Genomic DNA, 133,769 nt, shown 5'->3' with positions numbered 1-133,769 from the left:
AAAGTGGCAGCACAAGTAGATAGGGTGGTAAAGAAGGTGTACGGCACGCTTACCTTCATCGGTCGGGGAGCTGAGTAGTAAAGTTGGGAAGTCATGTTGCAGCTATATAAAACTTTGGTTATCCACATAGTGTGTAGTTCTGGTTGCCCCATTACAGGAAGGATGTGGGGGCTCTGGAGAGGGTGCAGAAGAGGTTCACCAGGATGCTGCCTAGATTAAAGAGTATTAGCTGTAAGGAGAGGGTGGACAAACCTGGACTGTTTTTTCTGGGGTGTGGGAAGCTGAGGAGTGGACTGATAGAAATTTATAACAATCTGGGAGGCAGAGATAGGGAAGAGAGTCAGAGTCCTTTCCCCACGGTGGAAATGTCAAATATGAGAGGGCATAGGTTTCTGGTGAGAGGGCGTTGTGAGAAATCCACATGACAGTAACGACACTGATCTCCGCTGACCGGAGGACAGCATTGCTCCCCTAATCGGAAGTGATGCTACTGTCAATCAAGGTGCGGCTTCACCCACCCCTCAGGTGTGGGAGTACCTTTTGCCTCTGAACTTGCCTGACCAGTATCCTTTGTCTCTGAACCTGCCTGACCATTGGCTGTGGCAGGAACCTTTGTCTTTGACTCCCACACCATTGGCTCATTTAAATCACAACAGTGAGGCTCCACCCAGCCTCCTAGCACCATAAAAAGCATCCCCTAGCCCTTCCTCTTTTGACGACCCCAGGAGTGGTGAGACAACGCTGCAAAGATCACTGGTGAGAGTGCATCACCACATGGTCTGGGAGCGTTCCACTCAGACTCCGGGTAGTATTAGAGCCAATGCTAGTGTGGGTCAGGCATTGAAGGGTTATATCCTGAAGTTGTACATTGTTACTGTGTGCTTGTGTGTATTAGTGTGTGTGTGTGTGTGTGTGTGTGTGTGTGTGTGTGTGTGTGTGTGTGTGTGTGTGTGTGTGTGTACCTTACCCCAGTTGTGATCCCCTCTCGTGTTCACAGTATCCTGCGTGTGAGTGAGTGTGTGTCTGTTCCCATCCATTCTGTCCCGCGTTTGTCTTTGTGATTAAACTAGTTTTGGTCTACAAAGCTCGTGTCCAGAGTCCTTGATCCTTAACATAGAAAAAGAACGATTTCACACAACGGAGGGGGAACATTTAAAGGAGATTTACAAGTCAAGTTTTTTTACTCAGAGAGCGGTGGGTGCCTGGAACAGGCTGCCAGGGGTGATGGTGGAAGCAGATTAATAGCAATGTTTAAGAGGCACATGAACACGCAGGGAAAGGAAGGATACGGATCATGCGCAGGCAGATGAGATTAGTTTAAATTGGCATCGCGGTCGGTACTGTGAAAGTCGACCCACGCTGTAATAAAGCAGACAACGGCAGAACCAAGGAGCGTTCAACTATTGCTTTATTATTTTAATGCTAGCGGGAGTGAGGGATACAGAGAAAGAGTAAACAGTGTAACCTGAGCTCTGTACTGATCCCCATTCAGAGATTCACAGGTTTGTGTCCCTCCTTTTATATTTAATCTGTGGGAAGCCTCCGTGGGAAGTTGCTCGTACTCGGGCAGTTGCTTACAGCAAACTTCTGGCAAAACAACGTATGTCTTAATCACTTTTTTGTTTCTCACCAGCACCTGCTCGTCTTATAGTCATAACTATAGTCACACCATGGCTGAAGCAATATCACGCCATGGTGGAACTATAGTCGCACCATTAACCCTTACACTTCCAGTCATTAACCCCTACATTTCCAGTTACCTTTTACAGGCACAGACATGGTGGGCTGAAGGGCCTGTTCCTGTGCTGTACTGATCTATGTTCTATTTTCTCATAAAGCTGTACCCAGATGATAACTTGTGGGTAGAGCAAGTTAAGATCCCTTTGTCCTGCAACACTGCATCTAGGGCGGCATGGTAGCGTGGCGGTTAGCGCGACGCTATTACAGCGCCAGCGATCGGGGTTCGATTCCCATCGCTGTCTGTAAGGAGTTTGTACGTTCTCCCTGTGTCTGTGTGGGTTTCCTCCAGGTGCTCCGGTTTCCTCCCACATTCTAAAAGACGTACGGGTAGGTCAATTTGGGTTTAAAATGGGCGGTGCAGACTCGTTGGGCCGGAAGGGCCTGTTACCATGCTGTAAACAAAATTTTTTTTTTAAATTTTAAAAAATAATAACTTGTTTTTCTATCCTTCTTTACAAAGTAGATAGCTTCACATTTTCCAACATTATGTTCCATCTGACAACTTCTTGCCCACACACTTAACCCATCGATAACCCTTTGCTGCCTCTCCGAACCCTCCTCACACCGTGCTAACCCACCTATCTGTGTGCCGTCAGCAACCTCCACTGACACAAAGTCAAAATCCTCTCATCCTGACATCACCAGGTACCACCCATTGAGCACAAGGAACCCTCCTTATTGTGTAAGAGTTTGTAACAGTATGACATGAAGGTGGAGGATTTAGACCATGAGATATAGGAGCAGAATTAGGCCATTCGGTCCATCGAGTCTGCTCTGCCATTCAATCACGGCCGATTTTATTTCAGCCCCATTTTCCCGCCTTCTCCCTGTAACCCTTAAACCCCCTTAACAATCTCTGCCTTAAGTACGCCCAGTGACTTGGCCTCCACAGCTGTCGGTGGCAACGAATTCCACAGATTCACCACCCTCTGGTTGAGGAAATTTCTCCTCATCCTCCTCATCCCAGCTCTGAAGGGATATCCCTTTATTCTGAGGCTGTTTCCTCTGGTCCTAGACTCTCGCACTACTGGAAACATCCTCTCCACATCCACTCTATCCAGGCCTTTCAATATTCAGTAGGTTTCAATGAAATCCCCCCTAATCCTTCTAAACTCCAGTGAGTACAGGCCCAGAACCACCAAACGCTCCTCATAGATTAACCCTTTCATCCCTGGGACCATTCTCGTAAACCTCCTCTGGACCTTCTCCAACGCCAGCACATCCATCCTCAGATATGGGGACCAAAACTGCTCACAATACTCCAAATATCTGACCAACGCCTTATAAAGCCTCAGCATTATGTCCTTGCTTTTATATTCTAGTCCAAAATGAATATTATCATTGTATTTGCCTTCCTTACTACTGACTCAACCTGCAAGTTAACCTTTAGGGAATCCTGAACTAGGACACCCAAGTCCCTTGGCACCTCTGAATTCTGAGTTCGCTCCCTGTTTGGAAAATAATCTACACCTTTATTCCTTCTACCAAAGCGCATGACCGTACACTTCCCTACGCTGTGTTCCATCTGCCACTTCTTTGCCCATTCTCCCAACCTGTTCAAGCCCTTCTGCAGACTTCCTGCTTCCTCAACACTACCTGCCCCTCCACCTATCTTTGTATTCAGGACTTTCAGTATCCCAGGTTTCAATGAGATCCTCCCTCATCCTTCTGAACTCCCATCAAGTACAGGCCCAGAGACATTAAATGCTCCTCACATGTCAACCCTTTCATTCCCAGGATCAATCTCGTGAACCTTCTCTGGACCCTCTCCAGGGCCAGCACATCCTTCCTTAGATACAGGGCCCAAAATTGCTCACAATAAAGCAATTTAGAATGGTTCTTTTCATTAACCTGGAGCTATGTGGTGTTATCGCATTATGTTAGTATATTTCCTTTTTAAGAAAACAGTGTGTATTTCCACTTTCAAAGCTGTGTAATGTTTAGCCCGCATTCTGTATCTTGGTTGCAGTTATAAAAGCAACAGTGAGTTTGCATAACTAATCACACATATCAAAGGCTTGCTGAGGGATAGCTCTTAAGGAGCAGGAGCAGGTATGGTGGGTGACACATAGACCTCTTTTTCTTTATTTAGATTTATAATCTTTTCAGGTCACTCTCTCTCATCCCCTCTCCCATCAGGCAGAAGATACAGGAGCCTGAGGACACGTACCACCAGGCTCAAGGACAGCTTCTATCCCGCTGTGATAAGACTATTGAAAGGTTCCCTTATATGATGAGATGGACTCTTGACCTCACAATCTACCTTGTTATGACCTTGTACCTCATTGTCTACCTGTGCTGCACTTCCTCTGTAGCTGTGACACTTTACTCTGCATTCTGTTATTGTTTTTACCCTGCACTACCTCAATGCACTGTGTAATGAATTGACCTGTACGATCGGTATGCAAGACAAGTTTTTCACTGTACCTTGGTACAAGTGACAATAATAAACCAATTCCAATACCAATACCAATCACATAGCACAGAAACAGGCCCTTCAGCCCAACTGGTCCATGCCGAACAAGATACCCATCTAAGTTAGTCTCATTTACCTCTATTTGGCCCGTATCCCTTTAAACCTTTCCTATCCATGTAGCCGTCCAAGTGTCTTTTAAATGTTGTTAATGTACCTGCCTGAACCACTTCCTCTGGCAGCTCGTTCCATGTGTGGATCAGCCTCTGTGTGAAGAAGTTGCCCCTCAGGTTCCCACTAAATCTCCCCCCCTCACCCTAAATCTACTCCCTTTAGCTCTTGATTCCCCAGCCCTGGGAAAAAGACTGCATTCAGAGGAGTAGAGTTGACAACGTAATAATGCTCCTTTTTCATTGAGAAATATCAATCCAGTTTTTTTTATCTTTTGAAATATTTTTCAGTTTGTTTTGATTTATTACTTATCATTTTTTTGATTTGGGGGTTCTCTTTTTTTTAATTATACAATAAATCTTTTTCTTTCCCTTTTTGATTTTTTTTGTATTATATTCGCTTACTAAGAGACCGTGAGGTCTAGGTTATATTTTTTAATCTTTATGATTATATATGTCATGATTGTCCTCCTGATCTCTTTGTATCACATGTATAATCATTGACGTTATATATATTAATCTGTATTAATTTGAAAACTAATAAAAAGATTGAAAAAGAAAGACTGTGCATTCACCCTATCTATGCCCCTCACGATTTTATACACCTCTATAAGATCACCCCTCAGTCTCCTTGGCTCCAATGAAAAAAGTCCAACCTTTCTCTACAACTCAGTCGCTCGAACCCTGGCAACATTCTCGTAAGTCGTTTCTGTACTTTTTCCAGCTCAATGGCATCCTTCCTATAGCAGGGTGGCCAAAACTGAGCATAATATTCCAAATGCAGCCTCACCAATGTCTTGTAAAACTGCAACATAACATCTCAACTCTTACATGCAATGTTATTTATTTCATGAACATGATTTACTACAGCACTGAAAGAGATTATTTGGCCCATCGGGTCTATGCCATCTCCCAGCAAGGCAAAATACTTAGTTCCATTCACTCTCTCCTTGTTTCCCTGTACCCCTACTGTCATCTCGAAATTAAGTTCTCACTTCTGTCCACTGTAAAGTAACACAGTGCCACGAGGTCGATTCGATAAAACGCGTTTATTAGCAGCGCACCGCTAAGGGGAGGTCTCTTCAGCACTTGTTAAGACTCGCTTCCCGAGGTCTCCCCGTACAAAGGAGCAGACAGAAATTTATACAGATATTGTCACGCACACTTAACGCATGCGGAGCCGTGAGTTTCAGTCAAGCCACAGAGATCCCGAGACAGATATCGCACCTATTGTCCAGCATAACTGAGTTATAATCAAGAAATTCAAGGACAGGTATCACCCCTCATTGTTTAGGACAAACTTCCCACTCGTTGTTTATTGCATCCAGTACTCCTATTGTGTAGCATAACTGGACTGAAACCAAGGTTCCGGACAAAGTAATTAACACCTTATCCATTGAGTCAGCAGCTTGTGTCCTGTTGCTTGTGAGGTATTTTTTCTATCAGCCATAGGTATGGTGACAGTTTTTAACCCTTTACTTCCTCACTACAACTTACTCTCTCTGACACATCCATTAACTTCCTTTTCACAACCCTCCCCACCATCGAGGACATCTTCAAGAGGCGGTGCCTCAAGAAGGCAGCTTCCATCATTAAGGACCCTCACCACCCGGGACATGTTACTACCATCGGGGAGGAGGTACAGGAGCCTGAAGACCCACACTCAACAATTCAGGAACAGCTTCTTCCCCTCCACCATCAGATTCCTGAATGGTCCATGAACCCGTGAACACTACCTCGTTATTCTTGCTTGATCCTCTGAGTTCCTCCAGCATTTTGTGTGTCACACCTCATTATTCCTTTTTATCTTGCACTATTTATTTTTGTAATTTATAGTAATTTTACGTCTTTGCACTGCCACAAGACAATAGATTTCACATCACATAAATCAGTGACAATAAATCTGGTTCTTATTCTGATTTATTCTTTTGCCACTTACCAACACTAGTAATTTTCAGCGGCCAATTAACCTGCCAACCTGCACATCTTTGGGACGTGGATAGACAGTGGACCACATGGAGGAAACCCACGCGGTCACAGGGAGAACGTGCAATCTTAACTGGGTCCCTGGAGCTGTAAGGCAGCAGCACTACCTGCTGTACCATTGGTTATGCCAGCAATTATTGTCCACCCCACATGTCACTGAGCTGAGGACTCTGATGCATTGGCAGACCAGGTCTCTTTGTTTAAAGGACAATAGTGGACCAGATTGTTCAGTAATACTAGCTTTTAATTCCAGGCTAATTTGATTAGTTGAATTTTCAATGATGGTGCAGTGGTTAAATTACTGAGCCTACAATCTAGAGATCCAAGCTCACATCGAACCACGGCAGCTGCAGAAGGTAAATTCAGTTAAGATAAGATAAGATATCTTTATTAGTCACATGTAAATCGAAGCACACAGTCTTTTGCTTAGAGTGTTCTGGGGACAGCCCGCAAGTGTTGCCACGCTTCCGGTGCCAACATAGCATGCCCACAACTTCCTAACCCGTACGTCTTTGGAATGCAGTCACAGGGAGAACGTACAAGCTCCTTACAGACAGTGGTGGGAATTGAACCAGGGTTGCTTGCGCTGTAATAGCGTTACGCTAACTGCTAAACTACTGTACCAGCATTTCCAGCATTATTCTTTTGGAAATTAAAAGCAGTGCAAGGGAAATATATGAGTGCAATTATCTGATGCCACATTGACGACACTGATAGGTTTAGAGGCAGGTCAGAGACCCTCAACACTGTTCCTGTTATTGCTGTGTTATTGAAATCTTACTGTTCATTCAGTGTTTCAAAGCATAACATACAGACATACAATGACCATTAACCTTATTGGAACATAGAACAGTACAGCACAGGAACAGGGAAGTTCAAGGGAGATATCAGAGGGAGGTTTTTCACCCAGACAGCGGTTGGGGCATGGAATGCGCTGCCTGGGGTGGTGGTGGAGGCTGATACGTTGGTCAAGTTCAATAGATTGTTAGATAGGCATATGGAGGAATTTAAGATAGAGGGATATGTGGGAGGAAGGGGCTAGATAGTCTTAGGTGTGGTTTAAAGGTCGGCATAACATGGTGGGCCGAAGGGCCTGTATTGTGCTGTATTTTTCTATGTTTCTATGGTTCTATATTCATGTGTGTATCCAACAGCCTCTTAAACACCTCTATTGTATTTGCTTCCACCACCACCCCTGGCAGCCCGTTCCAGGCACCCACCACTCTCTGTATAAAAAACTTGCCCCGCACGTCTTCAAATTTTCCCCTTTTCATCTTTAGTGCATGTCCTCTAATACTTGACTGTTCTACCCTGGGAAAAAGATTCTGAGGGTCTATCCTATCTCTGCATCTCATAATTTTATAAATTTCTGTCAGGTTTCCCCTCAGCCTCTGCCGCTCGAGAGAAAACAACCTAAGTTTGTCCAACCTCTCCTTATAGCTCATGCCCTCTAATCCAGGCACCATCCTGGTGAACCTCTTTTAAAACTTTATTTTTTTTAAACTTTATTTATCCAGCACAGTAACAGGCCCTTCTGGTCCAATGAGTCCTCACCGCCCAACTACACCCATGGTAACCTACTAACCCGTACGTCTTTGGAATGTGGGAGGAAACCGGAGCACCCGGAGGAAACCCACACAGACACGGGGAGAACGTACAAACTCCTTACAGACAGTGGCGGGAATTGAACCCTGACCGCTGGTGCTGTAATAGCGTCACGCTAACCGCTACGCTACATGCCGCTCCTTTGCACTCTTTCCAAAGCCTCCACATCCTCCCTGTAATGCGGCGACCAGAATTGCACACAGTACTTCAAGTGTGGCCTAACCAATGTTTTATATAATTTCAAGCCTGTACATATAGATACACAATAACTATTAATCTCCACATCTAGGCTGAGAAGTGGCAGATGGAGTTCAAACCAGATAAGTGTGAAGTGGTTCATTTTGGTAGGTCAAATATGATGGCAGAATATAGTATTAATGGTAAGACTCTTGGCAGTGTGGAGGATCAGAGGGATCTTGGAGTCCGAGTCCATAGGACACTCAAAGCAGCTGCACAGGTTGACTGTGGTTAAGAAGACATATGGTGTATTGTCCTTCATCAATCGTGGAATAGAATTTAGGAGCCAAGAGGTAATGCTGCAGCTATATAGGACCCTGGTCAGACTCCACTTGGAGTACTGTGCTCAGTTCTGGTCACCTCATTACAGGAAGGATGTGGAAGCCAGAGAAAGAGTGCAGAGGAGATTTACAAGGACGTTGCCTGGATTGGGGAGCATGCCTTATGAAAACAGGTTGAGTGAACTCGGCCTTTTCTCCTTGGATGAGAGGTGACCTGATAGAGGCATTGATCGTGTGGATAGTCAGAGGTTTTTTCCGAGGGCTGAAATGGTGGCCACAAGTGGACACAGGTTTAAAGTGCTGGGGAGTAGGTATAGATGAGATGTCAGGGGTAAAGTTTTTTACTCAGAGAGTGGTGAGTGCATGGAATGGGCTGCCGGCAACGGTGGTGGAGGCGGATACATTTTAATGCTTTCACTAATCTTAATTATTTTGTAGCTATCTAATGCACCTAACCCTAAGCCTAATCCTAACCCTAAGGTGTGTAAGTACAATGTGAAATAGTCACTGTACTGTAAAGTGTACAATGCAGATCGATGAACATGGAAATATAACTGCTATGCGACACCATATAGTGTTTAACCTACTTGTAGTCATCGGCAGCATGTGTGTGTTTTGGATTAATTCCAGGAAAGGTAAAGGCCATTGTACAGATTCTGCTTGCTATTTTTCCTCATGAAGAGGCAAGAACACTAATAACTGCTGAACGAGGCAAAAAATTCAAATAGGTCATTAAATCGGCTCTGCTGTAGCTCTGACCTGCTTTTCACAGATCTAACACGTTCCAAATTTTGCTTTTATGTGGATAAATGTGAGGTTTCCCACTTTGGAAGGAAGAATGAAAAAAAAACAAATTATTTAAGTGGAGTGAAACTACAGGATATTGCTGTAAAGGAGATCTGGGAGTGTCTGCAGGTACAGCATGCATGAGGAAGGTGAATGGAATGTTGGTCTTTATTGCAAGAAGTATAGGATATAAAGGGAGGGAAACCTTGATGAAACTTTACAGGACGCTGAAGAAGCCTGGAGCACTGTGCGAGGTTTAGTCTCCATATCTAACGAAGGATGTAGTGAAAGTTCACTGGGTTGATTGCTGCAGGGGTTGATACACAGGTTCTTTCCCCCAGTTATGCCAACATCTTTAGGTCAACCTGCTATAGGAAAGATGCCATTGAACTGGAAAGAGTGCAGAGGAGATTTACGAGGATGTTGCCAGGACTCGAGGGACTTGAGTTATGGAGGGAAGTTGAGCAGGTTGGGACTTCATTCAGTGGAGCGTAGGAGAATGAGGGGTGATATTATAGAGGTGTAGAAAACCATGAGGGGCGTGGATAGGGTGAATGCACACAGTCTTTTTCACAGGATTGGGGAATCAAGAACTGAAGGGCACAGGTTTAAAGTGAGAGGGGAGAGACTTAAAGGGGACCTGAGGGGCAACTTCTTCACACAGAGGGCGGTGCATGTATGGAACGGGCTGCCAGAGGAAGTGGTTGAGGCAGGTACAAATATGACATTTAAAAGACAGTTGGACAGGTACATGGATAGGAAAGGTTTAGAGGGATGTGGGCCAAACACGGGCAAATGTGACTAGCTCAGGTAGGCAACATGGTCGGCATGGATGAGTTGCGCTGAAGGGCCTGTTTCCGTGCTGTATAAGTCTGTGACTCTATGAATCTGCTATTCATTGCTTTTATTTCAACATTGCCCCCTGCTTTTCTTCTATGTGCATCTATTAATAAAACCCAGGTTCCTGTATTTTAATCATATCAGGTAAATGGTCACAATCTTCTTCCCGGGATAGGGGAGTCTAAAACTAGAGGGCATAGGTTTAAGATCAGAAGGGAAAGTTTTAAAAGGCAAGTTTTTCACACAGAGAGTAGTGGGTGTATGGAACGAGCTGCCAGAGGAAGCGGGTACAGTTACAATGCTTAAAAGCCATTTGAACAGGTTCATGGATAGGAAAGGTTTAGATGGATATGGGCCAAATGCAGGCAAATGGGGCTAGCTCATGTAGGCTACTTGGTCGGCCACTTGGACAAGTTGGGCCGAAGGGCCTGTTTCTGAGCTGTGTGGCTCTATGACTCTAATCACATTGTCACTTTCAATGATTTGATCTTCCCTCACAGATCTGCCTGTCCCTGCCCCCCCCTTTAGAACTCTTCCTGAAACTTGCTGAGGGCTTTGTGGGTAAGGACTCCAATCCAAGGTCCTGCCACCACTGGACACAGGGCATGGGTTCTGTGGAACAGCCCTGCAAACACTTGAAGGTTTAAGGTTCAAAGAGGCCACATGAGAGGCATTGGTGCTTTGTACATAAAATTATTAACTCAATGGCATTAAGAATGTATGGATCCGTCCTGGCTCCCTCTTTCATTTTTGCCTCACTCCATCATCCACCTGCTTCTTTCTCCTAACCCCACCCTTTCCCCTCCCCTACTGTTATGTTTGTTCTTCATCAAGAGACAAACTTTGCGTGGGTTTAACATCTGAACATTTTATTAACCAACACCAGACTGGCTTGCTTTCCCTCTCTTTTTACAGCCACTTCCCATTCCTCCATGTGACCCCTTGCATTGCCTACCGAGAACTGTAGTCCTTTATTATAACTACATAATAACACACCTACCTGGCCTTGATCTGCTCGCCATACTTCACCCACTGCCTCAGTCCCTCACCTCTGGCCCCGGACTCACCACTCCCTCTCTCCTCTCAATCTCGCCTCTCCACTCTCAGCCCTGATGCAGGGTCTTGACCCAAAACATCGACAATTCCTTTTCCTCCACCCACACTGCTCGACCTGCTGAGCCCTTCCAGCAGATTCCTTGTTGCTCCAGATTCCAGCCTCTTGTTCCTCTTAGGAATGCATAGGTTCATTATCATCACATGTACTGTGGTGACGCTTGCGGGCTGCCCCCAGAACACTCTACGCAAAAAGATGCACTTCGCTGTGTGTTTCGATGTACATGTGACTCATAAAGATACCTTATCTTACAGTGAAAAGCTTTGGTTTGCTTTCCATCCAGACAGATGATTCTGTACATAAATACATCAAAACAGTACAAAAGGGGGAGAAAAACAGAATGCAGTGATGTTATGAATGTGAAGGTCGTATACTGTCTTGGATTTTTTGGATGTATATTTTATGAATCAGGTTTGGTTTTGAAATAAGAAGTGATTTTATCCAGATCATTCTTGCAACCAAAATATATAACCTCTTTCGAAGTAACTGAGTTGTTTTTCAAACACCAGAGAGGGAGCTGGGTTTTTACACTTAATTATTACTTCCTCAGTGAATCACCCATTGATTTCTTCATCAGTGCCCTCATATTAATACTTTTCTTCCCTTTAGAAGTCAGGCTTTTTCCACAGTGCTGAAGGGGTTAGCTGTCAATCACACCTAAAACCCCGCCCTCATTTCCGTATCGTTCAATAGGAAACTGTCAGAGTTTTGAGTGACAGAGCCAATCACCTTTGATTCCGCCTCCCAGTCAACTCCTTATTTGGCGGGGGAGGCGGGTTCTAGCGGTGTTGTGTGACGTAATCCTGTCAATCACCCTGTCCCCTGCTCTCCCGCCACCTCAGCTCCTAATTTGGCCAGGGCGAGGCGGGTTCTCCCTCTTGATTTGTGAGCACGCATGTCAATCATTCCGTGCCCCGCCCGCTCACTGCCTTACAAGGAGTGTGGGGGGGCGGGACCTGATTTGAAAGTTGCGCGTGCGCGGTGATGCTGAGCCTGGCCGTGTGGGGTGGGCTGGCGGTGCTGGCTCTCGGGGCGCTCACGCTTCTCGCTCTCGGTTGCCCGGGCTTGGGCTTTCGCCGGTGGCTGGCCGCTAGAAGCCGGCTGATGGCTCGCACCGAGAAGCCGCTCTTCAGGATCGCGTAAGTGGCCATCCCGAACGTGTAGGTGGGCGGAGCTGAGGGGGTGGGGAGGTGGACGGGGGTTGGGGGGGGGGGGGCGAGCGGCCGCGCATGCGTCCGCCCGGGGATCAGGCTGTCAATCATCCGCCACCTGTCAATCAAGCGCCGTGTCCCCGGCGGGGGGGTTCGCGCGCCTTTGCTGCAGCTGTTGCAACGCGTCCAGTGAAGGTTGCATTAGTTTAGCGCCTATCACATCCTCAGCCTGCCCAGAGCTTTTCATTTGGGGGGGGGGGTCGCGACACTCTGGTGCAGAGGCTGCAACACCTCCAGAAAAGGTTGCATTAGTTTAGCGCCTTTCACGTCCTCGGGCTGCCCAGAGCTTTTCATTTGGGGGTCGCGACACTCTGGTGCAGAGGCTGCAACACTTCCAGAAAAGGTTGCATTAGTTTAGTGCCTATCGCCTCCTCAGGCTGCCCAGAGCCCTTCATTGCCAGTAAAATACTTTTACCCTTTCCTGATGCACCCTCCCGTTGGCGCACTGCAAGATCCCACTAACAGTAATGTGATTATGACAAATTCCGTTGCTCATTTAGGAATTATTATGACCCAGGTTATTCGTGAGAGCTGTCCTCTACTTCAAAATTGTAGCCAGAAGGGTAGACAGAATCTCAGATTAGCTTCTCCTGAAGAATGGCATCCCGAACACTGCAGCCCTCCCTCGGCAATTAGCACAACTTGTTTTGTGTTTTACAATTTTGTGTGGGTTTCAAGGCTCCTAATTCAGAATGTAATGTTTCCAACTCAGCCACAGCAAGCACGTGGTAGCTGTGCAATGCATATCTGTGGCCAATGCATCCAGACCCCTGTCCAAATTGTGCAATGCTTGGAATCCATGCAAAAGTATAAAGCGAGCTGGATCACAGTGAAACAAAGAAACGCTTGCATTTTATTGGCTGGATGTTCCAAAGCTAATCAAGTATTTTTTTTGGCAGTACTTTGTTATCAGGAACCAACTGGTCAAGTTGTATACAGTAAGCTTCCATTAAGAGATCATGGTGTTGGGGGTAATATAACGAGCATGGATAGAGAATCTTTAATAGGAAGCATAGAGCAAGGATAAATATGTCATCTTCAGGTTGCTGCTGTAACTTGTGGGGTGTTGCATAGGTCAGTATTTAACTATTTACAAAGTATATTTAATGACTTGGCTTGTAGGGACTGAATAGCCAAGTTTGCTGCTGATATGCAGATGAAGAAAAAGTTGTGGGGGAGAATACGGAGCTCCTCGTTACAGCTAGTGAGGCAAAAGTTAAAGGGATGATATTTAATGTGGGGAAAATTTAAAGTTGGGAGGAATAGAAAAGCAGAAAAAAAGCTGCAGATACTGGATGTCTGAAATAAAACAAAATGCTGAAAACACTCAGCAGGTCAGGCAGCATCTGTGGAGAGAGAAACTTAATGTTTCAGGTCTGAGACCATTCATGAGAAGAAAGTTCCGACGAAGGGTCTCAGACCTGAAACGTTAACTCTGTTTCTCTTTCAACAGAAACTGCTGAGTGTTTCCAACACTTTGTTTTTAATTATAAGAAAAGCAGGATGTAGTTTATGAATGCTGTGGTACAGAGGGATCTTGTACGTGAAACACAAAGTTAATTTGCAGTGCAGCAAGTAAATTAAAAAGGCAAATGGCACTCATTACAAAGCAAATGAAGTATACAGGTTGGGAAGTTTTGCCACAGCTGTACAGGGTGTTGGTGAGACCACGCTTGGAGCACTGTGTGCTGTTTTGGTCTCTTTATTGAAGAAGGGATACATTTGCATGGGTGGTAGTTCACTTGGTTGATTTCTGGGATTAAGGCATTGCCTTGGGAGGAACAATTGAGCAGGTTTGGCCTGTACTTATTAGTGATTAAAAGAATGAGAGGTGGTCCTTTCACTCTGGGGATTCCCCTCTTGGTATCTAGAACTAGGGACCACAGTTTCAGAGTAAGGGGTTGCCCACTTAAGACAGAGATGAGGAATTTCCCTATGCCAGGCTGCTCTGGAGACTGAGTTGTTGAGCTAATCAGGACACTGATAGATTGTTGGTCTGTAGGAGAGTTGAGGGTTTGGGGGATCTAACCGGTAAATCAAGTTGAGGCTAAGATCAATTCAGACATGCTCTCATTGACTGGTAGAGTGGACTGGAGGGACTATATGGCTGATTCCTGCTCCTTGTTCTCGTGTACCATAAGCAGTGAAATAATTACTGGCAGTCCCCAGGTTACCACAGGGTTCTGTTCCTGAGAACTGTCTTTAACCTGAACTGTTTGAGTCAGAGTTACAAAGCACAGAAGCAGGCCCTTCGGCCCAAGTTGTCTACATGAGCCAGTTCCATTTGCATTTGGCCCATATCCCTCTAAACCTTTCCTATCGATGTACCTGTCCAAATGTCTGTTAAATATTGTAAGTGTACTTGCCTCAACCACTTTCGCTGGACACTCGTTCCATACATGCCCGTCTGTGTGAAAGACAGGACAGAATCTACTCTTGGGTCTGTTGGTGGGAATTTTGTGCTCGGGTCCTATGGGTGGGGATTTGAATGCGTAACAATGGTGCTGCTTAGTGAAACCAAAAGGTTAACTGTGTTGGATCTTGCAGGTTAATCAAAGACTCCACCCACCCGGGTCATTCTCTCATAATCAGAGACCCCACCTGGGTCATTCTCTCTTCTCCTTCTCCATCTGGTGGTACATGCCCTCAGGTGGGATCCTGAGGGCACGTACCACCAGACTTAAGAACAGCTTTTACCCTACTGTGATAAGACTATTGAACGGTTCCCTTATACGATAAGATGGACTATGACCTCACAATCTACCTTGTTGTGACCTTGCACCTTATTGCACTGCACTTTCTCTGTAGCTGTGACACTTTACTCTGTACTGTTATTGTTTTTACCTGTACTACATCAATGCACTCTGTACTAACCCAATATAATTGCACTGTGTAATGAATTGATCTGTACGATCGGTATGCAAGGACACGTTTTTCACTGTACCTCGGTACAAGTGACAATTTACCAATACCAATAGGTTAAACTCCAGGTCTTATGGTATCTATCCCCAGTCCTACTCCTGTATTCTTGAGGGTGTTAAAGCTGGTTCTGGTAACAGTGAGCCAGTCCTCCTTTGTGTAAACAAACGTCAGGGGTGGGCAGGGTAGTGCCTCCTTGCAGTGTGCCCATGCTGAGACTGTCACAGAGGATCCATCTTTGTGCTCTTTGTCCTTGTGCTTTTGTTTCAGTAGAGATTCCAGGGGTCTGAGTTCAGACAAAATAAACCCAGAATGTAGAGTTGGTAAATTGGTTTATTATTGTCACATGTCACAGTGAAAAACTTGTCTTGCATAGAGTCCATACAGATCACTTCATTACAATGGTGCCTTGAGGTAGTAGAAGGTAAAACGATAAAAGAGTGCAGAATAAAGTGTTACAGTTACAGAGGAAGTGCAGTGCAGGCAGACAATAAGGTGCAAGGTCATAACAAGGTAGATTGTGAAGTCAAGAGTCCATCTTATTATACAAGGGAAACATTCAGTAGTCTTATAACAGCGGGATAGAGGCTGTCCTTGAGCCTGGTGGTACGTGCTTTCAGGCTTTTCTATCTTCTGCCCGATGGGAAGGGGGAGAAGAGAGAATGTCCGGGGTCGGTGGGGTCTCTTGATTATGCTGGCTGCTTTACTGAGGAAGTGAGAAGTGTAGACAGAGTCCATGGAGGGGAGGCATGGTCCACAACTCTCTGCAGTTTCTTGTGGTCATGGGCAGAGCAGTTGCCGTACCAAGCCGTGATGCATCTGGATAGGGTGCTTTTCATGGTGCAACAATAAAAATTGGAGAGGGTCAAAGGGGATGTGCCAAATTTCTAGAGAAACAAAGGACTACAGATGCTGGAATCTAGATGAAAAAAACAAGATGCTGGAGGAACTCAGCAGGCCAGGTAGCATCGGTGGAGAAAAGCAGGTGGTCAATGTTTCGGGTCAGAACTCTTCTTCAGGACTGAAGATAGGAAAAGGGGAAGCCCAATATATAGGAGGAAAAAGCAGAGCAGTGATGGGTAGACAAAAGAAGGGAGCTGTGGTGGGCACAAGGTGGTGATAGGTAGATGCAGGTAAGAGATAGTGATAGGCAGGTGCGAGGGAGGAGGGGAGAGCAGATCCACCGGGGGATGGGTTGAAGGTAAGGAGGCAGGTACCCCATGGGTACCATGGGGGGAGGGAGGAAAGAAAAGTAGGTGAGGAGAAAAAAGAGGCATGGTGGGGAGGAGGTTGTGTCTGGTTTACTTAAAGTGGGAGAATTTGATGTTCATGCTGTTAGGCTGTAAGGTCCCAAGATGGACTTAAACCCACTCTTATCACTGATGTATCAGTCCTCGGCCTCCTCCACTGCCAGAAGTCCAAACACAAACTGGAGGAACAGCTCCTCATTTTCAGTCTTGGGACCTTGCAGCCTAACGGCATGAACATTGAATTCTCCCACTTTTAAGTAAACCAAACCTCCACCCCCTCCCACCATGTGTCTTTTCTTCCCTTCCCCAGCCTCTCTCTCTCTTTTCTCTCCTTGCCTATATTTTTCTCCCTTTCTTCTCTCCCCCACCCCCCACCAGTAGGGCACCTGTCTATCACTATCTCTTACCTGCATCTACCTATCACCACCCTGTGCCCACCCCGCCTCCCCTCTTTTCTATTTTTGTTTCCTCCCTTTCTCTATTTTCAGTCCTGAAGAAGGGTCCTGACCTGAAACGTTGACCACCTGCTTCTCTCCACGGATGCTGCCTGGCCTGCTGAGTTCCTCCTGCATCTTGTCATTTCTTCATGCCAAAATTCTGTAGCCTCCTGAGGAAGTAGAGGTGCTGGTGAGCTTTCTTGGCCGTGGCATCAATGTGGACCAGGACAGGCTATTGGTGATGTTCACTCCTAGGAACCTGAAACTCTCAACCCTCTTGACCTCAGCACCGTTGATGTAAAGGTGATGGCTGTTTCTATTCCAATGGGCTATAGATTCCACACAAGCCCACCTGAAGGGATGTCCACCACCTACTGTCCACCTGCTCTCATTACTCATTTGCCCACTGAACCTGGCTTTTTTGTCTGACAGCGCATCATCTTTAACCTTTGTTCAAATCCCCAGGTCCTTTAATTATCCTATTGGTGATATATTTAGTTAGGATCTGGTAACATGATAGTTATGTACACAGTGATAAGTGCAAGGTTGGGTATGTTCATTTGTATATTTTGTACAAGGTTTCTGTAGCACCGTGTCCTGGGAGCAAGGCCATCGGTTATTACAGACAGCACATAATTAATTGGAGTATGGTTTTGTTACTTGGCCAGTAACGTGGAGGCCTAGAAAGATCCCAGGATACTAGTTTGATTCCCACCATAGCAGCGGTTTGAATTTGAACTCATTTAATTAAGTCTGGAATTAAAAGCTAATATCAGTAACGTGACCACAAAAATTATCAGATTGTTTTATACCCTACCTGGTTCACTAATGTTCCTCAGGGAAGTAATTACCCAGTCTGTGTCTGTAATTCCAGACTCCCAGCAACGTGGTTGACTATTAATTACCCTCTGCAATGGCTTCTCTAGGCACATGGGTCAAGGGCAGTTTTTGAACATGTTACTTATGGGATGTCATTAAGTCTTAGGCTCATTAAGTCCTCACCGATCATGTAGCACTAATTTACACTCATCCTGCACCAATCCCTTTTAAAAAGAAATCCCTTCACATTCCCATCGACATTCCACCCCCACCACCACCACAATTTTACCCCTCACCTGCAAACTAGGAGCAATTTACAGCAGCCAATTAACTTATCAACCTGCATGTCTTTGGGATGTGGGAGGAAGTTGGGAGCACCCAGGGGAAACCTACGCAGTCACAGGGAGAACGTGCCAACTCCACACAGGCAGCAGTGGAGGTCAGGGTTGAATCTGGGTCTCTGGTGCTGCGAGGCAGCAGCACTACTGGCTGCACCACTGTGGATATTGCAGGCAAGCTGTTGTGACAATGGTGGTGAGCTGCTGCCTTGAACCACCCTAATCCTTATGGCAATGTGATTTGATACAGTGGGTAGTTTACCAGGCCATTCTGGTGACCTGCCTAAACCTGCAATAGGCACAATTTCAGTGTCCAACGTTTGCAATTTAAATACAAGTTGCTGGAAATAACCAGTAGTTCATCCCTGTTAGTGTTTTACGAATGATCTTTGGGTCAGGCTGCATTTGGATGTGAGATGACCAGTCCTTTGAGTGGACTGGAATTGCTATGTGCTGTGTTGACAGTGTATAGGAAGTTCAGCACTGTATCTGAGGTCTGGTGAGGTTCAGAGCCACTATGACTGTGATGTTAACAAACTGATGTTGCAGTGACTCGTCCTACTGGTAAGATGTGCAAAGATAATCTTTTAACATGATCCTCCCTGTGATTCTTCTTTCACTTGTTCCCCCCCCACCCCCAACAACCTCCTCTGTCTCTGTGTTAATATCCAGTTCTCTGTTTCAGATACTCGTTGTATACAAAGACCAGACTAGGGTACATTTTTCACAAGAAGCAGCTGAAAAGGACTCGAGAGCATTATCCCACCGGCCACTCCATTGTGTGTCCTATGAACATTAATGGTAAGTTTCAATTAACTGAAGAATAACAGCCTCTAACTCCCACCACTTCCTCAGTTATCTTCTTCAAAACTTTGTGGGTTTGTTGAGAGTTTGCAATCTGCATGCTGGAATTTGAGATCATGGGAAATGAGCTCTAAATCTGTCAACATCAGATTCTAATTGGAATGTAAAGGCATAAAACAACTGCAGATGTGGGAATTTAAAAACAGTGCTTGCATTTCTCACCAGGTTGTACAATATCTTTGGGGAGAAAAATGAAGCTTCAGTTCCAGTGAAAAGTCATTGAAACCTGAGCTGATTTCTCTCCACAGATGCTAAGTATTTCCAGCACTTTCTGTTTTTATTACGTATCTTAACAGTTTTTTTAGTAATTCTTTTGGAATCGGAAGGTTGTGCCCTGCGCGAGAGGTTTAAGCCTGCAGTTTAAACTAACGTTGGAGACCCACACTTGATTCAGGAACAGCTTGTTCCCCTCCGCCATCAGATTTCTGAATGGTCCATGAACCCTACCTTGTTATTCCTTTCTTTTGCACTATTGAATTATTTTTGTAATTTGTAGTAATCTTATGTCTTTGCACTGTACTGCCGCATAACAACAAATTTCATATCATCTAAGTTGGTGATAATAACTCTGATTCTGATAATATTGTACCAAGGAAGCACTTAACACACAGCACATAGCAATTCCACTCCACTCTAAGGACTGGTCAGAGGGGGAGAACTGAGAGTGCTGATGCTGCTCAGGCAATCCCTTAGGAGTCAGCAACAAACGGTCTGCTGGAGGAACTCAGCAGGTCCAGCAGCATCTGTAGGGAGGGAAGGAATTGTCGATGTTTCAGGTCGAAACCCTGCATCAGTCCATCAATCGTCGACGATTCCTTTCCCTTCCACAGATGCTGCTCGATCCACTAAGTTCCTCCAGCTGATTGTGTGTTGCTCCAGATTCCTGCATCTGCAGTCTGTTGTTTCTCCTTAGGACTGAGGGTGACTTGCTGCCTCTCCAGGTCTGAGGTAGCTCCTGAGCCAAGTTGGGATCCTCATGCTTTTCCACAGATAGGGCAGGAGGCATCTGATGGGGCAAGCCAGTGGGTTGTTTGCGAGACAATATCCCCCTCCTGTCCTTTACTCTGGCTTTTGTGTATTCTTGATGCATGAACATTGATGCACCCCAAATGTTTCTCCTCCACTTTGCACTGCCGTGGGTTGGACTTGTCAGCGATGCACAGTTAAGGGGGCAGGAGCAACAGCACTGGGGGAAGGCTGCTGTCCCAGTGGGGCCGCACCCAGGGAGCACTTTCTGTCTGAGGAGCAGTGCTGAGGGAAGGTTTAGGAAAATCCTCGAGTCTTTTTTCCTTCATCTGCTTGGTAATTGCTTCCTGTTACAGAGCCTGGAATAGTGTCTGTTTTGGCTGTTTGACGTCAAGCGTGCAAACAATGTAGCCTACCCACAGAGCCAACTCAATGCAATTAGGACCTCAGAGCTGGGGGTGTTAGCCAAGAGCTAACGTTGGTTCTGAGACATCGATGCTGAGATTGGTTCGCTCGTCCAGCCTGTGGATTTAGAGGACTTCACAGAGATGGGCTTGATGGTATCCAATGTCTCTACATGTCTACACCTGAGGGAGGGCTGTATTTTTGGAGGGGTAATACTGATGGAGTGCTGCACTCTCATGGGAGCTGGACTGTGGGGTTGAATCACCAGTTCTGAAGGAGTTGGCATTAGCATTTGAGTGCTAAACTATGGGGGGAGCACAAAAAGGGAATGCTGCACTGATGGGAGATAATCATATGCAGCATAGAAAGGGGCCCTTCAACCTAACGTCCATGCCAACCAAGTTGCCTACCTGAGCTAGTCCCATTTGCCTGTATTTGGCCCATATCCTTCTTAATCCATTCCTATCCATGTACCTGTCCCAAGTGTCTTTTAAGTGCTGTAGTTATACCTGTCAGGCACGGTGGTGTAGCAGTTAGTGTAACGCTTTACAGCGCCAGTGACCCGGGTTCACTTCCGGCTGCTGTCTGTAAGGAGTTTGTACATTCTCCCTGTGTCTGCGTGGGTTTCCTCTGGGTGCTCCAGTTTCTTCCCACATTCCAAAGACGTACAGGTTAGGAAGTTGTGGGCATGCCATGTTGGCGCCAGAAGCGTGGCCACACTTGAGGACTGCCCCCAGAACACGGTACGCAAAAGATGCATTTCACTGTGTGTTTCGATGTACATCTGACTAATAAAGATATCTCTATCACTTCCTCTAGCAGCTCGTTCCATATACCCACTGCCGTCTGTGTGGGAAAAGTTTCCCCTTGCATCCATTTAAAAATTTTCTACTCTCACTTTAAACCTCTGCCCTTTAGTTTTAGACTCCCGTACCCTGGGGAAATGACTGTGTGCACCTTATCTACGCCCCCTCGTGATCAGCCCCTACACTCCAGGGAAAACAATCCCAGCCTTTCCTTGTAACTCAAACCCTGGAATTTTGGTAACATCTTTTGTAAATCTTTTTTGCACCCTTTCCCAGAGCAGGACGACCAGAACTGTATGCAGTGCTCCAAATGTGGCCTAACCAATGACTTGTACAGCTGTAACAGGCCATCTTAACTCCTGTACTTAAATAACCTGAGCAATGAAGGCAAGCATGCCAAATGCCACCTTCACCACCCTGTCTAGTTGTGTCACAGGGTGGACGGCACTAGGAGTGGGTGGGGGTTGGTTGCCACCGAGGAGGGCTTACTCCTTCAGTGAGGCAGCTCCCACAGAGCACTGCTCTCTCTGGGGAGCAGTACTGAGGGAGCACTGCACTGCCTGAGTAGTTCTTGTGGCTTGGAGACATAGGAGATTGCAGATGCTGGAATCTGGAGCAGCAAACAAATCTCCTGGAGGAATGCAGTGGGTCGAGCAGCATCTGTGAGGGGGGGAGAAAGGAATTGTCAACGTTTCGGGTGGAAACTCTGCATCGGTTCTTGTGGTTCTGTTGGATTTAAATCAAAGGCGTGAGTTTGAGGGCAAATGGATGAATTGTCCTGGCCATCAGATTAGCTTAATAGTTAAAGTTTTGTGCATGGGATCGTGCTGTATTGAAATTGGCTGACATCTTTATCAGTATAACAACGGTGACTGGGCTTTTAATTCTCTGCCATGAAGCACTTGGGACACTCTGAAGATATAACAGATGCTGTGTAAATATGAGGCATTTTCTTATTACCCAGCCTGAGTATCCAGGAACCTTACAGTAGCTTTAACCAGTATCGCGCTTTAATGCACAACTAAATCCACAATTAGTCCTGCAGTGCCTCATCCCCAGCACACGTCTTGTAGCTCAATGCAAGCAAGCGAGAAAAACCAGTTTGTGAATGGGTGTTTCTGCTCGAGGAGAACAATCCTTGATGTGTTAGCACCGGCTGGAAGACCCTCAGGGTTAGAAAGGAGTGAAAGAACTAGTCCATGATGGAAATCAACAAGAAAAGAAATTGCAAGTGCTGGAAATCTGAGATAAAAACAGGAAATGCTCAGCAGTTTAGGCAGCACCTGTGGAGATAGGAAAAATAAGACCTCAAGTTTTAGGTGAATGACCTTCCATCAGTTCTGATGAAAGGTCATTGCCCTAAAATGTTTACTCTGTGGGACAGGCAGCATTTCTGTGAAGAGAAGCAGAGTACTTCCAGTATGTTGGTTTATATTGTGCTGACTAGGTAGATAGCTCTCTCATTTCCAAATCCGAAGATGGTAGGTTCAAGTCTCTAGTCAAGATAATTTCTTGTATATAACTGGCTGGTACTCCAGAACCTCATTAATGGAGCGCTGGACTGTAAATGGGGCACCTCCTTTAGGATGAGCTAGAGTCATAGTTGTACAACACTGAAACAGGCCTTTCGGCCCATCATGTCCATGCTGACCTTTTAGGTCATCTGCACTAATCCCATTTTCCTGCAGTAGGACTGTATCCTTTTATACCTTGTCTATTTGTGTAAATGGCTCTTAAATGGAGTAATTGTATCTGATTCCACCACCTCTCCTGGCAGTGAGTCCCAGATATCAATCACTCTGAGTTTTAAGAAAATTAACCTTTCCCCTCAAATTCCATTTTAAAAGCTCAGTCCTCTCATTTTAAACCTATACCCTCTTGTTTTTGATACTCCCACTTTGGGGGGTGGGGGGGTGAGGGAGGGGCAGAGATTCTCATTATTTATCCAATCTATGTCTCTTTAAAATTTTATATACCTCTGTTGTCACCCCTTGGCTTCCTTCGCTCCACGGAAAACAAGCCCAGCCTATCCAATCTCTCCCCATGACTTAAGTCCTCCAATCCAGGCAACATCTTGATGAGTCTACTCTGCACTCTCTCCAATGCAACCACATCCTTCCTACAGTGCAGCAATAAGAACACACAATGTTCCAACTACGTTCTGACCAGTGTTTCGTAAAGCTGCAACATAATGTGTCAACTTTTATATTCCCTGTCCTTTGGAGGCAAACACACTATATGTTGCCTTCACTACTCGTGTGGGGGTTGCCACGTTCCTTAACACCCTATCATTTACTGTATATGTCCTGTATATTTGACTCCCCAAAATGTATTAGCTTGCACTTGTCAGGATTAAATTCCAGCTGCCAGCACCCTGCCCAACTTTCCATCTGATCTCTATCCTGCTGTGGTCTTGGACGACCTTCCTCTCTATCCACAATACCAACTTTCGTGCCACCCACAGACTTGCCAATTATATCTCCTACATTCACATCTAAGTCATGAATATATATCACAAATATTTTAAGAAAAGACTTGGCCAGCTCCATCACGGGCACAACCTTCCCCACCATCGAGGGCATCTTCAAGAGGCGGTGCCTCAGAAGGTGGCATCCATCACTAAGGACCCTCACCATCCAGGGCATGCCCTCTTCTCGTTACTACCATCGGGGAGGAGGTACAGGAGCCTGAAGACCCACACTCAACGATTCAGGAACAGTTTCTTCCCCTCTGCCATCAGATTTCTGAACAGTCCATGAAAACTACTTTGTTAGTAATTTTTTGCACTGTTTACTTTTGTAATTTATAGTAATTTTTATGTCTTTGCACTGTACTGCCGCTGCAAAACAACACATTTCGTGGCATATGTCAGTGATAATAAACCTGATTCTGAATTCTGAAGTAACAAGGGATCCAGCACTGATCCCTACAGTACACCACTGGTCACAGACTTGCAGTCAGAAAAGCATCCTTCCACCACCATCCTCTGTATCCTATCACGTAGCTAATTTTGGATCCAGTTAGCTAGCTCACCTTAGATCCAGTTAGCTAGCTCACCTTAGATCCCATGTGCCTTAACCTTCTGGACCAGCTGGCTTGCAGGATCTTGTCAGTTGCCTAACTAAATATCGTTGCAGCTATATAGGTCCCTGGTCAGACCCCACTTGGAGTATTGTGCTCAGTTCTGGTTGCCTCACTACAGGAAAGATGTGGAAGCCATAGAGATGCTGCCTGGAATGCGGAGCATGCCTTATGAAAGCAGGTTGCGGGAACTCGGCCTCTTCTCCTTGGAGAGATGGAGGATGAGGGGGGGACCTGATAGAGGTGTATAAGATGATGAGAGGTATTGATAGGGTAGATAGTCAGAGGCTTTTCCCCAGGGCTGAAATGGTGGCCACAAGAGGACATAGGTTTAAGGTGCTGGGGAGTAGGTACAGAGGAGACGTCAAAGGCAAGTTTTTTTTTACTCAGAGAGTGGTGAGTGTGTGGAATGGGCAGCCGGAAATGGTGGTGGAGGCGGATACGATAAGGTGTTTCAAGAGACTGTTAGATAGGTGCATGGAGCTGAGTAAAAGAGGGCTATGGGTAAGCCTAAGTAATTTCTAAGGTAGGGACATGTTTGGCACAGCTTTGTGGGCCGAAGGGCCTGAATTGTGCTATAATTGTTCTATGTTCTAAAGAGCATCTAGACAAAGTCTACTGTCCTGCCTTCATCAATCTTCTTTGATTACCTCTTCAAAAAAAAACTTGAGTCATATTAGTATGACTGGATTTCCCTGTACAAAGCCATGCTGACTATTCCTGATTAGCTCGTCTTTCCAAATGTGCCTTAAATCCTATCCCTTAGGATTTTCTCCAATAATTTTTCCCCACTGACTTGAGGCTCACCAGGTAGTCAGCTGGCTTATCCCTGCCGCCCTTCTTAAATAAAGGAGCAATGTTAGCTATTGTCCAGTCTTCTGGCACCTTGCCTGCAGCTAACAAAGATGCAAAAGTCTCCGTCAGGGCTCCAGCAATCTCCATCCTTGTTTCCCATAGCAATGTGGGATAGATCCCATCTAGACCTGGGGATTTACCAACTCTTACATCCAGCACCTTCTTAATATTGACCTCCAGATATGGACTCGCTATCTTCCATGTCTTCTTTGTTGAATGTAGGTGAGAAGTATTCATTTAGAACCTTACACATGTTGCCTGCCTCCACACATAGCTGACCCCTTTGGTCCTTAAGATTATCCACTCTTTTATTTGCTACTGTCTTGCTTCTGATACAGAATGGCTTGGGATTCTCCTTAATCTTGGTATTGGTTTATTGTTGTCACTTGTACTGAGGTACAGTGAAAAACTTGTCTTGCATACCAATCATACAGATCAATTCATTACACAGTGCAGATACATTGACGTAGTACAGAGTGCATTGATGTAGTACAGGTAAAAACAATCACAGTACAGAGTAAAGTGTCACAGCTACAGAGAAAGTGCAGTGCAATAAGGTGCAAGGTCACAACAAGGTAGATCGTGAGGACAGAGTCCATCTTATTGTATAAGGGAACCGTTCCATAGTCTTATCACAGTGGGATAGAAGCTGTCCTTAAGTCTGGTGGTACGTGCCCTCAGGCTCCTGTATCTTCTACCCAATGGAAGTGGAGAGAAGAGAGAATGACCCGGGTGGGTGGGGTCTTTGATTTCGCCATGGACATTTTATGGCCAAAAATATTTCATGGCCTCTCTTAATTTCTTTCCTCAATTCCCTATGCCTATATATCCCAAATGCTTCCCTTTTTGTTTTTAATCAAACCTTCAATATTTTGTCATCTGAAGCCTGAAAGGTAGAAACCCATACCACATTTTGAAAAGCACCTGGAATTGATAATTAGTTAGTGTCATAGTTCGTGTCACATGTACTGAGACACAATGAAAAGCTTTGCCTGCTATCCAGACAGATCATTCCATATACAAGTACTTTGAAGTAGTACCAAAGGGAAAACAATAACAGAATGCAGAATATAGTGTTCCAGTTAATGAGAGAGTGCAGTGCACGTAGACAGTAGGTGCAAGGGCCATGATGAGGTAGATTGAGAGATCAGGAGTTCTTTATCGTACATGAGCACTTGATGAGCTGTGACCTGCAGGACTATACACAAAGCTAAGGAGTGGGATTAACCAAAATAAATTTTTGTCTGGAATGCATCTGATGGTCTAAATGTCCTCCTCTTTTGTTGTAAGTGGTTTGATGATAACCTAGTATTAGAACATACTTGTTCTTCAGTTTTTGGGTAGAGAAGTTTCATGGAGACAGGGCAGTGTCCATCCAGTGCTCCCCTGTATTCTCATTCCTCCATCTTTGACTTTCAGGTGTGAAAATTCTTCCAGTCCCAATACTGTCTGACAATTACAGTTACCTGATTGTGGATGTGGCCTCAAACCTTGCAGTAGCCATTGATCCTGCAGATCCAGAAATTATCCAGGTAAGCTCGTGTGTGTGTGTGTGTGTGTGTGTGTGTGTGTGTATATATTCATGTATATAATATGGTTTCGACTCCAAACGTCAACTGGCCATTTTCCTCCACAGAAGCTGCCTGACCAGCTGAGTTCCTCCACCTTCTTGTTTGTTGCTCCAGACTCCAGTGTCTGCAGTCTCTTGTGTCTCCACTGTGCAACGCATCTTGCATGGCCAAGGCCAGAAGCTAGAAATGCTCCTGGCCAAGAGAAACAGGGCTAATGTTTCAGGGTAAAGACCCGTTGTCAGAACTGAAGGAGTGGTGGGGCCCTGTGGTTTAACCCTAGCAAAGTGAAGCTAGGCCCATTTGCCTACGTTTGGCCCATATCCCTCTAAATCTTTCCTATCCGTGTACCTGTCCAAGTACCTTTTTAAATGTAGAGAAACAAAGGACTGCAGATGCTGGAATCTAGATGAAAAACACATTGACCGCCTACCTTTCTCCACGGATGCTGCCTGGTCTGCTGAGTTCCTCCAGCATCATCGTGTTTTTCACCTTTTTAAATGTTGTTAATGTACCTGCCTCAACCACTTCCTCTGACAGCTCGTTCCATATACTGACCACCCTATGGGTGGAAAAAGTTGCCCCTCAGGTTCCTATTAAACCTCTCCCCTCTCTCCTTAAATCAATGCCCTCTAGTTTTTTATTTCCCCAACCCTAGGGGAAAAAAGACTGTGTGCATTCACCTTTTCTATGCCCCTCATGATTTTATACACTGCTATAAGATCACCCCTCAGTCTCTTATGCTCCAATGGAAAAAAAGTCCCAACCTGCTCAACCTCTCTCCATAACTCAGTCCCTCGAGTCCTGGCAATATCCTCATAAATCTCCTCTGCACTCTTTCTAGCTACCGTTATGTTACTACCATTATGTTCTTCCTGTTAATATTAAACAGTTTCTCCTTCAGCCTCAGTGAGTGAACCAAGGCAACTGTTTCAAAGAAGAGCAGGACAATTTGCTCCATTGATCCTTTGACCAGAATCATCTGTTACCTGGTTGTAATCCCATTGCAGAAATTGAAATAAAGATGCTGGAAATCTAAAATAAAAACACAAACTGTTGGTTACACTCAGTAGGCTCAGCAGCATCGTGGAAAGAGAAACAGGGTGAATGTTTCAGGATAAATGCCCTTCATCTGAACCAGAAAAGTTTTTTGAAAAAAGTTAGTTTTAAGTTGCAAAGAAAGTGGGGGGGATGGATGGGACAAAAGGAATATTTCTGATAGGGTGGGACCAGAGTGCTATTGATGAAACCATCTGGTTGATTGGTTAATGAGGGCTTTAGAGAAAGAGCCCTTTGCTGGAATGTGTGAGGCAGCATTGACTAAAGTGAGTCCTCCCAGACTTGAAGGGTAGGTCTAGTCTACGTGCTGCATCGTATTTGACATGGAGCACCTGGTGTCTGAAAGGTGCTGTTATTGTGTTACAGTTGTTCAGTCTTGGCTGGCATCCAGGCCATAGTATTCCCAGAACGCGTGTTGAATGTGAGGATCTGTTGTAGAATGTTTGTGGGGAGCTTCAGGTGGGACGAGAATTAGAACAAAGTGATCCCTGATGTGTGTATAGTTACTGTCAGTCAAATAGGAACTGAAGGTGGGGGGAGAATAATTATTTTGCAAGTGTTCTGAAGTTGGTAATAAATACCTAGACATTGGTCTTAATCATAAATACTGTGTTAAAAGAATGCTTTGTTTTGCCCTCATGCCTACTCATGGGGGTCCTTTTAAAAATGGTAAATTTAACCTCTATTTTGATGCACTAAATTTGGAATGACAGCTGACTACAAGGATCATAGCGTCTGGCTCATTATTGTTAAAACTTGTGGGAAGTTGGTCAAAGCTTAAAGGACATTCACCGTGGCAGCCACAGTAACTCTGTAGAAGGCTGGTGTGAGGGAACACATGCCTTCACTGTCAGGTGCTGGAGCTCCTAAAATAAAAACAGCTAATGTTGGAAACACTCAACAGCTCAGGCAGCACCTACGGAAAGAGGAAATGGGGTTACTGTTTCAGGTTCAACACCCTTTATCAGAACTGGAAAAATGAGAAAACAAAATGGTTTTAAGTTGCAAAGGAGTGGGGAGGAAGTGGTGGATAGGATGAAGCCAGGGTTAACGTAGAAGAGCACAGCATAGGAACAGGCCTTTTGGCCCACGATGTTGTGCCGAACTAATTAAACTTGCAATTAAACACCTAACTAAACTAATCCCTTCTGCCTACACACTGTCTCGGTAAAGCAGCCAGCATAATCAAAGACCCCCACCCTGGATATTCTCTCTTACTCCCCCCTCCCTTCGGGCAGAAGATACAAAAGCTCGAAAGCACGTACCACCAGGCTCAAGGACAACATCTATCCTGCTGTTATAAGACTATTGAACGGTTCCTTGGTACGATAAGATGGACTCTTGACTTCACAATCTACTCGTTATGACCTTGCACCTTATTGTCTGCCTGCACTGCACTTCCTCAATAACTGTGACATTTTATTCTGCATTCTGTTACTGTTTTCCCTGGTACTACATCAATGCACTGTGTAATGAATTGATCTGTATGGATGGTATGCAAGACAAGTTTTTCACTGCACCTCAGTATAAATGGCAATAATAAACCAATTCCAATTACACAATGTCCCTATCCCTCCATTCTCTACACATTCATGTGCCTATCAAAGAGCCTTTTAAATTCTTCTATTGTATTTGCCTCCATTGCCATCCCTGGCAGTGCATTCCAGGCACCACTATTTTTTTTTGAAAAGGACAACCTTTTTCCTGAACTAAAACTTGCTCCGTACATATCAGAGTTGTCCTGGTGATGCACTGTTTATGAATGTGATGATATTGTCAATATGCACAATGCTCACCTCCTTAATAATGATCAAAGCTAACATTTTAAAAAAAAGTGCAGCATGCATCCTGCATTTTCCTGCATTTTTCATTCTCAATCCAACAAGGGGAAGACCATCCATCCAGGTGGCCAATCAATAGGCAATTGAAGGGTCTGTGTTGGTGAGCCCTGTCTGTGTGTGAGAGACCTATAAAAGCTGGTCAGAGCTGCTACAGGGAACTGAAAAGAATGCTGGAAATGCCCAATGGATCAGGCAGTGTCTGTAGTGAGAAGACAGTAAATTAATAATACAGATAGATAACTGTGTCTAGCTACACTTCACCACCACCCCCAAATGCTGCCACCTCACCCACACATCATTTCCTGTGCCCCAGATGATCAGGCATTTCTCTGCAGATAAAACCTGTTCTAACCGCCGAGAAAACATTGGTCTGCTGCTGCAGCAGGCTAGTGATAAGTGGTGCTCACACAGTGGGAGAGCTGATGATTGGCAGCTTGGGTGGATGCCCTTCCATTTGTGGGACTGCGAATGAAAAATGTAGCATCTACATTGCACCTTCTAAAGTTCAAATTTTGGTCATTATTAAGGAAGTCAGCACTGTGCCTGTTGATGCTATCGTCGCGTTTGCTAATGATGTGAAAACGACACTTTCATGTGGTGATTGTGAAAGTCGATCCGCGCTGTAAGAAAGCAAACACAAACAGAACCAAGGAGCGTACCACAAGCACTTTATTTTTCTTTTGCTAGCAGGAGTGAGGGATACGGAGAAAGAGTAGACAGTGTAACCCAAGCTCTGTACCGATCCCCACTCAGAGATTCACATGCCAGGGTCCCTCCTTTTATACAAAAACAAAGATGCTTATGTGCTAAGTTTCACATACCAAGCCATCTATAACGATTTATTCTTTTGCTTCATTATTCGTTACTTTATCTTTGAGCACTCTGTAACTCAGCAGCAGTTCATCATGCTACAGTCTGAAGTCACAGACAGCTCCAAGGCTAACCGCTTATCTCAAACAGCCAGCAAAGACAGGATACTCCCTAACTAACTACTACTATGATTTACACAAGGCACCTGCACATCACGCATCTCAACTATAGTCATACCATGGTTAGGCCACAGCAGCTGAATAACATTAACCCTTACGTTCTCAGTTACTTTCACATGATAGAGTTGTACAGCACAGAAATGGGCCCTTTGGCCCAACTCATGCATGCCGACTATCTACTGTAACCCCATTTGCCTGCATTAGCCCGTATCCCTCTGAATCTTTCCTATCTAGGTACGTATCCAAATGCCTTTGTAATTGTATCTACCTCTACCACCTCCTGTGGCAGCTCATTCCATATACCCACCGCCCTCTGTGTGGAAAAACTTGCCACCCAGGTCTCCTTTAAATTTCTCCCCCCACAAAGTTTCATTTTTTCTGTGTGAATTTCTCCCTTACCCTTGGAAAAAGACTGACTATTACCCTGTAATAGGTGTATAAGATGATGAGAGGCATTGATTGTGTGGATAGTCAGAGGCTTTTCCCCAGGGCTGAAATGGTTGCCACAAGAGGACACAGGTTTAAGGTGCTGGGGAGTAGGTATAGAGGAGATGTCAGGGGTAAGTTTTTTACTCAGAGAGTGGTGAGTGCGTGGAATGGGCTGCCGGCAACGGCGGTGGAGGCGGATACGATAGGGTCTTTTAGGAGACTTTTGGATAGGTACATGGAGCTGAGAAAAATAGAAGGCTATGGGTAAGCCTAGTAATTTCTAAGGTAGGGACATGTTTGGCACAACTTTGTGGGCTGAAGGGCCTGTATTGTGCTGTAGGTTTTCTATGTTTCTATCTACATAAACATCTATAAACAATCTTGGACTTCTTTGCTACAGTGAGAACAAACACAGCCTATCCAGCCTCTCTTTGTAACTAAAGTCCTCCATTTCAGGAAACATCCTGAAAATCTCTTCTGCACTCTTCCTAGTGCTACAGCATCCTTCCTGTAGTGTGGCAGCCCGAACCGTTCACAATACTCCATGTACACAATACTCTTACACGAGAGGGTATGGTGCCAAATCCAATTTCTTTATGGTCAGGACTTCGATGATGGATGGGCGAGATGATTTTTTTTTATATATGCTCAATACCGATTAGCAAACTGCTGTCCTTGCCTGGTAAATGTTTGATGGGTCAGTGTAAAGGAAATTTTACTCTAGCAGTCTCGTGCTGTACCATCCCTGAGATGGGAACTTAAATTTACTTAATGCTGATACTGAGTGCTAAATGTGGATCAGTTCCTAGTCCCTGTCTCACTCAGTCCAAAGTATCAAAGAAGTTTTTTGTTCCTACCTGTTTTTCAGGCGTGTCTGGAGGAAGAGGGTGCAACTTTGGAAGCAATTCTCACAACACACAAGCATTGGTAAGTTGCAAGCTGCTCATGCTTCTCTCCTGTTAAGATATATTTTACTCTATTTCCCCATCCTGTCCTAAAGACAGCTGTATGTTAAGCAACAGGTACCAGCTCACTCCTGGGCAGTTGGTACTGATGGGCATTCAACTGTAGAGGGTGTGGAGGTTGAGTTTGTTGGTAGAAACGTTAATATTTCTGTTGAGGGGGAGTTATTACATGACGATCGATGCTTGATTTATTTCCCCTTCCTCCGTTCCCTGTGTTGGCTGTGGAGAATAATTATATTCCACTACTAACCCAATCAAATTTAGGTAACTAGTGCAATTTTAACTTCCAGATGTGGATAAATACAAACCATTACGGTCTATTTTAGTTTGCATTAACTTTGTACAATGCAATGTTCTATTGGATAAAGTAAATCTGATAGGTGTCTCTTGGAATATTCCTCACGATAAATTTACAAGTTATTTTTCTCTTTCTCTTTTTTTTCCTTTTTCTCTTGAATATTTTGTAGGGACCATAGTGGTGGAAATAAAGTACTGAAGAAAATCCATAAAACTTGCAGAGTTTATGGTTCCTCCAGAGATAACATCCCTGCTCTCACAGAGTAAGTATCACAAGTCTGAGAGATGAAAACTCTTGTGGAACGCAAGGAAAATTAACTGTATTGGTGTTGAGAGAGAGAGCAATCTGTTCCACTCTACTCTGAGCTGTAAGCCCCATGCATCCTAACAACTTCAGGGTCCATGTGTATTCTCCACTACAACATCTCCAGGCATTGCATGAACTGGCAGCTCCTCCAGCCAGGCTGCTCTAGGTCAGCTACAACAATGACAGTGTAGAAATTGCCCAGGTATGTTCTGTCCACAGACAGCAGTGGGTCAGGTAGAAGCTGTGGAAAGAAACACTTAATGTTTCAGAACTGGGAGGGAAAGAAAGAAAAGCTCGTGCTAAGTTGCAGGAAGGTGGGGGAAAGGGGAATATCTCTGAAAGGGGTGAGGCCGGGGTTGCTGAGGGGGTAAGTTGATGGGTTAATGATGGCAGTTAAAGAGTGATAATACAAACGAGTGGGAAATGCAGAACTGTGGGGCATGTTCATCGGGTCGGGCTGTGCTAATGGGGAGAGCAACACTGTTAATAAAACAGAAGGATGACTTACAGGAGAAATGGCCAGTACTGACACAGAGAAAGTGAGTTACCTGAAGTTGTTGTATTCAATACAGAGTTTGAAGGCTGTAATGTGCCTATTGGAACTAGTAGCACAGAGATGTAACTAGTGGTACAGCTGCCTCACAGCTCCAGTGACTCAGGTTCCATCCTGACCTCGGGTGCTGTACTTTCCTCCTGTAACTTTGTTGGTTTCCTCCAGTGTTCCAGTTTTAGACCATAAGACATAAGAGCAGAATTAGGCCATTTGGCCCATCGCGTCTGCTCCACCATTCAGTCATGACTGATTTTATTTTTCCCTCTCAATCCCCTTCTCCTGCCTTCTCCCTGTAACCTTTGACGCCTTAACTAATCAAGGACCTATCAAACTCCACTTTAAATACACCCAATGACTTGGCCTCCATAGCTGTCTGTGGCATTGAATTCCACAGATTCACCACCCTCTGTTATAAAGGGATGTCCTTCTATTCTGAGGCTGTGCCCTCTTGTCCTAGACTCTCCCACTACTGGAAACATTCTCTCCATGCCCACTCTATCCAGGCCTTTCAATGTTCGGTAGGTTTCAATGAGATCCCCCCTCATCCTTCTAAACTCCAGTGAGTACAGGCCCAGAGCCATCAAATGCTCCTCATACGTTTTCTCACTCATCCAAAAAACATGCAGTTTGCAAGATTAATTGGGCACTGTAAATTGGCTCTAATGTGTAGGTGAGTGGTAGAATCGGGGTAGAGCTGGTAGGAATGAAGGGAGAATAAAAATAGGATGTGTAAAAGGTGCTTCATGGTTAAGGGCCTGTTACTGTGCTGTATGTGAGGGTGGGGCTCTTAAAACAAGAGGGCTTTGGTTTAAGGTGAGATGTAGGAGGTTTAGAGGTGATCTGAGGGGAATTTTTTCCAGAGGTGGTTGACTGAGGAGGTGGTGGAGGCAGGGACGATCCCTCTTCATCTTCCAGTATTGGTTTATTATTGTCACTTGTACTGAGGTGCAGTGGAAAAACTTGTCTTGCATACTGTTCATACAGGTCAATTCATTACACATTGCAGTTACATTGAGTCAGTACAGAGTGCATTGATGTAGTACAGGTAAAAACAATAACCGTACAGAGTAAAGTGTCACAGCTACAGAGAAAGTGCAACGCAATAAGGTGCGAGGTCACAACAGGGTAGATCGTGAGGTCAGAGTCCATCTCATTGCATAAGGGAACCGTTCAGTAGTCTTATCACAGTGGGGTAGAAGCTGTCCTTAAGTCTGGTGGTACGTGTCCTCAGGCTCCTGTATCTTCTCCTGATGGAAGAGGAGAGAAGAGAGAATGACCCATGTGGGTGGGGTCTTTGATTATGCTGGCTGCTTCACCAAGGCAGCGAGCGGTAAAGACAGAGTCCAAGGAGGGGAGGCTGGTGTCCGTGACGCGCTGGGCTGTGAATGGCAGTGAATGCAACGCTTGTCGGGTAAATTTAATTTAACTGTGAAATCTAGGTACCACTCACTGTACTCACTTCAAAACCAGGATAACATCTTAAGGTGCAGTAATTAGAACTACTTGGCTATAGTTTAACCAATGCTTTATATAGCTTGGAGCAACACAAAGGAGCTGGAGGAACTCAGCGGGTCAGGCAGCATCTGTGGAGGGAAATGGACAGTTGACGTTTCAGGTTGAGACCCTTCATCAGGAGGGGAGATAACCAGTATAAAAAGGTGGGGGGAGGGCTGGTTGGTGAGGTAGATCCAGGTGAAAGAGGTAATAGGCAAATGAGGGAGGGTGGGAATAGTGTAAGAAGCTGGGAGGTGATGGGTGAAGATGGAATCTGATAGAAGCAGATGATGGAACATGGAACGAAGGGGGGGGTGGGGAGCGGAACCAGTGAGAGGAATGTGTGGGTACTGGACAGATGGAGATGTCATTCCCACTCTCCTCCCTCCCTCCCTCATCTGCCTATCATTTCCACCACCCCCCCCCCCCAATCTTTGTGTTATCAGCTCTTTCTCCACCCCTTCCCCCACCCTCCCCCCCCCCCCCTACCTTTTTATACCGGCTCTCTCCCCTCTTCTTTCCAGTCCAGACGAAGGGTCTCGGCCTGAAATGTCGACTATCCATTTCCATCCATAGATGCTGCCTGACATGCTGTTCCTCCAGTTCCTTCCGCGTGTTGGTCCAGATTTCCAGCCTCTTCTATCTCCATTTATATAGCAGTACTGTGTTCTAGGTCCTTTAGTCTAGCTATAGAGACCTTACAGAATTTTTCAAAATTATTTTCTGCTCCACTTTAGTGATTTATGTACATGGAAGCCCCCCCCCCGCCTAAGTCTCTTTGGTCCTCCAATGTTTAACGCTTTTTATCTTTTAGTAAATGCTCTGTTTTGTCCTCTTTAGGTCCAAACTGAGCAATGTCACATTTGACAGCACGTTTAATCCAATTGCCACTGATTTGCCTAATCACTTAATCTATTCTTATCTTTGTAATTTAATGCTTTCTTTTACACTTTTTACAACCTTCTCTATCTTTGTATTATCAGCAAAATTGGCTACGTAGTTTCCTGTCCTGTCATCTAAGTTATTTATAAACTTGGTGAAATTACTGTGACCTTAACAGTGATCCTTGTGTGAGCCACGACCTACAAGTATGACTATATATTGTTATCCCTGCCAATGGTCTTGCCAGTTTCCTAAGCAGGTCAATGAGTCCTTTTGAGGGACATTATCTAATGTTTCTGGAAATCTACACGTAATATCCATAGATATTCTCCTGTCCACTGCTCAGTTAAAAAAAAACAGTCAGTTGCATCAAGATCACCTCAAAGTCAAAGTTGAGTTTATTGTCCTAGCTCCTCTGAGATGTATACTTTAAGGTAGAGAGAGAGGCAGAGAGGAGTAGGGGGGGAATTTTAGGCCTTAGGATCAGGAGAGTTTCAGGCACAGCTGATGGTGCCAGAGTGATTGAATTCTTGATTGGGAACCCAGGATTGCAGAAGTACAGAGATCTGAGTCAGTCAAGTTTATTGTCATATGCACAAGTACCTGTGTGCACAGATGCAATGAAAAATTACTTGCAGCAGCATCACAGGCACATAGCATCAGTTATGCAGCATTCACGAGAAACGTAAATGATTTTTACAAGAAAGAACACAATTAGAACAAAAAACCAGCAAAGTCCATTTTAGTATAGAATGGTCATAGTGTTGGTAAACTGTAGGTATTAGGGTTGTGACAGTTGGTTCAAGAACTGAAGGGAAGTAGTTGTTCCTGAACCTGGTGGTGTGGGACATCAGGCTTCTGTACCTCCTGCCCGATGGGAGCTGCGAGAAGAGAGCATGGCCCGGATGGTGGGGACCTTTGGATGTTGCCTTCTTGAGGCAGCACCTCCTGTAGATACTACCGATGGTGGGGAGGGATGTGCCCGTGATGTATTGGGCTGAGTCCATTGCTCTCCGCAGCTTCTTGCGTTCCTGCACATTTGAATTGCCGTACCAGACCATGATGCAACCAGTCAGGATATTTTCGACAGTACTTCTGCAGAAGTATGTTAGTGTTTGGTGACAAGCCCAACCTGCTTAACCTCCCAAGAGGGTAAAGACTCTTGTGTGCTTTCCTTGTGATTGCATCTATGTGCTGGGCTCATGGCAGGTTATCCGATATGTTAACGCCCAGGAATTCAAAGCTGCTGACCCTCTCCACCGCCGATTTCCTCCAGTGTAGACCAGCTCATGTTCGCCTTCCTTCCCCTTCCTGAAGTCAACAATCAGCTCTTTAGTTTTACTGACATTGAGCAAGAGATGGTTGCGGCACCGCTCTCCCAGGTGTCCTATCTCTCTCCTCGCTTGTATTGTGTGTCTGAAGTGGTGTTTCTCGATGCCTATGGGTCATATACCCTCTCAAGCCTACTTTACCATACCAAAGCTCACCAGTGCCTCTACTTCCTCAGGAGGCTAAAGAAATTTGGCATTTCCCTTTTGACCCTCACCAATTTTTATCGAGGCACCATGGAAAGCATCCTATCCGGATGCATCACGGCTTGGTACGGCAACTGCTTTGCCCGTGACTGCAAGAAACTGCAGAGAGTTGTGGTCACAGCTCAGCGCATCACAGAAACCAGCCTCCCCTCCATGAACTGTCTACACTTCTCGCTGCCTCAGTAAAGCAGCCAACATAATCAAAGACCCCACCCACCCTGGACATTCTCTCTTCTTCCCCCCTCCCGTCAGGCAGAAGATACAAAAGCCTGAAAGTACATACCACCAGGCTCAAGGACAGCTTCTATCCCGCTGTTATGACTATTGAAGGGTTCCCTAGTTTGATAAAATGGACTCTTGACTTCACAATCTACCTCGTTATGACCTTTCTCTTTATTGTCTACCTGCACTGCACTTTCTCTGTAGCTGTGATACTTTTTTCTTTTTCAATCTTTTTACTAATTTTCAAATAAGTACAAAATAATATATCTAATATTAGTAATTATACACATGGTGCAGAGAGATCAGGATGGCAATCATAACAGTTAATATATATATACTCACAAGGAGTAAAAAAAAAATCTAGACCTCCCGTTCTCTTATTAAGTGAATAAATACAAAAGGAAAGATTGGAAAGAAATGAAATTTAATTATATGAAAGAAGAACCCCCCAAATCCAAAAAAATATTGATAATAAACCAAAAAAAACCAAGAACTTCAAAAAAAAAACTGGACTGATATTTCTTCAATTAAAAAGGAAAAAAAAACATACTTTATTCTGCATTCTGTTCTCTTACGTTGCACTACCTCGATGCACTGTGTAATGAATTGACCTGTACGATCGGTATGCAAGACAAGTTTTTCACTGTACCTCGGTACAAGTGACAATAATAAACCAATTCCAATTCCATGTGATCTTTGCCCCCAGTTGCCAAATCCTGGTCCAGGCCTCCAAATACTAGTCCAGTAGCTTTATAATGCTACCATCTTTATTTGCATTGTAGCTACAATTTTTTTTTGTCTCTTTGCTTTCTGCTTGGCCTTGTGCCCTCATCTTGCTTGGCTGAAATGAGGCTGAGGAAGGGAACTGCATCTGGTAATCATAACATTCCTCTGAGTCAGCAGCCTGCACTAAATGACATGTAAGAAAGGATGGGAAGGATGTGGAAGCGTTGGAGAAGGTGCAGAGGAGATTTACCGGGATGCTGCCTGGATTAGAGAGTATGGATTATGAGGAGAGACTAAGGGAGCTCGGGCTTTACTCATTGGAGAGAAGGAGATGAGGGGAGACATGATAGAGGTGTACAAAATATTAAGAGGAATAGATAGAGTGGACAGCCAGCGCCTCTTTCCCAGGGCACCAATGCTCAAAACAAGAGGGCATGACTTTAAGGTAATGGGGGGGAAGTTGAAGGGAGACGTCAGAGGGAGGTTTTGCACCCAGAGACTGGTTGGTGTATGGAATGCGCTGCCTGGGGTGGTGGTGGAGGCTGATATGTTGGTCAAGTTCAAGAGATTGTTAGATAAGCATATGGAGGAATTTAAAATAGGGGGATATGTGGGACGAAGGGGTTAGATAGTCTTAGGAGTGGTTTGAAGGTTGGCACAACATGGTGGGCCGAAGGGCCTATATTGTGCTGTATTGTTCTTTGGTTCTATGGTAAATCTCAGAGCCCCAATCGTGCATCAGTCTCTGTGCAATAGAGATGTGGTTTGCTTAGGGAGCCCCTCCATGGGCACAGGTAAGCGAGAGGTTCCTGTCAAAGCTGCTAACTAACAACAGCTGGGCAGAAATGTTCTCTTTCACCATCAGACTGGCAGGAGCCAACAGCTCCTCTTTTGTCTGCAAGGTCACAAGACGGAGCAGAATCAGACCATTCGGCCCATCGAGTCTGTTCTGCCACTTCACCATGAGCTAAACTATTCTCCCATCTAGCCCCAGTTCCCGGCCTTTTCCCCATATCCCTTGATACCCTGACTAATTAGATACCTATCAATCTCTTCCTTAAACACCCCCAAATGATCGGGCCTCCACAGCTGTATGTGGCAAAGAATTCCATAAATCCACGACCCTCTGGCTTAAGAAATTACTTCTCATCTCTGTTTTAAACGGGTACCCTCTAATTCTAAAACTGTGTGCTCTTGTCCTGGACTCACCCACCAGGAGAAACAACTTAGCCACATCTACTCTGTCCAATCCTTTCAACATCCAAAATGTTTCCCAGTCCTCTTGAATTTGGCGGCAGAAATCTCTCAGTTTTACTCTGTTTCTCTGGCAAAGCAAACAAATCACACCAATACGAGTAGCTTCAGTCAGATTTAGATTTATTATCACTCCTGTACGATGTGAAATTTGTTTTGCGGCAACAGTACAGTGCAAAGACAAAATTACAATCAATTCCAAAAATAGTGCAACACAAAAAGGAATAACGAGGTAGTGTTCATGGGTTCATGGACCGTTCAGAAATCTGATGGCGGAGGGGAAGAAGCTGTTCCTGAATCGTTGAGTGTGGGTCTTCAGGCTCCTGTACCTCTTCCCCGATGGTAGTAAAGAGAAGAGGGCATGTCCCGGGTGGTGAGGGTCCATGGTGCTGGATAATGTATCAGTACAACACACCCAGAGCAGGGACAGTATGGGTTAGACAAAGAGCAAAGCTCCCTCTCTATTGTGCCAGAGTGCCAGGGCAGGGACTGTACAGATTAATTAAACAAAGTTCCTGTCCAAAACACCTTTTCTCTCCACTTGTTCAAATTTATAATTTAATATAGTCATATAAACTGTTTCAATGAACGGCTGACCATGAGGTGGTTGGTATCAATTCGTTGCATTTGCTGATTGTTTTGTCAGGCATTTTGTTTTTACTGGATGTTCGTCCAGTAGCCCTGAAAAGTGGACAGGACTGCAGGAGTAACTGTAAGGCACATCAGAGTGGCAGCCGACCACTCAGCCTCTGGAGCCTGATCCACCATTCAGCTGGCCACAGTTGATCTGTAACTTAACTCCATCCACCACAAAACCCTTGCCTATCAAGCATTTTAAATTGAGACACAAGAGACTGCAGGTGCTGGAATCTGGAGCAACACACAAGATGTGGGAGGAACTCAGCGGGTCAGGCAGCATCTGTGGAGGGAAATGTACAGTTAATGTTTCTGGTCGAGAACCTTTATCTGTCTGACCCATCTGTCTGCCAAAAGCCTCGGCAGCTTTTCAGGGAGAGTTCCAGTATTCCACTTTCTCTGATGAAGCGTCTTCGACCTGAAATAGAACCATAGAACCATACAGCACAAAACAGGCCCTTCGGCCCACCATGTTGTGCCGTCCATCAAACCACCCTCACACTACCTAACCCCTTCCTCCCGCATATCTCCCCATCCCACTCCTCCATATGCCTATCCAACAAGCTCTTGAACCTGTTCAATGTATCTGCCTCCACCACCCCAGGCAGCGTATTCCATGCACCAACCACTCTCTGGGTGAAAAACCTCCCCCTGACATCTCCCCTGAACCTCCCACCCATAACCTTAAAGCCATGCCCTCTCGTCTTGAGCATTGGTGCCCTGGGAAGGAGGCGCTGACTGTCTACTCTATCTATTCCTTTCAGTATTTTATATACCTCTATCATGTCTCCTCTCATCCTCCTCCTTTCCAGTGAATAAAGCCCTAGCACCTTTAAGCCTCTCCTCATATTCAATACTTTCTAATCCAGGCAGCATCCTGGTAAATCTCCTCTGCACCCTCTCCAACGCCTCCACATCCTTCCTATAATGAGGTGACCAGAACTGAACACAGTACTCTAAGTGTGGCCTAACTAGAGTTTTGTAAAGCTGCATCATCACCTCGCGGCTCTTAAACTCAATCCCGCGACTTATGAAAGCCAACATCCCATTGGCCTTCTTAACTGCTCTTTCCACCTGTGAGGCAACTTTCAATGAACTGTGAATATGAACCCCCAGATCCCTCTGCTCCTCCACACTGCCAAGTACCTTGCCATTCACCCAGTACTCTGCCCTGGAGTTTTTCCTTTCAAAATGTACCACCTCACACTTCTCCGGATTGAACTCCATCTGCCACTTGTCAGCCCAGCTCTGCATACTATCAATATCCCTCTGTAAGCTCCGACAGCCCTCCACACTATCCACAACACCGCCTATCTTAGTGTCGTCCGCAAACTTACTAACCCAGCCCTCCACCCCTTCAATCTAAGTCATCTATAAATATCACAAATAGTAGAGGTCCCAGAACCGATCCTTGCGGGACACCACTAGTCACTGCCTTCCAATCTGAGGGCACTCCTTCCACCACAACCCTCTGCTTTCTACAGGCAAGCCAATTCCTAATCCACACAGCCAAGCTTCCTTGGATCCCTTGGCCTCTGACCTTCTGAAGAAGCCTACCATGAGGAACCTTATCAAACGCCTTACTAAAATCCATGTAAACCACGTCCACTGCACTGCCCTCATCAATCTTCCTGGTCACCTCCTCAAAGAACTCTATTAGGCTTGTGAGGCAAGATCTTCCCTTCACAAAGCCATGCTGGCTGTCCCTAATCAGTCCATGATTTTCTAGGTGTTCATAAATCCTATCCCTTAGAATCCTTTCTAACAGCTTACCCACCACAGACGTGAGACTCACTGGTCTATAATTCCCTGGCCTATCCCTATTACCTTTTTTGAACAAGGGGACAACATTTGCAACCCTCCAATCCTCTGGCACCATCCCCGTGGACAACGAGGACTCAAAGATCCTTACCAGCGGTTCAACAATCTCCTCCCTAGCCTCTCGAAGCAGCCTGGGGAAAATCCCGTCAGGCCCCAGAGATTTATCTGTCTTAATATTATTTAACAACTTCAACATATCCTCTCTCTTGGTATCAACAACCTCGAGAACATTACCCCTACCAGCACTCCCTTCCGCATCATCAAGACCCCTCTCCTTGGTGAATACCGAAGAGAAGTACTCATTGAGAACTTCTCCCACTTCCGCTGCATCCAGGCAAATTCTCCCACCTTTGCCCTTAATTGGACCTACCTTTACCCTAGCCATCCTCCTACCTTTCACGTACTTGAAAAAGGCCTTGGGATTTTCCTTAACCCTACTAGCCAAAGCCTTTTCATGTCCCCTTCTAGCCCTCCTCAGCCCTTTCTTAAGTTCCTTCCTCGCTACCCTATATTCCTCACGGGCCCTGTCTGAACCTTGCTGCTTATACCTCATGTATGCTACCTTCTTCTCCCTAACAAGTCATTCCACCTCTCTCGTCACCCACGGTTCCTTCACCCTGCCATTCCTTCTCTGCCTCACCGGGATATATTTATCCCTAACATCCTGCATAAGATCCCTGAACATCAACCACATCTCCATGGTACATTTTCCTTCAAAAAGGACATCCCAATTTACACTCCCAAGTTCTCTCCTTATAACCTCATAGTTTGCCCTTCCCCAATTGAAAAACCTCTTGTCCTCTCTGCACCTGTCCCTGTCCATGACAATTTTAAAGGTTATGGAGCAATGGTCACTGTCCCCCAAATGCTCACCCACCAATAGATCCTTCACCTGTCCCGGTTTATTTCCTAAAACTAGATCTAACATGGCATTCCCTCTAGTCGGCCTGTCAACATACTGCGTCAGGAATCCCTCCTGGACACATTTAACAAATTCCGTCCCATCTAAACCTTTGGCACTAAGCAGGTTCCAGTCTATATTTGGGAAGTTGAAGTCTCCCATTATAACAACCCTGTTATTTTTGCTTCTCTCCAAACACTGCCTGCCAATCTGCTCCTCTACTTCTCTCCAAACACTGCCTGCCAATCTGCTCCTCTATGTTAACTGTTTCTCTTGCACAGTTGCTGCCTGACCAGCTGAGTATTTCCAGCACTTTTGCTTGTAATCTACAGTGATCATGTTTATATCCCCCGCAAGAGCCTGATTCTGATTTGGAGGTCAAATTCTCACTTCTCTCCCCAAATCAGATTGCCATGAGTGGGGAGGGAGTTTCTCCTTACAGGAAAGACGTTAAACTGGAAAGAGTGCAGAAAAGATTTACAAGGATGTTGCCAGGACTCGAGGGCCTGAGTTAGAGGGAGAGGTTGGCCAGGCTGGGTCTTTATTCTTTGGAACGTAGGAGAATGAGGGGCGACCTTATAGACTTTAAAATTATGGGAGGCATTGATAAGGTGGATAGGAACAGTCTTTTTCCCAGGGTAGGGGAGTCCAAAACTAGAGGCATAGATTTAGGGTGAGAGGGAAAAGATTTAAAAGGGACCTGAGGGGCAACTTTTTCACGCAGCAGAGGAACGAGCTGCCAGAGGAAGTGGGTGAGGCAGGTACAACAGTATCATTTAAGAAGCACTTGGATAGGTACATGGAGGGGTGGGGCTTGGAGGGATATGGGCTGAATGCAGGAAATTGGGACTAGCTGGGTGGGCTGAACGGCCTGTATCTGCACTGTATTGCTCTTGTGACTTTATGACTCCTGATGGCAACGTTGGGGGTGTAAGTTTTAATGCTGTAGTATGAGATAAATGCTTGATGCTCTTCCTCCTGCTCCTCCTCAGCCCCATTCTGGACAAGGAGACGATTGAGGTGGGCAATCTGCGGTTTCAGGCTCTCTTCACTCCAGGCCACACGGTGGGTCACATGATCTACGTCCTGGATGGGGAACCTCACAACAGTCCTGCTTGCCTCTTCTCCGGAGACCTGGTGTTCCTCTCCGGCTGTGGTGAGTACCTTCCAGAAGGTGTGTTGTTTGTCTCAGAAGGCAAAGGACTCTGAACACAGTCTGACGGGAAAGGATTTTATTTACAAAGTCAAACAGGGAAAAGGGTAACAGGAATAACACACACACACGCACACACCCCCCCCCCCCGAACTGGGTACAGACAATCAAGGAAAAACAATACGATACCCGCCACCCGTTGACAGTGCAGGCGCAGCTCTGTGCTTCCAGGGATACTAACTAAGATGTTCCCAACCCTTAAAACAATGCACATCTCACCAACGATTTCTCCAGCGCTGTTTCACAGTGCTCAGCCTGGAGCGGAGCAGGGTGAATCCCTCGGGGCAGACAAAATGGGGCATTTCAAAGACGTATGGGTAGGTCAATTTGGGGGTTTAAAATGGGCGGCACGGACTCGTTGGGCTGGAAGGGCCTGTTACCACGCTGTAAATAAAATTTAAAAAAAAGAGAGCAAGCCGAGCACATGTGGCACTCTTTATACTGATGGAGGGCTGGGGGTGGGGTCCAGCTCAGGTAAGTTACAAAGGCCAGTGGTCAGGTATGCACTGATGGGTAGGGCAGGGCCAAACCTTGATTGGCAGTGGTGTGTCTTCTGACCAGGTAGAGGCAGTGCTGTCACGTGACAGCCATGACCCTCCACAATACAAGGTGCCTCTCCTGTGTTTTAATATTTGGGTTTGTGATGCCTTCAGAACTGTTCTCTTTAACTGCAGTAATGATTGTTTGCCTGGAAACTCTTGATTCTAACCTGCCCTGGGATGGTATAGAAGGAGCTTTCCTCTGCGTCTAACCCAAGCTGTCCCTGCCCTGGAAATGTTTTGACGGGATAGTGTTGAGGAAGCTTTATTCTGCATGTAACTCCAGCAGTGTGTGGCAGGGCAATTCTGTCTCAATGAAGCCAAATTTGAACGTAACCAGTTCCCTTCATCTTGTTCATCTCCATCAGATCGCCCCTGAATCTAAAACCAAAAACTTGCAGATGCTAGAAATCTGAAATAAAAACTGTACTGGAGATGCTCGGCAATGATAACCTTGAAACTACTGGATTGTACAGTGCAAGGCATAAAAATTACTATAAGTTACAAAACTAAATAGTGCAAAAGAGGAATAACAAGTTAGTGTTCATGGACCATTCAGAAATCTCCAAGAAGTCATTCAATAGGATCATTGTTGATCCAATCATGTCCTTATTACTCCCACTGTCTCTCCCCATACCCTTTGTAGTTCAAATGTCTGTCAGTCTCTGTTTAGGATTTATTCAGTGACGTGGCTTTCGTGTAGAGAGTTTAAAAGATTCACGAACCTCCTGAGAGAAGAAATTCCCCCTCATCTCCATCTGAAATAAGTGATTATTTTGATACGATGTTGCTGAGTTCTAAATACCCCCACCAGGGGAAACGTCCTCTCAGCATCTGCCCCATTGATGTCTCTCAAAATCTTGCATGTTTCAATAGGATCATCTCTCATTCTTGTAAACTCTAATGAGCACAGAATCAACCTGCTCAATCCTTCTTCATATATTAACCTTTTTCATCCCAAGAATTTAACTCTGACAATTGCAAAGTGTAGTATTTTGGTAAATTAAACATGGGCAGGACTTGAACAGTAAATGGCAGGGCCCTGGAGAGGGTTGTGGAACAGAGATGCAGCCTGACCTGCTGAGTATTTCCAGCGTTTTCTGTTCTGATTTTATTCGTCACTGATTTGCACCCTCCCCCTCTCCCTCCTGGCTTAATCACCTGCTGGGAGCAGGCCAAGAGTGAGTAAGGACATGGCACTCTTCAGGAAAGGAAATAAGTGAAGCAGAGGCTTTGACCACAATCCAGTAGGTTCCATTATCTTCTTTATTCCAGAATTTATTGTATTTCAAACTCCCAAGTTCTGGGATACTAAGTTGCGGTATCAACTTTTTGTAAGAGGGATCTGTGCTGCACCTAGAAAGAGTATAGGGGCAGGCACTGTAGTGTAGCGGTTAGCATAACACTTTACAGTGCCAGCGACCCGGGTTCAATTCCGGCCACTGTCTGTAAGGAGTGTGTACGTTCTCCTCGTGTCTATGTGGGTTTCCTCCGGGTGCTCTGGTTTCCTCCCACATTCCAAAGGACGTACAGGTTAGGAAGTTGTGGGTGTGCTGTGTTGGTGCCGAAAGCGTGGCGACACTTACAGGCTGCCCCACGAGCACTCTACACAAAAGATGCATTTCACTGTGTGTTTTGATGTACATGTGATTAATAAAGATTTATTCTAGAATTTATTGTATTTCAAACTCCCAAGTTCTGGGATACTAAGTTGTGGTATCAACTTGTTGTAAGAGGGATCTGTGCTCCACCTAGAAAGATTCTTGTATAACTAAAAATTTTGACCTTTGGATCTCTCAGACCAATTTTAATTGGGACAAACAGTCAATGTTGAACATGATCTATTCCGTTCTTCATCTTGGACATTTCTATCAGATCACCCCTAAATCTAAATTCGAAAACTGGCAGATGCTAGAAATTGGAAATAAATTGGAGATGTTCACCAGGTCAGGCAGCATCTGGAGAGAGAAACAGAGTTAATACTTCAGGTGCGCTGGAAAGGAGAACATAACTGGGCATTAAGCTGTGAAGAGAATGCAAGGAAAATTCATGAGACCCAAGGTCCAGAATTTCACCTCTACACCTACTCTCCCCCAGAATGGTCCAACCTCTTTGACCCTCTCTTGGTGCTTGTTACTTTGGAAATGTGTAGTGCCACTGCTCCCTTCCCAGAGCCTTGGTATCAGCCCTGTATGAAGGGAGCTACTCTCAGATTTCCCAGTGAGGCCTGACCAGGCTTTTGTATGTGTGCCACATCTCCGCCACTACTGCTGACCTGCTTTTGTGTCCTTTTTTGAGGTCGGATTTTTGAAGGAAGTTCCTCGCTGATGCTGTCGTCGCTGGATGTGGTGGGCACCCTAGGGGATGAGACGTTGCTGTGGCCAGGTAAAGGGAACCAAAAGCACGAGCGTGACTGAACTGTGGGGCAATTTCCCAGATCCTTCACCTTCCCACTTTGCTCCTGCCAACTAACCGAGTTTGAACAGCCCAGCTTCACTGATGTTTCAATCAAGTGCTTCTAGTGTGTGGTGGGAAGTTCAGATACAAATTAGTTTATCATCATGTACACCAGGGTGCAATGAAATCCCCTGCTCACATGAAGTTCACACAGTAAGTGGTGTACATGGTGATAATAAATACAACAAAGAGTGCAAAACAGCAGAATAGAGCAAATATTATAGTGCAAAAAGAAATGCTAAACTGACAGTAACGGAATAACTGAGAAAGATTGTGTTAAGAGTCCAAGAATGTGGTAGCACCACCGGGAAAGGGGCGATTGGTTCAGAAGTCTGATAGCAGTGACTATAAGGTATAGGAGCAGAATTAGGCCTTTCGGCCCATTGAGTCTGCTCCACCATGGCTGATTTTTGTTTTTCCAACTTGCTTCAAATGGGGAAGAAGCTGGTTTTAAATCTGGAGTGCAGGATTGCAGAACATGCCTGCATAGGACATTTTAGTGTAGTAAAATGTTCCAACCCATTGCAGAGGAGCGACTGGAACACTTGACCCCTGGGAAACCAAGTGCAACACAACCTTGGGAGTATACTCGTGATCTTTAACAGGTGGAGTTGATAGTTGTTTATTTTTCAGGGTGCCTTTCTATATCTGTAAAAACACATTCTCAACAATGTCCTAGATTAAAACTAAGTTAATGAACACAAGCAAAATAAAAACAGAAAATGCTGGAAACACTCAGCAGGTCAGGTGAATGCTGTGGATAGGAAGTCACATAAAGATTAGAGCAGAAGGTGTGAAATTACATTCCCTGAAGGACATTAGTGAACTGGATTTTTAAGCCCTTCTGTCTTTGACCCGAAACATTAAAACTTTCTAGAGATGCTGCCCAACTCGTTAAGTGTTTGATACACTTTTATTTATGATTTCCAGAATCTGAATTTTGTGTTTAATTTTTCATTTACAGTTGTATAGAATCATAGAGCAATACAGTACAGATACAGGCCCTTTGGCCCAACCAGTCCATGCTGACTGAAGTGCCCACCCAGCTATTCCCAATTTCCCTCCAAGCCCCACCCCTCCATGTACCTATCCAAGTGCTTCTTAAATGACACTATTGTACCTGCCTCACCCACTTCCTGTGGCAGCTCATTCCATATACTCACCACCCTCTGCATGAAAAAGTTGCCTCTCAGGTCCCTTTTAAATCTTTCCCCTCCCACCTTAAACCTATGCCCCCTAATTGTAGACTTCTCTACCCTAGGGAAAAGATCAGTCAATGAACACTGCCTGACCTGCTGACCGTTTCCAGCACCTTGTATTTCTTCTTCTGAGTTCCTGCACCTAAAGTTTGAGCCTTGTTTTCTATCTATTCATGAATCTGGGCATCCCTTGTGCCATGTGGTTTGGTCGGCCTTTTCAAAGTTAACCACCTTCCTCAGGCTATGAAGTTGCCTATGTCAGACAGGATAAAGATGGAAATTGTTCCTTAAAGGACATTGGTGAAGTTGATGTGGTTTCATGGTCACCTTTACTTTTATATTGGCTTAAGTGAATTTACATTTTTCATTTTGCTATGGTGGGATTTGAACTCTAGTGTATTACTGGTCCAGTGGCATAGACAGGAGGCCAACATACTGAAACTTAACCTCCTGAGGTTCCAACTTTAGAACATAAAACAGTGCAGCACAGGAACAGGCCCTTTGGCCCACAATGTGTGCCGAGCAGGAGCCAAGTTAAACTAATCCCATCTGCCTGTATGTGATTCATATCCCTCCATTCCCTGCATGTTTAAAAGCCTCTTGTAATGCAAGCAGGTACTATCGTATCTGCTTTCATTACCACCCCTGGCAGCACGTTGCAGGAACCTACAAGTCAACATCAATTTCTCCAACTTCTGGTAACCCCACTCCCCCCACCACCACTCCTTTGTCTTCCCTTATTCCTGTGGGTCCCTTCCCCCACCTTGGTGACCTGCCCATCTCCTCTCCTCCCCCACCCCACCCCCCCCCCCCCACCATCCTTTATTCCATGGTCCACTGCCCTCTCCTACCAGATTCCTCCTCCTTCAGCCTTTTACCTCTTCTACCTATCACCTCTCAGCTTAGTACATCTTCTCCCCCACCCACCTTCCTTCCTGCCCCCTCTCATCTGGACTCTCCTCTTACCTGCCTGCGTACATCCCCCGACCTTCTAATTCTGGCTTCTGCCCTCTTCCTTTCCAGTCCTGATGAAGGGTCTCAGCCTGAAACACAGAACATGACAGCACTACAGCCCTTTGGCCCACAATGTTGTGCCGACATTTTATCCTGCTCTAAGATCTATCTAACCCTTCCCTCCCACATAGCCCCCTATTTTTCTATCATTCATGTGTCTATCTAAGAGACATCTACTCTAATAAACGTCAAATGTTTATTTCCCTCCAGAGATGCTGCCTGACCTGCTGAGTTCCTCCAGTACTTTGTGTATTGAGTCAACTTTCTTTCCTAATATTCTACTCCTCGATCATTGCCCACTTCAAACACCCCTCCCCCCCCAAATCTAAGGCACATCCTTTGATTGCACGGAACCAAAGATTCTGTGCGGTGCCTTATTTTCAAAATTGAGAAATTTGTGGTACAAGATCCCATTTTCCCCTTCAGTTTTGCTGGAATAAAGTTGTCCTCATTGCTGTGGTGCCCTGGTTAGGGTTGGCCCCCAGGATATATTCCCTCACAGACTCATCAGATCCAGTGGTCCACCCATGCACTTTCTCCATCTCGTCTGCCGTTGGAAAGTGAAGCCGAGCTTGTCAGCATGTGGCATCATGGCTCTTAGTTCTAAGATCAGCCAGCTTTCTGCATCTGGTTTCAGACTGACTGAGTAGAATACTGGGTATTGTATCTTGATTGCCAAATTCAGGAAAGAACTAAGTAATTATTTTCTCCCAGTTTAAGGACATCCCAACCTCCTACCTGCTAAAAAAACCTTGCAATTTAGTGGCTGGTTATAGAACAATGCTGTCCTGTAAAACACTTGCAGGACAAGCACAACATGGTCAGGTGTAAAGCTCCCTCAATAGTCATAGAGCACTACAGCACAGAAACAGGCCCTTCAGCCCATCTAGTCCATGCCAGCCTGGTTTTCTGCCTAGTCCCATCTACTTACACCTGGACCATAGCCCTCCAGACTGCTCTCATCCATGTACCTATCCGAACTTCTCTTAACTGTTACAGTTGAACCCACATCCACCAATTCCACTGGCAGCTGGTTCCACACTCACACCACACTCTGAGTGAAGTAGTTCCCCCTCAGATTCCCCTTAAATATTTCACCTTTCACCCTAAACCTGTGACCTCCAGTTCTAGCCTCACCCAACCCGAGGGGAAAAAGCCTGCATGCATTCACCCTATCTATACCCCTCAATTTTGTATGCTTCACGATCTTCCCTCAATAAAGTCCTAACTTGTTCAATCTTTCCCTCAAGTCCCAGCAACATCCTTGTAAATTTTCTCTGCACTCTTTCAAGTTTATTGATATCTTTCCTGTAGGCAGTGACCAGAACTGCCCACAGTACTACAACTGCACACAATGTTTGGCCTCACCAATGTCTTGTGCAACTTCAGCATAATATCCCAACTGCCATACTCAGTGCCCTGATTTATGAAGGCCAGTGTGCCAAAAGCTCTTTACGACCCTATCTACCTGTGATGCCACTTTCAAGGAAATATGGATCTGTATTCCCAGGTCATTTTGTTCAACCTTACAGTGAATGGTAGGGCTCTGAGGTGTAAGTCTCACCCTCACACTTGTCTGCATTAGATTCCATCTGCCATTTTTCAGCCCATCTTCCCAGCTGGTCCAGATCACTTTGCAAGCTTTGATAGCCTTCCTCATTGTCCACTACGCCCCCAATCTTGGTGTCATCCACAAATTTGCTGATCCAGTTTACCACATTATCATCCAATCATTAATATGGATGATAAACAACAACAGACCCAGCACAGATCCCTGTGGCACACCACTAGTCACAGGCCTCCAGTCAGAGAGACAACCATCTACTACCACTCTCTGGTTTCTCCCACTAAGCCAACATTGAATCCAGTAGACTACTTCATCCTGAATGCCAGGCGACTTAACCTTCTGGAGCAGTCTCCCATGTGGGACTTTGTCAAAGTCCATGTAGACAACCTCCACCACCTTCCCTTCATCAACCTTTCTGGTAAGCTTCTCCAAAAACTCTAAGATTGGTTAGACATAAGCTGCCACACACAAAGCCATGTTGACTATCCCTAATCAGGCCTTGTCTATCCAAATACTTGTATCCTGTCCCTCAGAATACCTTCCAATAATTTACCCATGACTGACGTCAGGCTCACCTGACTATAATTTCCTGGCTTTATTTTTAGAGCCTTTCTTAAACAATGGAACAACTGCTGCCATCCTCCTGCATCTCACCCGTGGCTAAGGACATTCTAAGTATCTCTGCCAGGGCCCCTGCAATTTCTGCACCAGCCTCCCACAAGGTCCGAGGGGACACTTTATCAGGCCCTGGGGAGTTGTTCACCCTAATTCACCTCCAGACAGCAAGCACCACCTCTTCCATAATCCAGATAATGTTCATGACCTCTTAACTCTTTTTCCCCAGTTCTATAGGCCTTGTGTCTCCCAAGTAAACACAAATGCAAAAAAATCCATTTAAAATCTCCCCATTTCTTTCAGCTCCACACATAGATGACCACACTGATCTTAAAGGGGAACAGTTTTGCCCCTTGCTATCCTTTTGCTCTTAATATAGCTATAGAAACCCTTTGGATTCTCTTTCACCCTGTCTGCCAAAGCAACTTCATGTCCTCTTTTATCCCTCTTGATTTCTCTCTCAAGTGTTCTCTTGCATTTCTTATAATCCTCAAGCACCTCATTTGATCCTAACTGCCTATACCTGATATGCACCTCCTTTTCCTTTACCAGGACTTCAATATCCCTGAATAATCAAGTTTCCCTAAACCTGTTAGCCTTGCCTTTTATCCTAACAGGAACATACAGATCCAAAGGTCATCCAGCTCCAGTTCCCTAACACAGTCTGTGTAAGGAGCTGCAGCCAGATGTACTTCTCTCAGGTGTAGTCATCAGGGACACTGGAGGTCCCTGACTTCTCACATCATGCAAGAGGAGCACACCACTGCACTGGGTGTGATTCCCACTGCAATAATAAAGAGAACTTAACAGAACCTCACCTTAGCCTCCACCTCTTGAGCCAAAGCCTCAGCTCCCCACTCACACAACAGCTGCTCCACTTTACCCTACCTGCCTTTTATTGGCTGAGTTGCCACACACTTAGCCAATCAGAAACAACTTCTTTAAAAGAAAAAGCTGCTGGCTCCCCCACCCCCCCACCTCAGCTGTTCCGGCTGCTGGAACTGCAAAAAAAACCAGTCCATCAGATTCCCCAGGTAAAATAAAAACAGAAAATGCCGGAAATGCTCAGGCAGTATGTGTGGCGTGGAGTGAGAAATGAGCCTTTCGGGTTGAATAATCTCTCTCTCTTTCCACAACCTGCTCAGTGCTTACAGTGTTTTGCCTTTCAATTTTCCATCATCTGCAGCTTCTTTATGACACCAATTTGGAAATTACTGTTTTAGTTCTTGTGTGTAAATGAGAATTTAAAGATAAAGTCGAGTTTATTGTCAGATGCACAAGTCCATGTGTGCACAGGTGCAATGAAAAACTTACTTGCAGCAGCATCACAGGCACAGAGCATCAGATAAGCAGCATTCACAGGAAAAATGTAAATATTGTGTACAATTTATGTTTAATTTATAAGAAAGAACACAATTAGAACAAAAAAAATAAAGTCCACTTTGATGCAAAGTGGTCATAGTGTTACTGAACTGTAGTGATTAGGGTTGTGCTGGTTGGTTCACGAACCAAATGGTTGAAGGGAGTAGCTGTTCCTGAACCTGGTGGTGTGGGACTTCAGGCTTCTGTACCTCCAGCATACAGGCATGGCTGCTTACTTTACATGGATTGTGTGAGAAGCCCTTTGTGAGTTGGGTAAAGATGAAATGCTAATTGTTATCCAGTAGTACTCAAAGGTTATCAGTTGTTTACTAAAGACCTACATGCACTTCCACACCACCAGTCTGTCTCAGTGGATCAAAGACAAGTTAACTTGAAAGTGGTTAAATAGAAGTGGTTGTGCCATTGTGTCATTTGAAGTTCAAGGGTGCTTGATACAGTGTGTGATTGTCCTCCAGGTCACGAGTATGCACAGGATAACTTGATGTTTGCAGCTTCTGTTGAGCCGAACAATCCTGCTATCTTCACGAAGCTTGAATGGGTTTTGCAGCAGAGGCACTTGAACCACTGCACTGTGAGTATGAGTGTGCCTCTGTTGTTAGAATTTCCTCCTTTTATGTCTGAACATGATCACCCCATGCTATTCTGCAAGGACAGTACATAATCGATATTTGAGCACAGGGACCACTGCTCCGTGGCCAGTTTTGTGCCAGCTTTTTGTTTGTACAAGCTCCTCCTGAGTGTTTTCTGTGATCAGCAAGCACAAAATTACACAGTGCCATTACACAGGAAGCCAGCATAATCAAAGATGCCACCCACCCCGGACATTCTCTCTTCTCCCCTCTCCCTTCAGACTGAAAGCACGTACCATCAGGCTCAAGGACAGCTTCTATCCCGCTGTAATAAAACTTGAACGGTTCCGTAGTATGATAAGATGGACTCTTGACCTCACAGTCTACCTCGTTATGACCTTGCACCTTACTATCTACCTGCACTGCACTTTCTCTGGAACTGGTAACACTTTATTTTGCATTCTATTTTCTTTTTACTTCCTCGCTGTACTTGTGTATGGCATGATCTGTCCAGACGGCACGCAAACAAAAGCTTTTCACTGTATCTCAGTACATTGCTAAATTGGTTTATTATTGTCACGTACTGAAATACAGTGAAAAACTTTGTTCTGCATGCCATCCATACAGATCATTTCATCACATCAGTGCATTGAGGTAGTGCAAGGGAAAACAATAACAGAATGCAGAATAAAGTGTTACAGTTACAGAGAAAGTGCAGTGCAGGCAGACAATAAGGTGCAAGGCCATAATGAGGTAGATTGAAATTCTTATCGTGTGAGGGAACCCTTCACCATGTGACAATAATAAACGAACTACAAGGCGTTAAGAGAAGCTGAGGCTGGGTAATCAGTCTAATCTTCCCATTTCCAGCCAAGAGCCAGAGGCCCAGTTCTGCTCCTGTTCTCAGCCATGCCTCTTGTTTATTGCAGTGCCCATCAACGATCGGAGAAGAGAAAGAGTACAACCCTTTTTTGCGGACTCATTCCAGCAACTTGCACGATGCTCTCGGGATCGAGCAGGAACCCAGTGAAGACTTGATGCTTTTCAGATCTCGGGTCCTGGAAGAGGTCCGAAAGCGTAAAGATATTTTCAATTGTAGATAGCCATTCCAAAATCCAAATTCTGCAGCAGCAGGCCCTTTCCCCACCTACCTTCCATCTTGCCCTGTGCCCGTCTGCCCTCGTTTTCTCCATGTTCTTGCCCTTCCTCCTTCTCTGTACAGGAAATGTTTTACAACATGCAACCAGTCATCAACGGGAAACTTGAGGGAAGAACATTCCAGAAATTTGCATGAAACTTGGAAGCACGCTATCTGCACAGTTTTGCCCTTGGCATTTGTTTGAATTGGGAACTTTTGTAACTGTATCACTTCCCTTAGTGTAAATATTCTATCAAATCTGTTGTACTGTAAGTACTGATGTTTTTAAATTGCACCTGTATAGATTTATTTCTATCACAGTTGCTGCTTGGAATTTTTTTTCCTCAAAAACTGGTGGTGCTTGTATATAAGATGTTCTCCTTTATTTATAGATCACCAAAAACAAACATATCTGCTTGAAGTCAGGAGGATTCCCCAAAATATATTGTACAGGAAGCTTTTACCACTAAAAGATCAAATACAGGTGTGCCAATGTTCATTTGAGTTGTCTCTTTCTTTAAACATAAAGAAGGACAAATATTAACACCAACAAAGGCAGCAAAGCACAAAATGCTGGAGAAACTCGGCAGCTCATCTACGGAGGGGAATGGACGGTCCTGAAGAAGGGTCTTGACCCAAAACCTCGACTGTCTATTTCCCTTGATGGATGCTGCCTGACCCGCTGAATTCCATCAGCAGTTGCTCCAGATACCCAGCATCTGCAATCCTTCTTGTGTCTCCAGCAACAGGCAGAGTGCTGGCTGTGAATGGCCAGCTGTAACATTTTTTTTTGGATTCTTGTGTGGCTCTTTTGCACTATTGATTTTGAGGGTGGCAGCTTTATTTTGTATCTAATCTGTGCTGTCAGTGCCCTGGGAGTGTGTGATGGGCCAGTGCAGAAGGAGCTGTTTTTACTCCTATCTGAATCCATGCTGATCCATTCCCTGGGAATAGTTGATGGGACAATGTAGAGAGAGTTATGTATCTAACTTGTACTTCACCTTCTCACTGAGTGTGACGTATTAAAACTTGGATTTTAATCTGGTACTACAAGTGTTTGAAGGCCGTGCTCTCGGTATCACCTTGTTCTCTTTTTTTGGGGACTTTTTCTCGCAGGAAGAAACGGTTCTCGGAACTTCTGGTTTTAAAGTATTAATCTGATCTATGTCGTGTGATCGTGAAACTATGACCGCAGTATCATGTGAACACTGTTTGGGCAGACAGATTCAAGCAACTGCGGACACAAGAGACAGCAGATGCTGGAATCTGTAGCAAAAAAAAACAAGCTGCTGGAGGAACTCAGCAGGTCAGGCAGCGTCCGTGGAGTAAAATTGATGGTCCACGTTTCGGGTTGAGACCCTTCAACTGCACCCTCTCAAAGGGGATTTAAAATAAAAGTTGTAAAAGGTTTTATGTAAATGCAGACTCTTGCTATCAAGCTCAGAGATATCCAATTAAATAATTTAGTGCAACCGAAACAGAATGTTGGAAGCATTTTATCAGAACTGGTTTAAGCTGAAATGTGAACTCTGTTTCTATCTCCACAGACGCTGCCTGACCAGCAGTTGCCATTTTTGTTTCACATTTCCAGCATCAGTGGTTTTCTTATTGTTAAGTTTAGTTAATGAAATAATTTTGGAAACTTTGGCTGCTAATTTAAGCATAGCATTGTGATAAATGGCTGGATAATCTTTTTAAGTGATGTCAATCTAGGGATAGGACATTGGGAAGAACACTCGCTCTTTAAGCCCTGTGAGATCGTTTTGAGTCCATTGAAGAGTAGTTACACGGAGGGTGAATTAGATCATGTCCCTGAAAGACGTCTCTATAATTTTTTTTAACAACAAATTGCAGTTTTATGGTATATTTTTGGTGCTAATGCACAACCTAGTCCTTTGATTAAATGAATGAAAAGGACATCTTGCATCTCCAGGGTGCTTTTAATGAGCACGGGATGTTCCAAAGTATTTTACTAATGAAATACATTTGAATGGCCATTTGTGTTTGTTGCAGTGATCCATTACCTAACACATTCATTGTATGATTAAAACTGCATGACTAGTTTCGCAGACAGCAAAAGCAACTCTGTGCTGAAATAGCAAAATAATCTCCTGTAACAGAAATTAAATTGTGTTTAAACTGTGTGAAACCTCGGTGGTGTGAATAGATGTGGACTCCATGTATTTAATTAAAAGAAATGGTGACTGCATATCGAAAAAAATCCCCAGCCTGGGCAATCTTTTCTGCTTGTATAACAGAACTGTGGGAGCACCTTCACCAGAAGGACTGCAGTAGATCAAGAATCTGGCCCATCACCAATGTCTTAAGGCAATTGGGGATGAGCAATGGATGTTTAGCCTTGCCAGTGATGTTCAGATCCCAAAAAATGAAATGAAAGCAAGTGATATATTAAGTGCGGTAATAGTGTTATGCTAACTGCTACACTACTGTTTACTAGGATGCTGCCTGGATTAGAGGGCATGTGCTATCAGGAGAGGCTGGACAAACTTGGGCTCTTTTCTCTGGAGCGACGGAGGCTGAGGGGTGATCTGTTGGAGGTGTATAAAATTATGAGGGGCATAGATAGGGTGGACAAGCAATATCTTTTTCCCCATTATTGAGCGATCCAATACCAGGGGGCATGCTTTTAAGGTGAGAGGGGGTAGGTTCAGAACAGACGTGAGGGGTACTTTTTTTTTACTGAGAGAGTGGTGGATGCCTGGAATGTGTTGCCTGATAGGGTGGTGGAGGCAAACTTATTGGGGGCTTTCAAGAAGTGCTTGAATGGGCACATGAATGAGAGGAAAATGGAGAGATATGGGCATTCTGTAGGTTGGAAGGATTAGCTATGTCGGCACAACATTGTGGGCCAAATGGCCTGTTCTGTGCTGTCCTGTTCTATGATACATTATCCAAATAAATCTTAGAGCAATGGAGTTTAATTCAGGTAAATGCAAGATGTAATATACAAAAAAAAGTGCTGGAGGAACTCAGTGGGTCAGGCAGCGTCTATGGAGGGAAATAAACAGTTGACATTTTGGGCTGAGACCTTTCATTAGGACTGGAAAGGAAGAGGGCAGAAGCCAGAACAAGAAGGTTGGGGGGAGGGGAAGGAGCACATGCAGGCATAGGATAGGTGAATTCAGGTGATGGGCGAGTCCAGGGGAGAGGAATGATAGGTTGGAGGGGGAGAAGATGCAATAAGCTGAGAGGTGATAGGTATAAGGGGCAAAGGGCTGAAGAAGAAGGAATCCGGTAGAAGAGGGCAGCGGACCATGGAATAAAAGATGGGGGAGGAGAGGAGAGGAGAGGAGATGGGCAGGTCATCAAGGTGGCGGAGCCACAGGAATAAGGAGTGGGCGGGGGGAGAAAAAGGTGTGGGGTTACCAGAAGCTAGGAAAATCGATGTTGAGGCTATCGGGTTGGAGACTCCTAGGGCAGAATATGAGGTGGTGGTCTTCCAACCTGTGTCTGGCCCCAACGTGGCAGTAGGGGAAACCCATGGATAGACATGTCAGTATGGGAGTGGCATATGGAATCAAAGTGGGTGGCCACCGGGAGGTCAAAATGCAAGGTGTTCCATTTTGGTAAGACAAACCAGGGCAGGAGTTGTGCAGTAAATGGTAGGGCCTCAGGGAGTGTCGTAGGATATAGAGCTAGGAGTGCAGGTGCATAGTTCATTGAAAGTGGAGCCATATGTAGGCAGGATTGGGAAGAAGGTGTTTGGCACGCTTGCTTTCATCAGTGAGGATGCTGAGTACAGCCAACGTCATGTTACAGCTGTACAAGATGTTGGTAAGGCCACATTTGGAGTACTGTGTACAGATCTGATTGACTTGCTATAGGAAAGATGTCAGCAAACTGGAAAGATTCACGAGGATGTTACCGGGACTGGAGGGCTTGAGTTACCAGGAGAGGCTGGATAGGCTGGGACTGTTTTCCCCTGGAACGTAAGCGGCTGAGTGTTGGCCTTTATAGAGATTTATAAAATCATGAGGGACGTACATAAAGTGAATGGCCACAGTCTCTTTATGGGGAGTCCAAAACTAGAGGCCATAGGTTTAAAATGAGAGGGGAAAAATTTAAAAAAGACCTGAGGGACAAATGTTTCCACACAGAGGGTGGTGGGTTTATGGAACAAGCTGCCAGAGGGTGGTAGAGGTGGGTACAATTACAACAGTTAAAAGGTACTGTACATGGATTGGAAAGGTTTAGATGGAGAGCGGTCAAATGGATGAGCTCAATTAGGCAACTTAGTTGGCATAGACGAGTTTTGCCTGTTTTCCATGTGGCATAAATCTACAACTAACGGAATAAAGTAGAAAATGCTGGAAGTACTCAACTGATCAGGCAGCATCTTTTAGAGAGAGAAACACGGGTAACGTTTTAGGTCAATGACCTTTCAACGGATCCAGGAAAAGTGAGAAACCAAACATACAAGGTTAATGTAAATGAGTGTTTGATGGTGCGGAATCGGTGGGCTCCATCTCTCTGCAACTTAAAACACAGTCGTAGAAAGGGGAGGGAAGGGCGGAGGGATGAAATGGGAATGTCTGTAAAGTGTAGGAGACCAAGGGAGACTGAACGGTGGAAATAGCTGGGGCTCTAACAGATAGTTGCTTCTTTGTTAGTCGGGTGGGATACTAGAGGATGGGAGAGTAGCTAAAGTTGTTCCCTTATTTAAGGGAAGTTGGGATAAGCCTGGAAACTACAGGGCATTAAGCCTTCTACCAATAGTTTGGAAATTACTGGAAAATTATTCAAAGGGACTGGATCTATGTTCACATGGAAAGGCAGGGACTGATTAGGAAAAGTCAACATGATTTTTGTGCAGGGGAAATCCTGTCCCACAGATAACTAAGAAAATTGATGGAGGCAGGACAGTAGACGTGGTTGGGCTTTAGCAAGGCTTTTGGCAAGGTCCTGCACAGTAGGCAGGTCCAGAAAGTTAGGGCACATGGGATCCAAGGTGTGTTGGCAAACTGGATCCAATAGTGGCTTGATAGGAGGCAGAGGGTAGTGAGAGATGGGTGTTTTTCTGACTGGAAATCTGTTGCAAGTGGTATACCACAGGGATCAGTGCTGGAACCTTTGTTGTTTGTCGTATATATAAATGACTTGGTTGAGAATGCAGCTGGATTGATTAGTAAATTGGCTGATGACATAAAAGTTGGTGAAGTAAAGAAGGTTGTGAAAGGTCACAGAAGGATATAGATCAACTGGAAAGTTGAACAGAGCAGTGGAAGAGGAAACTTAATCCAGACAAGTGTGAGGGATGTCAAATACTAACAGGACACACGACAGCAGCGATCTCAGGAGTGTTGATGTACAGAGGGACTTTAGGGTGCAAGCTCATAGCTCCCTGAAAATAGTGACACAGGTGGCTAGGGAAGTGAAAAAGGCATTTGGTATGCTTGTCTTCATAGGCCAAGGGATTGAGTGTAAGTGTTGGGATGTCATGTTGCCAGTGTGCAGAACATTGTTCAGGACATCATTTGGAGCATTGTGTAGGTTCTGGTCACCACACTACAGGAAGGATATGATAGCATTAGAAAAAGTGAGGAAAAGATTCACAAGGATGTTGCTGAGAGTGGAGGACTTTAGAGATTGGATAGGCTGGGTTTATTCTCACTGGAATGTAGGAGGCTGAGGGGTGACCTTATAGAGGTTTATAAAATTACGTGGCATGGATAGGGTAGGTAGGCACTGTTTTTCCTAGGGTAGGGAAGTTTAAAACTAGAGGGCATAGGTTTAAGCTGGGACAGGATAAATTTAAAGGAGATCTGAAAGGCAGGTTTTTCACTCAGACAGTGGGTGGTTATGTGGAACGAGCTGTCAGAGGCAGATACAATTACAGCTTTTAAAAGGTTCTTGGACAGGAATGGAGGGATATGGGCCTAATGTAGGCAAATGGAATTAGCGTAGGTAATTATCATGGTTAGCATGGATAATGTGGGCTGAAGGGCCGGTTTCTCTATTATTCAACTCCATGACTCTCTATGACTATTCAGATATATATTGATGTTCCTCCTCAGCAGCCCTATGGGAGCTCCTTCACCAGAAGGACTGAGAGGGTTCAAAGAGACAGCTCAGCCCTGCCTTCTCAAGGGCAACCAGGAATGGGCGATAAAGGCTGCCCTTGTCAGATCCCACAAGTAAGTGCACAAAGCATTTCATGACCAATGAAACTGTTTTGGATGACAGTCACCATTGTAACCTGGAGGTGGCAACTACCAACTTGCACACAGCAAGATCCCGCAAACCTTGGGGAACAACCCTAAGCACTATGATAACTTTGCACTAAAATTGTCTTTTTTTGTTTTTAATTGTAAAAAATGTGCATAATTTGTTGATGTTTTTTGTGTGAATGCTGCTTATCTGATGCTATGTGCCTGTGATGCTGCTGCAAGTAAGTTTTTCATTGCACCTGTGCACACATGGACTTGTGCATGTGACAATAAACTCGACTTTAACTTTAACCCAGGCATTCTTGCCATGTACACAGCAAGCTGCCCCGCATTTCCAACAGTGTTTATATTTCTCTCTCTGTGCAAATAGAGCCGTGAGGTAACGATGCAGCTCTACAAAACTCTGGTATGACCACACTTAAGAGTACTGTGTCCAGTTCTGGTCACCTCATTATGGGAAGGATGTGGAAGGGTTGGAAAGGGTGCAGAGGAGATTTACCAGGATGCTGCCTGGTTTAGAAAGTGTGCATTAAAAGGAGAGAGTAAAGGAGCTAGGGCTTTACTCATTGGAGGGGAGGAGGATGAGAGGAGACATGACAGAGGTGTACAAAATACTAAGAGGAATAGACAGAGTGGACAACCAGCGCCTCTTTCCCAGGGCACCAATGCTCAACACAAGAGGGCATGGCTTTAAAGTAATGGGTGGGAAGTTCAAGGGAGAGATCAGAGGGAGGTTTTTTACCCAGAGAGTGGTTGGGGCATGGAATGCGCTGCCTGGGGCGGTGGTGGAGGCAGGTACATTGGTCAAATTCAAGAGATTGCTAGATAAGCATATGGAGGAATTTAAAATAGAGGGATTATGTGGGAGGAAGGGGTTAGATAGTCTTAGGTGAGGTTTAAAGGTTGGCACAACATTGTGGGCCGAAGGGCCTGTATTGTGCTGTACTGTCCTATGGTTCAAGTGCTGGACAACTCTTCCCATCCATTGTAGATGTGCAGAGGGACCTGTTGCCATGGTAGCCGCAGGCGCGGCGAGGACAGCTCTGGAAGGCGGGGGGGTGACGCGGTTGCCAGGGTGACGGGGTCCTCGGTGACGCGCGGAGCCGCCGTCCAGCCGCGGTGGGAGACTCCGGAGGCGGTGAGCGACCTGTGAGGCGACCGCCACAGCCGCGCTCCGCTCGGTTTAATCGCAGCTCCGAACCATTCCAGTCCATCGCCGCCGCCCTGCCCGCTTTTATTTAAGCCTGGCAGGCATCGCCTCTCTCGATTGGTTAGTCTGGTTGCCGGGGAGACCTGTCTATCCGTTGATTGGCTGACGCTGCCGTCCGTCAAGGCTGGCGCCGCCCTCTTGTCGCGCTTTGAGTGGTGGAGAGCGGGACGGTGGGCGGGAGGTCGGTAAACAATCAGCGCCGGGGAGTGACTGATTTGACTGTCAGTCAAGGAAGCTGCTTTCTGATTGGTCAAATCGGAAAGGGCCCTATTGTATGTGAGGGTGGGATATTCTCATTGGAATAGAGCGGAGGAAGGCCATTCCGCCCATCAAGGTTATGCCAGCCCATTGTCCATTGAGTTCTCCTTCATCTACTCCTTCTTATTGAGCCCAGATTCTACCCCTCACCCCCACACTAGGGGTAATTTACAGTGGCCAATTAGCCTGCCAACCCGTAAAGGAATAACACCTCAGATTTCAGTCCGGATGAAGGGTCTCAACTGTCCATTTCCCTCCACGGATGCTGCCTGGCCAGTTCCACGGATCCCCCAGCATTGTGTTTGTGGCTCCAGGTTCCAGCATCATCTCATATTCCACCTGGGTATTCTACAACCCAATGGTGGATTTTCCAATTTCAGGTAACCCTCCCGTCCTGTGTCCCCACAGGCCCCCCCACTTCCAATCCACCTCCGGTCCTCCCATTTTTATTCCTCCTCTCATACCCAACCTCAAGCCCCCCATCACCCATTTCTGTTCCCCTCCATCCACCTACTACTCACCCACCACCCTCTGGATCCCCTCCTGCATCTGGTTCCATCTGCCCTGCACCTCTCCCCAAGTTATCATCTTTACCACCTTTACAGATTCCAGAATGGTAGCTTTTTTGATCCTGCTTATCTCCCTAGAACCATAGAACCATAGAACAATACAGCACAATACAGGCCCTTCGGCCCACAATATTGTGCCAACCTTTAAACCACACCTAAGACTATCTGAACCCTTCCTCCCACATATCCCCCTATTTTAAATTCCTCTATATGCTTATCTAACAATCTCTTGAACTTGACCAATGTATCAGCCTCCACCACCACCCCAGGCAGCGCATTCCATGCCCCAACCACTATGGGTAAAAAACCTCCCTCTGATATCTCCCTTGAACTTCCCACCCATTACCTTAAAGCCATGCCCTCTTGTATTGAGCATTGGTGCCCTGGGAAAGAGGTGCCGGCTGTCCACTCTATCTATTCCTCTTAATACTTTGTATATCTCTATCATCTCCCCTCATCCTCCTCCTCTCCAATGAGTAAAGCCCGAGCTCCCTTAGTCTCTCCTCATAATCCATACTCTCCAATCCAGGCAGCATCCTGGTAAATCTCCTCTGCACCCTTTCCAACGCTTCCGCATCCTTCCTATGATGAGGCGACCAGAACTGGACACAGTACTCTAAGTGTGGCCTAACCAGAGTTTTGTAGAGCTGCATCATTACCTCGTGGCTCTTAAACTCGATCCCACGACTTATGAAAGCTAACATCCCATAAGTTTTCTTAACTACCCTATCCACCTGCAAGGCAATTTCAGTGATCTGTGGATATGAACCCCCAGATCCCTCTGCTCCTCTACACTGCCCAGAATCCTGCCATTAACCTTGTACTCCGCCTTGTAGTTTGTCCTTCCAAAGTGTATCTCCAGCAGCTGTCTCCACCTTCACTCTCCTTAGCAATTAACCCACCAACTGCACATCTTTGGGACATGGGAGGGAACTGGAGCACTGGGGGAAACCCACACGGTCACAGGGAGAACGTGCAAACTCCACAAGGTAGCCGAGGTCAGGTTTGAACCCGGGTCTCTGGTGCTCTGAGGCAACGGCTTTACGAGCTGCACCACTGCTGTGCTACCCATAACGTTCCATACGAGGGATAAGTCAAAAAGCACTGTGACCCTTCCCCCAACATTTTACCCCAGTGACGTTAAATGTTGCTGGAAATCTTACAACATAGAAGGAGGCTATTTGGCCCATGAGGTCCATACTAGCTCAGAGCAATCCTATTAGTCTCATTCCTCCTCGCCTTATTTCTCTGTACCTCTGCACCCTATTCTGTCTCACATGCCCATCAACTCCTCTCTTTTTTTTGCCATTATCCCACACTAAAAAGGATCATTTACAGTATCCATTTCACCCACTCATGGTTCTATTTGGACTAGCTGCCTCCACACCCTAACTTTCAAGTAGCCCATTCATCCTTGGTATTGGTATTGGTATTGGTTTATTATTGTCACTTGTACCGAGGTACAGTGAAAAACTTGTCTTGCATACCGATCATACAGATCAATTCATTACACAGTGCAGTTACATTGGGTTAGTACAGAGTGCATTGATGTAGTACAAGTAAAAACAATAACAGTACAGAGTAAAGTGTCACAGCTACAGAGAAAGTGCAGTGCAATAATGTGCGAGGTCACAACAAGGTAGATCGTGAGGTCAGAGTCCATCTCATCATATAAGGGAACCGTTCAATAGTCTTATCACAGTGGGGTAGAAGCTGTCCTTAAGTCTGGTGGTACATGCCCTCAGGCTCCTGTATCTTCTACCCGATGGAAGAGGAGAGAAGAGAGAATGACCCAGGTGGGTGGGTCTTTGACTATGCTGGCTGCTTCACCAAGACAGCGAGAGGTAAAGACAGAGTGCAAGGAGGGGAGGCTGATGTCCGTGATGCGCTGGGCTGTGTCCACAACTCTCTGCAGCTTCTTGTGGTCCTGGGCAGAGCAATTGCCATACCAAGCTGTTATACATCCAGATAGGATGCTTTCCTGTTGAGTTCTCGACAGTCAATTGAACCAAGGGGCGGATAGAGTCATAGAATCATACAGCACAGAAACAGCCCACCATGCTAACGATCTACATTTACCAGTGCTTCGTCTGTATCCTTCTATGCCTTGTCCAGGTGCACCTTAAATGTTGTGTTAGTATCTGCCTCCAGCACCTTCTCAGGCAGTGAGTTCCAGATTGCAATGACCCTCTATGTGGAAAATATGTTTTCTCAGTTACTTTCTAACCCTCTTACTCCTCACTTTAAACCAAGGGCCCTCAGGCTTTTGATATCTCCTTTCTAGATCCACCTTTCTGTGCCCCTCATAACTTTGTCCTCCGCTTCATGGAAAACGAACCCAGCCTACCCAGTCTCCTCATTACTGAAATGCTCCATCCCAGGCAATAGCCTGGTGAATCTCCTCTGCACCCTCTCATGTCATGCCATAGTCTGCCCTCAGCAGACGTGGGACTTTCTAGAAAAGGATTGCATGGGAGAAACGGAGGCACATAGTGTCTTGGGGCATCAACAGCAGTTTTCCAAATAACTAACTGATTTTGAAGAGTAATTATTCTTGTCAGGTAGGAATCAGGTGTATAATTTGTACATAACAAGCTTCAACAACAGCAGTAGTTAGATGCAAAAAACAATCTGTTGGAGGAATTCAGTGGGTCAGGTAGCATCTGTAGAGGCAAAAAGACAGTCAATGTTTTGGGCTGACACCCTGCAAAATAATCTGTTTTATTCGTGAGCAACAAACAATCTGCTGGAGGAACTCAGCAGGTCCAGCAGCATCTGTGGCAGGAAAGGTATTGTCAATGTTTCTGGTCGAAACCCTGCATCAGGACATCAACGATTCCCTTCCTCCCACAAATGTCACTCAAACTGCTGAGTTCCTCCAGCAGGTTGTTTGTTGCTCTAGATTCCAGCATCTGACGTCTCTTGTGTCTCTCTGTTTTATTATTGACGTTGATTGAGAGATGTGGTGACATAGAGGTGTAAGGGGTGACATTATAGAGCTGTATAAAATCAGGATGGGCATAGATAGGGTGAATGCAACAGTTGTTTTTCAGGGAAAGGGAATCAAAAGCAAGAGGGCATAGGTTTAAGGTGAGAGGGGAAAGACTTAAAAGGGACCTGAGGGGCAACTTCTTCACGTAGAGGGTGGTGCATATATAGGACAAGGTACCGGAGGAAGTGGTTGAGGCAGGTACAATAACAACATTTAAAAGACACCTGGACAGGTACATTGGATAGGAAGGGTTTAGAGGGATATGGGCCAAACGCGGGCAAATAGGACTAGCTTAGATGGGCATCTTGGTCAGCATGGACGAGTTGGGCCAAAGGGCCTGATTCCATGCTGTGTTACTCTATGATTTGATAAATATTGGGATAACTGTACAATACTGTCCTTGTAATAGTGGTGCCAGGGGACCTGATAGATCAAATAGGACCTTGGTTTAGCATCTTGTCTGAAAGGCGTTACTGAAATTATCAATTATATATCGATTAGTTTCTAATATGTGACTAGCAGTGTCCCACAAGGATCAGTTCTGGGACCTCTGCTTTTCGTGATTTTTATTAATGACTTGGATGGGGGGTAGAAGGGTAGGTTGGCAAGTTTGCAGATGACACATAGGTCGGTGGTGTTGTGGATAGTGTGGAGGACTGTCGAAGATTGCAGAGGGATATTGTTAGGATGCAGAACTGGGCTGAGAAGTGGCAGATGGAGTTCAATCCTGAGGAGTGTGAGGTGGTACACTTTGGAAGGACAAACTCCAAGGCAGAGTACAAAGTTCTGGGTAGAGGAGGAGCAGAGGGATCTGGGGGTTCATATCCACAGATCACTGAAAGTTGCCTCGCATGTGGATAGGGTAGTTAAGAAAGATTATGGGATGTTAGCATTCATAAGTCATGGGATCGAGTTTAAGAGCTGCGAGATAATGATGCAGCTCTACAAAACTCTGGTTAGACCACACTTGGAGTACTGTGTCCAGTTCTGGTCGCCTCATTATAGGAAGGATGTGGAAGCGTTGGAGAGGGTGCAGAGGAGATTTACCAGGATGCTGCCTGGTTTGGAGAGTATGGATTATGAGGAGAGACTAAGGGAGCTCGGGCTTTTCTCTTTGGAGAGAAGGAGGATGAGGGGAGACATGATAGAGGTGTATAAATATTAAGAGGAATAGATAGACAGCCAGTGCCTCTTTCCCAGGACACCAATGAATACAAGAGGGCATGGCTTTAACGTAATGGGTGGAAAGTTCAAGCGAGATATCAGAGGGAGGTTTTTTACCCAGACAGTGGTTGGGGCATGGAACGTGCTGCCTGGGGTGGTGGTGGAGGCAGGTACATTGGTCCAATTCAAGAGATTGTTAGATAAGCATATGGAGGAATTTAAAATAGAGGGATGTGTGGGAGGAAGGGTTTAGATAGTCTTAGGCGAGGTTTAAAGGTTGGCACAACATTGTGTACTCTTCTATGGTTCTATAGTTCTATAGTTTGCTTTCAACCTCAAAGAAGAACATGGACTTTGACAGGTAGCAAGCCAACAAGTGGAGCTGCAGCCTGAAATAGTAATTTAAATAATATTGCGGACTGTTTGGCATTCTGTGCTGAAGCTCACACTAAAAGGACAGTCACTAATTCCGAGGTCTCTCTGGTCAACCATTGTTACATGTGCTGTAGTAAGTACATAAGGGCATAACCTCAGGTCACAAGGGCATCACTTGCTGTGAGACAATTGCTTGAGGCAAGACAGTAAATTGAAGAAAAAATGTTGCTGTGCACACCCTCTCTACCAATATTAGAAACCAGGTTTATGTGTGTGACTAAGCATATTAAAGGAATGATTCTTATTGTCAGGTTGCTGACAATATGTGGAGATATTTTAGCCACCCACACACAGTTAAATGAAGGCTTACATAAAATCAAATGTAAAAGGCTCAGTGGATTAGGAAGCTGTTCAGCCCGTACAAACACTTAGAAATTTCTTTTCAAGGTCATGCCCCATCGGAACAGATGAACTCTTGAAAAGTGAATGTTCAAAGATGACCTGATTTTATGTATTCAAAATTAGTGAAAGGTTTTAAAAGACAGAGAGAGGGAGGTCAGAAAGAAGGAGGAGTGGGGGGTCAGAGAGAGAGAGAGAGAGAGAGAGAGAGAGAGAGAGAGAGAGAGAGATCGGGCGGGGGGGGGAGAGAGAGAGAATTTTAGCTCTGGATCATCTGGCACCAGTCTCACCTCTGTTTCAGATAGTTCTGGTTTAAGCCCACTCTTCAGAATGCTGATGTGCCAGGGCAGTACTGAGGGAGAGCTACACTGTTTGAGGTGCCACCTTTTGGATGGGATGTCAGTTTGAGGCCCACCTACCCTCTCGAGTTGGGGTGAAAAATCCCATGAGGCTACTTTGAAGAAGGGCGTGGAATGCCTGCCAACGTCTGCGTCAATATTAACCCCTCAGTCAACCTCACTAATATAGATAAGATATATCTATTGTTGCATTGATGTTTATGGGAGCTCACTGTATGGACATTTGACTGTTTCATTAACTACAATTTTCAAAAACAAAATTTTTGAGATGATCCGTGAAAGTTGTGTAAATGTAAGTCTCTCCTTTTTTTTTACTAAGTCCAGAACTTAGTCTTAATACGAGAAATGAAACAAAGAATTAACTTCTTTAGCTGGAGAGCCTGGCATTTCTTAGTCACCAAGCTCATTCCTGGGATGAGAGGTTGTCCTATCAAGAGAGGCTGGACAGTTTGGGTCTGTGTTCTTGAAGTTTTGAAGAATGAAGGGTGACCTTATTTAAACATATAAGATCCAAAAGGGCCTCGACAGAGAGGGAAAGTGTAAAGGAGATGTGCAGGGTAAGTTTTTTTACACAGAGAGCGGTGGGTGCCTGGAACATGCTGCCAGGGGTGGTGGTGGAGGCAGATATGTTATTGGCATGCAAGAAGCATTTAGCCAGGGACATGCAGGGAATGGAGGGATATAGATTATGTGCAGTTATATAAGTTTAGTTTAATTTGGCATCATAGTAGGCACCGACATGGTGGGCTGAAGGGCCTGTTCCTGTGCTGTACTGTTCTATGTTCCCAGTCCCTAGGCTTACTGTTTTTCTTTAATATTATGCCGTTTCCCTTGATCTGACATTGCTTTTAACTTGTCTTGTTAGTCATGGCTGAACAGCTTTTCTTTTTTTTTGCCTTAAAGGGAGACACATTACTAGCAAATTATAATTTTGGTAAATTGGTTTATTATTGTCACATGTACCGAGGTACAATGAAAAATTTTGTCTTGCATGCTGTCCATACAGATCGTTTCATTACAATAGTGCATTGAGGTAGTACAAGGGAAAACAATAACAGAATGCAGAATAAAGTGTACCAACAATGTGGTGGAGGAATTCAGTGGGTTGTGCAGCATCTGTGGGAGGAAAGAAATTGTCAACGATTCAGGTCAAAACCCTAGAAGGAAAACTTCTTCAAAGTGGCCATACCTTGAAGAGACTTTGCAGTGGAGTAGCACAATGGAGATACAAGATGCTGCTCGACATGCTGAGTTCCTCCACCACATTGTTTGTTGCTCCAAATTCCAGCATCTGCAGTCTCTTGTGTCTCCCCTGCAGAATAAAGTGTTACAGTTACAGAGAAAGTGCAGTGCAGGCAGACAATAAGGTGCAAGGGCCATTATGAGGTAGATTGTGAGGGCAAGAGTCCATCTTATTGTACTAGGGGATCATTCAATCGTCTTACAACAGCAGGATAGAAGCTGTCCTTGAGCCTGGTGGTACGTGCTTTCAGGCTTTTGTATCTTCTGCCCGATGGGAGGGGGGAGAAGAGAGAATGTCTGCGGTGGGAGGGGTCTTTGATCATGTTAGCTGCTTTACCAAGGCAGTGATAATATATAATATATAAATTCTTTGAATGTTGGGCATTACTTGTTTACAATTATACCTTTAGTGTAGTTTCCCAATCTCCCACACTTTGTCTATGTCTTTGTGTTTTGCTTTTTTCAGATTTAGATTCTCAATTTCAGATTAAACGAAATCACTTAAAATTTTTGTATGAAATTCAATCATTTTTAATCTCTGTTCCCTAAAGAACCAGATCATCAATTGACCCTTTCTCATTACGCAATAAATCTAAAATATTCTATTCCCTCATTCATTCCCAGGTTAAGTACGTCCGACTTATGGACACCCTATATATACAAACAAGTTCCCATACAAAGTGTACTGACCCAATTTAACTGCACTGTGTAATGAATTGACCTGTACGATCGGTACGCAAGACAAGTTTTTCACTGTACCTCGGTACAAGTGACAATGATAAACCAATACCATATTCATTCCTACGAATCGCAGAACCGGTTTCCTTTCTCTCTCCACTTTTAGCAGTCTTTATCCCAGGGAAGGGGAACCAAAAACTAGAGGGCATAGGTTTAAGGTGAGAGGCAAAAGGTTTAATAGGGACCTGAGGGGCAACTTCTTCACACAGGGGGTGGTGTGTTTATGGAACAAGCTGCCAGAGAAAGTAGTTGAGGCAGGTACAATAATATCTAAAAGACAGTTGGACAAGTATAGGGATAGGAAAGGTTTAGAGGAATATGGGCCAAACACAGGCAAATGGGACCAGCATAAGTGGGCACCTTGGTCGGCATGGATGAGTTGGTCCGAATGGCCTGTTTCCGTGCTGTATGACTCTGTGACTCTAGTAATTTTTCTTTCTTAACAGTCTTTTGTGCCATTCATTACAATACTGTGGAGGTGTGGTTACCATATTAAGCAATTTTGTGTATTTTCCGACTTATGGACAAAATTGACTAATGAACCTCTGTAAAAACGGACCAAGGGACAGCCTGTACCAATCTAGAAAACAATCTCTTATAGAATTCATGTCCATATTATTACAGCTCATTTTGTTTGCTCAATCAGAGTGGATATTAAAGTCCCCCATGATTATTCTATTAGGCTTGTTAAATGCACCACTAATTTGCTGATTGGTACTATGCCCTACATTATGATTACTCTTTCGTGGCCTATACTCAACTCCAACCAATATTTCCTACTCCTTGCTGTTTCTTACTTCCACCCAAACCGATGCTACTTCTTGATTGTCTGAGCTAAGATCCTCCTTTCTTGCCTTCCCTCCTTCTTTATTATCAGGGTTACCCTTCCCACTTTGCCTTCATCTTCTAAGGTTAAGTATACTGGAATATTTAATTACTCACCTTCGTCACTTTGCAACCACCTCTCTGTAATGACTATTAGATTGTATCCGTTATTTATGTTTGTGCTATTAACTCATCTACTTTGTCACAAGTCATAGAGTTATATAGCATGGAGACAGGCCCTTCAACCCAACTCGTCCATGCCAACCAAGATGTCTATCCAAGCTAGTTCCATTTTCCTACATTTGCCCCATTTCCCTCTAAACCTTTCTTATCCATGTACCTATCTAAGTGTCTTTTAAATGTTGTAATTGTACCACCTAAACCAGTTCCTCTGGCAGCTTGTTCCGTATACCTGTTAACCCGATTTTGAAGTCCCACTTCTGTCTGCTGTAAATCACACAGTGCCACAGGTTAATTCAAACACATTTATTTAGCAATATATTGCTAGGGAGAAACCTCCTTACTCTCAGGCAGAGTCAGCAGCGGGGTTCTCCGAGGTACAGAGGGGACAAACGGTAATTTATACAAACATTGTCACCCACACTTTAATGAGTCAGGCGCCGGAGTTCTTGGTTGAGCAGGAAACGGACAAAGGGCTACTGCAGATGGACAAAGAGCAGCCTCACACCCCAGGTTCAGCTAATCGTTTTGCAATCGGGTGAGGCAAAGGCAGGTATCACCTTCATTGTTTGAGACAGCCTTCCCATTTCCTGTTAAGATTGACCGTCATCTCCATAGTCAAACATAATGGGAATCCAATTAAGTTCCAGGCACAGCAATTACCACACAGCACCCAGCCCAGGAAAGCAGTGTTGTGGCTGTTCTGGCCTGAAGTATTTCGAGCAGCCATAATTCTCATCCGTCTTAAGATATGAATACAGTTATAGTTTATTAATCCTACACCTCCTCATACCCACCATCCTCTGTGTGATAAACTTGCCCCTCAGATCCCCTTTAAATCTTTCCCCTCTCACCTTAGATATGTGCCTTCTAGTTTTGGACTCCATTTCCCTGGGAAAAAGACTGTGGCCTTATCTACACTCCTCATGATTTTATAAACCTCCATAACGTCACCCCTCAGCCTCCTACGATCCAGGGAAAACAGTCCCAGCCTCTTCTTATTCCTCAAGCCCTCCAGTCCCGCTAACATCCTCGTGAATCTTTTCTGTGCCCTCTCCAGTTTAATGACATCCTTCCTCCTTCCTACATCCTTCCTAAACCTCCATAACGTCACCCCTCAGCCTCCTATGATCCAGGGAAAACAGTCCCAGCCTCTTCTTATTCCTCAAGCCCTCCAGTCCCGGTAACATCCTCGTGAATCTTTTCTGTGCCCTCTCCAGTTTAATGACATCCTTCCTACAGCAGGGCGACCAGAACTGCACACAATATACTTCAAGTGTGGTCTCACCAACGACTTGTACAGTTACAAGATACTCCAACTCCTGTACTCAGTGCCCTGACTGATGAAATCAAGCATGCCAAACGCCTTCTTCACCACCTTGTCTACCTGTGTCACCACTTTCAGGGAATGATGTACCTGCACCCCGAGGTCTCTCCAGGGCCCTGCTATTCATGGTGTAAGTGCTGGTTTAACTTGCCAAATGCTGCATCCATTCAGATAAAGAGCCTCAGCTCTGTCTTATTGTTCCCAGCTCTGCTAATTTCTGGTATAAGTTTGATGCACTGACCTTTCCTGACAGGCTCTGGTTACCATTCCCCAGACTGAAGCAAAAAACAAACTGCTGGAGGAACTCAGCGGGTCAAGCAGCGTCTGTGGGGGGTTGGGGTGTGGAGGGGAAAGCAATTTCATTTGTTCTTTGCTCCAGATTCAAGCATCTGCAGTTTCTTGTGTCACCGTTCCCCATTTTGTAATCCTGTATCGTTGTTTCATTCTTTCTCTTTAAAATTTTTAATCTAGATCTTCGCGCCCACAGCCCCACTCCCCCACTCCCGCTCCCCCACCTCCCCCACCACCCTGCTATTTAGTTTAGAATCTTATCTACAGCCCTGGTTGATCAATTCATTAGGGCACTGGTTCCAATTCGATTCATGTGAAGCTTGCCCTAATGGAGCTTACAGTCATACAGTACAGAAACAGGTCCTTCGGCCCAACCAGTCCATGCCAACCAAGACGCCCATCGAAGCTAGCTCCATTTGGCCCTTGTCCCCCTGAACCTTTCCAATCCACGTACCTGTCCAAGTGTCTCTTAAATGTTGTTAATGTACCTGCCTCAACCACTTCCTTTGGCACCTCGTTCTATATACAGACCACTCTCTGCATGAAGAAGTTTCCCCTGAGGTCCCTTTTAAATCTCTCCCTTCTCACCTTAAACCTATGCCCTCTTGTTTTTGATTCCCTTTCCCCGAAAAAAAAACTGTTGTATTCACCTTATCTATGCCGCTCATGATTTTATACAGCTCTATAAGGTCACCCCTTACACCTCCATGTCACCACTTATCTCTCAATCAACATCACTAATATAAGAACATAAGAAATAGGAGCAGGAGTCGGCCATCTGGCCCGTCGAGCCTGCTCCGCCATTCAATAAGATCATGGCTGATCTGTCTGTGGACTCAGGTCCACCTATCTGTCTTTTCCCCATAACCCTTAATTCCCCTACTATGCAAAATTTTATCTAACTGTTTCTTAAATATACTTAATGAGGTAGCCTCTACTGTTTCCCTGGGCATAGAATTCCACAGATTCCCTACTCTCTGGAAAAAAAGTAGTTTCTCCTCATCTATGTCCTAAATCTTTTACCCTGAATCTTGAGGCTATGTTCCCTAGTTCTAGTCTCGCATACCAGTGGAAACAGCCTTCCTGCCTCTATCTATCCTTTTCATAACTTTTTCTGTTTCCATAAGATCCCCTCTCATTCTTCCGAATTCTAGTGAGTATAGTCGCAGGCGACTCAGTCTCTCCTCATAGGCTAACCCCCTCATCTCCGGAATCAACTTGGTGAACCTCCTCTGTACTGCCTCCAAAGCCAGGATCTCTTTCCTCAAGTAAGGAGACCAGAACTGCACGCAGTGCTCGAGGTGCAGCCTCACTAGTACCCTGTACAGTTGCAGCATAACCTCCCTGATCTTAAATTCAATCCCTCCAGCAATGAAGGCCAGCGTTCCATTTGTCTTCTTGATAACCTGTTGCACCTGCAAACCAACCTTTCGCAATCCATGCACAAGCATTCCCAAGTCCCTCTGCACAACAGCATGCTGCAATCTTTCACCATTTAAGTAATAATCTGATCTTCTATTTTTCCTTCCAAACCTGATGACCTTGCATTTACCAACATTGTACTCCATCTACCCACTCACTTAACCTGTCTATATCTCTCTGCAGACTCTCCGCATCCTCTGCACAATTTGCTTTTCCACTCAATTTAGTGTCATCAGCAAACTTCAATATGCTACACTCAGTCCCTTTTCCAAATTGTGAACAGTTGTGGGCCCAGCTCAGACCCCTGTGGCACCCCGCTCACCACCGATTGCCAACCAGAGAAACACCCATTTATCCCAACTCTCTGCCTTCTATTGTTAACCAGTTCTCTATCCATGCCAATACATTGCCCCCAAATCCGTGCATCCTTATCTTATGAATGTCTTTTGTGCTGCACCTAATCGAATGCCTTCTGGAAATCCAAATATACAACATCCACCTGTTCCCCTCTATCCACTGCGCTCATTATATCCTCAAAGATCTCCAGTAAGTTTGTCAAACAGGACCTGCCCTTCCTGAATCCATGCTGTGTCTGCCTGATGGAACCACTTCTATCCAGATGTCTCGCTATTTCTTCCTGAATGATAGCTTCAAGCATTTTCCTGACTACAGACGTTAAGCTAACTGGCCTATAGTTACCTGCCTTTTGCCTACGTCCTTTTTTAAACAGTGGCGTGACATTCGCTGTCTTCCAATCTGCTGGGACCTGCCCAGAGTCCAGACAATTTTGGTATATTATCACAAACACTTCTACCATAACTTCCGCCATTTCTTTCAGTACCCTGGGGTGCATCCCATCAGGACCAGGGGATTTGTCTACCTTTAGGCCCAGTAGTTTACTCATCACTACTCTTTAGTGACAGTGATTGTATCGAGGTCCTCACCTCCCATCGCATCCAGAACATCTCTCTTTGGCATGTTAGACGTGTCCTCCACCGTGAAGAGTGACATAAAATAGTCATTCAAGGCCTTGGCCATTTCCACATTACCCAATATTAATTGCCCCTTCTCACCTTCCCAGGGACCTACATTCACTTTAGCCACCCTTTTCCTCTTAATATAATTATAAAAACTTTTCCAATCTGTTTTTATATTTTGTGCTAGTTTACTTTCATAATCTTTCTTCCTTCTTGCTTTCTTTGTTGCTTTGTTGATTCTTTGTTGCTTTTTAAAGTTTTCCCAATCTTCCAGTTTCCCACTACTCTTGACAATTTTGTATGCATGAGCTTTTAGCTTGATGCCTTCTTTTATTTCCTTAGTTATCCAAGGCTGGCTCTCCCCACCCTTGTTGTCCTTGCTTTTGACTGGAATATACTTTTGTTGAGCACCATGAAAAATCTCTTTGAAAGTCTTCCACTGTTCCTCAACTTTCCCACCACATAGCCTGTGTTTCCAGTCTACACTAGCCAACTCTTCCCTCACCCCATTGTAGTCGCCCTTGTTTAGGCATAATACATTGGTTCTAGATTGAACTATTGCACCCTCCATTTGTATGAGAAATTCAGTCATAGTATAGTCACTCTTTCCAAGAGGATCCCTAACGACAAGATTGTTAATTTTACCTGTCTCGTTGCACAGGACCAGATGTAAGATAGCATCTTCCCCTGTAGGTTCACTAACATGCTGTTCAAGAAAGCTATCATGGATGCATTCTATGAAGTTCTCCTCAAAACTGCCTCGACCAACATGATGCGCCCAATCTATGTGCAAGTTAAAGTCCCCCGTGACAGCTGCTGTTCCATTCTCACATGCATTATATTTCTTGGTTTATTGCCTGTGCCAATGTAATGTTATTATTCGGTGGCCTAGAGACAAGTCCCACCAGAGATTGTTTTCCCTTTACTATTCCTAATCTCTACCCAGATGGACTCAACATTCTGCTCCTTAGATCTTATATCGTCTCTCACTGTCACCCTAATCTCATTCTTAATTAAGAGCGCTACCCCACCTCCCTCTGCCTATCCTTCTGTAGTATCTGATACCCTTGGATATTAAATTCCTACTCATCTCCAGCCTGCAACCACGTTTCTGTAATGGCCACTAAATCATACCCCTTTGTACTGATTTGTGCCACAGTTCATTGACCTGCGTTTGACTTTGTGTCCTTTGTGTTTGACTTTTCTGTACTCCACTCTTACTTTTCTCTTTTCTAACTTTTGCTCTGGTCTCTGCTTTGCTTCCCTCTGTCTTTCTGCGTGGATTCCATATTAAACTAATAAAACGGAGGGACACAAGAGACTGCAGATGCTGGAATCTGAAGCAACAAACAATCTGCTGGAGGAACTCAGTGAGTCGAGCAACATCTGTGGGAGGAAGGAAATCATTGACAACCTGATGCGGAGTTTCGAACGGAAACATCGACAATTCCTTTCCCCCAATTTAATTCATGTGAAGCTCGTCCTGATGGAGCATACAGTCATGCAGCATGGAAACAGACCCTTCAGCCCAACTGGTCCATGCCAACCAAGACGCCCATTGGAACTCATCGCATTTGGCCCATATCCCTCTAAACCTTTCCTATCCATGTACCTGTCCAACTGTCTTTTAAATATTGTTAATGTACCCGCCTCAACCACTTCCTCTGGCAAATCACTCCATATATAGGCAACCCTCTGCATGAAAAAGTTGCCCCTCAGGTTCCTATTAAATCTTTTCCCTCTCACCTTAAACCTATGCCCAACCCTTGATTCTTGATTCCCCAACCCTGGGAAAAAGGCTATGTGCATTGGGACTGTGAAGACTGTGAGCAGTTCCCTCTTTTCCCAGAACTAGTGCCAGCGTCCCATGAATTGAAATCAGTTTCTCCCACACCAATCTTTGAGGCACGCACTCAATTCTCTGAATTTACTTACTTTATGCCAATGTGCACATGGTTTAGTAGATAATCCAGAGATTATGGTTCTGCTTTTTAATCTGGACCCTAGTTGCTCATACCCCTTCTTTGTCCTACCTCATAGAGTCATAGTTATATAGCACTGAAATGACCATCAAGAAACCATCTATACTATCTATGTCATTGGTTCCCACATCGACCTTACAGTTGCAACTTGTCCTCGACTATCACTATATTCGTTTCACTCCCTCCATTTGAACAGCCCCCATCCCGTGGTGCTGTGGTCAGTTTGCTGATCCACCCTATCATAGGTAGATCCTTCAAGTATATTCTGTACAGGTCTAGCCTCCCTTCCTAAGGAAAGGTATATTTGCAATAGAGGGAGAGAAGTGAAAGTTTGCCAGACTAATCCCTGGGATGGTGATTGTCTCTGTGAGCAGAGATTGTTGGGGCCATGCTCTAGAGTTTAGAAGAATGAGAGGTGATCTTATTGAAACATACAAAATCCTGAGCAGCTTGTCAGGGTAGGTGAGGATTTAATGTTTCTCCTGGCTGGAATGTCTAGAACCAGGGGTCAGAGTATCAGGATAAAGGGTCAACAGGAAACTTCTTCAGCCAGAGGGTGGTGAAGATCTTTGGAATTCTGTACCCAAGGGCTGTGGAAACTCAGTTGACGAGTATATTCAAAACAGAAATGGATACATTTTTAGTCATGGCATTAAGGGACATGGGATTAGTGCAGGAAAGGGATGATGAGGTCATTGATCTGCCATGATCTTCTTGAATGGTAGAATGGGTGCAAAGGGCCGAATGGCTTCCTGCTACTTCTAATTCTTCCGTAATTATGCTTGAGAGTTAGGGGTGCAACACCTCTGGCACACCGTGACCAATGAGAAGTTTTACTGAAGTTTTCCATTCTTTTGTAGGGCAGCACGTTGAAGAATGTCGACCTCCGAAAATCAGGAACCACCATTGCACCCAGGAGAGGGAGCGTCCCCAACAGAGGGAGCATCCCTCGGTGAGGTGCCATCTCTGAGAGCGGAATTATCATCAGAAGAGACAAGCTTGGAAGAGGCAAGAAACCCGAGAGCAGCAACCTTCTCACCGGAGACATCGCTGATAGAAGCAACAGTCTCAGGAGAGGGAGAATCCCGGAAAGACCCAACATTCCCAGGAGAGCCAACATCCCCAAGAGAGGGAAAATCCCTCACAGAACCAACACCCCCAAGAGAGGGAAAATCCCTCACAGAGCCAACATCCCTCGGAGATGCAACGTCCCCAGGAAAGGAAACCCCAAGAGAGGGAACATCCCCAGAAGAGACAAAAAGCCCAGAACTGAATACTTCCGATAAACAGCTCATAAATCTGGATCAGCAGAAAGAACTGGCACTCCCACAACCACCAGTACAGGTGTCGCCACCACCACTGCCTTTGCCGACAGCCAGTCCAGAAGCCATCAGTTTCCTGGCTTCAATCAGTAAGTATCTTCCTTCTGTAGCCGGAGACAGCACTAGCCTCATCCAGAGGGATACGCTTCGCAGTGTCCTGTGTTTCCTTCTGTTCTATTACTTATGGTCATCCAAACCTCTACTGCCCAAGTCCAAACTTCCTAGTCCTTTTGCCAATCACACCTTATGCTTTCTTCATAATAAGAAAGATAAACAGGAGCAGCTCCTCACCCCTGCTCAGTCATTCCAAAGATTCAAAACTCTTGAGATTAGTAAATAAGTAAATTAGTGAGAGATTGGTTTATTATTGTCACATGTACTGAGGTACAGTGAAAAACTTCCTTATGTATGCCGTCCATACAGATCATTTTATTACAACAGTGTGTTGAGGTAGTACAAGGGAAAACAATAACAGAATGCAGAATAAAGTGTTACAGTTACAGAGAAAGTGCAGTGCAGGCAGACAATAGAGTGCAAGGCTATATTGAGGTAGACTGTGAGGTCAAGAGTCCATCTTATCGTACTAGGGGACTGTTCAGTAATCTTATAACAGTGGGATAGAAGCTGTCCTTGAGCCTGGTGGTACGTGCTTTCATGCTTTTGTATCTTCTTTGAAATTAGAGCTGCATGTAACAAGGTCAATAGAATAATTATGGGGGACTTTAATCTCCATGTCAACTAACAAACCAAATGAGCTGCACTAATGTGGAGCTGAGCTATGAGGAGAGACTGGACAGGCTGATTTTGTTTTCATAGGTTGATTGAGACATACAAAATGATGAGGGGCATAGATAGGATAGATAGTGAGAAACTTTTCCATTTGCAGAGGTGTCTGTAAGCAAAGGGCATGGTAAGGGATAGGAGATATAGAGATTCAGATTAGTTTATTGTCATATGCACCAGGGTTTGATCTGAGGAAGAACTTTTTTTATCTAGAATGTGGTTGGAATCTGGGGTGCACTGCCTAATTGGGTGGTGAGACAGAGGCTCTCACAAGATTGAAGAAGTATATAGAGGACCACTTAAATTGCCAGGGTGTAGAGGCTACAAGCCAAATGCTGGAAAATGGGTTTGTATAGATAGTTGGAAACATAAGAGACTGCAGAGGCTGGAATCTGGAGCAACACACAAAAAGCTGGAGGAACTCAGCAGACCTGGACTCAATTGAAGGGTCCCAACCCGAAACTTCAACTGTGCATTTCCTCCATTGATGCAGCCTGATCCACTGAGTTCCTCTAACATTTTGTGTCTTGGATAGCTACTTGATGGCTAGCATGGCTATAGTGGGCCGAATGGCCTGTTCCTTGCTGAATGAATCCATAACTCGACAAGCTCCTCAGGTGACTTGGTAGCTGAGCATGCTCCTCTGAAGTGTGTTGGGATGTTGAAAATTGGTGAATTGGTTTATTATTGTCACATGTACTAACTTACAGTGAAAAAGTTTGTTTTGCATGCCATCCATACAGATCAATTCCTTACAACAGCGCATTGAGGTAGCACAAGGGAAAACAATAACAGAATGCAGAATAAAGTGTTACAGTTACAGAGAAAGTGACAGGCTTTTGCATCTTCTGCCCAATGGGCGGGAAGATAATGTCTGGGGTGGGTGGGGTCTTTGATTATGCTGGCTGCTTTTCTGAGGTAGCGAGAAGTGTAGACAGAGTCCATGGAGGGGAGGCTGGTTTCTGTGATGTGCTGAACTGTATTCATAACGCTGCAGTTTCTTGCAGTCTCGGGCAGAGCAATTGCCATACCAAGCTGTGATGCATCCGTATTGGATGCATTCTATGGTGCATCGATAAAAATTGGTGAGGGTCAAAGGGGACACCCCAAATTTCTTTAGCGCCCTGACAAAGTAGAGGCATTGGTGCGCTTCATTGTATAATGAAGGTTGCCAGTTGAGAACTGTAGCTTAATGCAAGGTGCTGGGAGGAAATGGGTATCCTGATCCCGGACCAACAATCCCTTCACTAAGGAGGTCATTCAGCCCATGAGAGCTCCCAGCAGAGCCATCAGTCCCATTCCCTATCCTCTTAACAATTCCCTTAACAACTGCGCCACTTTGCAGAATCAGAATCAGGTTTGTTATCATTGACATATGTCATGAAATGTGTTGTTTTACCGCAGCAGTACAGTGCAAGACATAAAAATTACGATAAGCTACAAGAATAAATACGTAGTCAAAAGAGGAATAATGAGGCAGTGTTCATGGGTTCAGGGACCGTTCAGAAATCTGATGGCGGAGGGTAAAAAACTATTCCTGAATTGTTGAGTGTGGATCTTCAGGCTCCTGTTCCTCCTCCCCGATGATAGTAATGAGAAGAGGGCATGTCCAGGATGGTGAGGGTCCTTAGTGACGCATGCCGTCTCCTTGAGACACTGCCTCTTGAAAATGTCCTCGATGGTGGGGAGGGTTGTGCCTGTGATGGAGCTGGCTGAGTCTACAACTTTCTGCAGCCTCTTTCGATCCTGCACATTGGAGCCTTCATACCAGGCGGTGATGCAACCAGTCAGAATGCTCTCCACTGTACAACTGTAGAAATTTGCAAGAGTCTTTGGTGACGTACCAAATCTCCTCAAACTCCTAATGAAGCAGAGATAAATTATGTATTTCAGCTCTGGAGGATCTGGCACTGACATACTTCACCGATTCTCTGGTGACGATTTCTGATACGGGGAAAGAGCTGGGTGAATTTATCATTTCTATTCACCCCACCTTCTACAAAGGAACGCAATGTATTAGTGTCGCTGCTAACAGCCATGGCGCCATTGACGACATTCCCTGCGGAACATCCATCTCAGGTAAGGCACCTTTGTCACCCCGGTTCTCGGTTTTCAAGTAGTTTATCTCTCCTGTCCCCACCTGCAGGCACTGGCTTTAGCAGGGCTGTATTCCTCTTGGAACCATCAGACCAACTTTTTCAGCAACATACACGAAATGCTGGAGGAACTCAGCAGGTCAGGCAGCAATCTATGGAGGGAAACGAACGGTTAATATTTCAGGCTGAGACCCTTCATCAGGACTGGAAAGGAAGAGGGCAGAAGCTGGAATAAAAGGTTGGGGAGAGCTGAGAGGTGATGGGTGGAAGAGGCAAAGGGCTGAAGAAGAAAGAATCTGATAGGAGAGGACAGTACGCCATAGAATATAGGGAAGGAGGTGGGCAGGCATAAGAGTGCTGGAGGGAAAGAGAAGGGGTGAAGGGGCCACAGGAAAAGGGAAAATAAAGGGGGAGAGGGTGAAGGAAAACAAGAGGGGAGGGGTTACCAGAAGTTAGAGAAATCGATGTTGATGCTGTCAGGTTGGAGACTTCCAAGACGGAATATGAGGTGTTGCTCCTCCAAACTGTGTCTGGCCTCAACGTGGCAGTAGAGGAGGCCGTGGACAGACATGTCAGTATGGGAATGGGAAGTGGAATTGAAGTGGGTGGCCACTGGGAGATCCTGCCTGTTGCAGCGGACAGAGCGAAGGTGCTCGATGAAGCGGCCCACCCAATCTGCGTCAGGTTTGGTCTCACTGATGTAGAGGAGACCATCTTCTACCTTACCCAAGCAACCAGTCCACAAGTTCATCATGTGGACATCATAGAACAGTACAGCACAATACAGGCCCTTCAGCCCACAATGTTGTGCCGACCTTTAAACCTCGCCTAAGACTATCTAACCCTTTCCTCCCACATATCCCTCTATTTTAATTTCCTCCATATGCTTATCTAGTAATCTCTTGAATTTGACCAATGTACCTGCCTCCACCACCGCCCCAGGCAGCACATTCCATGCCCCAACCACTCTCTGGGTAAAAAACCTTCCTCTGATATCTCCCTTGAACTTCCCACCCATTACTTTAAAGCCATGCCCTCTTGTATTGAGCATTGGTGCCCTGGGAAAGAGGCACTGGCTGTCCACTCTATCTATTCCTCTTAATATTTTATACACCCCTATCATGTCTCCTCTCATCCTCCTTCGTAGCTCCCTTAGTCTCTCCTCATAATGCATACTCTCTAAACCAGGCAGCATCCTGTTAAATTTCTGCACCCTTTCCAATGCTTCCACATCCTTCCTATAATGACATCAATAGGCTATTTGACTGTGGAGGGCATCCCTGCTGTTGCTTGGGAACAAGAACCCCTACGTGGCAGCTAAGAGGCTTTTGGATAGAGACATGAATTTTCAGGGAAATGGAGGAATCTGGATCATGTACAGGCAGAAAGGATTTTGTCTAATTTGGCATCACGTTTGGCACCAACATTGTGGGCCAAAGGGCCTATTGCTGTACTGTTCTATTCTTTGTTTTACATCCTACTACCTAGGTGAGACCAGCTCACTTAAATCGCTAGGGCATGGAAGGCTATGAGTCAATTGCTGTAAAATGGGATTACTATAGATAGCTGCTTGGTGGTTGGTATGGACATAATGGGCCAAATGGCCTGTTCCGTGCTGGATGAATCCATGACTTTAAAAACTCCACAGGTGGCTTAGCATCTGCTTTAAATTTGTCTCCATCTGCCATGGTAGAGTCCCAGACAGAACCACGGCTGATTTGTGTGATGGCCCCCATCTCAGGCACCCTGTAGTCATCTGATCTCAGTATGAGACCATGCTGTATGTGCATTAACCTCTAACAGGGAACATCTCTCTGTGGAGACACGAGGGACTGCAGATGCTGGAATCTGGACCAACAAACAATCTGCTGGAGGAACTCAGCAGGTCAGGCAGCATCTGTGGGGGGATGTGGACAGCCGACATTTTGGGTCCAAATGAAGGGTCTCGACCTGAGACTTCAACAGTTTCTCTGTGGAGTTGCATATTCTTTCCGTTTCCTGTGGGTGCTCTGGTTTCCTCCTATATTCCAAATTCCTGCAGGTTGGTAGGCTAATTCGCTGCTGTAAATTGCCTCTTGTGGTTAGGGGATGGGTAGAATCTGGGGGGAGTTGATGGGAATGTAGAATTAGTGTAAATGGGTGGTTGAAGGGTGGCATGGATTCAGTGGGCTGAATGGCCTGTTTTCATGCCGTATGACTCTATAACTTCTGTAACACAGCTATTTTTCTGGCCTAGTCCTAATCTGAAGGATGGATTTCACTTTGGGATTATCTGTCTCATCTCTGAGAATAACCCAGAACCTTCCAGTTACAAATCCAGGGTTTTAGAAGGCTGACTCAGACCCCACTGAAAGAAAGTTTTGCATTTCTACAGCTGTTCCAAAGATTATTGCAGCTGAAGAAATATTTCTAAAGTGTAGTCACTGCTGTACTGTAGGGAACACAGCACCAATGTGCAAGGTCCCACAGTGTGACAATAACCAGATGATCTGTGTTAGCAATGGGACAGACCATTGTTCCTTCAGGCCACCAGAACAACTTCCCAGTTCCTCATCTTTTTACATACTCCCAAGGTAAGGTGGTTTAGCAACATATTACTCATTTTATGATACTTAGAACACAGAACAATACAGCACAGTAACAGGCCCTTCGGCCCACAATGTCTGCAGTAAACACGATGGCAAATTAAACTAAATCCCTTCTGCCTGTACGTGATCCATATCCCTCCATTCCTGCATATTCATGTGTCCATCTAATAGAATCTTAAAACCACTATTGTATCTGATTCCACCTCTTCCCCTGGCAGCCCGTTCCATGCACCTACCAGTCTCTGGTAGAAAACACTGCCCTGTACACCTCCTTTAAACTTTCCCACTCTCACCTTAAATGCATGATTCTCGATGGCACGGCATGTCAAGGTGTGATAAGGGGTCATTTCACACACACACACACACACAAACACACTTCACAGGTTACCGTTTCCGATGGATTAATTTGATTGGGGTATTGCACACAGAACTCCAGTCTCAGTGTGACACCATGCTGTACGTGCTTTAAGGAACATTATAATTAACTTCTATAACAGAGCTTTATTTTTCAGCCCACATCTCCAGTAAACTTGAAACAATGGAGCTACATCACCATGAATATATAAAGGTAACTTACTGCCTCGTCATTGAATGTTCTGTTTGTGGGTGAGATCATAACTGGAGCCTTAAGTTTAAGGTGGCTGACAATAAATCCAATAATGAATTCAGGAAAATCTACTCTACTGAGAGGGTAGTGAGGATGGATAATCTAGAGGCAAATAGCTGAGGTAAACATGAAGTCAGAGCAGAAGCAAAAAGCAAGCTGCTGGTGGAATGCAGCAGGTTAGGCTTCATCTGTCAAGGGAAATAGGCAGTCGATGTTTCGGGTTGAGACCTTTCATCTGGACTGAAAGACGGAAGGGAAGACAACTAGTTCAAGTTCATTACCATTGGCAAACATACCCAGGGTATAAATGCCATGAAAGTGAGCTTTTTGCAGCAGCAGCACAGTACATTACAAACATGGCAAACATAAGTTAATATGGACTTAAATTAACATAAATTACACATAACTTACACGACAAAATAAACATAACGACATTAGTGCCAATTAGGATTGTACAGCAAGGAAACACCGCGTCCATGCTGACCATTGTACCTATCTATACTAATCCCATTTTCCTGCATTAGGTCTGTGGGCTCTATGCTTTGATTATTCATGCCTCTGTCTAGATGACTCTGAAACGTAGAGATTGGATCTGATTCCACCACCTCCTCCAGCAGCAGCTCCTCCTTCCAGATATCAACCACTCTCTGTGTGAAAAAAAAACTTCCCCCTCAGGTCCCCTCTAAAGCTCCTCCCTCCAACCTTAAACCTATCCCCCTACCATGGGAAAAAGATTCTGACTACCCTATCTACAGTATCTCATAATTTGATGCACCTCTATCAGGTTATCCCTCACCTCTTTCCCTCCAGGGAAAACAAGCCCAGCCGATCCAATCTCTTGATTCTTGAGCAGGAGGGAAAGCAGCCAGAAGTTGTGGTCCATGTTGGCACCAACAACATAGGTAGGAAGGGGGATGAGGTCCTGAAGAGTTCAGGGAGCTAGGCAGAAGATTGAGGAACAGGACCTCAAGGGTAGCAATCTCGGGATTGCTGCTGGTGCCGCACGATAGTGAAGGCAGGAGTAGGAGGAGGTGGCAGATAAATGCGTGGCTGAGAAGTTGGTGCAGGAGGGAGGGTTTTAGATTTCTGGATCATTGGGATCTCTTCTCGGGAAGGTGGGACCTGTACAGAGAGGACAGGTTACACCTGAACCAGAAGGGGGCCAATATCCTTGCGGCGAGATTTGCTAGGGTGGTTCGGGAGGGTTTAAACTAGTTTGTGAGGGGGAAGGGAACCGGAGGAGTAGGTCAGAGGAAGAAGGGGATGGGGAAAAGTTAGATCAAACAGGTAGAGAGGCTTTGAGGAAGGAGAAGCAGAATACAGGCTGTAAAAGTAGTAAGGTAGATGGACTGAAGTGTGTTTACTTAAATGCAAGAAGTGTCAGGAATAAGGGAGATGAACTGAGGGCTTGGATAAGTATGGGGGACTATGATATCGTGGCTATTACTGAGACGTGGCTGACGTCAGGACAGGAGTGGATATTGAATATTCCTGGTTTTCAGTGTTTTAAGAGGGATAGGGAAGGGGGGAGAAGAGGAGGAGGGGTGGCGATACTGGTCAGGGACACTGTTACGGATGTGGAAAAGATGGATATTGTAGAAGGATCATCTCTAGAGTCCGTATGGGTGGAATTAAGAAACAAGAAAGGAGCAGTTACTCTACTAGGAGTATTCTATAGGCCCCCCGGTAGCAGTAGAGATATAGAGGAGCAGATTGGCAGGCAGTGTTTGGAGAGAAGCAAAAGTAACAGGGTTGTTATAATGGGAGACTTCAACTTCCCAAATATAGACTGGAACCTGCTTAGTGCCAAAGGTTTAGATGGGACGGAATTTGTCAAATGTGTCCAGGAGGGATTCCTGACGCAGTATGTTGACAGGCCGACTAGAGGGAATGCCATGTTAGATCTAGTTTTAGGAAATGAACCGGGACAGGTGAAGGATCTATTGGTGGGTGAGCATTTGGGGGACAGTGACCATTGCTCCATAACCTTTAAAATTGTCATGGACAGGGACAGGTGCAGAGAGGACAAGAGGATTTTTAATTGGGGAAGGGCGAACTACAAGGCTATAAGGAAAGAACTTGGGAGTGTAAATTGGGATGTCCTTTTTGAAGGAAAATGTACCATGGAGATGTGGTCGATGTTCAGGGATCTTATGCAGGATGTTAGGGATAAATATGTCCCGGTGAGGCAGAGAAGGAATGGCAGGGTGAAGGAACCGTGGGTGACGAGAGAGGTGGAACGACTTGTTAGGGAGAAGAAGGTAGCGTACATGAGGTATAAGCAGCAAGGTTCAGACAGGGCCCATGAGGAATATAGGGTAACGAGGAAGGAACTTAAGAAAGGGCAGAGGAGAGCTAGAAGGGGACATGAAAAGGCGTTGGCTAGTAGGGTTAAGAAAAATCCCAAGGCCTTTTTCAAGTACGTGAAGGGTAGGAGGATGGCTAGGGTAAAGGTAGGTCCGATTAAAGACAAAGGTGGGAGAATGTGCCTGGAGGCGGCAGAAGTGGGAGAAGTTCTCAATGAGTACTTCTCTTCGGTATTCACCAAGGAGAGGGGTCTTGATGACGCGGAAGGGAGTGCTGGTAGGGGTAATGTTCTCGAGGTTGCAGATATCAAGAGAGAGGATGTGTTGAAGTTGTTAAATAATATTAAGACAGATAAATCTCCGGGTCCTGACGGGATTTTCCCCAGGCTGCTTCAAGAGGCTAGGGAGGAGATTGTTGAACCACTGGTAAGGATCTTTGAGACCCCGTTGTCTACGGGGATGGTGCCAGAGGATTGGAGGGTTGCGAATGTTGTCCCCTTGTTCAAAAAAGGTAATAGGGATAGTCCAGGGAATTATAGACCGGTGAGTCTCACGTCTGTGGTGGGTAAGCTGTTAGAAAGGATTCTAAGGGATAGGATCTATGAACACCTAGAGAATCATGGACTGATTAGGGACAGCCAGCATGGCTTTGTGAAGGGAAGATCTTGCCTCACAAGCCTGATAGAGTTCTTTGAGGAGGTGACGAGGAAGATTGATGAGGGCAGTGCGGTGGATGTGGTCTACATGGATTTTAGTAAGGCGTTTGATAAGGTTCCTCATGGTAGGCTTCTTCAGAAGGTCAGAGGCCAAGGGATCCAAGGAAGCTTGGCTGTGTGGATTAGGAATTGGCTTGCATGTAGAAAGCAGAGGGTTGTGGTGGAAGGAGTGCCCTCGGATTGGAGGGCAGTGACTAGTGGTGTCCCGCAGGGATCGGTTCTGGGACCTCTACTTTTTGTGATATTTATAGATGACTTAGATGAGGGGGTGGAAGGCTGGGTTAGTAAGTTTGCGGACGACACTAAGATCGGCGGTGTTGTGGATAGTGTGGAGGGCTGTCGGAGCTTACAGAGGGATATTGATAGGATGCAGAGCTGCGCTGACAAGTGGCAGATGGAATTCAATCTGGAGAAGTGTGAGGTGGTACACTTTGGAAGGACAAACTCCAGGGCAGAGTACAGGGTAAACGGCAAGCTACTTGGCAGTGTGGAGGAGCAGAGGGATCTGGGGGTTCATATTCACAGTTCATTGAAAGTTGCCTCACAGGTGGATAGAGCAGTTAAGAAGGCCTATGGGATGTTAGCTTTCATAAGTCGCGGGATTGAGTTTAAGAGCCGCAAAGTGATGATGCAGCTTTACAAAACTCTAGTTAGGCCACACTTGGAGTACTCTGTTCAGTTCTGGTCACTTCATTATAGGAAGGATGTGGAGGCGTTGGAGAGGGTGCAGAGGAGATTTACCAGGATGCTGCCTGGATTAGAGCGTATTGAATATGAGGAGAGGCTTAAGGTGCTAGGGCTTTATTCACTGGAAAGGAGGAGGATGAGAGGAGACATGATAGAGGTATATAAAATATTGAGAGGAATAGATAGAGTAGACAGTCAGTGCCTCCTTCCCAGGGCACCAATGCTCAAGACGAGAGGGCATGGCTTTAAGGTTATGGGTGGAAGGTTCAAGGGAGATGTCAGGGGGAGGTTTTTCACCCAGAGAGTGGTTGGTGCATGGAATGCACTGCCTGGGGTGGTGGTGGAGGCAGATACATTGGACAGGTTCAAGAGCTTGTTGGATAGGCATATGGAGGAATGTGAGATAGAGGGATATGTGGGAGGAAGGGGTTAGATAGTGTGAGGGTGGTTTAATGGACGGCACAACATGGTGGGCCGAAGGGCCTATTTTGTGCTGTATGGTTCTATGGTTCTATGGTATAACTAAAGCCCTCCAATCCAGGCAACTTCCTGGTAAATCTCCTGTGCACCCTCTCCAGATATAAATGCCAGCATGAATGGGTTGGGCCAAATGGCCATTTTCTGTGCCATATTCTAACTCTCATTGGGACAGAAAATGCAGTTTTAATAAGGACTAGAGTGTTTTGCCATGTAATGTAATATTCTGCTGTTAAGGAAGGAACTACGCTTGTTATGGCTTGACATAGGGACTAAACAAAATAAGTCAATATTCCTCGTGGTGACTCAGAATTTAATTGCTGTAAGGTGAGGAAAGTTTGCAGATTGAATAAGAAGTTTCAGGTATCATTTTCTTCTCTTGTTTTTACATTTTGCATGATAGGTAATTGGTTTATTATTGTCACCTGTACTGAGATACAGTGAAAAGCTTAGTTTGCATGCCATACAGACAGATCATTCCAATACATGGGTGCATGGAGCTTCATAAAAGGAAAAAGATAACAGAATGCAGAATATAGTGTTACAGTTTCAGAGAAAGTGCAATGCGGGTAGACAATAAGGTGTAAGGCCATGATGAGGTAGATTGAGCGATCAAGAGTTCATCTTTATAGTACAGGAGGTCTGTTCAAGAGTCTTATAACAGAGAGATAGAAGCTGTCCTTGAGCCTTGTTCTCAAGCTTTTGTATCTTCTGCCTGATGGGGAGTAGAAGAAAGAGTGACCAGGGTGGGAGGGGTCCTTGATTATGTTGGCTGCTTTCCCAAGGCAGTGGGAAGTGCAGACAAAGTCAATGGAGGAGAGGCTGGTTTTCGTGACAGACTGGGCTCTGATCATTGCAGACTTGAGCAATGGAATTGCCATACCAAGCCATGATGTGTCGGATAGGATAAAATTGGTGAGGGTTATTGGGGACATGCCGAATTTCCTTAGCCTTCTGAGGAAGCAGAGGCACTAGTGTACTTTCTTGGCCATAGCATCTACGTGGCTGGACCAGGTCAAGTTATTGGTGATGACTGCAATAGAGAGAGTGCAGAAGAGATTCACCAGGACGTTGCCTGGACTGGAGGGCTGTAGTTATAAGGAGAGATTGGATTGGCTGGGTTTATTCTCACTGAAACGTCAGACGCTGAAGGGTGACCTTGTAGAGGTTTATAAAATTATGAGAGGAATAGATAGTCAGGATCTTTTTTCCTTTGACAGTGGTCTAGAAGTAGAGGGCACAGGTTTAAGGTGAGAGAGGCGAAATTTAATGGAGACCTGAGGGGTAAGTTTTGGCACAGAGGGTGGTAGTTATCTGGAATGAGCTGCCAGAGGAGGGAGGGTGGTAGTTATCTGGAATGAGCTGCCAGAGGAGGTGGTGGACGTGGATACAATTACAATGTTTAAAAATCATTTAGACAGGTACTTGGATAGGAGTGGTCTAAAGGGGTACGGGCAAATGGGATTGAGAATAGATAGGCAAGGAGAAGGTGGATTGAAAGGACCCATTTCTGAATCAGAATCAGATGATTTATCACTGACATATGACGTGAAATTTGTTGTTTAGCAGCAGTAGTACAGTGGAAGACATAAAATCTATAAATTACAAAAATAAAGGAATAATGGGGTAGTGTTCATGGGTTCATGGATGATGGTAGCAATGAGAAGAGGGCATGTCCTGGATGGTGAGGGTCCTTAGTGATGGATGCTGCCTTCTTGAGGCACTGCCTTTTGAAGATGTCCTCAATGGTGGGGAGGGTTGTGCCCGTGATGGAGCTGGCTGAGTCTACAACCCTCTGCAGCTTCTTGTGATCCTGCACATTGGAGATTGGAGGTTCCATACCAGGAGGTGATGCAACCAGTCAGAATGCTCTCCACCGTACATCTACAGAAATTTGTAAGATTCCTTTGGTTTCATATTGAATCTCCTCAAACTCCGAAATGAAGTAGAGCCGCTGTACAAAACTATGTTTCTGTGCGGTAAATGTTGACAGCAATTCTCTACTCTGTTTTTATTTTGGTTGGCTGGATTGCAGCTGAAGGATCACTCTCTGGTTAAGAAAACATTAATGAAAAAGGAACAAGATGGTTATGTCTTGACAAGGCACGTCACTATGGGTGAGGTAAGGAAATGTAAGGATTAGCTCCAACACTTTATAGCATTCTAATAAGGGGGTTAATGACATGATGTACACCCACTTGCCTCTGCACTTTGGCAACATGTATCCACAGAATTGGTAAATTGGTTTATTATTGTCAAATGTACCGAGGTACAGTGAAAAACTTGTTTTGCATGCCTTCCATACAATTCATTTCATCACAACAGTGCATTGAGGTAGTACAAGGGAAAACAATAACAGAATGCAGAATAAAGTGACCAGAATCATAGTCATAGAGTACAGAAATAGGCCCTTCAGCCCACCATGCCCACGCTGACCACCTGACCTAACAATACTAATCCCATTTGCAAAGTCAAACCTAAAGTTGAGTATATTGTCAGATGCACAAGTACATGTGTGCACAGGTGAAATGAGAAACTTACTTGCAGCGACATCACAGGCACATAGCATCAGATAAGCAGCATTCACGAGAAAAACATAAATTATGCACAATTTTTACAAGAAAGAACACAATTAGAAAAAAAAGTTCACTTTGGTGCAAAGTGGTCATAGTGCTGCTAAATTGTAGAGATTAGGATTGTGCTGGTTGGTTCAAGAACCAAATGGTTGAATGGAAGTAGCTGTTCCTGAACCTGGTGGTGTGGGACTTCAGGCTTCTACCCCCTGCCCGATGGTAGCTACGAGAAGATGGCATGCCCTGGATGGTGGGGATCTTTGATGGTGGATGTTGCCTTCTTGAGGCAGCACCTCCTGTAGATACTACCGATGGTGGGGAGGGATATGCCAGTGACGTATTGGGCAGAGTCCACTACTTACTGCAGTTTCTTACATTCCTGCGCATTCGAATTGCCGTACCAGACCATGATGCAACCAGTCAGGATAGTTTAATAGTACATCTGTAGAAGTTTGTTAGAGTGTTCGGTGACAAGCCAAACCTCCTTAACCTCCTAAGAAAGTAAAGACACTGGTGTGCCTTCCTTGTGATTGCACCTATGTGCTGGGCCCAGGACTGGTCATCCAATATGTTAACGCCTAGGAAGTTAAAACTGCTGACTCTATCCACCGCCGAACCCCCAACGTAGACCGGCACATGTTCACCCTCCTTCCCCTTCCTGAAGTCAACAAACAGCTCTTTAGTTTTGCTGACCTTGAGAGAGAGGTTGTTGATGCAGCACCACTCAACCAGGTCTGTAGCCTTCTATGCCTTGGTAATTGAAGTGCTCATCTGGATGCTTCTTCAATGCTTTGAGAGTCTCTGCCTCCACCACCCCTCAGTTCCAGATACTAACCACCCTCTGAGCAAAACAGTTCTTCCTCATATCCCCTCTAAACTGTCTGCCCCTTACCCTAACCCTGTTTTCTTTCGCTTCATATACATATACAATAGAGAAATGTTTCTTACTTTTTTCCCTTTTAAGATCACAGGATCTCGACAATATAAACAGGAGGAAGCCCAAAGCTTTTTTTTGTCTGGTGGAGCTGAGACAATCAAAGGGAATCAAAGGCAGACTGGGCTAGGCTGTTATGAGAGTTTCACTGGACCCCTCAGACTCATAAACTGGCCGCACAATGGCAAAGACCCAATCCGTACAGAGGATCACCAAGGGGATTGGGGGAGCAGATAGCAAAGCAGTGGAGACACTAGAGACTGCAGATGCTGGACTCTGGAGCTCCAGGTTCCAGTATCTGCAGTCTCTTGTGTCTCCATTTTGCTGCTCCACTATGAAGTATCTTCAAGGCATGCCAACTTTGAAGGAGTTTTCCTCCTTCTCCTCCTCAGCTGGATCCACCTATAGCTTGCCAGCTCTTGCTCTGCTCCTTCCCATCACTGGTCATCTCCCCTCTATCTTTCAGTCCAGATGAAAGGCCTCATCCTGAAACGCTGACTGTCCATTTTCCTCCACAGATGCTGCTCGACTTGCTGAGCTCCTCCAGCATGTTTGTTGCTTGAGCCAGCAAAGCACCTCTTGGACACGACTTTAAGCCAAGAAGCAAGAAAATAGCAGCAGGAGCAAGACATTCCACCCCTTGAGCCTGCACCACCATCACATCTCATTTGTATCAATTCTATCTACCTACTTTGGCTCTGTAATCTCAATACCCTTGCCTAAGCAAAGCATAAGGAAAAAGCATTTTTACGCTGCACATGTGATTGAGTTGCTTATTACGACACAGAAGGTCAACCCATAGGGTCCATGCCAGACCCCGGCAGAACAATCCCATCAGTCCCATTCTCCCTCTCCTTGTTTCTCTGCCGCACTGCAAATTATTCTCTCTCACACATGCTCGTCGACTCCTTTTTAATTCCTTTGCCACAGCATGAAGGAACAACTTACGGTGGTCAATGCACCTTCCAGCACGTCTTTGGAATGTGGGAAGAAACCAGAGCACCCGGGGGAAACCCACACAGTCACAGGAAGAACATGCAAACTCCACACAGACAGTATCCCAGGCCTGGACCAAACCCTGGAACTATAAGGCAGCAGCACTGACTGCTACACTACAGTGCTGATGGTATCTGGAATGTTTTGCCTGATAAGGTGCTAAAGACAGATTCAGTCATGGCTTTCAAAGAGTTCTTGAAGGAAAAGAAAGTTGCAGGGCCATGGGGCCCTGAATTACAGGGCAATCCAACTGGTGCTTTGCTATTGCAGAGCTAGCATGGACATGAGGAGCCGAATGGCCTTCTTCCGTACTGTTACTCTTCCATCACTTGAACAAATCCGCCTATCTCAGTTTTAATATTTTCAATTAACTTCCAGCCTCTATGGCATTTTTGAGGGGAGAAATTTCTACTCCCTGTGACAAAACGTTTTCCCTAGTTTCACTTCACTGGCCAGCCTTGTCAGCAATAGACTGAATTTAAGAACATAAAAACAATAGCTGGCCATTCAGGCCCTTCAAGCCTGCCATGCCATTCTATAAGATCATGGCTGATCTGAACTTGGTCTTATCTTCACTTTCCTTCCTGTTCCTCATAACCCTTGACTCCCCCTTTTGACCAACAATCTTGGCCTCCAATGACTTTGCTTCCACAGCTCTGTGGGGGAAAGAATTTAAAATGGTCATGGTACTCTGAGAGAAGAAATTTATCCTCATCTTGATATTAAGTGGGTGACCCCTTGTCCTAAAGATTTCTCCCCTGTTTATGGATTTCCCACCAGTGGGATAATCCTACACAGGCAGTTCTCAGGTTACAACAGTGTTCCGTTCCTGACTGTTCATAACAATTCATAACTGTTCATAACCAACTGTCCCTAAAATGGAAAAGTCAAAGTCAAGTTTAATGTCATATGGACAGGTGCAATGAAAAACTTACCTGCAGCAGCGTCACAGGCACATAGCATCATAAATTGTACACTATTTTTACAAGAAAAAAACAATTAGAACAAAAAAAAAGTCCATTTTAGTGCAAAGTGATGGAAGTTGTCATAGTGTTGTTGAACTGTAGTGATTAGGGTTGTGCCGGTTAGTTCAAGAACCGGATGGTTGAACGGAAGTAGTTGTGTTGAAGTAGTTGAAGGGAAGTGTTGTGGCTCAAGGGTGAGAGAAGGCAGGGGGATCTGCCCCGTTCCCACCCAACAGAAGATACCTACAGCCCCGCAGCAGCCACTAAATCCATCCCCATCCATCCTGCCAGTCTCCCAAAGGCTCGTTCCTATGTACGAGATGTCCATAAGTTGGGCATTCATGACTCGGGGAATTGGAATTGGGTTATTATTGTAACATGTACCAAGGTACAGTAAAAAACTTGTACTGTTCATACAGATCAGTTCATTACACAGTGCATTGAGGTGGTACAGGGTAAAACAATAACAGAATGCAGAATAAAGAGAAAGTGCAGTGCAGGTAGACAAGAAGGTGCAAGGTCAATAAGGGGAGGACTTGTACCTAGTCAATCCCGCTCAGAATCTTACAGGTTTAAATAAAATCACCTCTAAACTCATTTTTCTAAACTCCAAATTTTTAGCTGTGAGGAGAGGTTGGATGAACTTGGATTATCTTCTCTGGAGTGTAAAAGGCTGAGGGGGGACCTGATAGAAGTTTGTAAAGTTACAAGAAACATAGGTAGGGGAAAGAGTCAAGCATCTCTTTCCCAGTGTGCCAGTGTCAAATAGCTTTAAAGGGAGAGGGGGAAAGTTTAAAGGAGATTTACAAGGCAAGTTTTTTTTTAACACAGAGGGTGGTAGATGCCTGGGACACACTGCCGGGGGAGGTATTGGAAGCAGATACAATAGTAATGTTTAAGGGGCTTTTAGATAGACACATGAACAGGCAGGGAATGGAGGGATACAGACCATGTGCAGGCAGCTGTGCAGGTTAATTGGCATTTTGGTTGGTGCAGACAACGTGGGCCAAAGGGCCTGTCCCTGTGCTGTGCTGTTGTATGATCTGTGAGTGTAGATTCTCATCTTTTAGTCATAGATATCTCAACCAAATTATAGAGAGATTTGTTAGATGCACATGTAGAAGATATTTATACAAGGGAATATCCACAATTAGGGCCATAATTACAAGAAAGAGTTTAATGAATCCAAAAGCAAAACAGTGCAGATCTGTAAATATGAAATGCAGAAAACAATCAGCGGGTCAGGGAGCATCACTGACAAGATTTGATGAGCTTCTGAGGTAAGGTCATCGCCCTGAAGCAGTCACTCTGTTTCTCCGTCCACAGATGCTCCCAGCCTTGCTGAGGATTTCCAGCAGTTTCTGTTTTCATTTCACCATTGAATCCAATTGTCAATTGAGGAGAAGTCTCTTTAGCCAGAGTGGGGAGATTGTGGAACTTACTCCCAGCAAACGAGGTTGGGGCTAATGGCAGGGAAGCTGAATGAGCACACAAGGGAGAAAGGATTTCAAGTTATCCTGTTCAGGTGTTGAAGACGTGGGGGAAAACCTTGTGTGGAGAAAAAGTGCTGGCATGGATCATTTGGGCCAAATGACCTGTTTCTGAGGTACAGGTTCAATGTAAAACCAACCAGTTTGTGTGTCCTATAGTCAATGTGTTCACTTTCCTTATGTTGGAACAGAACATGAAGTCTGAGACTTTGAGCTTCAGCCTGACGGACATGGAAGGCTTTGTGTCGGAAGCAAGTAATCTGTTGCTTTTACGAATTATGGCCCGACGAAATAATGTCCCTGACAACATGGTCTTCCTCTCGTTTGACACCGAAATGCAACTTTCCACATCCACATATGTAAGTACCAAGAAAAATGTTGCGATTACAAGAGCAGGTTAGAGATTGGGTCTCCTGTGGCAAATCTGACATTGCTCTAGAGGGTGATGGTCACTAATTGGGATGCGTGCAACTCATGGGAACACCACTACCTGCAGCTTCCCCTCCCAGTCACGCACCATCCAGACTGCGAAATGTATCACCACTCATTCATCATCGCTGGGGTCTAAATCTTGGAACTTCCCACCAACAGCACTGTGGGAGTACCTTCACCACAAGGATTGCAGTGATTCCCAAGACCAAGTAGGGATGGCCAATAAATGATCCCAAGAGCAACTGTGATTTGCTTCAGACATGAATAGCTATTACACACACAGGACTCTGCAAAATTTACTTTCATGAACCATTTATTCACATACAACCTTCACCTGTTCCCACAGGTGGCAGGCATGTCGGGTTTTTGATCTGCTCCTTGTCATGAAACCACAGAATCATAGAAATTTACAGCCATTTGCCCCATCATTAAGTAGAAATATTTATTTTTAAGATCAGATCTTTTTTTATTAGTCACATGTACATCGAAACACACAGTGAAATGCATCTTTTGCGTAGAGTGTTCTGGGGGCCAGCCCGCAAGTGTCGCCACGCTTCCGGCGCCAACATAGCACGCCCGCAACTTCCTAACCCGTACATCTTTTGGAATGTGAGAGGAAACTGGAGCACACGGAGGAAACCTACGCAGACACAGGGAGAACGTACAAACTCCTTACAGACAGTGGCTGGAATTGAACCCGGGTCGCTGGTGCTGTAATAGCGTTACGCTAACCGCTACACTACTGTGCCTGCCCAAACCTCCCTTTAAATCTTCTACCAATGGACTTTAACCCAAGTTCCTGACATCTTTGCTAAGGGTCCATTAACTCCATTCTGTTTACCCTGCCTGAACCTCTCATGACCTTATATTCCCCCAATTACATTTCCATACATAATTTCAACATTGAGGCCATTTGGCCCTTTGAGTCTCTGCTGGCTCACAGAGCAATCCCAGTCCCCACGAGTTTTCCCTGTAACTTATTCTCCCCATATTCCGTTCAACTCCCCCCGACTCTACCACTCACCTACGCACAAGGAGTAATTTACACCGACCACTTAACCTACCAGCCCGCACATCTTTGGATGTGGGAGGAAAGACATAGTCACGGGGAGAGCGTGCAAACTCCACACAGACAGTACCTGCGATGAGGATCAAACGGGTCCTGGGAGCTGTGAGGCAGCCTCCTTCATTCCAAAGAAAACCTACACAATCTCTCCTCATGACTACGTTTCTGTAGCTCCCAAAGCTCTTATCAATTTCTCCACACTTTTTTTGAACAGTTGAATCTGGGACCTAGAATGTTGATGATTGGGAAAAGTGAGTGTGAGGTTCTTAGCATCCAGAGAACGATTCACTCAGAGGCAAGCTGTCCCATGAGCTGGCAGTGCAGCTTCCTGCCGGATGGGTAAGTTCTGGGACATCCCAACTCAATTAATACATTTCTTCTTTTATTTCCCTGCTTAAGGTCCATTATAGCACTGGTTGAGGACAATGCCAGACAGTTAACATGAAACATAACCTCCTGTTTGTGTACATCTTCCAAACTGTGCACTAGCTTGGCTGCTGTTGGTGCCCCTGGATCAGTGGGTTGTGGAGCCAGAATCAGCGTGGTTACCGTACAAAGGAGGCTGTTTGGCCCATCGAACCCATGTTGGCTCCTCATAGAGTCAATCCCATTTCTCTTTAGCCAATGCCAAAAAGTTTCCAATTACTTGGAAGTATTTCACCATCAAAGATTTATTCATTTCCCTTTAGAAAGCCATAATAATAACTTCATCCATCATGTCACCAAGAGGTGTGGATGTGGTAAACAGGGTGAAAATAACCTTCAGTTGCTCGAAATCTAAAGCAAAAGCAAAAATGTTAGAAATACTCAGCAGGTCAGGCTATATCTGGGTGTTCTGATGAAGGGTCGTAGAATTATACAGCATGGAAGCAGGCCCTTCGGCCCAACTCATCCATGCCAACCAAGTTGTCTACCTGAACTAGTCCCATTTGCCCGCATTTAGTCCATATCCCTCTAAACTTTTCCTATCCATGTACCTGTCTAAATGTCTTTTAAACTTTGTAATCGTTCCCGCCTCTACCACTTCCTCTTCGATCTAAAATGTTACCTCTGTTTCTTTTCCCTGCAGCCTGCCTTGCTGAGGGTTTCCAGTGATAACAGGTTATCTAGCAATATATGACTCCCCTCCATATTCCTGGATACTTTCCATCAGGAGCATGATGGAATAAAGTCATAGAGTCATCCATCATGGAAACAGCTCTTTGGAGAGCTCTTTCATAGAGCCACCGTAACAACAATGGGACAAAAGGATCCATGCACAATGACTTTATGATAAACATATCAGAATCAGGTTTATTATCACTGACACATGTCATGAAATCTGTTGTTTTGCTGCAGCAGTACAGTGCAAGACATAAACATTACTATAAGTTACAAAAGTAAATAAATAATGTAAAAGAGAAATAACGAGGTAGTGTTCATGGGTCCATGGACCATTCAGAAATCTGATGGCGGAGGGGAAGAAACTGTTCCTGAATCATTGAGTGTGGGTCTTCAGGCTGTGAAGCTTTATAAGAGTCTTTGGTGACATACCAAATCTCCTCAAACTCCTAATGAAGTAGAGCCACTGGCGTGCCTTCTTCATGATTGCATCAATGTGCTGGGCTCAAGATAGATCCTCCGAGATGTTGATGCCCAGGAACTTGAAGCTGCTCACCCTTTCCACCGCTGACCCCTCAATGAGGACTGGTGTATGTTCTCCCAACTTCCCCTTCCTGAAGTCCACAATCAGTTCCTTGGTCTTGCTGACGTTGAGTACGAGGCTGTTGTTGCGACACCACTCAACCAGCAGATCTATCTCACTCCTGTACGCCTCCTGGTTAAGAATGTAAGTTTTGCCTCCTGCATGTCCATATTTCAATTGCTGCATCACTGCTGGTAGTGCTTTTAGTTATCTTGGCCCCAAACCTCTCCATTTCTCCAGCTCCCTCTCCTCACTGCTTAAAATTTGCCAAGCACCTGGAGACCCACCCTAAAGGTTTGTATTCAAACTCCTTATGTTAAAGCTGCCATATAGACGCAAGTTAGTGTTAATGCTTATTTGACATTGCTTCTGCTGACATCTTTATGCAATTTATTCCTCTTTCAGACATTTAACAAGCAGGGTGCAGGTGGGATCTCCTATTACAATGAGGCTGAAACAACTACCTCAAATCAGAGAAGCAGGTACTGTGAGTCAGCCAAGTCATTTGAGAAATTTTCTTCACACAACGGAATGTGTTTCCTCTATGGCTCTGTACGCTGCAGGAATTTTTAGAAGACAATGGATCATCTGCTTGATAAAGAGGGTGATAGAGGCAGGTATTCCCATCTAAGGAGGATCTGGAACAGCATTTGACTCACCAAGGTGGAGAAAGCTGCAGACCAAGTGCTGGAAAATGGGATTAGTGTAGATGGATACTTGAGGTCAACAGGGTGATGAGGAAAAAGCTGGGATGTGGGATCTAAATCCAACATCTCTTTCAGCCAGCTAGCACAGGTAGAAGGGCCGAATTGTCTCCTTCTGTGCTGAGATGCATAGAGGTGCACAGCACAGAAACCGGCCCTTCAGCCCACCACACCCATGGTGGCCATCAAGTATCCATCTACACTAATCCTATTTTTCAGTACGTGGTCCGTAGCCTTCTCTGCCTTGACAATTCAAGTGCTCGTTCAAGTACTTCTTAATACATGCAACCACCACCCCTTCAGCCTCATATTGCAGTGAGGAACTGTTGGACCTTGCCTAAAAAATCCCAAGGCACTATTTTGAAAGCGAGAAGGGAGGTTCTCCCCGGTATCCTGGACAATGTTTGTTCCTCAGCCAACATTATCTGGTCATTGACGATGGTGGGAGCTTGCTGTGCACAAATTGACTGTCACATAGAATAATATGGAGAGTAAGGGCAGACCATTTGACCCTTCAAACCTGCTTCACCCTTCAACACAATCATAGCTGACCCACTATCTCAATAACATATTCCCGCTCTCTCCTCATACCCCTTGATGCCTTGTGCGTCTAGACATCTGTCTACTTCCTGCTTAAAGTTATTCAGTGACATAACCTCAACCATTTTCTGTGATAGAGAATCCCACAGGTACATGACATTCAGGGTGATGAAATTTCTGTTCATTTCTTCCCCAGATTTCTTACCCTGTGATCGTATACTTTGTTCCGGATGAAGCCCCCTCCCCGTCTGCCCCACAACCAAAAGGGGAAGCATCCACCCCAGAGCCAATCTATTGACCCATGTCAGAATTTTGTACATTTCACTGAGACCCTCTTTCACTCTTCTGAGTGAATACAGCAGGCCCAGTTGACTCAATCTCTCTTCATGCGACAGTTCATTCTCTGTCTGTGTGTGTGTCTCTCTCTCTTACTCTTTCTCTCTGCTTCCCCCCTCCCATCAGGCAGATGTTACAAAAGCATGAGAACATGTACCACCAGACAAGGACAGCTTCTATCCCACTGTTATCAGACTCTTGAACGGGCCTCTCATACGCTAAAAGATGAACTCTTGATCTCTCAATCTATCTCATCATGGCCCTTGCACCTTATTTGTCTACCGGGCACTGCACTTTCTCTAACTGTAACACTATATACTGCATTCTGTTTTTCCTTTTGTACTGCCTCGATGTTCTTATGTATGGAATGATCTGTATGGATGACATGCAAACAAAAGCTTTTCACTGTATCTCGGTACTTGTGCAATAATAAACCAATTACCAATTAGTACTGCCATCCCAAGAATCAGTCTGGAGAACCTTCACTACACTCCCTCTGTGCCAAGTACATCCCTTCCTAGGTAAGAAGACCAAACCTGCACACAACACTCCAGGTGCGGTCTCACCCAGGCAATGTACAATTGTAGCAAGAAACGAGCTGCTGGAGGAACTCAGCAGGTCAGGTGGCATCTGTGGAGGGAAATGGCCAGTCGATGTTTCAGGTCGAGACCCTTTCATCCGGACTGAGAGTAGAGGAGCGATAGCCAGTATAAAGAGGTAAGAGGGAGGGTAGAGCTGGCAGGCGATAGGTGGATCCTGGTGAGGAGGGGTGATTGGTAGATTGAGTCAGTTGGAGGAAGGAAAAGTGGAGATATTGACAGAGGCTGGGAGGTGATAGGTGGAGGCAACATAAGGCTGCACATGGTGGGATCTGATAGGAAAGGAAGATGGAGCATGGAACCAAATAAGGGAGGTGGAGAGGGCAGATCAGAATAGTGAGAGTGGGGGTGGGGGGGGGGGGGAAACCAGTGGGAGGAGTGTGTGGGTGTAGGCAGATGGAGTAGGTGGGGTAATACGTCCTTGCTCCTGCACCTGAAACCTCTTGCTCTGAAGGACAATGTACCGTTTGCCTTCCTAACTGCCTGTTAGCTTTCAGTGACTAGTGTACAAGGGCATCCATCCCTCTATACATTAACATTTTCTAGTTTCTCACCTTTCAAGTAATATTCTTTCTATAGAAGTGGATAACTTTACACTTAAACTGCATCTGCCATATATTTGCCCAGTCATTCAACTTGACTCAATCTAAAGTGCCTTGGAGCCTCTTTGAGTCAGCCTCACAACCCACAGCCCTGCCCAGTTTGGTGTTGTTGGTAAACTTAAAAATATTACATTTGTTCCGTCATCCCAGTTATTGATGAATGTCATAAGTCGCTGTGGTCCAAACACTGATCCCTGCTGTACCCCACCAGTCACCTTCTGTCACCCTGAGTGTTCCTGTCTCTCTCTGTCTGCCTCCATCTATCATTCACTTGTCTCCCAGTTCACTCCCCCTCACTTCCCCTACCTGGCATGACCTACCTGTCATCTTACACCCCTCCTCAGTCCACCAATCACCTCAGACTCCTGTCTCACCACCCCGCTTCTCTTAATACTGGCCATCTGGTGGACAGTCCTGATGTAGGGTTTCAACCCGAAATGTCGACAATTCCTTTCCTTCCACAGATGTTGCTCAACCCACTGAGTTCCTTCAGCAAAATATTTGTCATCCTGTCCCATTCTCTGGTTCCTACGACAAAACGTTACTATAGTACTGTAAATAACTGGATGCCCTTTCAAGACAGACATGAGAAGAAAGTTCTTCACCCAGAAAATGATGAATCTTTGCAATTCTCTACCCCAGGACCATGGAGGTTCTCTGATTGAGTATGTTTGATACAGAGCTGGATATTAAGGCATGCAAGCGATAAGGGGTCAGTGCAGGGAAGGGATGCTGAACTAAAGGATCAGCTATCATTTTATTGAGTGACTGCACAGGTACAAGGGACTGAGTAGCACATTCCTGCTCCTTTATCTTAATCTCTTATTAAAACACTCGGGGATATCCCAAGGCTGTGAAAGCTACATTATAAAAGCAAGTCTTCCTTCCTTCTGTCAGATTCAATTAATTGATTCTGTAATGCAATAATCTGGCCTTTCACCTTTGTTAAATAAAGAAACATTTAACCACTGCTCAGCACACTTACCATGTTGACGCAGAAAGCAAGCCCCTTCCCCACTCTTTACTTGCATCACAGGGCCAAACACTGATGTGCCCACGCTCTGGACCTCTCTCCCTAAACCATGTTACGTCTCTGGAGGCACAGGAGACTGCAGATGCTGGAAATCTGAAGCCACACACAAAGCTGGAGGAACTCAGCGGGCCAGGCAGCATCAATGGAGGGAAATGGACTGTCGACATTTCGGGTCGAGACCCTTCACCAGGTCTGGAAAGCTAGAGGGAAGATGGCCAGTATAAAGAGGTTGGGGGAAGGGGTGGAGCTGGTGGGTGATAGGTGGATCCAGGTGAGGGGGGGGTGATAGGTGGAGGAGGGGGAGAGTGAATATGCTGTCAGAAGCTGGGAGGTGATAGCTGGAAGTGCCAACGGGCTGAAGGTGGAATCTGATGGGAGAGGACAGTGGACCATGGAATAATGGGAAGGAGATGGGGAGGGGAACCAGAGCGAGGAATGTGTGGTTGATGAACAGATTCAGAGGGCGGGGGAGGGTAAAGATTGGGTGGTGGGGGCTGGTGGGATAAGGGGAAAAAGGGAACAGAGGGGAGTGGTTACCAGAAGTTAGAGAAATCGATGTTCACCCGCCAGTTCTTGCTCCACCCCTTCCCCCCACTTCTTTATACCAGCTACCTCCCCTCTATCTACCCAGTCCTGATGAAAGGTCTCAACCCGAAACATCAACTGTCCATTTCCCTCCATAGACGCTGCCTGACCCGCTGAGTTCCTCCAGCTCCTTTGTGTGTTACTTCTCCCTGTATGTTCCTTAAAGGAATCCTCAAAATCTGCCTCTTTAATCATGATTTTGGTCACAATACCTCCTCATTAAATACCATCCAATGCTTCATCATGAATGCTGGTTCTTTCTTTCCAAAGTGTCTGTCACAACCGGAACTCATTCCAAACAAATTTATAGCACTTTTTAAAATTGGAATGTGGGAAACAAAGAGTCCTAGGGTTGTACAGTGTAGAAACAGGCCCTTCGGCCCACCATGTCTGTGCTGACCATCGTGCCTATCTATACTAATCCCACTGGCCTGCATTAATTCCACGTCCCTCTCTGCCCTGCTCATTCAGGAACCTGTCCAGATGCCTCTTGAATGTTGTTACTGTTCCTGCCTCCACCACTTCCTCTGACAGCTAAATTCAGATAACAGCTACTCTGTGTGTAAACAAGTTGCCTCTTAGATAGCCTATAAACCTACTCCCTCTCACTTTAAACCTAAGCCTTCATAATTTTATACACCCCTATCATGTCACCTCTCAGCCTCTTCTACTCCAGGGAAAAACAGACCCAGCCCATCCAACGTCTCCTCATAACTGAAGCCCTCCAACCCAGGCAACATGTTTGTGAATTTTTTTCTGCACTCTCTCTAGCTTAATCACACCCTTCCTATAGTGTGGCAACCGGAACTGCACACAGCACTCCACGTGTGGCCTTATCAGCTGTAAAATGACGTCCCAATCCTATACTCAGTGCCCCACCCGATGGAGAACAGCATGCCATATGTTTTCTTCACTGCACTGTCTACCTGTGTTCCAGCTTACAGGCAACTATGTACTTAGAAGTCATAGAGCAACAGAACACAGATACTGACCCTTCAGCCCAACCAGTCCATGCTGACCACATTGTCCACCCAGCTAGTCCCAATTTCCTGTGTTCAGCCTATATGCTTCTAACCTGACCCCTACATGTACCTATCCAAGTGCTTCTTAAATGATATTATTGTACCTGCCTCACCCACTTCCTCTGGCAGCCCATTCCATATACCCACCACCCTCTGCATGAAAAAGTTGCCCCTCAGATCCCTTTTAAATCTTTCCCCTCTCACCCTAAACCTACGTCCTAGTTTGCGAGACTTGTACCGCAAGGTCTCTGTTCAGCAACATTCCACAGGGTCCTATCATGTACTGCCCAAAATGCGTCACTTCGCTCTTGTCTGAATTGAATTGCATTTGCCATTCCCTTGCCCACTTTCCCAGTTGATCTAGATCCTGCTGTAACCTTAGACACCCTTCTTCACCGTCCACCACACCACCAATCTTGGTGTCATCTGCTAATAATGCCAACTACATTCTCATCTATATCATTAATATGTATACGGCAAACAACGGGGGACCCAGCACCGATCGCTGCGGAACACCACTGGTCACAGACCTCCAACCTGAAACACAAACATGGCAACCAATTCACACAAAATAAGTTCCCATGAACAGCATTGTGAAAATGACCTGATAAATGTTGGCAGGACAAGCACCTGCGTTCTTCCTCAAAATAGGTCAGTGGGAACCGTTGGGGCGATCAAGTTCGGGTGGTACTGGTGAAGAAGCCCCAGCAAGGAACTGCGGGGCATCTGCATTTTTGTTAGGTAATGTATAAAGGAGTAAGACATCTTTCATCATTAAGCCAGAGCCTACTGCACAATGAAGTTAGCATTTACCAGCCCTACACCTGGGGGCCAACATTTTAGCTGCCTCTGAGGCTCCTCATCCAGGGGGAATACAGGGTATGAGTCGGGATGCTCACTGGAGGCATCCTTCCACCTGCCGTTGCCCAGGGTAGTTCCAAAGTCCTGGGAACCCCAGGAACTAACATTAATGACTGGAGGTCCCAGGGCTGATCTAGAGAGATCACTTCTCCCAGATGGCGAGCCACCTCCTTTTGATTATAAAAAAAGATAATATATCTTTATTAGACACATGGACATCGAAACACACAGTGAAATGCATCTTTTGTGTAGAGTGTTCTGGGGGCAGCCTGCCAGTGTCGCCATGCTTCCGGCACCAACATAGCATGCCCACAACTTCCTAACCCGTACGTCTTTGGAATGTGGGATGAAACCGGAGCACCCGGAGGAAACCCACACAGTCACAGGGGGAAGGTACAAACTCCTTACAGACAGTAGCCGGAATTGAACCCGGGTCACTGGCGCTGTAATATCGTTATGCTAACCGCTACACTACCGTGCCTGTCCTTCAATTACATTTGGTGAATTGGTAAATTGGTTTATTATTGTCGTGTGTACCGAGGTACAGTGAAAAACTTTGTTTTGCATGCCATCCATCATCACATGAGTGCATTGAGGTAGTACAAGGGAAAACAATAACAGAATGCAGAATAAAGTGTTCCAGTTACAGAGGAAGTTCAGTGCAGGCAGACAATAAGGTGCAAGGTCATAACAAGGTAGATTGTTAGATCAAGAGTCCATCTTATCGTACTAGGGAGCCATTCAATAGTCTTATAACAGTGGGATAGAAGCTATCCTTGAGCCTGGTGGTATGTGCTTTCAGGCTTTTGTATCTTCTGCCCGATGGGAGAGGGGAGAAGAGAGAATGTCCGGCACGGGAGGGGTCTTTGATCCGTCCTTCGTTTTGCCATTGCATGAGACTTTCACGTTATTATTCATTAAAAAATGTTGTGTTTCTCTAATTTTACAGATGTAGAAGAACCCAAACCAGTTTTTGAGAAGAAGCCACTGAACTGGGAGGAAGATATGCAACTATACTTTAAATTTATCGACAGAACGGTACCAGCTAACATTTTAGAACCAGGCCTGCACTCAGTTTGGATTTAAGATTCTGAAATTCGATTAATTCTTTCCCCTCTCCACCCAAAACAATTAAACTTTAAAAAAAGTTTCAGACATGCTTTGTTGCATGGCATTGAGATGCAGTGTGCTGCATTCCTGCTCAGTGCATTCAGTTGGCGCATGCTGACTCAGGAACAGTGCATTGAGTTGTAGCATGTTGAGTCACGTTGCATGGAATTGCTGCATGTTGGGTTCCTCAGATTCCAAGCACGATGCTCTCTACACTTGGTATCCGTGCGTGTGGTGTTTCCCATCAAGTTGCTCACCAGGACTAGCCCCACTTCCAACTTGATCCACTAACTCGGTATTTTTTCCTGGTAGCCAGGTAGTTGGACCCAAGTGTAAGTTGCCAGGACTTGCCAGAGATTGGTAAATTGGTTTATTATTGTCATGTGTACCAAGGTACAGTGAAAAAAAATTGTTTTGCATGCCATCCATACAGGTCATTTCATCACATCAGTGCATTGAGGTAGTACAAGGGCAAACAATAACAGAATGCAGAATAAAATGTTAGAGAGAAAGTGGAGTGCAGTTTTTTACACAGAGAGTGGTGGGTGCGTGGAACACATTGCTGGCAGAGGTTGTGGGGGCAGATACATTAGGGACATTTAAGAGACTCTTAGATAGACACATGAATGATAGAGAAATGGAGGGCTATGTGGGAGGGAAGGGTTAGATAGATCTTATAGCAGGATAAAATGTCGGCACAAGATTGTGGGCCAAAGGGCCTGTACTGTGCTGCAATATTCTATGTTCTATGCAGGCAGACAATAATGTGCAAGGCCATAACAAAAATCCATTTTATCATACTAGGGGACCATTCATTAGTCTTATAACAGTGGGGTAGGAGCTGTCCTTGAGCCTGGTGGTACGTGCTTTCAGGCTTTTGTATCTTCTGCTCAATGGGAGGGGGGAGAAGAGAGAATGTCCGGGGTGGATGGGTTCTTTAATTATTCTGGCTGCTTTACCAAGGCAGTGAGAAGTGTAGACGGAGTCCATGGAGGGGAGGCTGGTTTCATGATGTGCTGGGCTGTGTCCACAACTCCCTGCAGTTTCTTGCGGTCCTGGGCAGAGCAGTTGCCGTACCAAGTTGTGATGCATCCGGACAGGGAGAAGTGAAGGGGCTGGAGGGAACTACAGAGACAGGTCAGAGTGTAAGAGTTGCAGGGGCTTTTGTGGATAAGGAAGTTGAGGAAACTGAAAGGGAGGGGTCAAGTCCATGAAGGGATTAGAAGACAAAGGTATGAACTTTGAAACCAAAATGACGAGAGACCAGAATCCAAAGTAGGCCAGCTATGCAGAGTGTGGTAGGTAAACACTGGTCGCCTGGTTCATTTGAACCAAACTTCCTTCTGTTTACCAACCACAGCTTCAAGTGAATTTCAACAATAACATGTTAGTTCCTTGGGTGGGATTGACCCACCCCACATTCAACAGAGGAAGTTGCAGGGCACATTAATGTAGCAAGAAGCACTCTACTCAGGCAGGGGTGTGGACTGAACTCTCTTCAGCTGAATCTGATGTTGGGCCTTATGTTAGACATGTGCACAGGTCTGTTCTGCTCATGGCTCCTTGAGAAAAATTCATTTGTCACACTCCTGTGAGAATGATACCAGGAAGAAAAGGGTGCAATCTTGAGGACTAGATCCCTCATGTTCCCTCGAGGGGCGATCTCATCAAGCTGTCAGAGAGGATTGGAACATTTTATGGCGTAGATGGAGAGAAACTATTTTCTCAGTGGGGAGATCCCAGAACAGGGTGGGGTGTTACCTCAAAGTGAGAGGCAGTCCATTCAAGGGGGATCTCAGCACATCTTCACACAACAAACATCAGGAATCTGGAAAACTTTCCCCAAAACACTGGAGAGTCAGGGGTGTGGAAAACTTAATAGATTTTTGTTGGTTTGGAGTGTTCAATGTTAAGGAACCAAATCAGATAGGTGGAGCCACAGGAATCTAGTACGTGACTTCTCTAAGGGTCGTACAGCACGGAAACAGGCCCTTCGGCCCACTGAGTCCATGCTGACATCAGGCACCCCAGTTACACCAATCCTACACTCATCCCATTTTATTCTGCCCCCATTCCCACCAACCCCCCCCCCCCCCCCCCCCCCCCGCAGATTCTACCACACACTAGGCGCAATTTACAGCAGCCAACTAACCTACCAACCAGCATAGATTTGGGATGTTGGAGGAAACCGGAGCACCCAGGGGAAACCCATGTGGTCACAGGAAGAACATTGCAAACTCCACACAGACAGCACCCAAGGTCAGGATTGAACCCAGGTCTCTGGATCTGTTAGACAGCAGCTCTCCCTGCAATGCTGCTGTCTGTGTGGAGTTTGCACAGTCTCTCTGTGACTGAGTGGTATCCTCCGGGTGCTCCGGTTTCCTCCCCCCACCCCAAAGACGCACGGGTTGGTAGTTAATTGCCTGCTGTAAGTTGCCCCTAGTGTGTAGGTGAGGGGTAGAATCTGGGGGCAGTGATGGGAGAATGAAAGGGGATTAGTATTGGTGTTGCTATTGATTTATTATTGTCACTTGTACCGAGGTACAGTGAAAAACTTGTCTTACAAACCGATCGTACAGGTCAATTCATTACACAGTGCAGTTACATTGAGTTAGTACAGAGTGCATTGATGTAGTACAGGTAAAAACAATGACAGTACAGAGTAAAGTGTCACAGCTACAGAGAAAGTGCAGTGCAGTAAGGTGCAAGGTCACAACAAGGTAGATCATGAGGTCAGTCCATCTCATTGTATAAGGGAACCGTTCAATAGTCTTATCACAGTGGGGTAGAAACTGTCCTTAAGTCTGGTGGTACGTGCCCTCAGGCTCCTGTATCTTCTACCCGATGGAAGAGTAGAGAAGAGAGAATGTCCCGAGTGGGTGGGGCCTTTGATTATGCTGGCTGCTTCACCAAGAAGGTAAAGACAGAGTCCAAGGAGGGGAGGCTGGTGTCCGTGATGCGCTGGGCTGTGTGTATGGATGGCTGATCTGAGCTGTATGACTCCAAAGTTTTGAAAGTGAGCACCAGTTGAGATTATTGACAGAGCATCTGGTTTTTCAGGAAGCACTGAAAGCAGACTACAGCAGCTACATCAGGCACCACCCAGAACTGAAGTGCATGCTGGCCGACTTCCTGCAGTTCCTCCTCCTCAGGAAACCACAAGACGTTGTCACCTTTGCTGCGGAGTATTTTTCCTCCTTCTCTGCCTTCCACAAAGAGCAAACACCTTTCCTGACCTCCAACAAGACAAGCCCCTTCAAAGAACCTTAAGTTTTAATTAAAATGTTAAAGTGTGTAACAACTAATATCTGTAAAACTTGCTTTTGTAACCACTCTGGGATGATTTACATTGTCAGGGACACCAAGCCCCAGCAGATGTCAATACCAATTTCAGAGGGAATTGGAATTGGTTACTTGTCATTGTCACTTATACCAAGGTACAGTGAAAAGCTTGTCTTGCACACTGTTCATACAGATCAATTTTTTTTACAGTGCATTGAGGTAGTTCAAGGAAAAACAATAAGAGAATGCAGAATAAAGTATTCCAGTTACAGAGAAAGTGCAGTGCAAGTAGACAATAAGGTGCAAGGCCATCACGAGGTAGATTGTGAGGTCAAGAATCCATCTTATCGTACTAGGGAATCATTCAATAGTTTTATAACAGTGGGGCAGAAGCTGTCCTTGAGCCTGGTGGTACGTGCTTTCAGGCTTTTGTATCTTCTGCCCAATGGGAGGGGGGAGAAGAGAGAATGTCCGAGGTGGGTAGTGTCTTTCATTATGTTGACTGCTAGAGTCCATGGAGGGGAGGCTGGTTTCCATGATGTGCTGAGCTATATCCACTTTTCTTGTGGTCACGGGCAGAGCAGTTGCCATACCAAGCTATGATGCATCCGGATAGGATGCTTTCCATGGTGCATTGGTAAAAATTGGTGAGGGTGAATGGGGACATGCCAAATTTCTTTAACTTCCTGAGGAGGTAGAGGCACTGGTGAGCTTTCTTGGCCGTGACATCTACCTGGTCGGACCAGGACAGGCTATTAGTGAGGTTCACTCCTAGGAACTTGAAGCTCTCAACCTCAGCACCATTGATGTAGACAGGAGCATGTGCACTGCTCCACTTCCTGAAGTCAATGACCAGCTCTTTTGTTTTGCTGACATTGAAAGGTTGTTGTCATGACACCATGTCACTACATTCTCTACTTCCTTCCGCTACTCTGACTCATCATTATTTGTTCCACTATGGTAGTCCATAGGTTTAAGAGCCACATTAAAAAGATCTCACGATGGAGAGAGGTGGGTGTTCTGGAATTCAGGGTCACAGCAGGTGAAGACAGTCACCAGCAGAAGAGAGAGGCATCATCTGAGCCTTGGGCAGAGTTCAGTTATACAGCTGAACAAGGTTAAAGATGGTGAGAATGCAAGGTCATGGAGGGATTTAAAATACTGAAATCAAGGGAATGGTGGATGAGTGAATGGCCAGTTCAGACCAGCTGGAATGGTCACTACCTCAGCTTTAGACAGATCAGAGCCAATCAATACTCACACTCCATTTGCTTAAATTAGAGTTCAATTTATTTGTACCCTTACCAAATCCTTCAATTAAAACATAGAACACTACAGGCCCTTTGGCCCACAATGTTGTGCCGACATTTTATCCTGCTCTAAGATCTATTCAACCCTTCCCTCCCACATAGCCCCCTATCTTTCTATCATTCATATGTCTATCTAAGAATCTCTTAAATGTCCAGAATGTATCTGCCCCCACAACCTTTACCAATTGTTCTTGAAACTTTCAATTGGCCCCCAAGGAAGCTATAGGTTTGGCAGGGGACATCAAGGCAGTTCAAAATTAAATTCCACTCATCGTCGTGGCTATCCCTCGAGGTAGAGGATGATGGTCTTCATTCCATTGATCTATTTATGGGCTCTCGTGGACTAGGAGCTTCCAGCCATCATATTGTCTGCTCCCGTCATCCTCCCCCCATCACCAGAAGACTTGAGAAGTAGCCCACAGAGCGAAGACACCTGTGCATGTATTTGTTTAACATGTACTGGATGTTGCACTACAAAAAGCGCATGATACTTCACAAATCAACCAATTCCAATGATATGGAAACCACAATGATTGGAGTTGATGGATTTGTTATTGCCTTCATAACCATTGAGTTTGAAGTAACTTCATCCACCTGTTCCACTGTTGATGTCTTGGATTGTTCTTTGTCAGGGGCCTCACCACTGAGCTTACTGCCATGGGTGACCCTACCAGGAGCATAGCTGCAGATGGCATCACTCTCAAGATCTCAGGACCACACAAGCTTCACCACAAGGTGACAATCCACAGAGAAGTAAATTCCACTATCCCCTGTACAGAGGTGCTTTCCAATTATAGCAAGTGATAGACCATTCATGCTAGTCTACCAGTGAGATCAGTGTATCCTTGACCTCAGCAGATCTTTGATGTACTAACCTCATATTTGAAAATATCAGTCTCAAATACACCTAATCACAGAGTCTCCCCTCCACTGCCTCCTTGAGCAGAGAATATCAAAGCTTCCCCAGCCTCTGAAGACATTTGACTCCCAAATGGACTATCCCCCATTTTGTGGCTGACCACCAGTTCTAGATAACTGAGCCAGGACAACATCAGCTCTGCAAGCCCTAGGAGTTGTGCATCCTTCAAGTTCATTCCTGAAGGATCTAACTGTTCACTGCATGTCCATATGAATCCTGAAAGTACATCAAATACCCAATCTAAGTGAACTCATTTATAGACCAAGTCTCTATTTAACCCTCAAATTCCAATAACATTCACAATTATTAGGGTGATAGTGTAGAATGGATTAAGTGAAAAACAAGCCCACTACTAGGTCATACCATCCCACTTGAATTTAATGGGCTCCAAATCAACAGCAACTTCCAAAACTGTTTAAAAGGCTGCCATCTCCAATACATTACCCCAGCAAGGGACAAGGCCTTTCACAGCTTAAGTGTCCAGAAAACAAGGTTTTCAGTCAAAGCAGCAAAAGCTAATGTCACAGGGTACACCTCCCCTCTCCAACTGTTCTCATCAGCTACCATCCCTCCGGTTCCCCACTACCTTGATCAGATGCCATTATCTGCAGCTCACCCGTCTATCTCCACCCTTCTGTCCTCCACCTGCCATTCAACCCCTCAACCCCCACCCCTTTAAACTGGCCATAGAGCACTACAGCACAAACAGGCCCTTCAGCCCATCTAGTCCATGCCAGCCTGGTTTTCTGCCTAGTCCCATTGACCTGCACCCAGATCATATTCCTCTACACCTCTCATCCATGCCCCTATCCAAACTCCTATGTTACAAGCCCACATCCACCACTTCCACTGGCAACTCAGTCTACACTTGCACCACCCTCTGAGTGAAGTAATTCCCCTTAAATACTTCACCTTTCACCCTAAGCCTGCATGCATTCACCCCATCTATACCCCTCCATTTTGTATACTTAATATCTCCCCTCATTCTCCTGCACTCCAGGGAATGAAGTCCTAACCTATCCCTGTAACCCAGGTCCCAGCAGCATCCATGTAAATTTTCTCTATACTCTATCAAGCTTGTTAAAGTCTTTCCTGTAGATAGGTGACCAGAATGGCACACAATACTCCAAATTTGGCCTCACCAATATCTTACGCAACTTCAGCATAATACCCCAACTTCTGTACTCAGTGCCCTGATTTATGAAGGCCATTCCCTCTGTCCAGATGGAGTCTCAGCTTGAAACATCAACTGTCCATTTCTCTCTACAGATGCCTCCTGACCTGCTGAGTTCCTCCAGCAATTTTTTTGCTGGAGATTCCAGCATCTGCAGTCTCTGCCTCTCCATGTTAGTGTTACGGAGTCCCTACCACAGGTTAGATTTTAAAAATTAAGTTTTATTGTAAGGTAGGTTGTCCTCTCAGTTCTGCAAACAGTCAAGTATTGTGCAACAATTCACATCCACCCACTAGATGTCCAACAATTATCATTCTTGGAAGTGTAGACATTTTAGCAGTTTGGTCTTAAGTGTTGCAGAAATAAGCACTTCTGGCTGCAAACTCAAGGGACTGAAAGTCAGTCCAGGTACTTCCTGGGGAATGACTGAAACTGAGTTAGAAAGTCAGATAGGTTCAGTGGTCAAGGGTTTCTGGAACAGGAAGCCAGCAGTGTATAGACTCATCCAACATCAGAAGTTACTTGATGTATTAAAATTCAGCTTTATTGAATGAACTTCTACAAATGGATAATGCTGGGATTCACAAGGGAGTGAGTGCAGCAATTTCACTGTCTGGGAATGTGCCGGAGAGCACGGCAAACTTCTTGGCTGGTGATGGTACGTCTCTTGTTGTAGAGAGACAGCCTGGCAGCCTCTGTTGCTATCTGCTCAAGGGAGGAGTTCATCTGTGCAAACTCAATGAAGCCATGTTCTGAATGCACCTGTAGAACAAGGTCAAATTGTTTAGAAGCTTGTCAGATAAGCAAACATAACAATAACAATGGAGTTTATCCAGAGATGATTATGTCCACTTATGAAATATAAATCTAGAGTCCATTTACAGAATTGGCCAAATTATTACTATTGTCCTACATGAGACAAATTCCCTCTGAAAGTTTCCAAGTGACTACACTGGCCAAAAAATAGTTCATATGGTTTTGGCTTCAAATGCCTTTTAAACAATGAAAGTTCTCTTCTACTTCAGAGAGATTCCAGACACTCGTGCCCCAACTTGGTTTACCTCCAAACAATCTATTAAAGAAATGAAAGCTATGCTCTTATCCTTGAGGAAAATCAGTCCTTTGTCAACTTTTCCAGCCCAGTTACCTGTTCCAAAAGTACCAGCCTACATGTCTCAGTTCTGCATCCAACAGTTGGCCTCTCACCTTCCATTCAGTTTTGATGAAGTGTAGGAAACAACCCCATACATTCCAGACAACCTTAGACTCACTTCCTCCATGCAGTGCTCAAATGTCACATTACTTTCAAATCCATTTACCCACAACATTCAACTTTCAGAAGGTCAAACCCAGAGTACTCGCCAACAAAGCACTGGAAGAACTCAGTGAGTCAGGCAGCACCTATGGAGGGAAGTGGACAGTTGACATTTCAGGACAAGACCCTCCATCTGGCCAAATCAGAAGGGTCTTGACCCAAAATGTTGAGTGTCCATTTTCCTCCACAGATGCTGCCTGACCCACTGAGTTGGTCCAGATCCCAGCATCTTGTCTTGTTTCTGCTCTCCAAAATATAGACTGGAACCCGTTTAGATGGGACAGAATTTGTTAAATGTGTCCAGGAGGGATTCCTGACGCAGTATGTTGACAGGCCGACTAGAGGGAATGCCATGTTAGATCTAGTTTTAGGAAATGAACCGGGACAGGTGAAGGATCTATTGGTGGGTGAGCATTTGGGGGACAGTGACCATTGCTCCATAACCTTTAAAATTCTCATGGACAGGGACAGGTGCAGAGAGGACAAGATGATATTTAATTGGGGAAGGGTGAACTACAAGGCTATAAGGAGAGAACCTGGGAGTGTAAATTGGGATGTCCTTTTTGAAGGAAAATGTACCATGGAGATGTGGTCGATGTTCAGGGATCTTATGCAGGATGTTAGGGATAAATATGTCCCGGTGAGGCAGAGAAGGAATGGCAGGGTGAAGGAACCGTGGGTGACGAGAGAGGTGGAACAACTAGTTAGGGAGAAGGTAACATACGTGAGGTATAAGCAGCAAGGTTCAGACAGGGCCCGTGAGGAATATAGGGTAGAGGGAAGGAACTTAAGAAAGGGCCGAGGAGAGCGAGAAGGGATCATGAAAAGGCATTGGCTAGTAGGGTTAAGGAAAATCCCAAGGCCTTTTTCACGTACATGAAGGGTAGGAGGATGGCTAGGGTAAAGGTAGGTCCGATTAAAGACAAAGTGGGAGAATCTGCCTGGAGGCAGCGGAAGTGGGAGAAGTTCTCAATGAATACTTCTCTTCGGTATTCACCAAAGGGTCTTGATAACGTGGAAGGGAGTGCTGGTAGGGGTAATGTTCTTGAGGTTGTAGATATCAAGAGAGGATGTGTTGAAGTTGTTAAATAATATCAAGATGGATAAATCTCTGGGGCCTGACAGGATTTTCCCCAGGCTGCTTTGAGAGGCTAGGGAGGAGATTGTTGAACCACTGGTAAGGATCTTTGAGTCCTCGTTGTCCACAGGGATGGTGCCAGAGGATTGGAGGGTTGAGAATGTTGTCCCCTTGTTCAAAAAGGGTAATAGGGATAGGCCAGGGAATTACAGACTGGTGAGCCTTACATCTGTGGTGGGTAAGCTGATGGAAAGGATTCTATGAACACCTAGAGAATCATGGACTGATTAGGGACAGCCAGCATGGCTTTGTGAAGGGAAGATCTTTCCTCAAGCCTGATAGGGTTCTTTGAGGAGGTGACGAGGAAGATTGATGAGGGCAGTGCGGTGGATGTGGTCTACATGGATTTTAGTAAGGCATTTGATGGTTCCTCATGGTAGGCTTCTTCAGAAGGTCAGAGGCCAAGGGATCCAAGGAAGCTTGGCTGTGTGGATTAGGAATTGGCTTGCATGTAGAAAGCAGAGGGTTGTGGTGGAAGGAGTGCCCTCGGATTGGAGGGCAGTGACTAGTGGTGTCCCGTAGGGATCGGTTCTGTGACCTCTACTTTTTGTAATATTATAGATGACTTAGATGAGGGGGTGGAAGGCTTGGTTAGTAAGGTTGCGGATGACACTAAGATCGGCGGTGTTGTGGATAGTGTGGAGGGCTGTCGGAGCTTACAGAGGGATATTGATAGGATGCAGAGCTGCGCTGACAGATGGAGTTCAATCCAGAGAAGTGAGGTGGTACACTTTGGAAGGACAAACTCCAGGGCAGAGTACTGGGTGAATGGCAAGGTACTTGGCAGTGTGGAGGAGCAGAGGAATCTGGGGGGTTCATATTCACAGTTCACTGAAAGTTGCCTCACAGGTGGAAAGAGCAGTTAAGAAGGCCAATGGGATGTTGGCTTTCGTAAGTCGTGGGATTGAGTTTAAGAGCCGCGAGGTGATGATGCAGCTTTACAAAACTCTAGTTAGGCCACGCTTAGAGTACTGTGTTCAGTTCTGGTCACCTCATTATAGGAAGGATTTGGAGGCATTGGAGAGGGTGCAGAGGAGATTTACCAGGATGCTGCCTGGATTAGAGTGTATGGAATATGAGGAGACGCTTAGGTGCTAGGGCTTTATTCATGGGAAAGGAAGATGAGAGGAGACATGATAGAGGTATATAAAATATTGAGAGGAATAGATAGAGTAGACAGTCAGTGCCTCCTTCCCAGGGCACCAATGCTCAAGACGAGAGGGCATGGCTTTAAGGTTATGGATGGGAGGTTTTTCTACCCAGAGAGTGGTTGGTGCATGGAATGCACTGCCTGGGGTGGTGGAGGCAGATACATTGGACAGGTTCAAGAGCTTGTTGGATAGGCACATGGAGAAATGTGAGATAGAGGGATATGCGGGAGGAATGGGTTAGATAGTGTGAGGGTGGTTTGATGGACAGCACAACATGGTAGGCTGAAGGGCTGTTTTGTGCTGTATGGTTCAAATGATATCTCCCCAATATGTTGATTATTTTCCATTTCAAAATTGCAAGTTTACCTCAGTGCTCATCAAGAATCCACCTATCTCTGGTAGGAGATTTTGCTCCCACCTCTTACAAGAGGTAATGTTGTACTACATTGATCTGAATTGATGGTACCACTTCAAGCCTCAAGCTAATCTTTTCTCCCTTGTGCTCAATTGGATTCTTCTCAATTAATCCATGGTATTTACTTCAACTCATTGCAGCAACTTCTGCATTCTGACTACTCCAGAAACATCCAAGGATCTGGGTTTTATTCTCTCATCTTGCCATCACTACAAAAAGCAGATTTCTACTTAATTTTGCTTTGGAGCTTCAAGTAATACAATTAATCTAAAGCAAACAGGAGCCATGAAGGGGGTTGGGGGTAGGGGGGGGGGGGGGTGGTGGTAGAAGCAGGGACTGTCCAAGTAAATTGGTCTGTTGATAACATTCTGCCGAGCTGATCAGTTAATGGTAATTCAAACAGCAGCAGTTACTCTCTAGGTTTCTTCCCACTGGGAAGATTGTTACTAAATGCAAACACATTCACAAGGAAACTTATTAAACCAATACATCTAAAACATTGGAAATGAGTTTGCTAGCTCCAATACATTGGACATCAGGTAAAGCTGCATCTCCAGTTATAAAGACTTCACTATCAACCTTGTTTCATGGGGCCAAGGTGACATTCCTGGTAACAATTAGGGCAATATTGTGATTAAGCATAGTTCTGAGCACTACCACACTACAGCAAGGCAGGACAAACCAGGAATGAGATCTCAGTCAATATCAAGACCGTACCATGCCAATGGAAGAGAATCTTGGTGCAAGGATAGACACATCTCTCCACCACTGCAATAGATACAAGCCAGTTATCCTGAAGACCATGATTAAATCTAAATTCATAATTTAAACCTCACCCAGAGGATTTCCATCTTTGGGATTCCAAGGTACCAGTTGAAACAGGAACAGTTCAGGCTAGGAGTAGGATTACAAGTATACAGTACAGAAACAGGCCATTTGGTTCAACTACTCCATTGCCAGCATTTATATTCTGCAAAAGTCTCCTCATCCATCCTTTCTCCCTCTTGCTTGTCTAGTCTCCCACAACTGCTAGAGTATTGTAGATACCAATATAGTTGATTGACGCCCAAAATGCTAGCCATCTCTACCATCTGATGATTTCCCCTCTAGTAAACTGATACAATTCATTGTTAAAGTCACACTTCTAACCAAGATGCCCGACCAAAGATAAAACACTAGAAACACTCAGCATTTGAGGAGAGGGAATCAGAACTTCAGCTCATGGGCCCTTTATCAGTACTGGGTGCAATAAGGGAACATCTATGATAGGCCACAGATTAAAGTTGCCAAGGTAACAAATTACCTTAAAGCTCCATAGTTAGGAGACAAAACCCAAAATGAAACCAATACCACCACATCAACCGAGGGTGGAAAGGAGTTGCCTGAACAGACTTAACATCATGTTTGGCCACAAGGACCATAACACATCTAGAATGGAGTAGCATGCTGTTCCATAAGCTTACATGGAGGAGGTGGTTGTAGATGGAGAGAGAATTGAAGTGATAAGCTAAAACTTAGGATCAACCTCTAGATTGAAGAAAAGTATTTTTTTGCAAAACTCACCCAATTTGATAGTTTTCACCAATGTAGAGGGGACTACATTGGAAGTGCAAGCAACTCACTGCTTCATCAGGAAGGACATGTGGGTCCTGGGTGGGAGGTGGTAGAAGCACAGCCTGAGGTTACATGGCAAGGGAGTAGGCACTGGAGGCAGATAAAGAGCAAACCAGGAGGTCATGGAGGGAGGGAATGTTCTCAAAGTCTTAAGACCTACTGGTTAATTTCCTCCACCATGTTCAAGATTGTGGCATTCAAGCAAACTCCTCCTCAGGAAGTCAGTTCACACATTAAGGTGGAAACCAAGACATTAAGTTCCCAAATAATTGTACTTCCACTTTAAATTAAATATCGTGTTCTGTGTGTTGGGTTGGGGGGTAAAAGATAGGAGCATTAGGGTGAGATAGCTGAAGTGTACTGGTGAAGAGTAGGTTAAGGTTTCACAGAGGAAGACAGTTCTGAACTAGTGATACAGCTAGTGACTGTTCAACAACCTGGTTAACTGCAAGGGCTCACCAAGTATCAGGAGCTTGTTAAAGAAGGTTAGCACTAGTCACTGGAATTTTGCTGAAGGATACTTTTTGTTGTCCATCCATTTAAGTTAACTTTACATCTCAGCCAATAAATACCACAATCAGCAAATGAGCTAGACACCCCAGCCACAAATCAAAACTCAAGTCCCAGACAGGAGCCCTCACCTGTTTCAGCATCCTATAGATATACGAGGAGTATCGGGTCTTCCTCTTGAAGCTGGTTGTCTTCTTCTCAGCTCTGCTCAGTCCACAGGTTTGCTGGCATTTAGTAGCAGACTTCATTACTACCCAGGTTCTGCAAGCAAATGTGCACACACCACTACAGGATAAAACTCTTTGCAAACAGATGTCTGTAATAATCCCCATAACATTGGGTCTGATTTTAAAACCCTCCAATCACCTGGCAACAATTAAGCCAATCAGAACAATGTGTGTGTATCACAAAATACTTGTGGCATTTTAATTGCCTCTATTAAAGTTCAAATTGATAATCCCCCTAACAAGCAGAGGTACTGGTCTCAAGGAAACTTCACTCCTTCTAGTGGACCTCCAATTAGAGGGAGACACAAGAGACTGCAGATGCTGGAATCTGGAGCAACAGGCAAAAAGCTGGAGGAACTCAGTGGATCAGGCAGCATCTGTGGAGGGAAATGGACAGTGGATGTTTTGGGTTGAAAGATAGAGGGGAGATAGCCGGTATGAAGAGGCGAGGGGAAGGGTTGGAGCAGGAGCTGATAGGTGGATCCAGGTGAGGAGGGGGGATAGGCAGATGGAGGAGAGGAGAGTGGAGATAGAGGCTGGGAGGTGAGTGGAGGCAATAAAGAGCTGCAGATGATGGACTCTGAGGAAGGTGGACTGGAAGCACACGTTGTCCACTGCCACACCTGAGGCTCTCCACCATCAGTGGGTTTTATAGTTGATCTCTGAGCCATGACTCAGTGGGCAGCTCCCTCATCTCACAAAGTCATGGGTTCAAATGCCACTCCAGACACTCGAGTGCAACAATCTAGGCTGACCCTCCAGAGTAGTCCTGAGGGAGTGCTGCACTGTCGGAAGTGCCAATCTTTGGATGAACTCAAGTGCCAGCCCTTGCTGCACCACTTCCCTCCAACTCTTTATGCTGACTATCTCCCATCTGTCTAGCGAAACGTCAGCCTCCATGGGTGCTGAGTTCCTCCAGCAGTTTGCTGCTTCACATGTAGCCTCGTCTGCCTCTTAGGTTCAATGTCCATTGGCCACAGTTTCAAAGAAGAGCAGGTGAGATCGTGTCAGAGCACGGAAACTGGCCGAACTGGTCAATGCCAAGATGCCATCTAAGCCAGTCCCATTTGCCCGTGTTTGACCCATATCCCTCTTAATCTTTCCTATCCATGTACCTGTCCAAGTACCTTTTAAATGTTGTTAATGTACCTGTCTCAACCACTTGATGTTCCCGTTATCCTGGCCACTACTTTAGTGACATCTCTTGAACGATTGTGGAAATTTACAGAACTGAAAAGGGTTTGCCCACAATTCTGTCAGGGAGAAAGAAGGAACGGTGATATATTTCCAAGTCAGGGTGGTGTGTGGCTTGGAGGGCAACTCCCAGGGGGTGGTGTTCTCCGTGCTGTTGATGCCCTTGTTATTCTAGCTGATAGAGGGGGTGGGTTTGGAAGGTGCTGTCTATGGGGTCTTGGCGAGTTGCTGCAGTGTGTCCCATAGATGGTACAAACTGCTGCTACTGTGTGTCGGTGTGGAGTGAGTGAATGGTGATGGACAGGGCACCTAGCAAGCTGGCTGCTGTGTTAGGTGAGTTTCTCACCTCAGGATTCCCAGCCTCTGACCTGCTCTTGTAGCCACACTGTGTATATGGCTACTCCAGTTCAGTTTCTGGTCAATGGGAACCCCCGGGATATCGACAGTGGGGGGATTCAGCAGTGGTAATGCTGTTGAATTTCAGGGAGTGATAGCTGGATTTTCCTCTTGTTGGACATTGTCACTGCTGGCACGTGTAGCGTGAATGTTACTTGTAAATTGGTTTATTATTGTCACATGTAAGTAGGGTGAAAAACTTGTCTTGCATACCGTTCGTACAGATCAATTCATTACACAGTGCATTGAGGTAGTACAAGGGAAAACAATAACAGAATGCAGAATAAAGTGTCACAGCTACAGAGAGAGTGCAGTGCAGACAGACAATAAGGTGCAAGGTCATAACGAGGTAGATTGTGAGGCCAAAAGTCTGTCTTATTGTACTATGGAGCCGTTCAATAGTCTTATAACAACAGGATAGAAGCTGTCCTTGAGCCTGGTGGTACGTGCTTTCAGGCTTTTGTATCTTCTGCACAATGGGAGGGGGGAGAAGAGAGAATGTTTGGGGTGGGTGGACATTGTACCCACCTCAACCACTTCCTCTGACAGCTCGTTCCATATACCCACCATTCTCTGCGTGGAAAAAGTTGCCCCTCAGGCCCCCTTTAAATCTTTCACCTTTCACCTTAAACCTGTGTCCCCTTCCCTGGGGAAAAAGACCGTGTGCGTTCATTCTACCTATACCCCCCATGATTTTATACACCTCTATAAAGTCACCCTTCAATCTCCCATGTTCCAGGGAATAAAGTCCTAACCTGCCCAACCTCTCCTTATAACTCAGGACCTCAACTCCTGGCAGCATCCTCGCATTGGGCAGGCACGGTAGTGTAGCGGTTAACGACCCGGGTTCAATTCCGGCCGCTGTCTGTAAGGAGTTTGTACGTTTTCCCCGTGTCTGCGTGGGTTTCCTCCGGGTGCTCCGGTTTCCTCCCACATTCCAAAGCCGTACAAGTTAGGAAGTTGTGGGTGTGCTATGTTGTCACCAGAAGCGTGGCGACACTTGCGGGCTGCCCCCAGAACACTCCACGCAAAAGGTATATTTCACTGTGTGTTTCGATGTACATGTGACTAACAAAGAAATCTTATCTGATCTTATAAATCTTCTCTGCGCTCTTTACAGTTTAGTGATGTCTTCTGCCCGATGGAAGGGGGCGAGAAGAGAGAGTGACCGGGGTGGGAGGGGTCCTTGATTATGTTGGCTGCTTTTCCGTGAAGAAGGTGCCACACCATGAAAAGACAGGACAAGGAACTCAGTGACTGTAACACACTAGATTTTATTAAGGAGGTTCCTGTATCAGAGTGGTCACAGCTTTAAACATTCAGAAGGTAAGACGGTCTGAAAAATTATTGGCACAAAAATACGAGAGCTTTCACACGTCTCGGTTTTCACAGTACAAATGCCAGGATACTCATTAATAATTTCAATCTTCCTTGTGTATTTTTTTAAATTATTACATCTATTCTCAATAAAATAATTTATAAATGTACGCTCATGTACACAAATACCCAACACTCATCAAATGAGCTGCAGTGGGGAAACGGTCATAAAAAAATCTCTGGCTGTACACAGTGGAAAGTGCAGGGTTACAAAGGTCCGACGTTGAGACCCTGTGTACAAGGTTCCTGTAGCGTCCTGTCCTGAGGGCAAAGCTGCCGGTTTTAATAGGGTACAGGTCACTAAAAGCAGTAACACGGCGGTTATGCCCCTTGACTAGCATCCAAGGGCTGGAGACATAAATTCAAATCTAAACCATGGCAGCTCGGGAATTTAGTTAAATTATATTTAAAAAAATGTCCTTATAACTATTGGGCTGTTGTAAAAACCCTCCTGGTGCACTAATGGGCTCCAGGGAAGGGAATTTGCCATCCTCGTCCAGTCTGGTTGAGCTGTGATTCCTACATACCCTCTGAAACTCAATGCAAGAGCTCAACACCAGGCACAAACTCCTGGTGTGTGCATAACTCTCATTAGTTCTGCTTTGGACAGATTGACCACCCACAGTCCTGAGGAGGGTGTATCAGTTTAAGGCAGTGATCTGGGGAGGAGTTCACATTCTTGGTAGGCTTATCTTCTCATGCTTTGTGGAGAGGATCAGGCAACTTTCAACAGGGAGAGGGCCATTCAGTCCATCACTCTGTGCTGGCCTCTGCTCCAACTCTCGCCGTGATTACCTGTCCCTCAACAACATCTGATGCACGTGCTGGCTTAACGATAAACTGAAGCCTCATCAGCCCTCTCCAGTAAATGGAAAACACCCCCTGGACTTTGCCCCAGTGCCCTCAGCTAAGCGTTACCACTAAATCGCCCTCACTAAAGCAGATTGTCCTGTCATTTCTGGGAGCTTGCTGTGCACAAGTTGGCCTCTGAGTTTCCTACAATGATGGTCACACTACAAAAGTACACACTGGATATCAGGCATTGACCTGAGGCTGAGCAAGGTGCTACAGAAATGCTGGTACCTTTACTGTAGTCATCAGAAACTCACCCTTAAAGTTCTGAATCTGCCGGTTTGTTTTGGAACATGGCAGCGTGCCCCTGTCCCCCATTGAGTTACCTGAGAACCTGGTCAGAGAACTGACCCCAGGACCCTACATGGAGCTTCGCAGAATCCTATATCTGAACAGCCAAATTCAAGTGACCTGGAGATCCTCAAAGCTCCAAGGGACCCAACAGTTCCACAAGTTACCAGAGGCTGCCGAACATTTCAAGGAGTTGCCTTTGGTAGCTTGTGGCACCAATGGGGGAAGTGTAGAAGGGTCACCCACTCCATCGCTGGGCCTCGTGTTAGATAAAACAGCACGGATTCATTAAATGTCACCTTCAGCGACAGTAGTGTCGGTGGCCTCTGAGTCTGACTCCGGCACCTTGACGGAAATGAACTGGTACTTCTGACTGGAGGGCAGCCTTAGTCTTACACAAGGGAGGGTCGCCAAGTTGCTCTGACGGGATAGGCTGAGCAGAATAAGTCTCTGCTTTGGAGGTCAGGACAGCAAGAAGCAATGCAACCGGAACAGAAAAAGGCAGGACAGGGTAGGCACTGGTTGGAGATCTTGGGGTTAGGGTTGAAATGAGGAGAGGTCTCTTCTCTCTGGGTTATGATCCCATGGGAACTGTTGACTCCAGATGACTGTTGCTGAGTGTATTGGGAATGGGGGACATTGATGGAAAAGTGGATACGAGGTAGAAGATCCAGTGAATGACAGAGCAGCTCAAGAGGTCAATGGCTTCCGGTTCTAAAGATCCGACAGCACTGAGGGACAATCGGAGATCAACTGGTTTACGTAAGGAAAAAGGTATTCCCTGACTAGCAGCCAGTCTGGAGGAACAAGAACAAGGTATGGTCAGCCAAGGTTAGGCCTCAGTCAGAATAGCTTAATACCACTTTCTCGTTATGTTCTCCTTCCTCAGAGCAGAGTGTTGGAGACCCAGAGAGGTTCAAGTTGGTGTGAAAACTGATCATTTACCCTTGCTCGTTCCCATCCTGGGGCACAATTATTGGATTGGGAACCAAAGTCCCTTGGTATCCCAGACTGGGGTCCGGGGGGGCGGGGGGAGGTTAGATTCACACCAGGGAGAGAACATCTCTGCAAGGCAGCAGGCAACCTTAGCAACAAAGGCTTTGCACTTGCATCTCTCTGGAGAAACCCAGGGGCAAGCCAGAGGGAGATGCGGCCACTGTTTTCAATCAATTTGTTACCCGTGTTACCACGATAACCAACCTCAATTCAACCACATAAAGGGAGACACCAGAGTCCACCTTCCCAGCTTTCTCCTCCTGCCAGCGCCAGCTCCTCCAAAACCCTGCTGGTCCTCGTCCTATCTCCCCTTCACCCATACTCCACCACCTCCTCCTCCACCCTGCGCTGTCCGACACACACTGGTTCCCTGTCCAGCAATAACTTACATTTATGTTCCTCACCTTTTAAATCTCTTTTTCCTCCCTCTTACTGAAATCTCCTCCAGATCTTCCAAACCCCTCAATTCCGGCTTCTTACTCATTCCCACATTCACTCCGCCACTGGGGTGGGGAGGGGGGGCATGCCCCCAATCTCTGGAGTTCCCTCCCCAAACCCCTCCACCTCTCTCCCCTCTGTCAAGACTCTCCTTAAAACCTACTCCTTTGACCGAGCCTTTGCTCGACTGCCCGTATCTTCACGAGGTTTAGTGTTGAATTTTTTTTTTTTGCAAAGAGCACTCATCGATCTTTACTGCACAAAAGGCGCTATAGCTACGAAGTTACTGTTGTCAACAGACACATGGGGGATGCAGAAATCTCACTGTGAACACACTGCAGAGAAAGATCCCCCATTCAGCTCCCAAACTCATGGCCACGTCACCTGAGGAGCAACAAACTGAAGGACACTACCAGTTTGTTATAAGACACACAGTTATATTTTTAGTTTGTGTGTTGGGAAACCATCTAATTTAGCTAATCAAAAATGTTGCACTTAATATTAAATAAGCCATAGGATACGATAGGAAAATACAGCTGGTAACCATCTTGGTTTTGAGATCTTCGTCCATCTCCCTCCAGGCAGAGAGATCTCCTGTTGCCACTTACAGGGTAGACCTCCCTCTCCCCAGCTCTGGCTCCTGGGAGTAAGAGGGACACAACTACAAGGCTGTCCCCGCCACCTCGCGCAGGGCGGCTGCTGGGAAATAGGGTGTGAGGACAGGAGGAGGAGGTAGAGAATAGAAGAAGGTTGCAGAGGAAGGGGAGCAAGGGCCGACTCTGGTTCCTATCACAGAGGCATGTGCATCTCGCTGTACTCATCGTGGCCGTCTTCATCGAAGTTCGGATGCATCTCGTCGCAATCCAGCTGTGGGTAAGAGGAGAATGCACTGAGTCTTTGAGCAAGAGGTCACATCACAGAACCATAGTCACAGAGTTATACAGCACAGTCAGGCCTTTCGGCCCAACGTGTCCATGCCGACCAAGGTGCTTTCCTGAGCTAGTTCCATTTGCTCACATCCCTTGAAACCTTTCCCATCCATGTATTGTCCAAGTGTCTTAAATGTTATTACTGTAGCTGCCTCTACCACTTCCTCTGGCAGCTCGATCCATATACTGACCACCCTCAGTTAAAAACTTGCCCCTCGGGTTCCACATACCACCAGGCTCAAGGACAGCTTCTATCCCACGGTGATAAGACTGTTGATGAGATGGACTCTTGACCTTGTTATGACCTTGCACCTTATTGTCTACCTGCACTGCACTTCCCTGTAGCTGTGACACTTTACTCTGCACTGTTATTGTTTTTACCCTGTACTACATCAACACGCTCTGTACTAACCCAATGTAACTGCACTGTGTAATGAATTGACCTGTACGATCGGTATGCAAGACAAGTTTTTCACTGTACCTCAGTACAAGTGACAATAATAAACCAATACCAATACTTATTAGTCCTTGATAAGATATCTTTATTAGTCACATATACATTGAAACACACAGTGAAATGCATCTTTTGCGTAGTGTTCTGGGGGCAGCCCTCAAGTGTCGCCACGCTTCCAGTGCAATTCCCCAACCCTGGGAAAAAGACTGTGTGCATTCAGCCTATTGATGCCCCTCATGATTTTATACACCTCTATAAGATCAGCATTATAAGATGATTATGAATTTGAATTCCTTTTGATAAATCTGAAATAAAAAATCCATTAGCAATCAAAGTGGTAGAGCTGCTGGCGTATGAAAGACCCAGCAAGCTCTCTAATGCCCGTTAATGTGTTTACCTGTGCTGGACTGGATGTGACTCCAGACTCCCAGCGGTGTGGCTGTCTCTCACGCTGCCCTTTGAACAGGCCCAACCAGACATTAAGGGCACCAGACACAGACATTAAACGCTGGCCTTGTTGGTGATGGTTCCTGTCTGACACTTTAGTAGCATGAATGTCACTGGATGCTTCTCAGGCCAGCTTATGTGCGTCAACTTGTCTTTAGTATTGACCTGGAGGGTCCCCCCGTCACTGAGGAGGGAGATGCCCAGCTTTGTGTCCCACTTAACATGTTGGTAATGCCATACATTAATGCCAGGCTTGTTGGTCTGGACCAGGAGAGCCACATGTAGTCTGGATCAGATAAGGCTGGCACAATTCAGTCCACTGGACTGGAAATCCAATCATTTTTATTACGGTCATCATTGTTGATCCAAATTCCAGATTATAAACTGAATTTGAATTCCACATCTGGGATTGTGGGAGTTGAATTCAGCTTTGTGGATTGTTAGTGCCGGTCTCTGGATCACTAATGTGGTAAGTTATCCGCCGCAATCCCACATCTTGTTGCGTGGCTGCTTCATCCGCTGACGAGTTGTGAGTGGGACAGAATGTTGTGCAACCATCAGTGAACCCCATCTGTTCTTCCTCTTCCCTTATTCCTGTGGCTCCCTTCCCCCACCTCGATGACCTGCCCATCTCCTCTCGTCCCCTCCCCCATCCTGTATTCCATGGTCCACTGCCCGCTCCCACCGGATTCCTTCTCCTTCAACCCTTTGCCTCTTCTACCCATCACCTCTCAGTTTATGACATCTTCTCCCCCCCCCCCACCTACCTTCCCCCCCTCACCTGGACTCATCTCTCACCTGAACTCACCTGTCCCCTGCCCGCATGTGTCCTTCCCCCTCCCCCCACCTTCTTACTCTGGCTTCTGCCCTCTTCCTTTCCAGTCCTGATGAAGGGTCTCGGCCCGAAACGTTGACTGTTTATTTCCCTCCGTAGATGCTGCCTGACCCGCTGTGTGTTGCTCCAGATTCCAGCATCTGCAGAATTTCTTGTGTCAACATCTCCACTTTGACGTGTTGGACGGAAGGTCATCGATGAAGCAGCTGACGGTGTTTGGGACAGTCCCAACCCCAAGATGTTACTGCAGGAGTTCTTTGGGGAAAGAGCTCTAGCCCCAAACGTCTTCAGCTGCTTCATCAAACACCTTCCTTCCAACACGTCAAGGTGGAGATGTTCACCGACGATTGAACAATTTTCAGTCCCATTCACAACTTCTCCGTGACCCGGCACTGTGTGACTCAAGTTATCTTTCGGGACTCTATCTTTGAGCAATTTTGGGCCCCGTATCTAAGGAAGGACATGCTGGCCCCGGGGATGGTCCAGAGGAGGTTCACAAGAATGATCCCAGGAATGAAAGGCTTAACCTATGAGGAGCATTTGATATCTCTGGGCCTGTAGTCAATGGAGTTCAGAAGGATAAGGGGGGATCTCATTGAAACCCCCCAATACTGAAAGGCCTGGATAGAGTGGACGTGGAGAAGATGTTTCCATCAGTGGGAGAGTCCAGGATCCAAAGACACAGCCTCAGAATAAAGGGACGTCCCTTTAGAACTGAGATGAGGAGGAATTTCTTTGGCCAGAGGGCAGTGAATCTGTGGAATTCGTTGCCACAGAGGGCTGTGGAGGCAAAGTCCTTGGGTGTAGTTAAGGCAGAGATTGATAGGTTCTCGATTGGTAAGGGGCTTAAGGATTACGGGGAGAAGGCAGGAGAATGGGGTTGAAATAAAAATCAGCCATGATTGAACGGCAGAGCAGACTCGATGGGCTGAATGGCCTAATTCTGCTCCTATATCTAATGGGACCTCTCAAGGATAATGTTGTCCCTGCGTTGTCTAGAACCAGGGGTCACAGTGTCAAAACGAGCAGGTGATTCAGGACTAAGTTGGTGATTCAGACCAAGAATAAACCTCTTCGTACAGAGGACGGGGGACTTTTGCTACCCTTTGTCTCTGAGGGCACAGGTCGATAGACTGTCGATATAACAAGGGAGTATTTCCATCAATGGACATGGGGCTAGTGCAACGCTGAGGTGGAGGTCATCCATGACCTTACTGAATGAGGCAGCAGGCATGAGGAGCCAAATGGCCTACTACTGCTTCTGTCAACCCCCCCTCCCCACTTCTGCTGCCGATCTTCCTCCCATTTTTGTCCCCTTTCCCACACGCCCTCCCCTCCAGCCCCCATCACCTATCCTCATCCACCTGCCCCTCCTGGTTCCATGAGCCACCGCACACACAGGCTTCGCCACTCCCCCGTCTAGTCCTCGTTGCATCTGCCATACACCTCTCCCCTGATGGTTCCCATTCTCACCCCCAGACTCCAGCAGTGGTGTCCCTGGTTATCACTCTCCGTCCTCCCCCTCCCCTCCCCTCCCCTCACTCCATATGCCTCTCCTCCTTTTCCTCGTCTGCCTTCATCTATCACCCACCTGCCTCCGTCTCCCAACTCCACCCCTCCCCCTCTCCTACCTGCCAGTCGTCCACCAATCACCTACTGGCGCCCGTCTCACCCCTCCCTCTCCTCCTTACACCGGCCGTCTCCCCTCTCCCCTCTCACTCCTGATGCAGGGTTTCAACCCGAAACGTTGACAATTCCTCTCCCCCCACAGACGCTGCTCAACCCACTGAGTTCCTCCAGCAGATTGTTTGTTGGTCTATTTCCTCTGTACTGCCCTTGTCGGTAAGGCAGATGAGTTTAGGGCGTGGATTGGCACGTGGGATTACGACATTATTGCTATTAGTGAGACTTGGTTGCAGGAGGTGCAGGACTGGCAGCTTAATGTTCCGGGGCTTCCTTTGTTTCAGACGAGATAGAGGGGGAGGGATGAAATGGGGAGGAGTGGCGTTACTGGTCAGGGAAAGTATCACAGCTGTGCGGAGACAGGACAGCCCAGTGGGCTCGTCTACAGAGGCCATATGGGTGGAGCTGAGGAACAGGAAAGGTGTGGCCACACTAATAGGGTTGTATTATAGACCGCCCAATAGTCAGAGAGAATTGGAGGAGCAAATCTGTAGGGAGATAGCAGACCGATGTAAAAAACAGAAAGTTGTAGTAGTAGGGGATTTTAACTTTCCACATATTGACTGGGACTCCCAGGGCTGGATGGCTTGGAGTCTGTCAAATGTGTTCAGGCAAGTTTTCTAAATCAATATATAGAGGTACCAACGAGAGAGAATGCAATACTTGATCTCCTATTAGGGAGCCAGACAGGTCAGGTGACAGAAGTATGTGTAGGTGAACATTTTGGGTCCAGTGACCATAATGTCATTAATTTCAAGTTAATTACGGATAAGGGTAGGTCTGGTCCTCGAGTTGGGGTTCTAAATTGGAGAATGGCCAATTTTGTGGAAATGAGAAAGGATCTAGGAAGAGTGGATTGGGATAAGTTGTTTTATGGCAAGGATGTGCTCAGTAAATGGAAGGCCTTCAAAGGCGAAATTTTGAGTGTGCAGAGTTTGCATGTTCCTGCCAGGATTAAAGGCAAAGCTAACAGGCATAGGGGACCTTGGTTTTCAAGGGATACTGGCGATCTGCTTAAGAAAAAGAGAGAGGTGTATAGCAGGTATAGGCAACTAGGAACAAACGAGGTACTTGAAGAGTATAGAAAATGTAAGAAAATACTAAAGGAAATCAGGAAAGCAAAAAGAAGACATGAGGTTGCTTTGGCGGATAATGTGAAGGTAAACCCAAAGGGTTTCTACAAGTATATGAAGAGTAAAAGGATAGTAAGGGACAAAATTGGTCCCCTAGAAGATCAGAGTGGTCGGCTAGGTGTGGAGCCTCAGGAGATGGGGGAGATCTTAAACAGTTTTTTTGCATCAGTATTTACTCAGGAAACTGGCATAGTGGATATGGAAGGAAGGGAAACAAGCAATAGTGTCATGGAACATATAGAGATTAAAGAGGAGGAGGTGATTGCTGCTTTACAGCAAATAAAGGTAGATAAATCCCCCGGGCATGACAAGATATTTCCTCGGACCTTGAGAGAGACTAGTGTAGAAATTGCAGGGGCCCTGGCAGATATATTTAAAATGTCCTTAGCCATGGGTGTGGTGCCAGAGGACTGGAGGGTAGCTCATGTTGTTCCGTTGTTTAAAAAAGGATCTAAAAGTAAACCAGGTAATTACAGGCTGGTGAGCCTGACATCAGTAGCAGGTAAATTATTGGAAGGTGTTCTGAGAGATTAGGTATACAAGTATTTGGACAGCCAAGGGCTGATTAAGGATAGTCAGCATGGCTTTGTGCATGGTAGATCGTGCTTAACGAATCTTGTAGAATTTTTCGAGGAGATTACCAAGAAAATAGATGAAGGAAAGGCTGTGGATGTTGTCTACATGGACTTTAGTAAGGCCTTTGACAAGGTCCCACATGGGAGATTAGTTCAGAAGGTTCAGTCAATGGGTATCCATGGAAAGGTTGTAAACTGGATTCAAAATTGGCTGTGTGGGAGAAGACAGAGAGTGGTTGTGGATGATTGTTTCTCAGACTGGAGGCCTGTGACGAATAGTGTGCCTCAGGGATCTGTGCTGGGACCATTGTTGTTTGTTGTCTATATCAATGATCTAGATGATAATGTGGTAAATTAGATCAGCAAGTTTGCTGATGATACTAAGATTGGAGGCGTTGTGGACAGCGAGGAAGGCTTTCAAAGCTTGCAGAGGGATCTGGACCTAATGGAAAAATGGGCCAGAAAATGGCAGATGGAATTTAATGCAGACAAGTGTGAGGTGTTGCATTTTGGAAGGACAAATCAAGGTAGGACATGCACAGTAAATGGTAGAGCACTGAGGAGTGCGGAGGAACAAAGGGATCTGGGAGTTCAGATACATAATTCCCTGAAAGTGGCGTCACAGGTAGACAGGGTTGTAAAGAAGGCTTTTGGCATCCTGGCATTCATAGATCAAAGTATTGAGTACAGCAGTTGGAATGCTATGTGAGGTTGTATAAGACATTGGTGAGGCCAAATTTGGAGTATTGTGTGCAGTTCTGGTCACCTAACTATAGGAAGGATATCAGTAAGATTGAAAGAGTGCAGAGGAGATTTACTAGAATGTTTCCGGGTCTTCAGGAGTTGAGTTACAGGGAAAGATTGAACAGGTTAGGACTTGATTCCTTGGAGCGCAGAAGAATGAGGGGAGATTTGATAGAGTTTTACAAAATTATGAGGGGTATAGACAGAGTAAATGCGAGTAGGCTCTTTCCACCTAGATTAAGAAAGATAAGTACAAGAGGACATGGCTTTAGGGTGAAAGGGGAAAGGTTTCGGGGGAACATTAGAGGGAACTTCTTCACTCAGAGAGTGGTGGGAGTGTGGAACGGGCTGCCATCTGACGTGGTAAATGCGAGCTCACTCTTAAGTTTTAAGAATAAATTGGATAGATACATGGACGGGAGAGGTCTGGAGGGTTATGGAGTGGGTGCAGGTAAATGGGACTAGCGGAATAAAGTTTTGATAAACTAGAAGGGCCGAATGGCCTGTTTTCTGTGCTGTAGTGTTCTACTGTTCTATGAAGTTTTACGCAATATGAGTGCAATTAAGGGTAACTATCGAAGCTTTAAAAGACAAACTGTAAACGCAATGGGAACAGGAGAGGGAAACTGTCACATCAAATGCGAGGTGGCTTTCGAAGGCAGTGAGCCTTTCTTTCTGGGGCCCGATGTGGAGATGTTGTGGACCCCCTACCATTGACTGGCTTGCTGAAACCCTGGCCCTGCAGATTTGGTGCCAATGAACAAGCACGTCATCCAGCCCCCTCGAGAAGTCCGATCACTGGCCTCCTCAGATCCAACCCAGAAGAACTCTTAAATGGCATCTAGTATTCCCACTCACCGCCAGCAGTTCCCGCTCTTGGAAAATCCTCGGAAGTAGGTAGCAGCGTGTGGGCACAGTCAAGATCAGGAAAAACGGGAATGCCAGGGAGATGATGGTGGATTTGATGACCCAGAGGATGACAATGCAGGCCAGTTGGATGCTGGTGAACAGGTTCATCTTCCAAGTCCTGACCTGCAGTCAAACAGAAGAGCAGAGTGTTAGATCCATCTGCTGTTGAACACTCTAACAGATGTACTGTTGAAAGTATCCTGACTGGCTGCATCACGGTCTGGGACGGCAATTCGAATGCAATGGAATATAAGAAGCTGCAGAGAGTAGTGGACTCAGCCCAATACATCACGGGCACATCCCTCCCCACCATCAGGAGTATCTACAGGAGGCGCTGACTCAGGAAGGCAACATCCATCATCAAAGATCCCCACCATCCGGGCCGTGCCATCTTCTCACAGCTCCCATTGGGCAGGAGGTACAGAAGCCTGAAGTCCCACACCACCAGGTTCAGGAACAGCTACTTCCCTTCAACCATTTGGTTCTTGAACCAACCGGCACAACCCTGATCACTGCCTCAGTACAGCAGCACTATGACCACTTTAGTCACTTTGCACTAAAATGGACTTTGTTTTTTTGTTCTAATCGTGTTCTTTCTTGTAAAAACTGTATAATTTATGTTTTTCTTGTGAATGCTGCTTATCTGATGCTCTGTGTCTGTGATGCTGCTGCAAGAAAGTTTTTCATTGCACCCGTGCACACATGGACTTGTGCATCTGACAATAAACTCGACTTTGACTTTGACCAACCTCTTCTTATAACACGTATATGAAACTTGGAGGTGAGGAGAATTGTGGTGAGCTTCAAGCTGATAAAAGTCAGTCCAGTAGGATGGGCAGATAGGTGGCAGATGGAGTTTAATGCTGTGATATGGGAAGTGTTACGGTTCTCATGAGAAGAGGTTCTAAAAGGGGGACTGGAACAGAGAGATCTTGGAGTGGATACGTGAATGGTTCATGACAGTGGTTAAACAGCAGATGGGCATAAATAGAAAGAATGCACTCAGTCTTTTTCCCAGGGTTGGGGAATCAAAAACTAGAGGGCACAGGTTTAAGGTGAGAGGGGAGAGATTTAATAGGAACCTGAGGGGTAACTTTTTCACCCAGAGGGAGGTCAGTATACAGAATGAGGTGCTAGAGGAAGTGGTTGAGGCAGGTACATTGACAACATCTAAAAGGTACTTGGACAGGTACATGGATAGGAAAGGTTGGGAGGGATATGGGCCAAACCTGGGCAAATGGGACTAGCTTAGAAGGGAATGTTAGTCAGTGTGGACAGGAATCAGAATCAGAATCAGGTTTATTATCACTGACATATGTCGTGAGGTTTGTTGTTTTGCGGCAGCAGTACAGTGCAAGACATAAAAATTACTCTAAGTTACAAAACTAAATAAATAGTGCAAAAAAGGAATAACGAGGTAGTGTTCATGGGTTCATGGACCTTTCAGAAATCTGATGGCGGAGGGGAAGAAGCTGTTCCTGAATCATTGAGTGTGGCTCAATCATTCAGGCTCCTGTACCTCCTCCCTGATGGTAGTAACAAGAAGAGGGCAT

General features: G+C 45.5%; 4 protein-coding genes across 9 annotated transcripts in view; 2 read left to right on the top strand and 2 right to left on the bottom strand.

The window, feature by feature from the left end:
- Positions 1–12,136: 12,136 nt before the first annotated feature.
- Positions 12,137–56,505, top strand: pnkd (PNKD metallo-beta-lactamase domain containing). Its single transcript, XM_052014631.1, has 9 exons — positions 12,137–12,311; positions 18,832–18,947; positions 26,543–26,655; positions 31,878–31,936; positions 32,442–32,534; positions 43,595–43,758; positions 46,653–46,739; positions 53,045–53,160; positions 54,088–56,505. The coding sequence occupies exons 1-9, from the start codon at positions 12,157–12,159 to the stop codon at positions 54,259–54,261; spliced, it is 1,077 nt and encodes a 358-aa protein (XP_051870591.1). The 5' UTR covers positions 12,137–12,156; the 3' UTR covers positions 54,262–56,505.
- A 5,081-nt stretch (positions 56,506–61,586) lies between these two features.
- Positions 61,587–109,178, top strand: catip (ciliogenesis associated TTC17 interacting protein). Its single transcript, XM_052024865.1, has 10 exons — positions 61,587–61,754; positions 77,655–78,205; positions 80,793–80,978; positions 84,096–84,151; positions 90,412–90,498; positions 95,526–95,693; positions 97,047–97,171; positions 98,922–98,998; positions 105,748–105,836; positions 108,969–109,178. The coding sequence occupies exons 2-10, from the start codon at positions 77,671–77,673 to the stop codon at positions 109,176–109,178; spliced, it is 1,533 nt and encodes a 510-aa protein (XP_051880825.1). The 5' UTR covers positions 61,587–61,754; positions 77,655–77,670.
- A 3,951-nt stretch (positions 109,179–113,129) lies between these two features.
- On the bottom strand, positions 113,130–119,029 carry LOC127569899 (histone H2B.3-like). The gene is made up of 2 exons (XM_052014943.1): positions 118,868–119,029; positions 113,130–113,355 (listed from the first exon to the last, which is right to left on the bottom strand). The coding sequence occupies exons 1-2, from the start codon at positions 118,982–118,984 to the stop codon at positions 113,200–113,202; spliced, it is 273 nt and encodes a 90-aa protein (XP_051870903.1). The 5' UTR covers positions 118,985–119,029; the 3' UTR covers positions 113,130–113,199.
- Positions 119,030–121,805: 2,776 nt separating this feature from the next.
- slc4a3 (solute carrier family 4 member 3) overlaps positions 121,806–133,769 on the bottom strand; it is a 150,210-nt gene continuing 138,246 nt past the window's right edge. For 5 of the 6 annotated variants that reach the window (XM_052014166.1, XM_052014193.1, XM_052014201.1 and 2 more), the window contains exons 22-23: positions 132,166–132,339; positions 121,862–125,374 (exon numbers count right to left, since the gene is read on the bottom strand). In XM_052014166.1, coding sequence (XP_051870126.1) covers positions 125,297–125,374; positions 132,166–132,339 — 252 coding nt within the window. In that variant the 3' untranslated portion in view covers positions 121,862–125,296. Of the gene's footprint in view, positions 125,375–132,165; positions 132,340–133,769 lie in introns of all 6 variants that reach the window. The other variant, XM_052014158.1, reaches the window with a different exon arrangement.

This window comes from Pristis pectinata, chromosome 1 (genome assembly GCF_009764475.1).
Source record: "Pristis pectinata isolate sPriPec2 chromosome 1, sPriPec2.1.pri, whole genome shotgun sequence".
NCBI classification, from domain to species: domain Eukaryota; kingdom Metazoa; phylum Chordata; class Chondrichthyes; order Rhinopristiformes; family Pristidae; genus Pristis; species Pristis pectinata.
Note: the sequence above shows the minus strand (reverse complement) of the source record. Positions and strands in the feature narration are given on the sequence as shown.

Bases quoted from the DNA above. Each gene is read 5' to 3' on its own strand.
- catip (XM_052024865.1), top strand. From the start codon at position 77,671: ATGTCGACCTCCGAAAATCAGGAACCACCATTGCACCCAGGAGAGGGA. The intron at 80,979-84,095 runs GTAAGGCACCTT...TTTATTTTTCAG, and splicing joins CTGCGGAACATCCATCTCAG to CCCACATCTCCAGTAAACTT. The intron at 105,837-108,968 runs GTACCAGCTAAC...CTGGTTTTTCAG, and splicing joins TTAAATTTATCGACAGAACG to GAAGCACTGAAAGCAGACTA.
- LOC127569899 (XM_052014943.1), bottom strand. From the start codon at position 118,984: ATGAAGTCTGCTACTAAATGCCAGCAAACCTGTGGACTGAGCAGAGCT. The intron at 113,356-118,867 runs GTGAGGGCTCCT...CTTGTTCTACAG, and splicing joins TCTATAGGATGCTGAAACAG to GTGCATTCAGAACATGGCTT.
- pnkd (XM_052014631.1), top strand. From the start codon at position 12,157: ATGCTGAGCCTGGCCGTGTGGGGTGGGCTGGCGGTGCTGGCTCTCGGG. The intron at 26,656-31,877 runs GTAAGCTCGTGT...CCTGTTTTTCAG, and splicing joins CAGATCCAGAAATTATCCAG to GCGTGTCTGGAGGAAGAGGG. The intron at 46,740-53,044 runs GTAAAGGGAACC...ATTGTCCTCCAG, and splicing joins TGAGACGTTGCTGTGGCCAG to GTCACGAGTATGCACAGGAT.